Source organism: Sceloporus occidentalis, unplaced genomic scaffold (genome assembly GCF_023333645.1).
Source record: "Sceloporus occidentalis isolate IW3139 unplaced genomic scaffold, rSceOcc1.0.p SCAF_16, whole genome shotgun sequence".
NCBI classification, from domain to species: domain Eukaryota; kingdom Metazoa; phylum Chordata; class Lepidosauria; order Squamata; family Phrynosomatidae; genus Sceloporus; species Sceloporus occidentalis.
Window position 1 is genome coordinate 16008882 of NW_028316996.1, and position 144179 is coordinate 16153060.

At 41.1% G+C, this 144179-nt stretch overlaps 3 protein-coding genes across 5 annotated transcripts; 2 read left to right on the forward strand and 1 right to left on the reverse strand.

Annotated features, from left to right (window-relative positions):
* Window positions 1-2055: 2055 nt before the first annotated feature.
* LOC149303093 (uncharacterized) lies at window positions 2056-23650 on the reverse strand. The gene is made up of 5 exons (XM_089481836.1): window positions 23325-23650; window positions 6910-8212; window positions 6126-6317; window positions 3070-3244; window positions 2056-2534 (listed from the first exon to the last, which is right to left on the reverse strand). The coding sequence occupies exons 1-5, from the start codon at window positions 23648-23650 to the stop codon at window positions 2056-2058; spliced, it is 2475 nt and encodes an 824-aa protein (XP_089337962.1).
* A 5302-nt stretch (window positions 23651-28952) lies between these two features.
* Window positions 28953-54297, forward strand: LOC149303094 (transportin-1-like). Of its 2 annotated transcripts, XM_089481692.1 has the most exons (23): window positions 28953-29057; window positions 31436-31511; window positions 36406-36555; window positions 37883-37989; window positions 39041-39174; window positions 39421-39502; window positions 40478-40600; window positions 41152-41270; window positions 42018-42078; window positions 42171-42339; window positions 42438-42590; window positions 42958-43183; window positions 45843-46014; window positions 47660-47746; window positions 48135-48242; window positions 48738-48896; window positions 49500-49587; window positions 49698-49796; window positions 50283-50378; window positions 52855-52930; window positions 53521-53620; window positions 53724-53798; window positions 54190-54297. In XM_089481692.1, exons 1-23 carry the CDS (start codon window positions 28953-28955, stop codon window positions 54295-54297), a joined length of 2673 nt encoding a protein of 890 aa, XP_089337818.1. The 2 variants fall into 2 exon arrangements, with proteins under 2 accessions (XP_089337818.1, XP_089337820.1); XM_089481694.1 differs by lacking the exon at window positions 50283-50378.
* A 31631-nt stretch (window positions 54298-85928) lies between these two features.
* Window positions 85929-119430, forward strand: LOC149303095 (F-BAR domain only protein 2-like). Of its 2 annotated transcripts, none has more exons than XM_089481689.1 (25): window positions 85929-86014; window positions 87359-87433; window positions 87524-87665; window positions 87746-87898; window positions 89770-89874; window positions 99705-99803; window positions 100138-100234; window positions 103534-103578; window positions 103794-103866; window positions 104572-104596; window positions 105686-105743; window positions 106667-106845; window positions 107384-107395; window positions 107927-107951; window positions 108661-108700; window positions 109051-109136; window positions 113346-113461; window positions 114026-114155; window positions 114243-114354; window positions 115077-115232; window positions 116803-116935; window positions 117200-117399; window positions 118317-118381; window positions 118820-118984; window positions 119408-119430. In XM_089481689.1, exons 1-25 carry the CDS (start codon window positions 85962-85964, stop codon window positions 119428-119430), a joined length of 2367 nt encoding a protein of 788 aa, XP_089337815.1. In that variant the 5' UTR covers window positions 85929-85961. The 2 variants fall into 2 exon arrangements, with proteins under 2 accessions (XP_089337815.1, XP_089337816.1); XM_089481690.1 differs by having other exon boundaries at window positions 105686-105740.
* Window positions 119431-144179: the final 24749 nt, after the last annotated feature.

Genomic DNA, 144179 nt, shown 5'->3' on the forward strand with positions numbered 1-144179 from the left:
CAAATTTAAGAAGGGGGCACTGGGCAACCCTTAAACAAGTGAAAGCATTTGTATTCCACACTTAGCGAGGCCATGGAATGCACATGGAACACATTTTGAAGGAGAGACTATATTCAGCATTAGTAGAGGAAAGAGTCAACTTGTGCATGCTGGTGCACGGGAGTAGGTTAAGCTATTGAAATATGTGCTGGAGTTTTGTAGAGTATGGAGATGACCCAGGGTCCTGTCAGCACAGCTTTTGCTTGTTTTTAAAGATGTAATAGGTAGAGGGGTTTCGACTCTGTCTCACATCTGTTCTGTTCTTCTTTCCCGCCTTTTAGCTCCTCTTTCCGTGCCTTTTTCATTTCTGTCTCATCTCCCTTTTCTTTCTCATTTCTCTCTTTTATCTCCTTCCCTCACTATCATTTCTCTAATTCCTTTCTCTCTTTCCTCTGTTTCTCTTTACTGACATTTTTCCTTCTTGGCGCCTTTCCTTTCTCGTCTCTCTTCCTTAATCAAATATCTTAGCTGGTAACCCATGTTCCCACCCGTGACTATGCCCCAGGCTATCCCATATGCAACCTCTCAAAGAACATCCAGCAAGGTAAAAAATGTCCATTTTCAGTCTTTCAGTGATTGAAAATCAGGTGATGCCAGGATCTGGGAAGTATTTTTTAATTGGTCTTTTCCTCTTTGTCCTCTATATGTTATTTATCATGTGTTATCCTGCAGGGTCCTATTCATGGGCTCTTGGTGTCCCTTGGTGTCTTACTCCACTAGAAATGTCTACCCTGTTGCATGCCTCTGTATCATCCACAACATGACATACCTTATGTCCTTACCTTGGAGATCTTTGGTAATATCGGAGCTTAGATGTCTCTTGATGAAGGCATGTGGAAGCTTTGATATTCAATTCAACTTCATTACACTGAATATACGTCTGCCAGTGGTCCCATTGAATGTCTAAACTATCACCAAGATATGATTCCAACCTAATCTATTTGCCTGCCCAAGGGTATTTTAAGGGTCTGCAAAAAGCAAGATGTGAATGGTTAATTAAATTATTAATTGACTGCATATGATAGCTGTGTAGTCCCTTTACTTTTTTGTGTTGTCCCGTGTTCCAAATCCACAAGGGGACTTTGCAGAATCCCCCCATATGTATTTGCCCCCCACAGCTATTTGCAGTGCAGCAGTTGTGTCAGCACCAGCAGAGCATCTCCATATCCCTCATTTACTTACTGGCAGTGTAATAAAACACTATGATACCTAACATACTTTTTTTTTTTTACCTCTCCCTTTCCCCAGATAATTGCTTACTTTTTTAACCACTTCCTGGGCAAAAGTAGCTTTCCCTACTATAAATAATTGTCAATAATGTTTATGGTTTTAACTCAGTTTATTACTATCTAATAAATACACATAAAACCCTATAGTACTTATAGATTGAACTAGGTTTTGGGGGCCTTTTTAGCCTGTGTTTTAAACATTTGTTTAGAACCATAATCATTATTTTTGGTTTGTTTCCGCCGAACTCCAGCTATTCTTTCTGTCCCGTGACCTTAGAATACCAACTTAGAACCAGTTGTAATCACCACATTACTTTTCCTTGATGAAATGAAAAAGTGCTGGTTTGTTCCATTTCTGCTTTAATAACCCTACAAAAAAATGACCCTAATAAATGGCACCATATCTGTGTGAGTTCACTTTATTAAAAGGCTTTCCATCTGGGGTACTTTTGAATATGTAATTTGGTAATATTTAAATGATTTCATTTTACAAATTATTTTCATGAGCTCTCAAATACAACATTGCAGCTCACGCTTGTTATAAGAATGGGCTATGAAGTGATGACACACAGAACCTTTGTCTTAAAATTCATGCAATGCAAGTTTTTCTACCTGTAAGATATTAAATTGGAAGCGAAAGCTTTCTTCAGAAGGAGGGCTATGCACACCAAGCAAATATCTTGATATAAGCAAGTTAAACATGAGAAATGTTGCATTAACATTAGATTACATTCATTTTTTGGTAAGTTGGACCTCTTATTGCTGTTTGGTATGAAGTCTTTTTCCTTTAAATGTGTAGTGGTGTGGTCTGTTTATCATTAGTCCATTTCATTTTGTTCTCTAACAGTTCTTTTAAGCTCATGTTTCTGTTCTTGAAAAACAAGTAATCAGGAACAGACTGCCTGAAATTTCCCTCCGCCAAGTTCAGGTCTCTGTCTTCTCCTTCCCCTTTGTGGCTTGTATGGGTCGTGTATTCACTCTTTTCAATGTGTAACACATCCTCATTCTCCCTCCTGCATGCCTTCCCCAGCACACTTGCAGATTCCTTATGTTTTGGCACGCATTGAGTGTTTTGTTCATATGCTCTAAGACTGGTGCATTCTTCATCTTCCTCATCCTGGGATGAGCTCCATTTGTTGCTCTCTCCATCAGAATGACATGATGTTTCCTTCTCTCTACCTTTACTGGAGAGATCAAATGGTTCTTTCTGTTCCATGCTGCGCAGAACAATAGAACGTGATAGCCCCGTCCTTCCTCTTCCAAAAACTGGAGTAAAACAAGAGTTAAAAAATTCAGTTAACAATAACTAACTTAATGTCATTTATATTTACCGGTAAAATAATAATTTGCACATACATGTGTGATGCATGGGCTTAATTTGCACATCAAATACTAAACTAAAGGGAAATAGGGGCTATAGGCATGCCTAGCTAACACTTAAGGTTGGTCATCCCATTTAGATGACCTAGGCCCCTGCCTGGGAAGCTGGACTGTGATGGACACCTCTTAACTTTTGTAAGCAGGTGGTGGTGCAATAGACATAATTTGCCTAGGGCATAGGAAACCCTAGGGCCAGTATTGCTTGCATTTGATGAATTGGGACATTTGGGAATTGGGCTTGCTCCCATGCTGGCTCACCCAGCTATGTAACACCTCACACATGAGCAAGACACTGAAGTACCTGCTAGGTTTGGTGTTAGCTTCCCCTTTAGTAGTATACATCTTATAGATCATTTAAAAAGGTCAGCATTTGCTCACTAAGGAGGCATCTTCACAGAATTATCCTCAATGTAGTACATACCTCGAGAGTGTTGTCCTCTCTCCATGACCCCATGTTTGACCTTCATGTGCCTTGTAAGATTTCCTTTCAGTGTGAACTTACTAGGACAATAGATACACTTGAACGGCTTGCTGTCTGAGTGAAGATGCATGTGACCCATTAAATTGTGCATTCTGTTGAACTCCTTCCCACACAACTGCCAGAACAGGAGAAAATACATTGAGAAAAATTTCTGCATAACGTATTGATGTAAAACATTTAATTTATGGAACTCTTACATACAGTGTAACAGAGGAAACACAACAGTATTTAAGAAGAGTTGTTGCCACAACTTCAAGAAGCCACAGGTGCCCTAATTTGCAATTGTTTCTATTTGGTGGCATAGTGTCAAATGTCTTACTGAAATCTAGATATCTACTGCTTAGTCTAACAAGATTTCAATGCAGTAACATTGCGCAGTTTCTGACCTTGTAAACCATTTAAACCCAAATATTTAACAATATATTCCTTTTATATGATTTCCATTCAGTTCCCTGTTTTTATTGTGGTAATACAATTGCCAGGTCTTCTGGAACTACTTGTGTTGATAACGGATGTCAGTAGATTTAATTGCGGTGTTATATTAGGGTATAGTGAAAGTAAATAGGACAATGGAAATATCATTAACATACTGGTACAGTAAATAATCCTGTTAATGGTTTTACTAGAACACTACAAAGCTCTTTTAATAACTTTTTGTGAATGCCATCTATTTATCTGTTTTTACTTTGGAGAGTTCAAATAGAACTTATTCCTCTGTAAGCACAAATGATTTAGACAAATCATTTTGTATCCGCTTTTCTCTGCAATAACTGAAGCACATTATATATTTGAGCAGCTAGCTAGACCTTTATCCTCATTTTCATAACTTCTTTTGGTTGTCACTAAAATGAAAGCGCTTGGGACTCATGTTTATTTAATATAGTGGGGGTGAATTTTGCAAGTTACAGGCTAGTACATGCAAGTTCACATTGAACCTGGATACCCTTGCATGTTTTGGCCTGTAAATCACAACGTTTAAAGTCATAGACACTCTCCCACCTTCACAAACAAAAGAACATGTAAAGGCATGCAGTTGTTAGTAAAGTCTGGACAGGAGATAATCGTTAAATCGACTGACCACTTGACTTCTTAATGAATAGACCCAAATTTAGTTTACCTAATTTTGTAAAGTTCTGCTGCCTAGTAAAACATCTTTTAAATAATCATATTCCTTCTGGACCATACAATGGTATGGAGGGGGGTGAATCAATGGGAAATCATCCCAGTAGAACTTATGATGACTTTTAAATTTTAATGCCAGCCATTGATTGATTGATTGATAAAAAAAAAGGCATTCATTTTAAAAAAAATCCCAGAGTGGGACAGCATCTTACAGGACACCCAGAGAGTTGATGAATCTTTAGTGTGTTAAAAGTTGTATATTTCTTGTCTTTTTCACATTTGCTATGAGAAAAAAAGGCAGGGAATTCTAAAGCATGCAGAGAGCTACAAAAGGCCACCGCTGTGCTGTCTTCCCTCATATTATTTCAAGCAAGAAGGGTGTTTCTCTCCTCCGAGAAGCAGAAAAAGAGAAAACGAGAATGATTGTAAACTGTCCAAAAGGACCGTGAGAAAGCAGGAAGCCTTCAAATGCACAAGAGAAAGCAAGATGAAATCTATTTGCAAGCCATTCTCATGGGAGATGCAAACCATTGTTATGAAACCATTTCATACAGTTATATCCTTCCTTCTCCTGAGGAGGAGCTGTATGCCAGAAGACCGCTATCTGGTCATTGCCTTAATCCTGCTGAACACAAGCCAAGAGAGTCAGCACCACCGAGATCCCTTTGAGTTCTTTGCCATGTTGGCAGGGGGTATGTCAAACCCAAATACATTTCATTTGTTCTTGCTCCATTTTCTGAAGATGAAAGCTATTTGCACACATTTAAGTGTTAACATTTTCGGACAACTATTGTAAAAACCTCTGGAGCCTGTTCCTGTTTTGTGTGTTTTTCTCTCAATATGAAACTGATGTTAATTACATTTAAAAAAAATGATCACACGCAAAACAAAATTAGGAATTGAGAGAAGCTTTTTGTCTATTGTGAATATAATTGCATTTTGTAGTGCTGTTAGCGTATTAAGAAACACGCTGTTCTGCTCAAAAGAAGTACAATGTTTTTTGGAAAAATGAGCAATATTTATTTTTAGTAATTATTTACACGCTCAAAAGCATTAAAAATAACAGTGTAATGCAATCATATACAAAGTCATGTGACTCCTGGCTATATCATGGGTGTTTTTAATGCCACGTGCATTATAGATGACTATACATGACTTTACAAATGTCCAATAATGATATCCAATATTCAGTATTCCACTGCATATTAACCTGGGTATTCCTGCTTACTTATGTGATTTACACCTTTGACCTTTTGTATCTCTTTTGTTAACCATTTTGCTGAAAATACAAAACAGTTTGCTTATTTATGCCATAATTTACTAAAATGTTTACCATGGCAACTTTCTGCATCGTATACAAGCCCAGTCTAATAACATTAGCCAGCACTGAAAAAATACACAGTTAGTCGGCACATAAAAGGATTACAGAACATGGAACCCTGGAACATTCCCCAATTTCTTTAATCTGGGGAGCTCAGTCATCCCTTTGGGCACTTGCTCAGTTTGCCCAATGGTCAGTACAGGCCTGGAGTGCGGGACCAGATTTCACAAAGCATGTAACACACTGGCCCTCAATGCCATGCCCCCTATGCTGTTTGTACCCTGCTCACAAAGGGTACTGTTCTTTTATGGGTACTTTTATAAATTTTTATAAATATTCTGGAGTCATTTTGCATGTACTTCAATCAATTTTACTATATGCAAACGAGTGGAGGCATTTCTCTCTGTAAGATCTGTTCCTGGGGGCACCTTGGTTGTAAATGCTGCTCTGACCATGGATCTTGTTAAATCTAGAGGATATTATATTAATTTACTACCACACCTCGGAACACTGTGGGGTATATATATATATGCAGTAAACCAGTAGTTCTCACCTTGCACCTGAAAGGTTTGATGTCTGAGTGAACAATCATATGTGCCTTGAGGGTCTGCTTCTGGACGAAGCTTTTAAAACACAGATGACATTGATAGGCTCTGATGTTTGTGTGGATCAGGACGTGCCTCTTCATGTTGGCCAGAAGGGTAAATTCTCGGCCACAAATCCCACACTTGTGCTCTTTCACTCCCTAAATATATTAATGAAAGCAAATAATTAAAAAAAGTTACACCAAGCTACACAGCAGAACAGTGACATTTTCCAACTCTCTTCTCCAATCCACTTGACCGTCCACCCCACCCATTATAGATCTTGGAACAATAAGTAACGTGTCAGAACAAACCAGGAACCCCACTGTCATTGGTTAGTGTACGTATGTGAAGGCAATGTGTGAAAGCTCATCAATGAATTTGCCCGTGTCTCTAACATCACATTTAGTTTTAGTTTGCGATTGGATTGCAGAGTGGGTAATAAATCACATGCAGGAAGTAATGTATCCATACTTCCTTTGTTTTACGTTATTTTGAATATTTCCTGTTCTGAAAGTTTATTTTGATGGTTTTCATAATTTACCAGTAACTACAGAAGCAGCATTGTATTGTTTGTTGTTTTTTTTTCCGTTTTTTGTGAAAGTGCTTCCATATCTTTCGTAATAATGCATTGTTATCCAGTTTGCAGGCTGGACACTATTGGCTTTAATTGCAAGGTAGGTTCTGTTGGGAAGTTTGGCTAGATGTTTGAAATAGAAACATTTATTTAATGTTCCCTCTGACTTTACAAACCTTATGTGTTAGAGAATGTTGTTTAAGGTGATGGGGCTGCACAAACTCCATGCCACATTCGGAGCAGATATAAGGACGAATATCTTTATGCTTCATCATATGGTTCTGCAGTTGGCTTGGGTACTGGAACGTTTTATCACATTCACTGCAGTTGTATTGAACAGGGCCTCGATGAGTAGTCAAGTGTCTTTTAAGTTGAGCCAGAGTTGGAAAGTCCAGGCCACACTCTACACAAATATTCTCTCGCCCACTTTCATGCTTTGCTTCATGGACTTTGAGTTCGCTTGGATAGGCAAAGCCTCTGCCACAGATTCTACAATTGTATGGTTTCACTTCACTGTGCTGCATCATGTGTCTCTTAAGATGGCTGGTTTGGGTGAAAGCTTTCTGGCACACTTGACATTTATGTGGTCGAGTGCCCTGATGTGTAAGCATATGAGTGTGCAAATGACTCAGCTGCTTAAACAGTTTACCACAACGTGTACAAGCATGTGGCTTGATGCCACTATGTCCCAAAATATGTGTCACCAAATTATATTTGGATGTGTATGACTTTTCACACATTGGACATTTCCAACGTTTCTGATCACCCACATCTACATAAAAGCTTTCATCGATTTGCACATTAACATCGACACGTTCAACCTTCTGTTTACGGTCCTCACGTTCGTTCATCCGAGTTCTTTTCACTGTGTCATCCTCTGGTCTCCTTATTCCATAAGGATCTTTCATACGATGACTTTGAGGAGGTACATAAAATGGGAACATCATACCAGGGTAGGGTTTTTGATAGTATGAGTAAGAGGGGTATAGATAAACAGAGCCATTAGGCCACATTACATTTCCTCTTAAATGTTCTTGTTTTATGGGGTTGACCCAAAAATGATCCATAGTCCTATAATACTGAACGCCAATGTTGGACAAGTCAGTCATTTTTGAACTGTAACTTGACAATGACGGCAAGTGATACATTAATGGAAGGCTAGAAGGTAGAAAATCCTTGTCTTCATCCATTAAATGTGATTGGGATTTAGAATCAGGCGTGTCATTGCCACAAGGAGTCTTACAGGACAAAGTCTTTCTTTTTTTTGACACGCTTTCAAATTCTTTGTGGAAATCTTGTAAACTGTGTACAGGGCTGTCATACTGGTATTTGGGGAAGCTGGAAGTATATTCCTCCTCATCAAATCGTTCAGATCTGTTGTATTTGGCAAGGGATGGCATCACTTGTCTGTTCTGCGAATAGAAGAGGCTTCTTTTCACATTTATGTTTAGACCCGAAGTATCTTTCTGCATTATCTCTCTGAAATAAAAGATACACATCTCATATAAATAAGGTTAATTGTGTAGCTGCAGCACGTGTATTTATAATGGATATAGAAAGTCTCTAACAATGTTTCCAGCTAAAATAACTTAATGTAACTTTCATTTCCTTTTGGGCATTTCAGATTTCCTGTATTCTTAATCAATCCTTGAGGCTCTAGAACAAAGAGGTCCTCCCAAAATAATGAAACATATTGTTGTGGAACTCGGTGCTTGTTATGGTTGCATGAATAAAAAACATTTCTTTAAGGGAACAGTTATGTAATCTTTTTTTTTTGCAGTATTGCTTTTTTATTTGAGAACGATTGTTCTGCAGAGTGTTTCTATGTTTCAACATTCTGTTGAACCATTGGTCTTTTTAGCAAATCATAGCAGGTATGTTCCGAATACAGGTACTTTGGGGACAAGCATTGGGGTTTTACCAATTACCCCCCCTAATGCCTGTACATGTGTGCAATGGTGGTAAGTGGATTAAGTGCCTATGCCATGCATTTGTTCAGTGGGGCCCCTAACAGCCTCTGCTGGCTTTAGCACAGCAAGCGAATCTGGGAGCAAAACCGAAGCATTACCCTCCATCCCTGCCCACCCTGCTCCACCACTGATGCTGAAAAACCCATTGCATGTGGACCTAAATATGGTGCCTTCCTTGGGGTAGATCCTGGTAACCAGAGCCTCAATGACTTTGAAACCTTATCTTCACTGGAAAGAGATAACCGATAACATTAAAAAAAAAGACACAGTCCTAAATAAAAATTATGTAAAAAAAAAATAATGAGTTGCATAGTTGATACAAGTGATTGAAATATGGTCACCAGTTACTCCACGTATGCTTTTTATATACCAGTGCAGAACTAGCTGCACTTAGTATTACAACTAACCTCACAACCCATGGTTCTGGGGGAAGCTCAGGACATCTTTGTCTGCGTTTGTCAGGGTCCAACACATCTAGTTAAAATGTCCATTCTTATTTTGTAAAAAATACATAATAAAACATAGTAAATGCACATTGGCCAAGAGTTTTGTTACTGATGTTTTTTTCAATTGCTGTATTTTGGCAGTTGCATAGCAACGGCAACTTTGATCAACAAACACATACATTTTACAAACATTTTTTAAAACCATCTACGACCTCCCATAGTTGCTACAGGTCTACTGGTCTAGCTACTCATCTACCTTTATCTTTTGCAGAAGTGTGATTGTATTAGTTGAACAAGATACTTAAAAGCAGACAAGCTTGAACATTTCATTACATGCTGTGACTTACAAAAGTGAATTTACCAAAATCCAGTTTTGGTAACACTTTATGAATAAGACAGACATTGCTTAGCACTTGTCTCTAAACTAACCAAGTGGTGCATGATTTTAGGGACTTCTTGTCTAAACTGGATGACATTAACTCTGATATGAATGTTCAGTAAAATATATTTCTGAAGGTTCATTTCAATGTCTGCAAAATATTTATGATACTTAACATATTTAACATGATTATATGTATATGATAATATATTTAATATGATTATTTGTGGCTAGGGGGGATGCTTGGATGAATATATTTCATACTTTATCTCTCTAGAATTTAAATTAGAATTATATATATATATATATATATAGCATAATATTTTATATCATTTATTAATATATCTTATTAATATAATGATAGAATATATTATAACAATATAATATAATAAATGTATCTATAACCATAGTTAAATCAAGTAGGTAAAAAACTGCCTTTCTTGCAAAACATCACGATACATAGTTAAGTTGATGCATGCAGGAACATAGCTCTTACAGATCTACAATCTTACAATAATATTTAAGATCTAAATACCAGTTTGATTAATAACACTATTATTATTATTATTATTATCCGCTACCTCTTAGGATTTGATTGTTAGTAAAAAAAAAGAACAACCACAACCATGTGGATCTATTCTACAACGAGCATCATTATCAAAACATTTTAACATTAGGCACAGAAAAGCATTTCATGGAAATGTACTGTCTATATTTATACATCATTACAATAAGATTTCGGACAAGTAAACAGTAGTGGAGTGGATGTGTACTTTAGTTTTAATAGTTAATCTCAGCCTGACTGTTAAGAGAGGTGCTTTTATAGCAGCTACTACATCTCACATCAAAATAATTGTGCAGTTGCAAACATTTTTGAAACATGGCTGTAGGACAATACAAATGTTTTTGTTAAAATGAACTCTTTCACTAGATGGTGAGTTTCTAATTATTATTATCTATTGATTTATATAGAACCATCATATTCTGCAGTGATGTACAGCAGGATTATGCAAAGGGGAAAAAGGGGATTTTAATGTGCTGGGTTTATGACAAAAAAAAAAATGGCGCATGTGTGAACTGAAATCTATTAATCAACAATTATCCCTTACTAACTACAATACATGCCGCATCATATATCCAAATGGACAGTAACAAGGGGAGACAAGCGTACCATTACATCATTGGTGTCAAAACAATGAAAATTTACATTAGAAAATTAGACCAATGCAGATTATTAGCCATTTCATGCCTGAGGTTATCTAACAGGTGCCTTGTAAAAGAGGTAGCACAGGCTAGATCCGGAACTTACTCAAAACACTACAAACTATTTGTTACATCAATATACCTATAAAAATAAGACTGGATTTTTCTAAGTGTCATTTTATCTGCTGTCTGGTTTACAATTTATCACTAGTCTTAATAACAGATTTCCCTACTGCAGCCTATGGGAGAATATGCTGGGTGCTCCTGGTATCCCGCAAAAATAGAAAACAAATCAAAAGTGTCTTATATTAAAATGTATTGTACTCTTAACAGTAGGTACAAGCAAGTGACTTTAAGTCACGGTAGGTTTTTCTAACCAGTCTAGCTACATGCACAGAATACAATAATACAATGAACACACAAACCTGCATAGATAGCCGTCTACCCATTTAAGTATGCATTATAAATATGTAAAATATAATATATCTATATCTAATATTTGTGTGAATTCATAAATTTTACAAACACATGTATGTATGTTTATTAAAAAGTGGTAATTAGCATATTAAATATTTTGAATATATTAAAATACATACAATTAAAATACATACTTGTACACTTGTACATATAAATATATATATATATATGCAAATATTTATTATTGTTTGCCAAGTCCTAATCCTTGTCACCTTGCTGTCATCAGTCTGTAAGCAGGAAGTCTACTTACTGATTACTGAGGCTAAAAGCCTAGTTCTTCTGCCTGAGACTTCTAATGTCCTTTTAGGTTTTTACTGTTCTCTGTCCTGAACGGTGCAGTTTAACCCAGAACCTGACAGGGACAGTGTTTAAACAAGACTTAAGAAAGAGAACAGGAACAATCACTTCGTTCTCCTTTTTTTTAGATGAGTACCTTCGGAAAGAAGGAAGGAAGGGAGGGGATAGGAAGTCAACAACCCAAAGTTTTCCTGCAAAAAAAATAAGGAAATAAAAGATAGACATCATTTTCATTTAACAAAAAAAAAAATTGGCAGAAGAAAATAACTATTAAGAAATTCTAACATTCCATCAGGAGCATTCGTTTTTATCAGGAACGTCTTAGTGATTACTGGATTACACATCTTGGGTGTGCAAGGTAATGGCGGGAATCATATGAGAAAATTCACTAAACCTTGAACATCTGTTAACACCAAGACAATTAGGTATTGAAGTTTATTCGTTAGGTGGCAGTTCAGAGGAGAGTTCTGGATTCAACGCACTTCAGTTAATTATACACTATATAGACTTTCTTTTCCAAGAACAACTGAGCTGCACCTGGAAAATGGCTGGTTAAATCAATGAGTTATCATTTAGGAAATCTCGCTGATTTAAATATGCATTATACAGGGTCAGCCAAGCTCTTCTTACAGAAGCTCAGTGTGGTTGGCCCTTCATAGTTAACCTGTGAGTTGTAAGTTCAACTCTCCTGCGAAGTCTCCTGCCAACTGCTAATTTGATGAATAAACCTCATTGTTGGAAAATGTATTTACACTCGATATGATACACTCTTTATGCCTTTAGTATGAAGTTTACAAATCCTAGCACATGTGCCCCATATTAAAAGGGAAATTGTACTTTTCTGGAATAAAATGTCTCCTTCATGTATCATTTTAGAGTTTCTCCCTAGAACAGAAGAGAGGAGAGAAGTGCCTTGTATTACAACCACTGTGATCTATGGAATCTGAGATCAAAAGGCTGTATTCTAAATTAGAAATTGCTCATTGTTAAGCATACTATTAACATATTTTTCTCTTGAATAAAAACCCCACAATTATACCAAGCTATAATTGTCCGAGTCTTAAAACAATGGGATGAGTGTATGCAGCTGGTTTTCTTAATTCAGTAAATGGGAAAATCATGTGATGGTAATCACAGTGTTAGGGAAGGATGAAATAATCTAAGAATTGTTTAACTTGTTACAAAATAAATTCTTTTAAATCAGAATATTCAGTTGTTTTATTAGACTAAATATCATGCAGCAAACATAGCTTTAGGAGAAATGGATAAGAATATTACATTAACCGTGTAGCTGTCAGCACGGCTTCACGGTGCTCTACAACATGAAGAGGAAAACGGCCAATGTCTTTGCTAATTTTAGAGTTGTTGGTAACTTTTACCTTGACATTTATTATTAAAATTATTTTTACACATTTTTGTAATAAATATGTATGCACCTGCCGTCTGTTTTTTTGAGGTGCTGTCTTTTTCTGCCCAGACAGACATGGAAGTGATTATGTGCCAGTGGACCACAAGCCCCCAAGTCTGCATCTTCTGGGACTGCACTCCGCAAGAGAAAATATCACTTCTTTCTCTACCTGGTCAAAAGGCAAGCAGGCCTTCTCCCTCACTCCAAAGAGGAGAGCCACTTTTGGTCAATGCGCTTTGTGCAATCACCACAGTGTGTGGTTGGTGAACCCCCTCACCAAATACACAACCAGTGGGCTATGCCCAGAATGGCCCATTCTCTAGGAGCTTCAAAATGAACCTCAGGCTTCTTGCCTCCTCAACTTTAAGAAGACATTCCAGTCATCACATAAACTTTAACACATAAGATTGCTAGGAATTTTTGGGCTCCTACTACCTGGAGCCTACCCTTAAGGGACGCAGCCAGGACTAACCTCTGACGATGGTGGGCTGTCCACCTGACGTTGGTGGGCGGTTGCGCTGACGTCTCCAGCATTCATGTGTCCAGCGTATTCCATATTCCAGTGTCTCCTCCTTCACAGTATTAAACCCTCCATTTTCTTATTAAAGACACATTTTCTTGTTATTATTTGAGCTATGTGGATTTAAACAACTTACCCTTAGACAAAGGTGTGTCGGCACCAGGAAACCCTTATTTCCCCAAAAGAGATACCCTGTAAGGCACCTACCTGGCAGATGCTGGGAGGTCCCGCTCTGTCCTCCCGGCAGAAACGCCGGCACCATTCCCTGCTACATGAAGCAGCCGCTCACACGCGCGGCCGCTTCATGAATATTTATGCGGCTAACCGCCGCCTGGATTCCGCCGCGTCGCTATGGCGACGGTGGACGCGGTTACGTCAGAGACGCCGGGGAACGCCTCCCCGGGCTATTTAAACGTCTCTCACACATCCACCGGTGCTCAGTTGTACTGGTGCTTCCGTGCTTATTGAGCCCCCTCCTGTGTTACATTATTGTTTGTGTTACTTCTGGTATCTTGACCCTGGTCTGCTCAACGGCTATCGTGAACTTCTGGTATCCTGACCCTGGCTATCCTAACGACTCTGAGTACCTCTGGCATCCTGACCCCGGTCTGCTAAACGGCTATTGTATATTTCTGGCATCCTGACCTCGGCTATCCTTACGGCTCCTGTGTACTTCTGGCATCCTGACCCCGGCTATCCTAACGACTCTGAGAACCTCCGGTATCCTGACCCTGGTCTGCTTAACGGCTCCGTCCAGATCACCCGTGCTTACAGCTACACTGCCAAGTGTCCTGTTATCCTCCTCAGGCCCCTTGTGCGTGTCCTGTACTGAGCAAGCGTGTTCCTTTCCTGCATCCTGGATTCCTTCCGGTAAGACGATCCTCACATACCCATTTCCGACACTCTCCCCCATAATCATCCCCAGAGTCCCTTTGTTGCCTCATTTACTAAGCCACACCTCTCCGATCCCTGCTGCCTGGGTGCCGTGCACCCCATGCACCCCACTCAGAGCTGCTCTGGATTTGGTGATGGGACAAGAAAAAATGTGGGTGCGCTAAGCTAGTCTCAGGCTCAAATAATACAAATGTTTGATACAATAATACAAATTATTTGAGCCTGAGACTAGCTTAGTGCACCGACATTTTTTCTTTTCCTTGTTTGCACATATTTGAGGTTGTTGGCTCCTCATCAGTCTGGTTGCAGCTTGCTGTCCAGGGGTTAAATGGGAGGAGGATTAATTGCACCTCCCCCAACACATTAATAAGGTTTTGGTAGCCGTATAAACTGCTTTGTGGGCCCACTATGTAGGAGGTGAGAGTAGGTTCTCACCCTATTGAGAGTGTGCCTTGACGTGGCGGGTGAGCTCAATTATGCTTTGGTCAATTCATATAACCAAAACCTCTCGTTTATATTATGTTTATATATTTGTTGCCAACTTTATTAGGGTGAGAAGCGCAGACAGTATTTTGTTTTTTGTATACTTGGTGATGGGACAGCTGCCTGGCGTTTCAATTGGGGGGGGCGCACGGAGGGCATAGCATGATGTGGGGGGGGCCATGGCTGACACCTCTAAAACACCCACATTTGGGAAATGGGATTCAGGTGTCGAACCGGAGGACCAACACTGCTCCCGGAGTCTCCAGACGAAAACCGGAGAGTTCCTATGTATGCTGATAGGTCCCTTTAAATGTACATGCTGTCCCTTCACACAACCCATGAGCTCTTTTCCACGCAGAAGATATGTTTGGCTGAACTCGTGATCTATTTACCGCTTTTTAATGCCAGTGCTGGCTCAGCGAGGACCACATGCAGGGGTCAAGCTGCCAATCAGTTGTTATGAACATTGGGACATAGAGGGGATAGGGAAACTGCAGCTCAAATACATCCCTGATAACTATCCAGCTTTTGGCATTATAAACTGGAAAACAAATATTTTAAATGAGATTGCTGACTACTACTCATTCTATTCTTTACCTATATATTTCACCTATATGTAACAAAACATTTTCCCTTCTCAGCTTAAGGGAAAGTATTTTCTTGAGTATAAAATCCAGTGCTGTATACAATAGTGTTAGCATTCACAAAAAAACAGTTTTTACCATTTGTTACAAGGACCTGATTTCTCTGAATAGTAGATGGGTATATCAGGGCCTCACTGTTTTCTGCCAATGCTGAGCTGATGGCCCTACTGGACATCGCCAAAGGAAGTAAGTATGATGTGTCTTTCATCTGCTGCAGTAAGTTTCCGTGGCTGACCATTGCATCTATGGTCCTCATCATTGCCCTGTTTGTGCTTCTTCAAAAGAGCTTCAACAGTACAGCTGGACAACCCTCTACCATGTGTCCTCACCAGTTGTAGTCTGCATACACAGCTGTTTCAGTTAGTGATTGTGTTTAAAGCTACACATTAAATTGATGATCATTAACACCTTTTTGTGTAATTGTTTAATCATACACCTAACTATATACAATCTCCGACTTTGTGTCAGTGTGCCTAGAAGAATCAATGCTGTTTTGAAAGCAAAGGGTGGTCACACCAAATATTGATGTGATTAAGATTTTTCTTCTGTTCACTCACTTTGCATTTTGTTAACGGTAAAAATAAACTATTAACACGTGCATTTTTGAAAGCATTCTTTCACACCTGATTAAAACTTTTGCACAGTTCTCTATATGTAAAAGTTAATAGGGTGTGGGGAAATTATGAAAACTACAAAAAATGACACAACACCCATCACTGAAACTGGTAGAGAGCATAATTATTATGGTGTCTGTAGAACAGCACATCTGTAAATGTATCACCTGTACCTCCAGTATAGGAGCTATAATTAGTATTCTTATTCCATTTTATTTTAAATTAAGAAAGCAGAATAATGTGAACCATAATGTTACAACTACGGAATGAATAATGTACTAACTACTTTGTGTTTTTTATTCAAAACGCTTCCTTGATGAACTTCGTTGAATGTCCCCCAAAGACCTTTTTTATTCTGATTGCTAAAAAAAGGTACTAAAAAATCTAGAATATTGAAAATATATTATTTTCATACTTTCGTACGCATTTAGTAGTTGGGAGTGGGAGAGAGGGAAGGAGCCAAACACAGCTCCCCTGCAAAAAAAAGAAGAAACGGACCCAGAGAAGCAGATCTTCACCTGGAGACTCCAGGTCAAACTCAGAGAGTTCCTCAGTATGCCCTGCCGGTAACAATAAATCTGCATGAACATTGATGAATCAGGACCTGCATTCTGGTCCACTTACCTATTTACTTGGGTGCAGAATGGGCATACACTTTTTTGATCACATTAATAAACTGCCCTGTAATAAATAAGTACTCCTGCATGTTGATGTCTGAACTGCACTAAATAAAATATCAGCATTAAAGTGAGGGTTTTAAGAAAAAACATCCATCATTTTTACTTTAGACCAAAGTTGAAAATGTAGTGATAGTGACCTCTAGTGCTTAATTCATTATATCTGAGAAGAGACCTCTGACTTCCTAAATACCATACTTACATCTTTTTCTATTATTGCCAAATAAAAGGTATCAACTTTGATTACAGACTCCATTTGTCTTGGACTGCTATGGCTTTACTCACTTTTCATAATTCAGGTACATATACACCATTAGGTGACTGCAGGAACGGCACAGTGGTCTAGCTTCTGGGGGTTTGTAGGATTACAGAAAAAGAAGCCTTTCAGGTAACATTAGACAGAAGACTGAATAAATATTCCCACAGAGAGGCAGACCACATGGGTCAGAAATAGGGTCCCATGAAGCTTTGTTTAGTTTAGGTATATATGTATCTTCCATGAAGATTATATTTCTATGACAGTGGCCGATCCTAAGATTTTTAAACCTGTCATGCACTTTTAGAGGTCTATAAGCCACCTCTCAAAATCAGCACTTAACACCTCTTCCCTGCTTCTGTATTGTTTCTTCTTTCGTGGTTCAGTTCTCCTCACTATCTGCTCTGTTAGCTTGGCCTCCCGAAGCGCTTCCGCAAAAGGAGGAGAACCCTCACACATACCCTCTCCCCCGATAGGAGGAATGGGGGGAAAGCTGTCCCATGTGGGGTGCGTTGTGGCTCCGCCTTTATGCTGAAGTATTGCAAGAGGCTGGAATAATACAGATTGAACCGGGGAGAAGAGTAGGGGGTGGAGCCTCAGTGCACAACTTCTCATCTGATTGGAGGAATGGGGGAGAAGCTGAAAAACTTGTTGGTGTCAGTTAAAATACCTTATATTTCAGTTATTAGAGAGGAACTATTATTTTTATTATTGGTGTGTAATATAACATAAAAATCCTGACATTGCCTTTCCAGCCATAATGCTGAAACATTGATAGAGAAAACAATAAATATTTTAAATGATTCTTTTGGTCATTCAAACTAATTCAAAGAAAAGAAGATGCGATAATTATTTTTCTAGTTTTATTTTTCAAATTTTCCATTAATTTTGTCTGCTTATATAATTATGGAACCTTCTTTTTCTTTCTTTGCATGTTGGTAAATGATCGACAGGGGTGCAGCAACACAGGCAGTGCTTTATTTTTGATGTAAACTATATCAACTATATCCAGGTTTATTTATTGAAGAGAGAGTTGGCAAGAGGTTTTATGGGAGATCTGTAGTTTTAAATCCTTCATGTCATTATTCATTATGAAGGGTCAATACTGGTAGGTGTCTTCAGTAAGAAGGGCTGAGCTGCCCCCCCCCCCTATACTACATAATTGAATAGATGAAGGAACAATGAAGAAATCTCGTGGATTTAACTCATTGTGTCAGACAATACTGAGTGCAGTATTTCTTCTGCACCCCCATGTAATTAGAACACAGATACATACATACAAACTATATCCACTCTCCCAAATACCATACATCAAAACCCACACAACCATTCAGTCATGGTTTCACAGCCACACTCATTTACATCCTCATTTACATACTCATTTATACTTTCTATGGAGTAGAGGATTATTCTATCAAGTGTGTCATGACCTTGGAAATATAAACCTGGTATTCATGCATAATAGCGTGGATTCCAAGGTGTTTCGCTAATCTGATTTAGGATATTAATTCTGTAATCTGTCGTCCTGTGACAGCGCTGCCTTTACAGAAAAAACAGGTGTGACCAAAGTTGAGCTTTGCTTTAGTCTAGCAATTGACATGTGTAGTAGAAACTAGACAAATGTAAGTCGAACATCTATAGTATATTTATATATATATATATATATATATATATACCGTATTGGCTCGAATATAGTGGGGGTGCGGCCTATATTCGGGGTCTAGTGCCCGACGCCCGGGACATGCAGTCGGGCAGGCAGCGGGGTTAGGATACAGATCACCCGCAGCGGTGCAGGGGACCCGTATCCTACTCTCTGATACGCTCAGACGGCCTCCCCTGCCAGCACTTTCCACGGGAGGGGGGGTGCCGGCACGGGAGGTTGTCTAAGCGCATTGTGCGGACGGTCACCGGCTGCGGAGGTTGTTTACCCGCATCGCCGCAGCCGGTGACCGTCCGCACGATGCGTTTTACCTCTGCCCCCAAGACTTACCAGGTGTCTTGCGGGACCGGCGGGGGACATCTACGCAATACGCGTATACAACTTCCGGTGCCGGCACATCCGCTGAGTGAGTAAGTCGGGGGGGGCAGAGTGGCAGCATATCTTGGGGGGGAGGAGGAGGACAGTGGCAGCATATCTCGGGGGGAGGAGGAGGAGGAGGTCAGTGGCAGCATATCTCGGGGGGGGGGCAGTGGCAGCATGTTTTTTTGGTGCTTTTTTAGAGAAAAAAACATTTTCTTTAAAAAAGCACCAAACTTTTAGGGTGCGGCCTATATACGGGGGCGGCCTATATCCGAGCCAATACGGTATATATATACACTATATATATTCAGGTTGAGTATAGCTGGCTGAATACCAAACAATACGTTTTCTGAATGAGGCTCAAACAATGATGCATTATAGAGTCTTAGAGATGCTCAGAGTTATCTGGATATTTATTGCACATCCCTAAAAAACTTGTAATTGTATTATATTGCTGACCAATCTTTTGATGTTGTGTTTAATACATTTCCGTAATCCTATTTTTGTATAAAGCAAAGATTGGCCATATCGTGGGACATACATAAATAGGAAAATAGAGGATTTGGAATAAGGAAAAGTGTGGTTGTTAGACCCCTCTTTTCCAGGCTCTTCAAAATAATATATGATGACTTTGTGCACTTTCATTCTGCTTTCCTGTTCTGTTTACTCTGTTTAACCCATTCTGGCAAACATGTTTTTACACTTATTGACAGAATTTGCAACATTTCTGCAGTTTGTCTTTGTTCAGCTGTAATTTACTTCTTACTCAGCGTACCCGCACAAAAATATATATTCATATGATAAAGAAAGTATACCCTCTGTCATTCTATGATTTTGCATTCTCAGATGAACAACATTGTGTTATGATTTATTCAACAAAAATAAAGCCAAAATGGAGAAGCCATGAGGGACAAATTAAGTATACCCTATGATTCAATAGCTTGTAGAACCACCTTAAGCAGCAATAACTTGAAGTAATTCAATTCTATATGACTTAATCAGTCTCTCAAATTGTTGCAGATAAATGTAGGCACACTCTTCTTTACAATGCTGCTTCAATTCATTGAGGTTTGTGAGCATTTGTTTATGCAAAACTCTGTTAAGGTCCCAACACAGCATTTCAATCAGGTTAAGGTCTGGACTTTGACTGAGCCATTGCAACACCTTGATTCTTTTCCTTTTCAACCATTGTGTTGTAGATTTGCTGGTGTGCTTGGGATCATTGTCCAGTTGCATGACTCAGTTTTGGCCAAGCTTTAGCTGTTGGACAGATGATCTCACATTTGACTCATTCAAACTTTCATGGTCAACTCGATGATTGCAAGGTTTCCAGGTCCCCTGGCTGCAAAACAACCCCTCCACCAGCATGCTTGACAGTTGGTATGAGGTGTTTGAGCGTATATGCTGTGTTTAGTATTCACCAAACACATGGCGCTGCGCATTATGGCCCAAAATCTCCACTTTGGTCTTATCTGTCCAAAGGGCATTGTTCCTTGCAACTTTGCAAACCTAAGCCATGCTGCCATGTTCTTTTTAGAGAGAAGAGGCTTTCTTCTGGCAATCCTTCCAAATAAACCACACTTGTTAAGTATTTTTTCTAATTGTACTGTCATTAACAATTAACATGTTAACTGAGGCTTGTAGAGTCTGAGATGTAACTCTTGGATTTTTTGCAATTTCTCTGAGCATTGCACGGTCTGACCTTGAAGTGAATTTGCTGGGACGTCCACTCCTGGGAAGATTGGCAACTGTCTTGAATGTTTTCCACTTTTTTAAATAATCTTTCTTGATGTAGAAGGATAGCCTCATAACCCTTCCCAGATTGATGGGCAGCAACTATTGCTTCTCTAAAATCATTGCAGATGTCTTTCCTCCTTGGCATTGTGTTAACATAAACCTAATTTCTCCAGACCAGACATTTGATTATCAGCACCTGTCTGCTACTTAGCATCTTAATCGTTATAAAAGCAGTAAGGGTGTACTTAACATCTCCATTTGGGGGTTTATTTTTGTTGAATAAATCATGTCACGGTGTAATGTGTCATGCGTTGTTGTATATCTGAGGTTGTAGTTACCTAATTTAAGACCTGCTAAGGAAAAGATGATTATGCCCTGATATGTAAAACCATATAATTTAAAAAGGGTGTAGTTTGCTTTTCGTACTACAGTATATTTTTTCAGGACAGGCAGAGCTTTCTCTTTAAACCATATTCATCCATATAATTCATCATTTAGTATGGAAAAATTTTTTAAGTGAAAAATGTTAAAACACACTGTTTTATAGTTTTTACCTTTTAGAAATTGTACGCAAGTAGTGCAAATGAAAACCCAAAATATATTCATACACGTGTCCTGAGTTTGGATACGCCTCATATGTGTAGGATTTTCATTTATTTTGGCAGTTATAGGTGCCCATATGTTTATTCTGTTAAATGATTTCATCCTATTATTATTTTATTCAAGCATTATCATTTTCACGTATTTTTGCCCCAGCTAGCAAACTGTAAAATGATCTCCCGTGCTCCAGCAGGGATTTTGTCCTGACGTTGCGTATTATAGAGCGTATTATTACATCCTCTGGCGTCAGCTGCCAGAATTTTGGGACTTAGACCCAAAGGGTTTAAAAATGGACCTCTTTCATCTAGGGCTATAGAGAAAATGTATTTAAAATTGTGAGGAACCCCTTTGGAGTCACTGTTAATAACCAGTTAAAGTCACATCCTCCTTTCCCCTATTACTCTCCATTTGGCATTTTCTGATCCTTCTTCCCCTTTGTACTATTCAATGCTTTTTGGGGGTTATTCACTAATGGGACAGATGTCAGGCGAGTTTGCCGGAGAATTGCAGTTTTAACTCTCTCACTTCACTGCTCATTATGAAGTGCCATCAGTAGCAGGTTTCTCCAGCTAGAATGGTTGAGCTGCCCCTGTATCATGTATAATTTATTAGGTGAAGAGACTGGAGAAATATCACTGATTTAACTATGCATTATAGAGCCCATCTCTTCTTGCAGCAGAAGCGTATTGGGGATGGGCCTTCATAACTTATAGGGTTGAAATATAACTCTCCTGCAAACCCTTCTGTCAACTCTCCCTTTAATGAAGAGACCCCTTGTCCATTTCTCTTTCAATTTATTCTCAAATTTTCCTTTATAGTTTCCTTCGAGTGTCCCCTCCAATTAATATCTATTATGATTTTGATTCCCTGTGTAACATTTCCTTCCCTCTTCTATATTTCTTTCACTCTGTCCCTCTTACTCATTTTTTGCTCCTTCCTCCCCATTTTCAATGAAAGGGCCCAGCCCCTGGACATAACCAAACCACTATTGAGTGGCATTGTGGCAATAATTTTTCAGTTTGTGTCCAACCACACAATGTAAAAACACACTGTGTCTCCTCGGCTGCATGTCCTTCCTAGTGAGGGATCCACATATTATTATTATCCACAATTATTATTATTATTATTATTATTATCCACAAATATTTCCCTGATGGCTGCGTTCTGAGAGCTCATCCTGCCTTCCTCTCTTTGCATTTCCTTCTCACCATACAATACCTCCAGCCCTCCAACGTTTCTGTTCTTTTTCTCCTCGTTGGATCTGGACTAGAATCAAAAGAAGCCTTCAAGTGTGTCAGAAATAGTTTTTCCGCTTGTGGGGCTAGATCGATTTTCACAGTTTATATTTATATTTAGGTGAAACTTACACTTTACCTTGGGAGACATTTATATTTCTTTTTCAAGGTAAGTTAAGCTTTTCAAAGATGGGTAATATAACACAAACTGTGCATCGCATCATGATTTAATGTTACAAATATAGAAACATGTAACAAACACATATTCTTTCCTGGTATATGCTAAATATTCTAAATGAAAATAAAATAAATATTGTAGTATAGTATACAAAAGTTCACCAGTCTTTTTTTGTTAAAAAAATATATATATGTGTGTGTTTTGATTTTTGTTTTGTGTGTGTGGAGGGGGTGGGTGACAGGTCCAGGAGCGCATGTCTGACATCTGGTGTTCATAGTGGTGAGGCTTTTGTCAGGAATGGTAAAGGAACATGGCTGATGTGACAGCTCCACTACACTAAACATTTTTTTTTGTTATAGGATATACTGATTGCAGTGGTATAGTTATGTTGGGCACTGCACTATCCCTGACCCAGGACAGCACCCCCAGCATCTACCTCTGTGGCCATTGTCCTTTCTAGTGAGAGGATATGCTCGTTACATGTAGACAAGGCCCTCGATACTGTAACTGAGTAACTGTACATACAGTAACTGAGCTAGCTTAGAGACCATACCTGGGAACTTTATGGCTCCGGCTACCCGAAGCCCCCTCTTGCGGGACACGGGCAGGAAGTCCTGGCGTCAGTGGATGGTCTCGCTGATGATGATGAGTGGTCCCACTGATGTAAGTGGGCGTTACAGCTGGGGACATCACTGGGTAATCTGCGGGAAGTGGAGTACTGCTCCTGAGACACAGAGTTTTTCTGGAAACCACCCAAAGATCCAGAGAAGCGACTCCAGGAGTCTCTGGGCGAAACCCTTTGTCAGCTCCACCTTCCAACAAACTGACCAAGTTTGCTGCCTTGGTGTTACACTTGACGCTGCTCTCTCCTTCATCCATTCCCTCACAAATCCTGCCAACATCTCTCGAATTCGGCCAATCCTCACACAAGAAATAACTAAAATATTAATCCACTTCCTTGTGATATCCAATCTGGATAATTCCAACTCCCTGCTAACTGGTCTCCCCCTCTCCTGCCTTTCACCAATCCATCCTCAACACTGCAGCTAGATTAATCTTTCTCTGTCAAATTCAAAATCAAATTCAAACTTCTGAGTCCTTAACAACTCTGCACCCTCAACATCTCTACCCTCCTATACATTTACACCCTCAACCTCCTTCTTTGTTTCTCTGCGTCTCCCTTCCACTGTCATTACCTCTTCCCACTCCTGTATTCAGGATTTCACCCGTGCTGTACCCCTTCTCTGAAATTCCCTTCCTTGTTCTGTCAGATTTTCTCCCTCGTACGTGACTTTAAAAAAGCTCTCTCAAAAGCCCTTCTTTTTAGAGAAGCGTAACCTTTCTTCCTAACACTCTCAGCCAGCATCCTAATCAAGCCATCTGAATGACCAACAATATCTACAGCTCATCCTGACTCCATCCGAGCAGTCCTCTCCTGCCGTTTCACCACTGACTAGATTGTCAGCTTGCAAGAGCAGGGTCCTCTTCTCCTTTTGTACCAGTTTGTTATTGTTTCTGATTTTAAAATATTCTACCGACTCTGTTGTAACAGCGCTACAGACTCTGCTGGCGCTATATAAATGAATGTAATGTCCCCTTTCTAAATTGGATAAGAAATTTGGCAACTTGCACTTACTTTCTTTAATGCTGACTTCAATAGGGACTAACCCAGATAGATGTTAGCATAATTAAGTGTCTGGCGCAATAAGAATATTACAGAAGCAACTGGGAAATACCATTTGGGCTAACCTCTTATCCCCATAAACATACCTGTGTTCTTTCTTATTAATAATATAGAATTATGCTGAATAGATGTGCATTATTAAACATTACATAAACAGCAAGCAATATGGCACCACCTGCTGAGTTTAATTAAAATTGCTACACAGGTAATTCCCATACCAAAATCATTACAATCAAAACCAATGGATTCATAATAGCCACATTAGACATAATGTATAAAACGTTACATTAAACTATTATAGTATCTACCTTACTGTGAGGGTGTTAGAAAAATGGAAACATTTCCCATCAGAAGTGGTAGAGGCTGATACATTGAGGAAGCTTAAAAATGCATGGGATAGGCAGAGAGCTATCCCAAATCTAAGACAAGACCAAGGACTGATTAACGTTTGAATCTTTACATCAGGGAAAATGGGCAGAGTAAACAGGCTAAATGGTTCTTATCAGCCGACAAATTCTGTATTTCTATAATAACTGTTTGTTATTCTGTAACTTCTGTAACTATAGCTTAAATGTGCTGTTCTAACTACTCTGCTGAATGTAGCACTTTTGTAACGAAAGGCAGAATTGGAACCATCAGTACCATAGTACTATTGGATGCACAAAATCTTCCCAGATTTAATCTTCTGGGAAGCCTTTGGTGTCTGTGGGGATTTCTGTTTATTCAGCCAAAAGAGCATTTGTCAGGAACTGATGTTGGATGAGAATGGGGTTAAGGTCAGGGTTCTGTGTGGGCCGCTCGAGTTCCTCCACATGAAAACACACCAAACCATCTCTTTATGGAGCTTGCTTGGTCCAGGGGGTCAGTCATGCCGAACAGAAAGGGTCTTCCCCAAACTGGTGCCCCAAAGTTGGAAGCATACAATTGACTAAAATGTCTTTGTATGCTGTAGATTTAAATATCCTTTAGATTGTAAACTCGTTTGAGCAGGGCCCCTCCTCACCTGTTGTTTCAGTAACACAAATTGTTATGTTACATTCTACTTGTTATGTTCTGTCTACCGATTGAACAGCATTATGGAATACTATGGCACTATATAAAACAATAAATAATAATAATAATAAAAATTACCCTATACTGGAACTAAGAGACTGAACCCCCGAAAACAGCCCCAGGCCATTATCCCTCCTCCACCAAACTTTACAGTAGGCACTATGCATTTCAGTAGGTAGCATTCTCCTGGCGTTCACCAAACACAGATTTGTCCATCACACTCCTACATAGTGAAATGTGATTCGTCACTCCAGAGAACATGATTCCACTGTGGATTAGACTTGTGCAAATGGGTCCGAAAATATTCCATTTTTTTTACCCATTCGTTCTCAGACAATGAATTCTGCTTCCTGCTTATTTCAGATGAAAGTCTGGGCTCATTGTGGGAACAAAATGTGTAACACTCTTGTAGTCTCTCGCTCTCTCACTCATTTTGGTTCACTATCGCTCTCATGATCTCTTAATGTCTCTCTACGTTTCCTGCTGACCACATCCGCTTCCGTGTCTTGCAGCTCCGCTCTGCATATTCTTGTTCTCCTCTCTTCTTTTTTATCTTTTCATTCTAACCTGCCTGGACACAACATCCCGGCAAGCTTCTGCCAAAATGGAGGAGCTTCTGATGATGTCCTCTTCCTCTCACTCCTCCAAACATCGGAGTGGACATCACCAGATGCTCCGCCATTTTGGTGGAAGTTCATACAGGGTTATCGTAGCGCAAAATGGTGGAGCTTATGGTGAGGTTCTCTTCCCGATCCTCCAATCAGGGGAGAGCCATCACCAGAAGCTCTGCCATTTTGGGGGAAGTTTCAAGCTCTACCCTTTTGGTAGGAGTTCACAGAAGATTATTCTAGTAGGAAATTGTACAGCTTGCGGTGACATCCTCTCCCCCGACGAAATTGGTGGAGCGAACATCACGGGAAGCTCCACCATTTTGGTGGAAGTTATGTCCCTGGAGATGCGGACCGAGAAAGAAGAGAGAAGAACAATAAGATGAAGAGCAAGAAGATGCAAGACACGGAAGTGGAACTGTGAGACACGAAGCGAAGCTGCGAGACACAGAAGCAGAAGTGGTCAAAAAAGAAGTTAGGGATACATGCAGAGAGTGTGAGTGAAACACCATGAAAAATGAAAAGCTTTTTTCCTTTTTATTTCCTGGGTGACTGGCCTGGTTTTTTGGACATTCGTACGAATTTGCCACACAGATGAATCAAAATGCACAAGTCAACTTTACACCACTCCAACCAACACTTGGCATTGCACATAGTGATCTTCGGCTTTTGACACAGAGTGTTTGTGCTGATGTTGCTTCCGGAGACAGTTTGAAAGTCTGTACAGAGGACGGGTGATTTTTACACACTTCACTGTTCAGGACTCGGTGGCCACGCTCTGTGAGTGTGGGTGGTATATCACTTTGTGGCTGAGCTATTGTTACTCCTAAATGTTTCCACTTCTGGCGAGCCCTACACTCTGTCCGCCATTATCACGTCTTCCCACTCATATGTCTAGAATTCTATCTGTACAACACATACCGTATAAGACGACCCTGAATATAAGACGACCCCCCAAAATCTGAATATTAATTTATGAAAAAAAGAAAAAGCCTGAATCTAAGACGACCCTATAGGAAAAAAGTTTTACCTGTAAATGTTAATTCATGTAAACTATGTGAACAATTTTTTTTTAATAAAAGCTATGATTAAGAAAAATATTTTGTTTTTAGTTCCTTTTTTTTCCAACCTGGATCTGGATCTTAGTCTCATAGTCAGACCTAGTTGAGGTCAGATTATAAAACGACCCCCATTATAAGACGAGGGCATTTGCTCTGGAAAAAAACTCGTCTTATAATCGAGCAAATACGGTATTTTCCTGGAACTCTCTAATACCCTCAACCTGCGTCCCGGAGAAACTCTTTCCCACCTTCACTTTATTGATCAGCCCTTGAGAGGTGAGCATGATTTTGTCCCCAGTCTGGGCACCAAAAGAAGAGAAAGATATGTGGAAATTAAAGAGGGTGACTTGGGATGTAGGGTGATAATTCTTTCAGGTAACAGGGGTCCATCTTAAAATACATTCTCCAGTTAATAGGAAGCCAATGGAGAGAGCAGAGAATAGGTCTGATAAGTGGGGCTACGTTGTTAATAGTCTGGCTGTTGCAACTTGGACAATCTGTAGGCGATGAGGTTCTTTCTCTGGGAGGCCTAGGTATAGAGCGTTGCAGTGATTCAGACGAGATGGCACAAAATTATGGATCGGGGCGGCAGTGTCCTCAGGGGAGATTAGGTGCTTTATCCTGGCTATGTTCCTTAGATTAAAGAAGGCAGATTTCGTTTTTTAAGTGACAAACCGCTGTCAAGCAACACTCCAAGGTTTCGCACTTCGCTTGATCTGGATAGCTCTGAATCACTGAGTTTTATACTGGGAGGGTTGCCGTTTAACAGGATTGGTGATGTTATCCTTTTACCTCTGATTAGCAGGACTTCTGTCTTACCAGGGTTTACCTTTAACCAGCTAGTTTTCATCCATTGTAGATCTGCTAGGCATATGTAGGTTACAGGTGTTTGATCCTCAGTTCCCGGTGTAAAGGAAAGTTGTGTATCATCCGCATAACAGTGATATCCTGAGCCACAACTGATTAACCACATTAGAACAGTCCCTCCCAGCAGGGCCGGCCCAAGACAAAATGCCGCCCCCCAATTATCTACCCCCCCCTGTACTTACCTTTCAGCGGTCCTGCAGTGAGTCTCCCTGCTCGGTCTCGGTGACATCATCTTCCGGGCGCTCAACATTACAAGCTGGCACCGAGACCGAGCTAGAGGGCTCGCAGAGGAGAGAGGGGCGCCGAGCGGGTACTGACAACTTGGTAAGATAAAACCACTCGGCGCCCCTCTCTCTCTCTCTCTTCTCGGCTTTAAAAAAAAAAAAAGGGCTTCAAAAGTGCCGCCTGGAGCGGTTGCCCCACTCGGCTCCATTGTCGGGCCGGCCCTGCCTCCCAGACTGCATAGACCTTGCAAGCACTCAGTTAGAATCTGATGATCAATGGTGCGAAATGCAGCTGATAAATCTAGAAGAATTAGCATTGAGTAATCACTCTTGTCTCTTGCCATCAGCATACTTCATTGGTTAGGCTGTCTGGTACATTAAACTGTCCCTTTCATGCTATATTGTCAGCTTCTTTATGATTGTTAACTTTGTATTTCCTCCTGTTGCGATAGCGCTAAAACATCCGCGGACAGCATGTAATGCGATATTTCCTTTGGGGAGCTTATGACTGCATCCCACAGGCACTAGGACCCTGCAGCTGCCAGTCATTATCCGGCGGGCTCTAGGACCGCGCCGATTCAGGTATTTCCCCGTCAGTCCGCTCCACCCCGCCCCCTCCCCGTCAGTCTCCTCGCGCCCGCCACACCGTGTGAGTGTCCCTGCGCCGTGACTCGCGCACTCAGCATGGAGTACGAGTGGAAACCGGACGAGCAGGGCCTCCAGCAGATCCTGCAGCTGCTCAAGGAGTCGCAGTCACCTGACACCAACATCCAGAGATCAGTGCAGCAAGTATCCTTTCTGTGAAGCGGTAACTCGGTACCGGGCGGGTCCGTGACAGTGAATGGGGGCAGCGGAGAGGCCGCGGCCTAGGGTCCTGGGCTAAGTGCCTGGTGTGTGGGCTTTTGCTTACCTTGGAACGTATGTGCTGGGAAGGCCTGGGATGCTCTCAGGGCCCAATGAAGGGCTGAGGATTGGATTTGCCGGCTCCCGCCTCGGAAGTGCGTCTGTAGGCCTTTGGGCCCTGTCGGACGCCTGTTGCCGGGTGTGCGTGCAGTCAGGTGGAGAAGGCCACGCAGAAGCCGTCTAAATGTCCAGTCTAGACTTCCAGTGACCCGTCAAGCGCGCCTGGCTCGGGGTGAACATTATTCCGTGAACCTGTGGCCTTTCGCGACCTCGCACTTCCCGCCACACCCGGCGCGGCCTCTCCAGGCTCTTGAATTCCATCTGTATCACGTCTGAAGCAGCTTGCTTGTAATGGGAGACCCGGTTTGACTGTACTCGGGCCCGGCTTCACACGCAGACACTGGCCGAGATGGGGAAACGGGGCAAATCGGCCTTAAGTGCAGACAACGTGAGGGTGTGATGGGCTCACATGGTCTGCGACATAGTGTATGGGATAGGCGGATGTGCGGGCTTATTGCTCGGGGGCATCAGTTTTATAGCCTTCACAAACCTCTCTGACATGTGAATGTATCAGTTAACATCACTTACATCCTGTTTGTGTATCTCACTACTGAGAGCGTGGTATGGAAGTGGAACAGCCTCCCGTCAGATGTGGTAGTGTGAGGGAGTTTAAGCATGCATGGGACAGACGTAAAGCTGTCCCGAATCTAAGACCTGACCAGGGAATGATTAAGATCCGAGTCTCTACATCAGGAGAAAAGGGCTGAATGCTTATCTGCTGTCGGCCTCCATGTTTCTGTCCATCTGATCGTGTTAATAAAGTTTTTTGCGCTGTGTGTGTGACACTCACGTAACGTTTTGCTCAGCGCTGCCGCTCTAATGCAGCTTCCTTTTAGTCATATCCTGTTTGTAGCAAATGTTTCTATTAAACTCCTCGTCTCTCCTGCCTGTCAGAGCGATTCCTTTCACATGAAATAAAGAACATCGATTTCCCTCCAGCTTTATCAGATGCCTCAGTGTGAACACTGCTAGAAAGCTAAACCACTGGCTTCCCAGAGCGTCGTAGCATCTGTGTGATAATTGCCACACGGGGGCAAATCAGCCCCTCTTGCATGCGTGTAATATGCGTGTAGTGTGTAGTTAAATCCTGTATGTATATTTCACAACAACACAAACCTTTTTCACCCATAATAGTGATCCGTAGACAGCTCCTTGGTAAGAAATGTAACCATGTGACTTTAGGTAGGACTCTCCAAACCGGGGTACTTCGAAGTGGGGGCTAAGCAATATATGGCCATATAGTGACGGAGCCCCTAATATTTATTGCTCAGGTGCTTTTCCTTGCTTTGTTGTCCATAGACATTTGCCGGGCTCGGTTGAGTCTCTGTGTTGTCTCTACTTGTTGAGCATGCGTAGCTAGTACTCTGGGGAAATGTGACAGGGCCAGCTTAGAAATTGGCAGCATTGGTCGATTACTATACACAAGTGTCAAGTACACTGATGGTCATTTGCATAACAAGCTTGTAAAGCAACAGTTGAGTCATTAAAAAAAAAAAAATCTTTGCTATTAACGGCCTTTAAACATATTATTGTGTTTGGCATGTTCCCGGTAACACGCTTTGTAATTAAGCCCCGTGTAAAGATACCGTGCTTCCGTCTGTGCGCTTATAGATGAAGAGTGCTTGCTTGACGATGTTTTAGGGCCATCATCTTGGAAGCTGTCACTCGCCTCCTAGTTATTAATAAAACGAACCATGAAGAGTAAAAATAGATGCAGCTGATGGAGGTGAAATCTTCTTTATGTTTAGAGCAGCGCCTGGTAGTGTTTGCAAAATGTAAAGATGTATATTAAAGATGTAGTTCTGGCGTCTTCTAATTTTTCAGGAGACGCAAATTTTTAAACCGACACACCGCAAGTTAGTTTGAATAAATAAATGTAGTTATTCTGTTTGACTGCCATAATTCAATTACCGCACTGCAATAATTCAATTACCGCACTGCACGTATATGCTTTAATCCAGCCTCTCCTCATGTATGAGAATTTGACACGACTCCGTTTTCATGTTTGTCTTTTGTTATCGCCCCTCGTACAGAGGCCAGAAAGTAAAGGTGTAAATAATAAACCCACCTGCAGTCTTCCCGCTGTCTTCTGCAGCAGGCTGATCATCTGATGCTTCGTACACAGAGGAGCTCGTTATTCTTATTACTGATGTCAATGTAGTCGGAACATGCCACGGATTGTCCTTAACATTAACCTTTTTCAGAAACTGGAGCAGCTCAACCAGTTCCCGGACTTCAACAACTATTTGATTTTTGTCCTCACAAAGTTAAAATCTGAAGGTAAAGGTTTTGCGTTTAATGAGCGTGACTTTCCGCGCACCAGCCTTTTGTTTCTGGCTTTGTGTGCTTAGCGTGAATAATTATGAGTCGACAATGTTAGCCAGTTGAAAACTGCAGAGTTAATGGTGTTTTAACGTCTTGTTTTGTGATCGGCAAAGATTGTTCAGCGGAGCTCTGTGCGAAGGTAAGTGGTAAGGTCGACAGCCGGTTACGGAAAGCGGTCTGTGATACAAGACATTTTGTGAGTGTTTTCATGCTGCTCCTCACACAATCTGTCATTGATTTTTTTTCCTCTATATTCTTATGTTCTTTGCGCAGCAGACGCCCCAATCCCATCCTGGTCTCTCTGTATCTTTAAGTCTTTCTAATATGCGCTGGATCTGGGATATATTTGTACGCCGAATTAATGAAAGTATACTTTAGATCTGTTTTCATGGTCAACCACTTCTAGTTTTATGCTTGAAAGCTGCAGATTAGCTCTATAAAACCATGTTTAAAAAATACTTAATATGCGGATTCCATGACGTCACGTCATCAGGGCTCTGCTTGGGCAGCAGCGACCTGTTTCTTCCCACGGTGCATGATGGGTAATGTTTGATAGAATTATACACATCTGTTTGTGTAAGTGTGTAAAATATATGTATCTATCACACACATGAGAATGTTAAGGGAGACGGCTGTATACGTATCTTCATGAGCTCAGGCGGCCCTTATATTGTACATTATTTTTTTTTAAGTCTACTTCTGTATCGTTTTCTGCCTGCAATGAGTAGACTCCGTAACACAGGCTGAACCTCAGACGTGTTATTATAATGTGCGTCTCGTGTATAGCTGCTTCACTGGGAAACTTAATATATATTCAGGCCTAGCTTGGCCAGGGGGATTGAAAGGTGGGCTCCAGCTTTCTTTAGTGTTATACCACCCTCTGTTCTATTTACATTTTGTTTGGTAAAGGGCTGGTTATAGACCAACTTTATCCTTTCTGATAAATGTAACCAAAACTAGGACTGATATCTGTGCCTCGCTGAATCCTGTACGCTTACCCACGCCATGTTCCTGGCTGAGAAACTTCCAAAGTATATGTGGATATATACAGATTTTTGCATCTTTAATACTAGCTTCTCAGGCTATGGATTCTATAGACATCTGTGTGTGCAAGTCACCTCCAAACATCCACACGTGGACCGGCTCCGTGTAAGTGACATTGGGGGAGGGGAGTCTATATATTTTGTAGTTTCTGGTTGAGGCATGACTTGTAACAGACAATAGCTTGTGCTTGATGTACAGCATTGCTTTCATTTCTCCTGATTTGTGGAAACCGCCTAAAATTCCCTCCATGGTTCCTCTGGTGACAAGTGATTAAAATAAGTTTTGCGTCTTGTGACAGCGGTGCAAGTTTCTCGGCTTTTGTGTCTGGACGTACGCTCTCAGGGTTCCACCTATTAGAGTTGGAAAGGGTAGAGCGCTGTGAATGCTTTGCTGGATAATATTCATGTCTATTCTGTGAGAGTTCTGCTTTAAACACCAGGGGTTGGCACGCTTCCGCAGTATCTGTGAGCCAGACAGGTTTTAAGAGCCACCTTAATATCTAATGAGCCAGAAAGGTGACGCTTCTGTAGCGATTAATGAAAAATAAGTGTTTCCTGACTCCTCATCTCAAAATAACATCTTCCTGTACATTTTGATGCTTTATATAACATATAATTTACATAAAGATGAACCTACCCTTTAAATGTCACCATTAGAACCGTATAATTAGCATTACTTAACAATGCTGTTATGTATGCTGCTTCTTACTATTAGTGTGTTTGGTATTTGTATATAGGAAAAATAAAAATGCTCTATATACGTTTAACTAAACGTTTCTATTTATATCGGATTTTAATTTAACGAATCTCGCAAAATGGCTTTTAAGGTTTTTTTCCCCCCTCTCATTTATTGAAGCTTGGGTGTCCTACCTTGTAAAGGGTTGTGATTTTTGGGCCCGGGCTCCATTAGCTCTGCTGCGGTGAATAGGGAATGACTGCCTGTGGTGACGGCCATTCAGGCCTGCCGATAACAGAAAGATGTATGAAATAAAAGCTACTCTTCTGTGATGCTGCGCTATATTACTGGATATGACGCTATTCAATACTTTGACCGATACTTGCCTCTTTAATGTTGGACGTTATAGGATTTGTGTGCTAATGGGATGTTTTGTGGGTCTAGCTTTCATAGAGTAAAGCTGTTGTGTATTAGAGTTCCTTCCTTCAAGCGATAGAAGTAATATTTATGATAAAGTGGCGTTCCAGCCGTCATGCACTTTTAGTGTCTGATAGCGGGGTGTCCCTTTTTAAATGAACTTTTTCTTTTTTGCGTGAGGATGCCACCAATTCGCTTTCCTCATCCCCGTCTGCTTACATTGGCTGAACACATTTTCTCTGCGTGTGTAAAGGGGGTGCTCCGCCATCATGTGCATTTACGCGTTTGGCCCTCCACTTACTGTTCACCTATCGGAGTCGGATTGACAATGAGGTGTGATGTAGGAAGTAACATGAAGCTTGAAATAAATGTGTATAGTTCTAGGATAAAGCGATTTCATTTAGTGACATAATCTCCTTTGTTCTCGGTTAAAATGATTTAATTGCATGGATCGTTTAGCTTGATGAATTGGTAAATTGGCTTCTGGTGTGTTTTGCTGATGTAGTTTTAGTGAAATCGGCTGTTTATGTTGTAAACGTGAACACATTGAACACATCCAGCATTGCAGCGGCTATTCACAAAGCCCCGCTGAATGGAACTTCTTTCAATAGGACCCATTGTGCATGATTTTTCTTCCCTTTCTGTTTTTCTGTGCTTTTCTACTACTTTCTCTCTATAGAATATAAAATTACAATTATACGGGACAAAAACCAGCCGTTGTGAATTTGGGGTAACTTCAAGCCAATTTCGTCTTTTTGTTTGTGTTGCCAAATAGCACTTAAGTGTTAAACTCTTCGATAGCAGAATTCCTCGTAGACAAAAGCATCGGTTGCGTTTTCTAGCACGTTAAGCAAATAAACCTTTTTTTGAGGGTATCTAGGGCGACACCCTATCAGTGCTTGGCTGTGTCACATGACACTTAAGCGTTCCCTGAAAGTTATGAATGACGGTTTTTATAATTAAAAGAATTCCGACAAGGCTTTAATTATTCAACATTTCTAGGAAGGATTTCAAATGCGGTGTTTAGTTACGGAAGTGTTTAATTCTTCCTGATTGGTTAACATCAGCAATAGAGAACTTTAAACAATCAGGAGGATCTTTTAAGTTTTGTTGGGCGCTGGTGTAGTTTTTGTGGTTGGACTGACCCTCGTTTCTGCAGTGTATAGCAGTTCCAGCAGTTAAGATACGCGATGATTCTTTCAGAAGACATCATTAGAAGCCCACCCGTATTGTCTCTTACGAGCTTGTGTACTACACGCAGTGGGAATCGCTCGTTTAATGAGGCTTACAAGTGATATATTATGCCTGCAACAAGGGCTGAGCTGGCCCTGCATAATGTATTGTCAAATCTGACAAGCGGGTCCATCTATTATCGAACTTGTGCGCTAAGAGAAGCTCGCAAGGGTTTGTCCTTTAGAATGCGTTCACGCAGATAATGTCAGGATTTGTCTGTTTTCTTCTCCGTTCTCGAGGTTCTGGGTGCTATTTACTCTTCCGTCCGTGTTACACGTCTCCTGTTGCCATGGGTTTAATGAACTGAACCTAGCGAGGGGCCCAGGTGGGAACGTGTTTGCTGTGCTACAAATGCATCGCTCCTGGGGCAGATAATGTATTTATAAACAGGCTTGGGAATTCCCATCTGGGCAACCAGGTCTACAAGGAGAAACCTTTATAGAACCCAGGAATTCATAGAAGCTTCAGATAACTCCTTCTTTGATTCTTCTATCACTTTAATATGTAGTTAGTGCGTCCGTTCAAATCTTTCATTAGGGCAGGTTTTAAATTCCGCGTCTATTTAAGGTTTTTATTAAACTACTTAAGGTGTCATATTGCGTATAAATCTTAACGAATGTGTCGCTTCCCCCGTTACATTGGCACTTCATATGCCTCTCAATAGAAAACACGGATGCAAGCCTAGAGGGTGGCTGCTCCCAATGGAGATCAGAATTTGTATGGCTTTTTTTCCTCCCTGGTTTTTCATCCTTGTGCTAGGGTGGAGGTGGGACTGGAAATTATGGCCACAGATCCCTGAGGTAAAGCCGACAACTGGAAGAACTTTAATATCAAGGCTTCAACACCGTGCTGCAGGATGTTAGAAATGTAAAGCCCCCCCGAGTCAATGACCCTGGACAGCACCCTCCTATAAACTGCTTTAACGCAAAGGGCTCTGCAGATATATTCATTTAATATGCAAAGCATTTAATAAAGCTCACACACAGTACATGTGGGACGCTGTTCCATACACAAGTGCTTCCAAGCCAGTCTTCAAGGAACACAAGCGTTGCAGATCTCTGGATCTCCCTTTTGGAATACGGCGGGTGCTGTGTTGGAGTGGCTTAGCAAACTTGGCAGCCCCCCTATTGCCGTTCAACTTGTTCGCGTGCATTCATCCTGCAGGTGGAAATATATTGACGGTATGAGGGGGGATACCCTTTATCCCGTTATCGTATCACTGGAATGGATTTCCTTTCGTATCATCCTGACGTGGATTAGCGGTTGGCGTTCGTTGTGTAAATGACCTCCTATTAGTCTGTGCCGGTTCTGTTGGGGAACTCTGACCGCCTTTGCTACATTTCTCAAAGGATGAAAAACTTTCTTACCGTTTTGGGAACACATTTGCTGTCTCACTATTTCCGTGCATTAATTGGGCAGTTTTTAATTACATTAATTACTTTGTTTCACTATATCAGATATATATTTATTTCTTTTTCAGATGAGCCTACCCGGTCTTTAAGTGGGTTGATACTAAAAAATAATGTGAAGGCGCATTTTCACAACTTTCCAAATGGGGTTAGTGATTTCATCAAAAGCGAGTGCTTGAACAACATTGGTGATCCTTCTCCGTTGATTCGGGCGACTGTAGGTAAGTGCAGTGGTTTTGGTTTTCTGCTATATGTGCATTTTTGTTTGGACAGTGAAATATGACGAGCCAAATGCAATCTAAAAAGCCAGTTAGATGTGTGGTATGATGGCGTTTGGGGAAATTAAATGTTAACAAAAACGCCTTGCGTATCTATATCACAATAAATTATTCTAAAACTATTTTAAGGGCCCCCTCAGCTATCACAAATACTGGGAACAAAGTTTCACGCTGATATTTACCTCCACTTCATTGTCATATTATTAGGCAATAAGTGCTTTGAAAACATGGCTTTTTGCCTGCCGTGGAAATGTTGCCTAGCATTGGACATAGGATAGAGATATAGATAGATATACTGTATTTGCTCGATTATAAGACGACCCTGATTATAAGACGAGGGGTATTTTTCAGAGCATTTGCTCTGGAAAAAAACCTGGTCTTATAATCGAGCAAATATGGTATATTATTGCAACTTTGCGACAGCCAACTCTGTTTAGACCATACTGTTTTAGAAGATGTCATCTTAAAGGGGACACACTAGCCGTTATACACACTTGAATGCATGTGATGATGGCTGAGAATTCCCTTACTAGTTTCATGGTGTCCTTCTTGCAAATGCAGAACCCTCTTGTAGGCCTTTTTCCCACCCCAGGTATTTGCTCTGTAGACGTTATGTCTAAACTGTGGTTTTTGTACCTGGATGATGTATGTTATCTGAGAAAGATGGCTGTGCTCTGCTGGGGGGATCATCTGCCTGTCTTACACCCGCTTTCAGCAGCTACAGACCCCATAGTCACTCAGTGTTTTAGGAGTAAACGTGGATGACTTTTGTAGATCTATCAAAGTTGGGGTCACCCGTTGTCCACCTATGCATTAGACAATGTGATATAAAAATTGTCTATTTTGTTTCTGTAGGTATGCACTTTTTAATATTTTTACAATAATCCTATGGTAAGCCACCTAGTGCTGTAAATGTAAGACGTAGTATATCATGTGTGCAAAACATTAAAGCGGCTACTTAAAAGTGTATTCACAAACTCATGCACTTCAATGTGTGCCAAACAGTTTCTCCTGCCACAATGCCAGAGTTGGTTCTACTTAAAATATATCATTCACATATTATACATTTTGCTATTCACTATGCCTTACCAGTTCAATTTGTCTGCAGGAGAAGCTCTCTGGTGTTGGCTTATGACTGTATAATTCATTGTGACTTTACAGCGATAAAATGTCAACTTCTTGCAAGCTCAAGTTTGTCAATACACATTGCATTGATCTAGAAACATGCACGTTAAAATTCAGTTTCATTCATTTCATTTGTTTTGTTTAGGTATCCTGATTACAACAATTGCTTCTAAAGGAGAGTTGCAGAATTGGCCAGACCTTTTGCCAAAGTTGTGTAGCTTGTTGGATTCTGAAGACTACAACACATGTGAGGTAAAATACTTTCAAAGTGCTAGATTTAAAAACCAGTAAATACAATTCCAACTTATTATGGCTTTCTTGGTTAACACCTTCGTTACCATATTAATGTACCGGTACGTCCTAAAAAAAAAAACAAAACAGTTCTTAAAAGCCTTTTAGGGCTTACTGGTACCTCCCTGCCCCAGCATAGGACTTCCCCTGTCACCAGAAGCCAGAATTGCTGCCTTTCTGAGGACCAATCTTAACCTCTGACGTTAACATCAGGAGTTCAAGATCAGGCATTCTCTTGGGAGATGTCACTGCTGACATCAACCAGAAGGTCACAGGAGGAAAAATTTTCTTATTAAATATAGAAAGCGCAAAATAAACGGTGAGCTTAGTTGTCATTGTGACCCTTCCTGCATACATAACATGTACAAGATATCCATAAAGGGATGTCTATTAATATTGAACTGAGAACAGTGCAAAAAAGAAAAAGCCCTTACGTACTATTGCCCTAGCATTATATACAATAATTATGATCTCGCCCCTGTTCACTACCCCCCAAACCTCTTAAGCCAAAAATATTAAAAATACTGCCCTATAGTGCGATATGTAATTATGTTTCTGTGGCTTCAAATGAAAGCCCGATTAGTTCTGAATAGAGATTGTATAATTTGTGTGACTACATCAAAAAAGAGGATTATTAAACCCACGTAGGATAGTGTCAAACGTACAGTGTTTATGGTACTAAAAATCCCCGTTGGCGAAGGGATTAAACCTGTACAGCAGTGTTTGTAAATATTGTAACCGCACGTAAATCTATAAACAGCAGCGTTATTTTCGGGAATCTTTTTTTTGTCTTCTCAAAACGGAGCTTTTGAAAAGTTCTTTGGTCTGTCCGACATTGCTAGTATCTGTAAGGAGTAGACCACGGATTGGAGATTAAATTATTTTTTTCAACAGGAAAGGGTCTAGAGGAGACCTTTTGGTGGTAGATAAAAGAAATTGTCTGCCAATCAGAATACATTTTTTTGAATGATAAAACAATTTATTGTTAATTTTTTATTTTATAATCCTCCAGGGTGCCTTTGGAGCCCTTCAGAAAATTTGTGAAGATTCAGCAGAAATTTTAGACAGTGATGCTCTGGAAAGACCTCTCAATGTCATGATTCCAAAATTTCTGCAGTTCTTCAAACATAGTAGTCCAAAAATAAGGTATGTTCTGGCGAGCGTGGCGTGAAAAAGGTAAAAAGGGCTCCGCTTTGTATGTATAACAGAAGGAGCGGAAGTGACTATTATTGCGGAAGATTTTTGGCGGAAGAAGCTTCGTGTTAATGCAATACCTAGTTATGAGTTCAAAGGTAACAGAATATCTGTGTCTTACTATCCTGTTGATAGTCCATTAAATATTGCTGCATAGTCCCAGCAAAAATTCTTGATTTTGATGTTTTTATGCCATAGGTCCCATGCTGTCGCTTGTGTGAACCAGTTCATCATTGGAAGAACGCAGGCTCTTATGTTGCACATAGATTCCTTCATAGAGGTACACGTGACGCATTTCTTTCTTTGTGCAGTTACAATACATCTACACTTTGCTTATTAATTTAAAGGCCATGAACCTATTTGTGCCTGTATGAATTAAGGAGGAACTGTTACATTCCAGATACAAAGACAAATAGGGTTCTGAAGCTGTATGAGTGTTACATACAGTTACGTAACATTCTATAAGATACAGCTAAAATAGAAATTGATGGCAAAGACATTTTGGCCCTCCCAAACCTCCATCTGGACAAGGCATGATTGGTAGTTAGTCCTGGAGAGCTGCAGCTACAGACTCTCTAACCTCAGGGGCAGACAGACTCCTGTCCAACAAGCCTTGCGTGATCTCCTCCTGTGTATCTGCACCCTGTCTCTTTATATCTTAATCACTACCTAAACTCTGTCTAATTTAAAACTGACATCTAATTTAATCCTACGTGCTTTACACATCATTATCCCTATGTTATCCACATGGGATTTCTTAGAAATCCCCTGTGCTCAAGAATCAGAATGCACGACTCCAACTGTCATAAAAACATCTACAAAACAGAATATTCAACACTGCTCCCCTTTCCTGTGAAATTAAACGGATGACAAGGAATAAAGGTACTGCTCACATCAACACAGCGGTGCTTATTCGGAAATACGACACGCTGTGATGCCGTGTAGGTTTCATGATTCTTTAGCGCTTTGTTTATCCGTCAAGCACTGTATTTTGCACACCGCTTTACATTTAAAAAGAAAAGGGTGCCTGTTCCCAATTAAGAAAATATATAAAATATTGTATAACCTTAAATGGATACTCCAGTTGGTATTCAAATAAAAAGTCCAGGTATGATCATGTACAAAAAAATATATTAAACCAATATAGTGTAGCATGTAATAAAACTGAATGGTAGAGGTAAAAGATTTTACATTTAGGTTGTGGCTATGGGCTAAGCAAACAGTCTGACTTTTCTATTTTCTTTACCCCTAACAGAATCTGTTTGCATTAGCTACTGATGAAGACCCCGAGGTCCGCAAAAATGTTTGTCGAGCGCTTGTGATGCTACTTGAAGTTCGAATGGATCGGTTGCTTCCTCACATGCATAACATTGTAGAGGTGATGCTGGTTTTATAGTACAGTTCTAAATCTGTATGCTTAACTACTTTTTTCCTGCCTTCCTCTTAGTTACTGTTACGGGTTTATGAGAAATACAGTTTAGAAACAATTAGTTTCCTATTTAATAGCTATTGCTGAATATTAAATTAAACAAATGTTTATAAGTATGTATTTATAAATGGTATTTAGTTTTAATAATAATTGGAGCTGGTGGGATACACTTATTACTGTATCTTGTAACAAACTTTAAGGAGACTTTAAAGAAATAATTCAGTAACTTATCTTGTCCCACTCAAAGGAGATATACACCAGACAAATCTCAAATAGGCATGGTTTTGAGAACATAAAGTCTATTCCTATAGTTTCCTTTCAAGATCACCTTCTCTTGAGAATTGAACATTAGTTGCGGAAGCGTCTACATACGTTTTAATAAAAGCAGCGAAAAGTGGGATTTGGAATTTTACTAACATGCTTGCTGAAAAGTTTTTTATGTCTGAAGATTTAATCTAACTCATCCTGATGTGCTGTATGTTTTTTCTTCATAATTACAGTACATGTTGCAGAGGACACAGGACCAAGATGAAAACGTTGCTTTGGAAGCCTGTGAGTTTTGGCTGACGCTGGCAGAGCAACCGATCTGCAAAGAGGTTTTGTGTCGACATCTCGCAAAGTAAGTGATTTCATGTACTTTCACAAAACCCTTGCATAGAATGATTTTCCATATGAAAAAATGTAGTAATTGGAAATTGTTACAATAAATATCTCGCAGTACATTTGAATTGAGCTGGGATTGCTTTTGCACTGAAGTCAAGGATTCTGGGGCTATTACCTTAATGGCATGTGATGCATGTTTTCAGTGAGATCTCTTGGTTTCCCTGTTGCAAAGTAGGTCTCTGAGTTGACCCTGTTGTAAGTGCTACTAATGTCTACTGCTCCATAGTAGAGAAATTGCAAGAAGAGTAAACTACACATTGAAATCTTCCATGTGTGTTTTATTCACCACCTGAAAACCTGCAGCTTAACCACCTTAACCATTCTAAAGCTTTAATATTGCTATAGTACTAAAACACGTGTTCACATTGGTATACATTATAAGAAACGATATGTGTAGGACACTGTAGGTGTTGACAAATTTGATTGGGATCTAAGAGCCAGATAAGCCCTGAAGCTAAATCACACTGAAACCAAACCAACCGGCCATCGCTAGAGAGTTAGCTGAAAGCACTTGGGGCATCTGACCACAGATGTGTATATCATGTGTGAACAACCATATGCTTAGCATGTTTAGCTGAAGTCTGACACCGAATGGCTTGGTGTAATAAGGTAAGTCTTAGACTGCCATTCAGACTGTATTCTTGTATTTTTTTTCTTTTAAGGGAATGGTCATGCCTCATTTGTTTTTTATATTTATTTTTAGATTGATACCTGTCCTTGTAAATGGGATGAAATATTCTGAAATTGATATTATCTTGCTTAAGGTGAGCACTTTACAAAGCATAAGACTCTTAGATTCCTCTTAGCCTGAAGTTTTACTGGGTTTTTTTTCCCCCCGTAATGTGCTTTGTCCCAGGGTGATGTTGAAGATGATGAAACTGTCCCAGACAATGAGCAGGACATTCGTCCCCGTTTCCATAGATCACGGACTGTGGCTCAGCCCCATGAGGAGGATGGAATAGAGGAGGATGATGAGGATGATGACGACCTTGACGATGATGAAACAATATCTGACTGGAATATAAGTGAGTAGGGAGTTGTCATACCTTTTTACTAGTCTGCAATGTGCTCGTGCTAAGGTAATGAATGTCTCTAAATTCTCTAAATGCTGTCTTCTTCCCAGGGAAGTGCTCTGCTGCAGCACTTGATGTTCTTGCCAATGTGTTTAGAGATGAGCTTTTACCACACATCTTGCCTCTCTTGAAAGAACTACTTTTCCATCCGGAATGGGTAATCAAGGAGTCTGGCATTCTGGTTTTGGGAGCTATTGCTGAAGGTGAGTCAATCAATAAAATTCAGGATGTCAACTAGTAAAGGATACTTGAGTGTATTGTATGGTCATGTAAGATAAAAAAGGCATTAAAGCAAAAGCTGCCAGAGCAAAATCTAAAAGTAGAATTTTTGGAGATCTTACTGCATATTGTCCACCTCTTTGTACATTTTGTCTGCTATGCGCTTCCCCACACTTTTTAAACCTGAAGAACCTTGCATTAAAATGATCCTGTTTTGGATAGACAAATGCTTAGACCTCTTGTAGAATGTTCTTGTGAGAATAAGGGATGCAGCTACAAGGTCTAAAAATTGATCTGTAGATAACAATCATTTTTGCGTAACTTGTGTAATTATTTGATCTATTCCTCCAGGTTGCATGCAAGGTATGATCCCATACCTCCCCGAGCTCATCCCTCACCTTATTCAGTGCCTATCTGATAAAAAGGCTCTTGTGCGCTCCATTACATGCTGGACCCTTAGCCGCTATGCACATTGGGTAGTTAGCCAACCCCCCGACATGTATTTGAAGCCATTAATGACGGAGCTGCTAAAACGCATCTTAGATGGCAACAAGCGAGTACAAGAAGCGGCTTGCAGGTATGTTTCCAATTTTTTTCACCACTGCTAATTGTCAAATAGTATAGGGAAAACACATTATCACGATTTCGATTTATTAAGAAATGAAGCTTGATGACTAACTTTCACTATTTATTATGGAAGACCAGTACTGGCAGATTTCTCCAGCAGATAAGGCTGAAGCTGGCCCTGTGTGATGGGTGAACACACGTAGACGCCACCTCACTCTGCATTGTACTGGCTCAACCAGGTTCTAGCAGCTAAAGCTCGCCGAGATTAGGCCTTCATAACGTATCGTGATGTGTAATGAAACATAATGCTCCTGCCAGTGCCCGCTGTAAATAAAACCCTCTATGCCATGGCATCTTGAGTGACAAGAAGAAAATACTGTCAATTCTCCTTTTTACTCTGTAAAAACAAAAAAACGTTCAGCAGGTCTGTTGCATTTCCAAAATTAGGTTTTTTAATTATGGTTAAACTAAATGTATCCAAGACAATTGCACAAAAAAGAAGACTCCCAGGAAAGCTTAAATAAATGGATTAAGGTGTCCTCTTTTTCTGGCAGAAATCTTATTTGGCAATGATGTATTCATAGACACTGTGGTACAAATGCAGTGCTAGTTGGGGTATATCTTTAGCTTCCATAATTTACTCACTGTTGCAAGAAATCCCTGCTTTCACCCTTCTCGCAAAGCTGTTTGGCAGTAGCATACATCAACGAAATGCTTCCAAAATGTAACTTCTGTAATAATAAAGGAAACACTTAAACAACACAATGTAACTCAAAGTCAGTCACACGTCTGTGAAATCAAACTGTCCACCCAGGAAGCAACACTGATGGACAATCAATTTCACATGCTGCTGTGCAAATGCAACAGACAACAGGTGGAAATTATAGGCAATTAGCAAGACACCCCCAATAAAGGAATGGTTCTGCAGGTGGTGACCACAGACCACTTCTCAGTTCCTATGCTTCCTGGCTGATGTTTTGGTCACTTGAATGCTGGCGGTGCTTTCACTCTAGTGGTAGCATGAGACGGAGTCTACAACCCACACAAGTGGCTCAGGTAGTGCAGCTCATCCAGGATGGCACATCAATGCGAGCTGTGGCAAGAAGGTTTGCTGTGTCTGTCAGCGTAGTGTCCAGAGCATGGAGGCGCTACCAGGAGACAGGCCAGTACATCAGGAGATGTGGAGGAGGCCGTAGGAGGGCAACAACCCAGCAGCAGGACCGCTACCTCCGCCTTTGTGCAAGGAGGAGCAGGAGGAGCACTGCCAGAGCCCTGCAAAATGACCTCCAGCATGCCACAAATGTGCATGTGTCCACTCAAACGGTCAGAAACAGACTCCATGAGGGTGGTATGAGGGCCCGATGTCCACAGGTGGGGGTTGTGCTTACAGCCCAACACCGTGCAGGACGTTTGGCATTTTTCAGAGAACACCAGGATTGGCATAGTCGCCACTGGCGCCCTGTGCTCTTCACAGATCAAAGCAGGTTCACGCTGAGCACATGTGACAGACGTGACAGAGTCTGGAGACGCCGTGGAGAACGTTCTGCTGCCTGCAACATCCTCCAGCATGACCGGTTTGGCGGTGGGTCAGTAATGGTGTGGGGTGGCATTTCTTTGGGGGGGCCGCACACCCCTCCATGTGCTTGCCAGAGGTAGCCTGACTGCCATTAGGTACCGAGATGAGATCCTCAGACCCCTTGTGAGACCATATGCTGGTGCGGTTGGCCCTGGGTTCCTCCTAAGCAAGACAATGCTAGACCTCATGTGGCTGGAGTGTGTCAGCAGTTCCTGCAAGAGGAAGGCATTGATGCTATGGACTGGCCGCCCGTTCCCCAGACCTGAATCCGATTGAGCACATCTGGGACATCATGTCTTGCTCCATCCACCAACGCCACGTTGCACCACAGACTGTCCACGAGTTGGCGGATGCTTTAGTCAAGGTCTGGGAGGACATCCATCAGGAGACCATCTGCAACCTCATCAGGAGCATGCCCAGGCGTTGTAGGGAGGTAATGCTGGCACGGGGGGGCCACACACACTACTGAGCCTCATTATGACTTGTTTTAAGGACATTACATCAAAGTTGGATCAGCCTGTAGTGTGGTTTTCCATTTTGATTTTGAGTGTGACTCCATATCCAGACCTCCATGGGTTGATAAATTTGATTATTATTGAGAATTTTTGTGTGATTTTGTTGTCAGCACGTCCAACTATGTAAAGACGGAACTATGTCATACGATTAGTTCATTCGGATCTAGGATGTGTAATCTTAGTGTTCCCTTTATTATTTTGAGCAGTGTATATAATTATAATGCAGAAAGATGTGACTGGTTCACTTACATTATGGTGGCTTTAGTTGGTTCTGCAATTGGAATCTGTGCATAAGTACCTCCGAAGGAACTGTGATCTTATCTGCACTTGTACAACATGCTAACCAGAACAAATATCAATGGACAAGTGCCGATATCTAGACATGTACAAAGTGTGTGTGGGAAACCGACTTTAACATGAAGAGACTGGAGTGAACTAGTTTTTAAGTGCTAGGACTAGTTTCCGTGATGGCTTTGCAGCTTTGTATAGAGAATTACAATAAACTAGTTTTTGATGACTGTAATACCCTTTCCAGTGATTGCTCATATAAGATATTTGTTTTGTTTTTTTTCCTTTAGTGCCTTTGCTACTCTTGAAGAGGAAGCTTGTACAGAACTTGTCCCTTATTTGGCTTACATTTTGGATACTCTAGTCTTTGCTTTCAGTAAATACCAGCATAAAAACCTCCTCATTCTTTATGATGCCATAGGCACGTTGGCAGATTCTGTAGGACACCACTTAAACAAGCCAGTAAGTATTGACTTTCCAGTCTGTCAATCGTTGCACTATTAATAATCGATTAGTGTTACATATGTGCAATAGATTATTCATATGGTTCAAGTTTATAGCCTTCGTTTTGGTTACATTACCTCTCATCTAGTAGTCCGCAATCTGCTTATTTCTATTACAGCATCGTGTATGCAGTTTTTTGGGGGGGGGTTTTCCTCACTTTGTATAACTTTGTTTTAAAATGGCTAGTCCTTCATGTGTGCTTGTTGTATATTATATATACACATATACTGAGACTAAATGTCAGCAAGCTTTAAGTTTTCATCTAGTTAATATATTGAAATGTCTGTTCTTCCTAGCCCTGCTTCTCTACATACAAAACCGGTTTTCTTATAACATTTTTTGCATTATTTGAAGGCCTTAAAGACAGAGCTGTTCATTTTTGTACCCTTCGTGACAATTGCTGTTTTAACATTTGTCATGTTTAGCTGTAATTTTGTTTAATTTACTCTACCCACACATTTATATATTTTTGAGTCAAATTAGTTCATCTTACCAGCATCAGACCATATATGTTTGAAAACTAGAGACACAAGTGTATTTCGAATGCTTATATTTTAACACTTGTCGTGCGCTAATTCTGCTACCAGCCTTTGTCAAACTTTGTGGTAGGATTTTTTGTGGTGGTTTTACACACATTATGCTTCAGGTATGAATATACTGCTTCTGGTATATGGCAAACACTCCAGTATATTGGAATTTTAATATCTGATTATCCTGCGTCCATGTTCTGTTTGGGACTTCTTTAAAGCCAGCCATTTAAGTTTTTATTTTTATTTTGGGGGGGCGTTCCCCATACATAGTACGTCATGAATTTATAGCTCCTGGCATGTGTCGCTGCTGAACACCCCAGTATTCGGTCTATGTACCCCAACAAGCCATATATTTTTTTTATTTTTCTTTTAGAAAAACATGCCCCAGGGTAAATGCTCGTATTTCAACTTTGTTTTAGGACTTGCTCATATTTTTTGACTTTTTGTGTGTATGTATATCTATATAAATATCTATCTCACAGCTATCTGGACTCTATTAACCTGCCCGGTTGGATGCAGTACCTGTTGAATGTTCTCAGGATAGTCTGGAAAGACCTTCTTGGAACTTTTATTTTTTTAATAGGTGCCGCCATGTCTCTAACAGGCAGCGATTTGAAACACTCCTAGGAGCGATCAAACGGCCCCTTGATTTTTGTTTGTGTTGCTGAATGCCTCGAACTGAACATGGGACTTCAAGTGCTTGGTTAGCATTTAGTACCTTGCTGCAACAGTGATGTGCCCCCTAATCTACAAAGATTATATATTTAAATATTGGAACAACATTCAGTCATACAATATATACGTGTGTGTATGTATACATATTATTATGTGTGTATTAGATATAACTTGTATAGTAGGCAATACCCGATAGTATATTAATGGTGTGTTACGATGATTGCCCTAAGATACAAAAAATAATTATTCTCAGAGGTTTAGCTGGTATTGTAAGGATGTGTTAAAAGGTACAAGTGAAGTACAAAAAAACCACTTTTGGCTGATCACTCTGGATTTACGCAAATCACCAGTTGGATGTAGGCGCTATTGAATACATTTTTTTTTTATTTCTTTGCTAGGAGTATATTCAGATGCTTATGCCTCCGCTCATCCAGAAATGGAACGTGCTAAAGGATGAGGACAAGGATCTCTTCCCTTTACTTGAGGCAAGTAGTTTCTTGTTTAGCAAAAATACGATGTGGACCGGGCGGCGTGTGGGAATCTTTCACTAGCAGCTGTGCTGTCATACTCGCTCGGGGAGTAATGGTAAAGGGTAATGTAGCCTTATTTATCAATTTATATAGATGGAGTTTGAAGCATTTTCACCTCACCTGTTATATCTTAACATCAACAGTAAAAGTTACTTTGACCTCTGTCAATGAGAACAGATAAGGCAGACTCGCAAAGCCAAGTAATGTAACTTAGCATATAATGCATGGACAGTGTATGTCATCCCGTAGATCCTTTTATTACACTTTTTTCAACCATTTATTGTAAAATATTATTTAAAAAAACGTATTAATTTATTGTTTAATGACTTATATTTAATTTCAGTGCCTATCTTCTGTCGCTACTGCGCTTCAGTCTGGTTTCTTGCCATACTGTGAACCTGTGTACCAGCGTTGTGTGAACCTGGTTCAAAAAACTCTTCAGCAAGCCATGGTAATATCTAATGTGTGTGTTCTCCGGCATACGGTTCCTTATATTATCACGGGTAGCAGCTCTCGCCTGTCGGAAGTATTGCACAGATACGGGAAAATAGATCAGTGTGACACTAGGCTGGTGGGAGAAGTTAAAAGGACCTTTTTAGAAAAGTATTCACGTTGGAGCATCAATCGCTGATAACATTTCTCATTTTACTTAAATGGCTTGTGGCTCCTCTATACATCCAGTGTCTTGTGCATTCTGCATGCTGGACTGGAAAATGTTATATTTCGTTAAACTGAGAGGCCATATAGTGATTCTTGTATTGAATGTTTTACTTGACTATAGTCTCAAGCTCTGTTCTCTTTATTTTATGAACATTCTCCACCGCTTTCAGCCATTGTGCGTTTGTCTCACCATTGACATGCTATGGTTGTTTTTATATAAAGGGGGCTCTCTGTTAGTATTTACATTTCTGCATTGATTATTTTATGTTTGTTTTTCTCTCCATAGTTGCACAATGCTCAGCCTGATCAATACGAGTCTCCGGATAAAGATTTCATGATTGTGGCTTTAGACTTACTAAGTGGATTGGCTGAAGGGCTCGGTGGGAACATTGAGCAGCTGGTGGCTCGTAGCAACATCCTCAGTCTGATGTATCAGTGCATGCAGGTAAGAGGATTAGTCGCGACTAAATATATAAAATTTATAACATGATATTTTCTAAACATACCGTACACTGGTGTGTGTGTTAAATATACTTTTTACAGTCCTATAGCTATTAAACCACTTTCCACCACTCAAATAACCAGGCATGCGTCTTTGGATTTGTTCCTTCCGTTTTCCTTTCCATTATTAGACCTTGTATATATGCTTCTAGCTCTTAATTTAACCCTTTCTTACATTGTTAAATGTAGTTTGATTTATATATTTTATTTTTTGGATTTGGCTTACTTTTTAAAAATGTTTTGTTAGTCTTGGACACACAAAGCCGCTATTTTCTGTGCAGTAGAGTTCAAGAGCCTCTAATAGGATGCATTTATTTCATAATAAAATATTCAGCAGCTGTCAGAAGTTATACTCATGACATTTGTCAGCAATTTGTGTGTTCCTGTTGAAAACCATGCATTTGTTCTCAGTCATGTCTGATTTGAGTGATTATAACGAGACAGCTTCTATTATTATTATTATTATTATTAATGATTTGCCAGCATCTTTAAGAAGTAATATTAACTATAACTATATTTTACATATAATAATTGTCTGTCATTTTAGGATAAAATGCCAGAGGTACGGCAGAGTTCGTTTGCTTTGTTGGGAGATCTGACAAAAGCATGTTTTCAGCACGTCAAATCATGCATTGGTAAGTTTGATTTTTGGGTACTTTAACTTACATTCGTTTAGTAAATGAAAGCCATATGTGGTAATATTTCAACAAGGTTACAATCAATCTGTTTTTCTTTTTATCCCTAGCTGAATTTATGCCAATTTTAGGAACAAATTTAAACCCTGAATTAATTTCTGTGTGTAACAATGCAACGTGGGCAATTGGGGAAATTTCCATCCAGATGGGTAAGATTTATTTTATCATGAAAATGCAAGTTGATTTTCCCCATGATTTTATGTGTTAATAAAACTGTTCCAATTTGCAATGATTCATTTGGCATTGGTTATAACCATGCTGTTTCTGTAAGAAGTAGAGAGCCGGCCAAGACAAAAGTAGACCAATGTGGGGTTTCCGATTATATTCTGGACAGGCTTAACGGTGAAGCCGATTGATCAGCTGCTGCACATCTGCTTTTTAGGCTTCCCTGCTTTTAAAGTATTTCCCTTCAGCCGCTGTGACGGCTGCCTGGAACTTGGATGTGACGTATCTGAAAGGGATTTGTAGTGTCTGGTACTACTTTGTATGGATACTCTCATTGTTCCAACGGCAGGGACAATAGCTCCTGTTTCTCTGAACTATGCAGTCATTCCAGCAGACCATTCAAGCCTAGGCTGTAGAGACGTAAGATTGCTTAATGTTTACCACTAAGAAACTTGTGTTTTTGTTTTTAGGAATTGAGATGCAACCTTATGTCCCAATGGTATTGCACCAACTTGTAGAAATCATTAACAGACCCAACACACCAAAGACTCTCTTAGAAAATACAGGTACCATTTTTGGAAAGTCCTAGCATTGTCTTCATCTTTCATTTACACAATGTTGGAGAAGCTGCCGTTCCTCTGTACACGTATATGCTTTGTGTTTTTAAAATGTCTTTTTAGCAAGCCATTCAAGGGTAGCTTGCCTTAAATACAAGCGTTGCTTGGCCTTGCATACCCCATTTTCAGGGAACATTGCTTTTCACTGAGGGGTTGTTTCTTTCCTAGGGTCTATTAAATTGCCTAGGCTTGGTGTAATGACATAAGGCAATTTCTGCCTTAAATTGCAGCCTTAAATTCTGATGACTTAATATTCCATATTACCATATTCTTTCTAATATAGAATATATTTGAAGCTTTTACCAGTGATCTGTTATGCATAATACATTGTATATACATTACATCTGAACCGAATAATGTTTCCAATTCATGGAATGCAGTGGAATTTTCACTTTCTGGGAAATTGCTGCAAGTTTACTTATGACATTTTGTAAAATAGTAAATTTGCGGAAGCTCCCATACTTACTGTATTTGTTTTCCTTTAAGTAGATTTATCCCTTCCTAAATGTTTAATGTGATGCCCTTTGGCTAAAAGTTTACTGTGGGATGATACAACTTTTGTGTACAAAACAGAAAAAATTTATATTTTTAATGGTGAATAAAACCATGAACAACGCCTTGCATTGTTATTCAACATACCCCCCATTTTTTTTGTGTTAAAACACAACATACCTTCTGATGATGGAAATAGTTCTATTGTGGCAGGTCTTACGGAATTATTTTTTTCACTTTTTTGTATTGATAAATTAAGCTTGGAAGGAAAAACTGCCTACACATTGTAAGGTAAACAGTTTGTGTCTTGATAAAATAAACTCAGAATTCTGCAAAGCCCACACTGCAATATTTAAGAGCACTCCGGTTTATGGTCGTCATCCTCCCAGAACCTTCATGACTGTCCCGCGCAGGCTCAAATTTATTTTCTTCTAGCACTTTATTTACCTCCACCAGGTTTTCCCTATATTTAGGTTAATCACTTAATCAAACATAATGAACTCTCCTGGCCAATCTTTAAACCCACCTGCACTGATGCACTGTGGATGTGTGCCCCCCCCCCCCCCCCCCATTGGCATGCATTCTTTGGAGGGTATCGGTGTCAAAAACCAGTGTGTGCCATAAAACAATGTAAATATGTCTAAGGTGGTTGAATACATATGCAAGGCAATACCGTAATGCTGTACATTTGTATACGTGCCTTAGAAAAGTCTATTCTAGGATATATTCCAGCATCCAACCTCCATCCTAGTAACTGCTGGTAAACTTTAAATGCTGTCGCGGTTAGGATAAAACAAATTGAAACGTACGTATTTTGTAGGTAATCGCCATCGATTCCAGGGCAGCATTTACAATTCTTGACGGTTTCCATATGTTTTCCGGACTCAGTCCGTGTATTTGGTGTTTCAGCTGTCCCACATTGAACTTTTAGACGGAAAGCACATCATCTGCTCAGTTGCATGCTTCCATTAGATTGTTCACAAGTGCTTGTTTAATGAGAATGTCGCATAATTTGTGTCTTCTGAACATAGGTTTCTTTTGTTTCTTGATTTTATTTTTTATATTTTTTTTTTTCCAAATCTTACTGGGTTTTAGTACTTGTTTAGTTTGCTGGAAACATTTTTAATTCTTCTGCCCCCTCTTCTCTAAACCACCCCCTGTTCTACCATTTCTCTTCTGTGAGAGAACATGCCTAAAACTATGATAGTAATCTCTTCCATTATGGGTCTGACTTTTATTCCTCGCCTGGGTAATAAAACTCCCCAGTGTTGACAAATAGACTTCTGTGAACAATTTAACATGAAACGGACTTGGTCTGTATGACTCAAATAACGCAGAATAACTTAAGCCAACCATAATGTCGCGCGAGAGATGCAGGTTCCTAAGTAGCAGCACAGCCAGATTTACTTAATGTTGGTACCGCTTTTAAAAGTTTTGTTTTTTTTTTGTTTTTTTTTAATTAAATTTGGATTTATCTCCCCTCCCCCAACTTCTGGACATTGATGTATATTAAATATTATAACCCGGAGTATCCAGCCTCCTGCTTTGTGTCTGATGGAATGGTTGGCTGAAGCTGCTGTATCAAACAGGTGGTGGGGGAGGGGTGGTCTGGATATGGTGTGTGATGGAGACGTAGGTACAATTCCCAGATGGCTTTTAGATTGTTTTAGGCATTATCTCGTTTTCCTCCTCTAACCCTCGTCCCCTTCCAAGCCTTTCTTTATGACGATTATGCAGTGCGTTGCTACCCCAACAGCGAGGGTGGTCATAGTCTACACTAGTGAAATCTTATGTTTATTATCATACACAAATTCTGTTTTCCGTTTCTGAGTTATTTGTTGTTTTTTTTCTTTATTTTTTTCTCCTCCCCCCCTCATTTGCTCATGTCTTGGTTGGCGTTTGGTGGTGTATAACCGTGATTGCGTTGCCTTAGCAATAACAATTGGTCGTCTTGGTTACGTTTGTCCTCAAGAGGTGGCCCCCATGCTACAGCAGTTTATAAGACCCTGGTGTGTATTATTCAATCTTTTTTTAATTCATTTTTCTTCACGCTTTCGTTCTATTTCACGTCTTAATTTTTTCAGTTATTACACGATCCTAAATCATTGTCAACCATGTGACTAATCTTGTCCTATAGTTATATTTTTTTTTTTGTCATTTTTGTACATTTTCTTTCAGTTTTCTGTTGTGGCTAACGACTAATCAATGCACGGGATAAGATTGTCACATGCTTGCTGTGTTTTTTAAAAGCTTTTTTATTTTTCCTCAAGGCAGCATCAACTTGGGTTTTACCCGTCATATATGTAGTGATGCATGTTCTTAAATATAGCTTACACGCCAATGTATTATGTCATACAACAGAATGATTACATTGGCTGCAGAATTCTGTCTGTTTACAACATGCTGGTAGTTTCTTTGTCGGTTATCTGTATAATGCGTCTCCTTAGAGACTTTGGAAAACGCCAGTTATCTTGTATGAAACCAGCAAAGAACGCAATAGTTAAAAAGCGAAATATGTAAAGGCATTTTTTTTTCCCGTTTGGCTCTGTCTATGGGTGCGATATATCGGCATAATGAATATTATGTTTGGAATTAATAGGTGCACTTCGTTGAGGAATATCCGAGACAATGAGGAGAAGGACTCTGCATTCCGAGGAATTTGTACGATGATCAGTGTTAATCCTGGTGGAGTAGTACAGGTAAAGATCAATGGCACACGTGTTGGGTCATAAAAGGCCCATTTGAGAAAGTATTTGATTGTAGGACTGTAATTATGGCTAATACTTTTTTTTTTTTTTTTAGGATTTTATATTTTTCTGTGATGCTGTTGCGTCATGGGTTAATCCGAAGGAAGATCTTCGAGACATGTTTTGTAAGGTAGTACTTTTGCTTTATTATGTGTAAAATAAAAAACTGTACTTTATTTCAGTCCTTCATTATCTCATCTGATATCCAGCGTGCTTCCCTTAGGAAAGGATAGTAAGGAAATGCTTGAGGTTCTCCCCAGGAGTGGCCTTAACCAGAAGCCAAAAAAATTGCTGATGTAGATTAGAAAATGCATATAGAGCAGTAGGTGGCTGTGAAGACTGGCGAGAATAGTTCTGGTTCTAACTAAGACACAACATTGCGCTGTTTGAATGTTGCCGAGGAAATCCTTGTCGACGTGGTGCAAGTTGGACAAAAACTAGTTGTAATGTTTAAGGAGGGCGAAGGAATTCAGTGAGTTTATTTTTAAGATACTTATGTTATCTCTGTGTTTTGTTTAAAGATTCTTCATGGATTTAAAAATCAAGTAGGGGATGAAAATTGGAGGCGTTTTGCAGATCAGTTTCCTCTTCCCCTTAAAGAACGTCTCGCAGCTTACTATGGAGTTTAACCTAGTTGTGCTATAGCTGCAGTCTCATCGTTAGGGGTAAGTACACTTACGCTCACACACACGATCTGAGGCTTTCTCCAAGAATACGAACGTTAAATAGCCCGCTCCAGCTTTATTGCTTTAAAAACACATTACTGAAGTACCAACTCTTTCTGGTGGACGCTTCTACCTGTTAAGGCTGCCGAGCGCCGCAGTTTCTGCTAAATTCCTTGTACGATCCGCCATAGTTTAGTCTCTAAGAGCCTAGTTGGGAGAAAACATTTACAACCTTCAGGTAGAAAAAACACACTTCAGAACCCACAAGAAGTTCAATCTTCTTTCTGGAAGATTGAGTGATAAATGGAGACAATCTCCTGTTAGCTCCTATAACCCATTACTTCCTACTATAAGCAAAGGTTAGCGTGCAGTTCGGTGTGTGCGTTAGAATGAAAGCCGTGTCCGTGCTGCCCTACTTCTAGTAAGAGAACTTCAGGAACTTCCGATCAGTCTCCCAGTTATGGTATCTCGTTGGAAGTCAGCCACGCTGGTCTCCAGACACCATTCGAACATTCAGCACGGACGCAAATGGGATTAAGTAAAACAAGATTGCAATAGGCAGTGAAAAAAAACTGTGTAATCTGGCAATTAACCACTAAAACTGTGCCTTAGAAAGCTAAGCCCACCTGTGGGTGTCAAGCCGCTCATAAATAGCAAAACATAATGCAGACAATAGAAACATTTTAATGTAAAAAATCCTGAAAAGTAGCCATAAGATGCAAACTGCGTTTAGATACCTCCATCCCTATAGCAGTTTCACGATTTGCCTCATTTATGCCACCTTCGGTTAGTGTTAAAATGTAATTATCCTCAGTTATTTTCACTTTTGGAGGTAGGAGCTATTTTATAAAGCAGCTTAAGACAACTGAAAACATGATTGTTTCCCCCTTGAGTGTAATTCTGGTATTTTTCATGCTTGCGTGCACATCCACACAGGCACGTAGAAATCCTTCCTGAGATATGAGTTGATTTAAGTGTTTTTGTTTCTTTTCTTTTTCCATCTGCTCAGGTCCTTCAGTCTGGGAGACAGCGGGGGAGCCTCTGCACCCAGGGAAATGCTACCCTATTACAGGGGGGAAGGGCAAACCAGTAGGGAACACAGTTCAATCCCAAAGCCTACTGGGAGGGGCGGGAGGGAGGTGTTGCCGTCACTGTATTAAGTCGATGTTGGGAAACGTTTAAACGTCTGGAGCCTTTGTGGGTGGAAATACGTCTCCTTTACAATTCTGCACTGGATGTGAAGAAGCGAACTAAGAATATAGTCTCCAAAACAGCACATTCTGGTATATGGGGGATTGTACTAAAGAGTACCTTTATAATTGAACTCTAGGGGGTTAAGTAAGAGGAAAATCATTTTTTGCACACATAAAAGGAAATAGTAAGGAATGGGGATTATAGCAGTAAATGGCATTTATTTTTAAGTAAAGGGTCGCCTAAATCTCTCTCCCTTTAATTGGGAGCTGTTGGTGTTGCATGTTAATGAAGACAAATAGATGAAGCCAGCGCAGTTACAAACACAGCTTACTATGTGTGTTAAGAGCAGGTACTTAGACTACAGTTCAGATGCTTAATATGCATACGTGTAATATGACATCATAATGCCAAATTATTTTTCTTTGTTTTGAGGAGGGAAATGAACTGGTAAAGAATAACTTTTTTTTTGTTTACTAGGAATCGAACAGTAATTTTTTTAAAATAAATTGCTCATTTCCTGAGCATTAATTTGCAGTCCCCTTTAGCAAAAACAATCTGTTTTTAGACCATAGCATTTTGATACATTGCTAAAGAAACTGAATAGCATTGCCATGCAGTGTACTGTTGGTTTTCTCTTGGCTTGAAAGGGATATGCAGTTCACTCCTTAAGTAGCACGCTTGGATCACGTAGTAAGACGGGCAAATGCTGACTGGTATCCACCATTTTTTTTTTTTTCCTTCAGCCTTTTTTTTTTTTTTTTTTCCCGTTTACCAATTAAATGTAACCCTGCATTGGCGGTATGTTTTTACGTTGTTTAGGAATTTGTTTTTAAGAAAAATAAGTGTAATGCTACAAAATGTAAACCTTTTTTTTTTTTTGCCCGGAGCGGCGGTGGACTGTAAAACATTGCAAGCCCTTTGGTGCTGAAAAGGGAGTCTAGCATCTGTTAAGAAAAAGTCGATTAATATTGTATTGTAACACAGCGTGGAAAGCTGGTGTACATGTGCAAAGCTTTTTGCCTCTGTGCTGTCAGCGTGATGTTCTTTCTGCATGGTTAAATACAAGTAATATTATGAGAACCTCAGTTACATAGAATAAGATCAGTTTAAGGGGATGCATTCATGTTGGAACAATTGAAATTGTAGAAATCAAGGTAATTGCTATAATTCAGTGTTTATTCACTCTTCAACATATTAAGATGTCTTTTTGTTTTTTTTTCTCTTTTGTTCAAAGCATGATCACAAAACATTAATTAGATGTGACCCAGGGTATCTGCACTATATTGGCGCTTGTTGGTGGCCCTTTGTACCCTGAACAGACACCTTAGGGTGCGAGATAAAAGCTACACAATGAGTTGTTTTTTTTTAATAAAATCCCCTTTTTCATTTCATTTTGTTCAGCTTTTCTGTTGCTTTCTCCACTTGTGTTCCTGTGAATAAACCCTTGTTAATTTAACCTTTTACTTTTCTTTCCATGTGTATTTTCTTATGTACTATGAATGTGAAACTTAACTGGTACACTTGACAATGTGTCCTCGTGAAATCTTATGATAGTCAAGGTGTATCCCATGATGATACAGAAGAAAACCCCCAAAGCAAAACGTTACCTCTGCTGGCCAGAGCCAATGTCCTACGATGTCCCACATGTAGAATCTGAAAGCCACCATGTTTGTGTCCCCGTGCTCTATCATTCATTTTGTGAGTTTAACATCAATCTTATAAAATAGTGTATATAAATTGCACTATATACAGAGTCTATCAATAAAACATTGAATTTCAAACATGTAAATGAATGTCATTACCAGTAGGGCATTATCCATAAAGTCTTTCTAATTGCTAAGAAAACATATCCTATTGCCGTTTATTGTATGGGATATGTGGCTGGTTACTAGAAACCAGTACTATTTAGGGTTTTCCATTAGACTTATTGAAATATAAGTATTGTGGAAGAAAGATCTGCATGCACCGGTTTAATTCCATTTCTCATGTGTTGAATTGAGGCTTGCATGGAGTTGGCATGAAGTTATAAGTAATGATTGACTCAGGTATAACTCTGATAAGGAAACTAATGGTGGCTCTTAATACACTTTTGGTTCATGATTTCCTTTTTTGGCTAAACATTTTGTTTGAGTGATTGTATGTGTATGTGTGTGCATATATATATATATATATATATATATATATATATATATATTACATGCACACAATTCAAAGCGTAATAAATGCTTTGTTCAGTGCCGTTTGCTCTGCTTCAAAGGAAGGGTTTCATTTTCTGCAGGGATTTGACACTTAAGGAATTTCCACCCGAACGTCATTTTTGAAACACTGTACATTAAACCGATTATACTGTGCTTTTTACATTTTCTACCTATTCTTAGCTGGGCACTGAACACAAGCAGCTGGGTTTAAAATAACATTTTGGGTAAAACAAACGTCTGTCTCAAATGATCAGACAATCAAACTATTCAGAAGTAAATACCCAATGGATTTTTAATGAAATAACAATTGGGACATATTGATGCCCCCCCCCCCCCCGTTTTTACTCTCCCCATCCTCCACCCAAGTTATTAGTGTGAGAGTGGGGCTGCTTTTCTGATTTCACGTCAGTAGTTCTTTGATTCATCATCATGGGATATATGAAGCATCTTTACTATTGTGGTGTAGGCTTTGACAGTTTTTGAATGTCTATGGAATGTTCTTTGAATCTCGTAGGTCTCGTCTTGTTACATTCCAGTGTTTTTCTGCTAAAAGCACGGCTTACAATGTCTCTCACACTGAATAAAGTGCTGTTAGTGTGCTAAACTACAGAAATAGCCGCTGCTATGTGATGTAGATTTTCTACTTGAATATTTTTGTTGTAGGAACCTCAGGAGGTCTGTGTTTACTGTTTTTTTGGTTTGTTTGTTTTTTACCTGCCTTTTTTTAGCTTTCCTCCTTTTACCGATTAAAAAAAAAAAAAAGTGGCTGTCAACCTAAGTTGGTAACAGAAAGTGTTGCTTCTTAAATGTTAAACCCATTTTCCATGAACTTCCCCAGTAAAAAAAAAAAAAAGGCAATGTGGCCAGTGTAGTCATTTGAAACACTTTATTCCCCGTTTTCATTATTAGACGCTGCTGTCACTGTGAATCCAGAGAAAACAAAAGGCTTGAGCAGCTTTGCAGGTAAACTTCTAGATTATATGTTTCTTTTACCACTTTAGTAGCATTAAACATTCTTATGATGGGGCTGCATGTCCAGGACAGGGCGTTGTAATAGCAATGTATATAGATCCATGTGTCTGCTTCCTAAGGCGGTTTACTATACAGCCCTGTTTGTTGAAGCAATCCCCCAGAGCATGCAGTTTAGTTTGTTACTAGTTTGGAAGTGATCTTGGTCGTCTCCATGCAGTTAAATACGCTGTACTGGAAGTATACTCTACCGATTCTGTGTTTCGCTAAACTTTAACCCCTTCATGACAGCCCGTACATGTACGGGCCTACAATGTATTGTTTTTAATGGGTTTAATTACAACCTATTGTCCTTAAGGGGTTAATATGATTTTTGTGCATTGAAAGGCACTGTGCGTTAAGTGGGCATTATGGAGATAGTGGTTAGAAAGCGGCCCCCCATATGTATAGCAAAGAGTTGAGGTGTGGTTTAAAACAAAAGTGAAATGCTCTGCAGAGTTGGATTTCGCAGTGGCTCAGTTTTTGATCTATTGATCTTCTGCAGAGTCTGCAGCTTTTTGCACAGCTATATAGTATAATCTGAGACCGGTTTGATCCAGAGCTTTGCACAAACTTTTGCTGCTGCCAATAGGCATTTATCTATGCCCCTTACCTGATGTACTGTGAAATAGTCTACTTTTTTCCCTCCCCCTTTTTGCAGAAAGTGTTTGTGCTCTCCTGGGTAGAAAACCAGCTTTACACTTAGACTCAAGCTGTGCTGTTTTCTGAGTAATAAAGAACACCGCGAGGGGTCCTTTAAATCCCGTTCCATTAAGTCATTTTGGCTGTAGAATAAAGTATCGGTCTCCGTAAGATCTCCATGGAAGAAATCGTTAACCGGTGTGTGTTTGTTAGCAGGGTTTGTTACTTTTGCAGCCATGAGGTTAAACCTTCTTCCTGGCATCTAATGCTATGTGAACTTTTTATACTTTCTAATCTGCCAGGGTGTTTCCAAACAGCCACTGAAATCCACTAAAACTTTGTATGTATGGGATAAGAAAACGACGGACCCTTGACTAGTTCTCGGTCTTTGCACACATACGGTGCGTGATTTTGGCGATTGCCGCAGGAACTTAGTCATTCGGTTCTTGCAGAATATAAGGGCCATCGCTTAATGGGCTTCGTTGTTGGCAGTAAGTGTGTGGAATACATAGCCATGTTTTAATAAATTAAATTTTAGCACTGTGATGTATAAAAAGTTACGTTTTTAAGCCATGTGAAACACAATCAGCGTGTGATAGCTTCTATACAAAGCAATACCAGTTAATCCATAGAGAACCATTAGCGGGCACGCCACCAGATGAATCGCAACCAGTTCACCCTCAGCCAGTCCAAGCATATACACAGAATTAAAAGGAATCCTCGTTCATCGGCTCGAGTGTCCGAATTTTTCTACTTCTAGGGCTTTTAACTAAAATGGGGTTAATTCTAACCTCCAATGAATTTAACTGATGATGCATTGAAACAGACACGTCGTCACACCGGATCTTTCTGCTGGCAACTTAGGTTGTGTGCACTTATTATTAAAAAGCTTTATATTTGTTCAGTTACCTTTCCCTGACACAATGTTAACCTTTTTAGACAAATATTCCTCATGCAACTTTTACCTTCTATGAAAGTGATTTTTTTCTCGGAAGTCTGCCTCTGCTAATTGAATTTCACTTATACTATGATTTTAGTTTTTGATAAGCTGCTGAATTTTAAACGTTTTTTGGGGCCACCAAATATTTTGGATCATGCAGAGAATATATATTGTACTGTAGTAATTTTGTATTTACATTTGTATGATGTGATAATAGATGTGAATGTTAATCACTGCTTGGCTGTGTTAATAAAGTTGTTTAAATACGCGAGGTGTTTTTTTTGTTTTTTTTTCTCCTGCACTCCATGATCTACATTGCTGAGCTTGCCAGTCCGCCATCATTTGATCCTTTTTATACATACTAGGTATCAGACTTGTGCAAATTGTCTCCTCTGGTAAGTCTTGGGGGCAGAGGTAAAGCTTAGACAACCTCCCGTGCCGGCATCCCCCCCCCCCCCCCCCGTGGAAAGTGCTGGCAGGGGAGGCTGTCTGAGCGTATCGGGGAGTAGGATGCAGGTCCCCTGCACCGCTGCGGGGGATCTGTATCCTAACCCTGCCCGGCGCCCGGGACTGCATGTCCTGGGCGTCGGGCGCTAGACCCCGAATATAGGCCGCACCCCCACTTTAAAGACAAAGTGGGGGGGAAAAAGTGCGGCCTATATTCGAGCCAATACGGTATTGTTTTTTCAAGGAGAGATAGAGCTTTCGTTTGATACCATAGTTGGATGATTAGCTGAAAATTTACAATGAGAAATTTTGTAAAAACTAGCGAAGATTAGAAAATTAAACTAATTTTTTTTTACATTTTCCCTCTGAATCCTCACAAATTAGGTAAAGTGATGGAAAATCCCCTCCAAGTTTATCAATTCAGGTGTCCTGATTTCAGAAATACCTAATTTATATAGATTTTCCAGACTTTCCCAGCACCAGGGAGCATACTATAAGGTGTACAATTTTGTATAATTTTTATGCCTATGGCTTAACGGGTTTGGGGGTTGTGAACGGGGGCAGGAGGGTTATACTGGCTAGATGTTATGCTAGGGCAATGGGAAGTAAGGTTTTTAATGTAATTTTATTTTTTTTTATATTTTTTTTTTTACATTTTATATATTATTACACAGAAATGGTTAGAGGTCCTCCTAGGGACCTCCTGAACATGCCAGTGATGTCACAATGACATCACAGCTCACAATATAATTGTTTTTTGTATTATATATATATTATTTTAATAATTTATTTAATATTTTTTAAATGAATTAACTTTTTTTTTTTGCTTTTCTCTTTCAGGACGGGAGGGGGGAGTGAGAGAGATGGTTTCTCACTCCCCTCCCCGCGATCCCCCTGCACCGATCACACTGTGATATCTATGCAGGTCCTCACAGACCTGCATAGAGATCACAGCGTCTCTGTGCCTCATTGGAGGGCAGGATATCCCCGCATGGAGGGGATATCCTGTCCTCCGATGACCTTCCGGGATACGTCAGCAGTGACGTAACCCGGAAGGGAATGCCCGATCGCGCGTTTGCAACTGCGCGATCGGGCACTTTCAACCGTAACAGCTTACCGGCTTTCATGCCGGAAGCTGTTACGGGGGAGATCGGGCAGCAGAAAGCCGGCGATGCCGGCTTCTGCTGCCAGGGGGGAGTCCAGGCTGTCAAACGACGCTGCACAAAGGGCTGGACGTACCGGGACGTCCATAGGGGTTTCTTTGTGGGCGTTTTTTGGACGTCCTGGTACGTTTATAGGGGATTGAAGGGGTTAAAGGTTTCCTAGAGAGTTAAAACAAAACAAATGCAGCTCGTTTAGACCCATACTACTCAATCATCCTGTTATCAGCCTAGTGTTTCTTCCCCAATGTTTATCATGTACTTTGGGATGAAGATTTTCTCCACTCGAGATGGTTCCTGATTTATCAAAACAGTGCAAGTCGAATACATGCATGGCTTGTTCCATTAGTGAGGAATTAAATCAAGTTGTCATCCTACCTCATCATTGGTGGACAAAAATGCATGTTTGAAGCCGGGCCCTTTGGCAGACGTTCCTAAATTTGCGAGAAAAACCTATTGTCCTAGAAAGCCCAAGAAACCTAAAATTAATGTATGATGATCATAAAAAATACCGTTTTACTGTCAATTATAAGACGACCCCCCCCAGAATCTGTATATTAAATCAAAATATATCCAAAAAACACCCAAAAAATTTACCGGTGCTTCTCACTCCTGGTGTGTTGTCCGGGCAGCGTGTAGACGTCTACGCGATCCGCATAGGCAACTTACGCTGCAGCCGGAAGGAGGTGCGGTTAGCAGTTGGGGTTGTCTGCGTCCATAGCGCAGACCTTCCGACTGTCAGAGAGAATTCCCCGCACTGGAACTCTCCTCACTGACAGCCGGGGAAGGTCTGCGCGACAACCCCAGCTGCTAACCGCACCTCCTTCCGGCTGCAGCGGAAGTTGTCTACGCGAATTGCGTAGACGTCTACACGCTGCCCCGGCTACACACCGGGGACTCAGAAGCACCGGGAAGTTGGGGGTGGGGAATGGACACAGGAGGATCCAGGTCCCCTGCAGTGCTGCGGGGGATCTGGATCTTAGTCTCATATAAGACGACCCCGATTATAAGACATTTGCTCTAAAAAAAACCCACCAAACCTTGTCTTATAATCGAGCAAATACGGTACATTGCAAATGAACAGCCAGGGAACCTGCATGCACGCTAATCCCCCCATTAATATTTAAACCAGCTATTCTATATAATGCAATGTGCTTGGTTTCTTCCAAAACAAGTGTTAGATCCATTTTAAGAATTGCCCCCAAGGTGGTGTGAACCTTTGTTTTATCATGCATGTTATTTTGCTAAACTATTTAATTGAACTATTTTATGCTATATCCTCATGGGTTTACTAGATGATACCGACGTTGGAGTCATTATTGATCCCAAGCTGTGAAATGGATCTGTTCAATCAGCAGTACAGTTGGATTATGCTGATGTTATTTGAAGAGACCTCCCTGTCTGACGCATGCTTTAAAATGTTTCAGGGCTTTAATATTAGAGTCTAACCACTAAATGGTTTCTTGGTGCGGTACTCTAGTAAGTCCATGGGTACACATAACAGAAATAGGATACTGGCAGCTATTTCAGCCATGGTCCAGCAAAGTATTGAAGTCTATTTAAAGGAAAACAAGTTTTCCTGCAGAATCCAGTAACCTTGGTGTGATATGGTTTGATGTCATTCATAGAAACCCTTAGCAGACACACCATGACAGCTCTTGGTATATTGTGGAGATGTGAATTCAGTCATCAGGTTCTCCCTCAAAAGTGTGTTTTAAATTCAGCCATGCTGTGTGGGAATGGTTATAAACGTGCTGTTCTACATAGTTTATTGGCTTCTTTCATCTACCAACAAAACATGCTGTATGTTCCTGGTACCATATATGCGTTGCCAGACATGCGCATGCTCTGTTGATTGATGCAGTCCACCAAGGTGCATCACTAAGCGCCCCTGCTCATGCCAAGATACCCACCCATCTTCACTGTTTCTTTTTCTCTCCCCACTGCTTTAACCTCCTGCCGTTCTTGGCTGATTTATTTGCCCCCACCTTTAATATTTTCTTCTTATCGTATGCCTTTAGGTTCCCTCTGACTGCAGATAAAGATCAGGTGCTCTGTCCGAATAGATTAAAAGTAATGCTGTTTAAAGCGAACATGTAGCAGGTAAATCTCTGGAATCCATATAATGAATACATTCAGTATTGGCTGCAACATCTGCGCCTATCAGAGTTTGGAAATGTCTTGGGATTGTATAGCACTCTATTTTCTTGCAGAAGTTGAGAACGATCCCATCTCTGTATTTATTGAGTCTACTATCATCTTATGCTCTTGAATCCCAGGTCTACTAGGATCTGTAGGACGTTTCATTACAGTCAACTGCTCAACCCATGTAGCAAGAGTCACCCTGGTCATTTTTCTTACTGGGGAACATCCCAGAGACAATATCTAGGAAAAGTCACCATACCTACAGACCAGCGTATAAGACAAGGATTATTATAATACTTTATATAATAATTGCTAACCTATCACATAGCGCTGTACAATGTGAATGGGATGTTTAACACATACATAACAAATATGCATTTACACATACAGACACAACGGGCATTGAGGACCGTGCCTGTGAGCTTGCCACCAAGCCTTATGGTACTTTAATACAAAGTTTCTGGCAAGAATGGTGGACTTACAGTTTAAAGGAAGGATTGCAAAAACCTTTAGTGTCTAGGGGTGTAAATGTGTGCCACCAAGTATGTATGGTAGGTACAATTCTGTGATCTACTGGTGCTGGACAGCCATAGGTGGGAAATTGTTACAAATTAGCAACCCCATTCTCATTAGAGACCATAAGGACTCCTGTAGTACAGTGGCAACAATCAGCATCAGAAATGCCTTATACCCCTATATGCCACTCTGGCATATAGGGGGTTAAAAGGCATATCATGGGATAGTGGGGTACAGTGGCGACTCTAGAAACAATATATAGGGGGGGCACACAAGATATCACATTCAAACTGGGGGGGCATTCATAATTTCCAAAAATAATGTGCTATGGAATTATACTTTTGTTATTGGGCTAAAATAATACTTGATCATTCAACATGGGAAGCCTGAAGCCACAATTGAGTGCAACTAATCCTTGAAATAAATATTATAACACAATAAATAACTTTTCCACTAAATGATTTCAGGGCCTTGAACGTTTTGTCCCCTGAAGTCACTACAACTTCAGGAGGGCATTTTATCTCTGGATAAATATAAATTAAATAATTCCTACTGTAAGTTAAGTGCCAGGAACAGATGACCAAACACACACACCAACACAGGCTCTGTCACACCAACACCCAGACACACACACCAGGACAGGCTCTGCCACACCGACAACCAAAAACACACACACACACACATCAGGACAGGCTCTGCCACACCCACATCCAAACACACACACACACACACACACCAGGACAGGCTCTGACACACTGACACCCAGACACACACACACCAACACAGGCTCTGTCACACCAACACTCAGACACACACACACCAACACAGGCTCTGTCACACCAACACTCAGACACACACATACCAGGACAGGCTCTGCGACACCGACAACCAAACATACACACACACACCAGGACAGGCTCTGCCACACAGACACCCACACACATCAGGACAGGCTCTGCCACACCCACATCCAAACACACACACACACCAGGACAGGCTCTGCCACACAGACACCCACACACATCAGGACAGGCTTTGCCACATCCAAACACACACACACACACACACCAGGACAGGCTCTGCCACACTGACAACTGAACACACACATCAGGGCAGGCTCTTCCACACCCACATCCAAACACACACACACACACACACAGACAGGCTCTGACACACTGACACCCAAACACACACCCTAGGACAGGCTCTGCCACACTGACAACTAAACACACACCAGGACAGGCTCTGCCACACCAACACCTATACACACACCCGAGGACAGGCTCTGCTACACTGATAACCAAAAACACACAAACAGCAGGACACAATCCACGTCACAGACGTCTGAATCAGGATGGATTTTTCACACTGCATTGTCGTTTATACCCCCCTTAGTGTTTTTGCCCCTGCTGCCCATATATATTAATATTAGCCCCAGTTGCCGATAGCAGGTATAGATCAACACATTAACACACAAACCAAGCTTTGCATGGATAGATCAACTGAAATTCACCTGTGATCTCAGCACTGAAGATATATATCAAATAAACAGAATCAGACATACAAATCCTGTATTTGCAGGTATACAGTAGTATATGAAACGTAGCATTGCAAGTATAGATCAAATAAATACATGGAAACAGCATTGCAGGTATTAATCAACTGAATAAGACATACAAACACTGTATTTGCAGGTATACATAAATAATATATGGAAATATATAGATATGGATCTACAGAATAACGCAAAAACCCAGCTTTGCAGGTAAAGATCAATTGGAATTCACATAAAAACACGTCATTAAAAGGTATATTTAAAACCCCCTAAATTACATGCATAGATCACAGGTTGCGCACCCCAAAGCCGGCCCTGCCGTCCACACAGCAATCACACTCCTATCATACCCAGGCAACCAGTAAATGCTGGTACCTAGGCATGATGGGACTGTGCTTGCTGTTAGCAATCACACTCCTATCATGCCAGGTCAGCCAGTACATGCTGGTACAGGGTGGCTGTGATGTGCAGACCCCATACTGCTGGCAGCATCCATAGACAAGGGGGGCAGCTAGCTAGGTTTCAGCATGTACTGGCTGACTTGGCATGATAGGAGTTTGATTGCTAACAGCAATCAAAGTCCCCTCATGCCTAGGTTCCAGCACTTACACATCCAACCAGTAAATGCTGAAACCTAGGGATGATGGGACTGTGATTGCTGTTAGCAATCACACTCCTATCATGCCAAGTCAGACAGTACATGCTGGTACAGGATGGCTGTAAGTGATGTGCAGACCCCATACTGCTGGCAGCATCCATAGACAAGGGGGGCAGCTAGCTAGGTTTCAGCATGTACTGGCTGACTTGGCATGATAGGAGTTTGATTGCTAACAGCAATCACAGTCCCATCATGCCTAGGTTCCAGCACTTACACATCCATGCTATCACACACTTCATTCACAGATTCATTCCCTCAATCATACATTCTCATTCAAACTCCCTCCCCACCCCCTTACCTGCACTGCAGCTCCTTGATGCCGCTCACAGACTTCAGCAGAGGGCGCGGCCTCCCTCTGCGTTCTCTGGTAAAGCACAGAGGAAGCGGGACTGGAGCAGAGTCATGTGATGTCACGTGAACTCTGCTAGGTTCCGCTTCCTCTTTGCAGTACAGAAGACCCTCCCACAGGTAAGTAGCCGGGCTCGAGGTGCGGCCCGCGTAAGATCGGTGGCCTTGGCTGCCGATCTTACTCGGGCCGCACCCTCTCTCTCCTCCGCGTTTAAAAATAAATAAAAAAAAAAGAAAGAAAGACGGGATCCAAATTTAGCAGGGGGGCAACAGGGGGGGGCAAAGATTAACCTAGGGGGGGCAATTGCCCCCCTGTAGCGACGCCACTGGTGGGGTATAAGGCATTTCTAGAGGCAGAGTGGCATAAAGGGGGTTAAAAGGCATATCATGGAGACTCTGTGATACAGGAATGGAGACCCCTCATCTTCTGTCTCTCCTATATGCTGCCCTTTTAGACACTGATAGTTTGACCAAACCATACTACTTTAGTTTCTGGAACGTTGAGCTGGTCATTCAGTTCTCAGATTTAGGTTTACTTAACTCATAAGAGAGTCATTTCCAGCAAGACACAAGAACTGGCCTTTAACCCCTTCGTGACAAAGGCTGATTTTACTTTTTGTACCCTTCGTGACAATGGCCGTTTTAACATTTCTGCGCTGCTCGTGTTTAGCTGTAATTTTCTTCTTTCCCGTTTACTGAACCCACACACATTAGATATTGTTTTTTTCAGGACAAGAAGGGCTTTCTTTAGATGACATTGTTTTGATTGTATCATATTATTTACTATTAAAAAAAGAATAAAATATGGTGAAAATTTAGAAAAAATTCTAAATTTAGTTGAAAAATCTTTTACTTATCTATAAAAGGTAATGAAAAAACCTGCTAAATAGATTCTACTATTTGTCCTGAGTTTAGAAATACCAAATGTTTTTATGTTTTTTTGCTTTTTTCTACACATTATGGGGCAATATGTACAGGTAGCGTTTTGCTATTTCAAAGCCATTTTTTCCAAATCTGGTAATTCTTCCCCCCATGTGCCATTTCGGGTATCTTTGAAGCCGGCCAATGCAATTTACCCCATCAAGTCATATTTTTTTGAAAACAAGACAGCCCAGGGTATTCCAAATGCTAGTATTTTAACCCTTTCCAAGCACTTATTCTACCATCAGCCTTTAGCAAACTTTATGGTAGTCATTTTTTTTGCATTTGTTTTTTCACACACATTTTACTTCAGGTATGAATAAACAGGTTCTGGTATATGTCACTATCACAAAACACCCCGATATGTGTTCAGCAACATCTCCTGAGTACAGCGATACCTCACATGAATGATTTTGCCTGGCTGTTTGGGGGCAAAAGGGCCACATTTGGGGCAAGTGCATTTTCAATGTTAAACTTTGGCGTTTGGCGATCAACTGCCCATGTCCTATTTGGCACATCTTTGAGCCGGGCCGTTTCAGTGTGCCCAATAAAGCCATATATTTTTTAAAACTAGACACCTCAGGGTATTTCAAATGCTAGTATTTTAACTCTTTCCATGCACCATATCTACCACCAGTCTTTGTCAAACTTTGTGGTAGTCATTTTTTTGCATTTGTTTTTTCACACACATTTTACTTCAGGTATGAATTAAAAGGTTCTGGTATATGTCACTATCACAAAACACCCCAATATGTGTTCAGCAACATCTCCTGAGTACAGCGATACCTCACATGAAGGATTTTGCCTGGCTGTTTGGGGGCAAAAGGGCCACATTTGGGGCATGCACATTTTTCAATGTTGAACTTTGGCATTTGGGGATCCACTGCCCATGCCCTATTTGGTAAATCTTTGAGCCGGGCCATTTCAGTGTGCCCAAAAAACCCATATATTTTTGAAAACTAGACACCCCAGGGTATTTTAAATGCTGGTATTTTAACTCTTTGCATGCACACATTTTACCACCAGAATTTTTTCAAAGTCTGCAGTAGTATTCTTTTGTGTGTATTTTTCCCCCACACACCTATGTTATGTATGAATTTACAGCTCCTGGTATATGCAGCCGTCACATGACACCCCAATATGTGTTCAGCAACATCTCCTGAGTACAGTGATACCCCACATGCATGGGTTTGTCATTTTTTGGGGGAACTAAAAGGCCACATTTGGTACGTGTGCATTTTTCTAATTGGAAATTAGATGTGTGGCCATCCTTCCCCCCGTAACTGGGACCTTGTTGAACCCGGCCAATTCAATTTACCCCATCAAATCATACATTTTTTTAAAGTAGACACCCCATATGCCAGTATTTTAACTCTTTCCATGCGAGAATTGTATTAAGCTAATATGCTAATTTTAGGACTTGCTCACAAAAATATATTTTTTATATATATATTATTTTTTTTTGCCTTTTTTTAAAAAAAATTTAACATTTTTTTTCAACTTGAAGGTTCCCCTGATTATTAATTTTATTTTTTTATTTATTTTTACTAATCACACTGATTAGAAAGCTGGGCTCCATTGACTTGCATGGTAGAATGCAGTACCTGTATTCAACCTGCAGGTGGAGCCAGAGTTCTCTAGAGGGTCTGGAGACAATGTATGGCGGATGTTGACGTCCCAGGGAGGGGCCAGAGATGGCCCCTTAGTGCCGATCGTGGCGTTGCTGAATGCCAATGGCCGTGCCTCAGCTCTTCGTCCCAACCCTTTTAAGACGTGGGACGAAGTGCTGAGGCACGGCCATTGGGCGGCGCGATGTGTGCATGCCAGCCCCTTTCATTAGGCCCCGGAGGAGGCGGCCGCATTCAATCTCGCTGGTAGGCCCTGTTTTGAATGTTGGTCTGCCGGCCGTTAGGCCCACCAGGAAATTCCCAGGTATCCTGGTGGGCCAGTGCAGCCCTGACTGTGGGAGAAAAAAGTTTATTAGTAGGTGCAGGTCTGTCCACTCCTGCTAAGCCCCTACCCCTTTTGAGTACGTAGCTTTTATAGCCTCCTACCTCCCTTTGAAGACTTCAGTGGATCCCCTCCTTAAAGGGGGCCAGCTCACCCACTTAGAGAAGAAAGAAGGTGTAGAATGGTGCAGGAGGATTTGGGGATCCAGTGCTCCGCAGTGACCCTTACAGGCACTTTGCTTCACACTCACTTCTTAACTTAAAACCAAAGTACTCACACCAAAATCTTTATTTTGGGCGTGGATCTACCGGTACTCACAGATTTGTTTGCTATCAGGCTCGGACTGGATTGGTAAATGCTCAAGCCTTGATCCATACCTTCTTGTATTCAGAATAGCCAAATTTCTGCCCCATGGACGGTTTAAATCCCTGGCTGCATTAGCCTCTACCATTTTTGCAGGGAGGCTGTTCCACTTAAATGCTTCCCAACTGTCTCACACTGCATGGGACAGTCCCAATTTTGCTACTCTATCCCACTGTCCCGTTTTTTTGGGACGGAAGTGGTGCGTGGCAGTATTTGGGGCCGTAATCCTGATTTTATTCTCCTGTGCCTGGGACTCTGAATACTACATACTGCTCGTGTGCAGAATTGTGCGCATGCCCATTAGTGATAACAGGCTGAGTGACCCAAGCTCCGCCCCCTGGTGGCCCCATTGACCGGTATGCACTTATCAGTAAAGGAACACTTCCTGCAATAAACCTAAGCTTCTGACGTTCCGTGTGCATCACCATACCTAGGAACTTGTGGGCTCCGGCTATCTGGAGCCTACCCTCGCGGGACGCAGCCAGGACTGGCCACTGACGTCGGAGGCGGTACCATTGATTTCATGGGGCGTTCCTATCAACATCAGTGGGTGTTCCCGCTGGCATTGCAGGAAAACACCTTCCGTTTAAATGGAAAATGGGCACAGCCCCGAGGATTCAGGTGTTGGCTCTGGAAGCGGCGCTAAATTTATCGTTGTTGTGACTGTCGCGTTTTTATTTTAAACCAGCAGCCCAAATGAGTGAGTGGGACTGTCATGACTCAAACTATTAAGATTTGTATGTGTGTGTATATATATATATATATATATATATATATATATATATATATATATATATACACACATACGCCTTTATTTCACACTGGGAATAGAATGTAAAAAGTGTAATGGTCCCCCAAATGCAAAAACAATGTAATAAGTAAAGGGCAGAAAACTACGCGGGCGGCATTTACAGAGTGAAAAAGAATGAACAAATCTCGGCTCTATTACTGCTTTCGTTTATAGTTTTATATATCCGTGATCAGGGTTTGTCTTGTTAAATAAAGCTTACCAAAAAAAAAAAAAGAAAGAAAGCGAGGAGACGGCCTTTCATGAACGCGCAGGAAGTGTATGCCTATACCTTATCTCAAACGCCCTCCCTTGCCCTTACTGCGCATGCGCAATACCCATTGCAGGAGGGGGAGGAGGTGAGGGACACAGGCGGGATCCGTAGTTCGGAGAAGATCCGTAAGGGGACATTACACCGAGCCGGAAAGCCGGCGAACCAATAGTCACCTTGGCGAATACAGTGTGGAACCCTGTTCCCCTTTTTTCACTGATACCATGGTCATGGCGTATTTCCTGGAGAGTTTCTGGGTGAGCTGTGCTTCCTTACTTGCTTCCTGGCCGGTGTCCGGCCTCCTTTTCCTCCCTACCTTCAGGGCACCAACTGGGAACTGCATAGGGGCTGTGGCTGTACAGTGCGGTGTTGGGACCGAGGCTGTTGTACATTTGTGTATAATATACGGGTAGCGCCATATGTGTCTGTAGACATTAGAAGTGCCTGAGCTGTCCTTATGTCTCCCGGTCACAGTGTGGAGTTATACTGAAACATAGAATTTAACTCCAATTTTCCTGATGTAAAAACAATGATCAGTCCTTGATCTAGGCTTAGGTTCAGGAAAGCATTATGCCTTTTACATGTATGTTTAAATTCCCTTACTGTCAGCCTCTACCACTTCTGATGGGACACTGATCCACTTATCTACAACCCTTTCTGTAAATTAAGACTTCCTACGTAACATCTAAGCCTCTGATTATGTATGTGATCAAATGTGACCGGGATGTGCATTTGTGCATGTCACTGACATAATATTATACAAGGCAGGGATAGTATTTACGTGGCATACATGGTTTCATTTTATTCTATATACACATGTGTCGCCATAGTAGGTAACGTGTGTCTGAACAGGGACTATACATTCTTAAACATTACTCAACTTCTTAGTTTGAGACATTTAACTTTCTGATAAATACCTTGTTTAATTATGGGGTAATCATTAGCGGTTTGGAGAATTTCTCTTTAATTGATGTTTGATTTCAATGCAGACAAAATCTGTTGTCAAATTGTAAGATGTCTGAGATGACAAGATCCCCGGCGCTTCGGATCCTAATGCTTTTCCTTATGTTAGAAAATGTCGCTTTGCTTGTTAAAAATTCCTGCTGACTCGTACAATTACTTTACTACAATCACGCATTACATACATTGTTACTCCTGTAAAGTGTTCCATGGATTATTATAACGTGCTGTCCTTTGGAATCCGGGTGATTACGTTGTTGCATACATAATGCTGATTTTGTTACGCTGTAATTATATTTTATTATGGAATTAGCGGTTGGAAGCATGTACAGAAAAGCAACGTGAATTAGCAGGCGCCGGGTGAACATGATGGATTATTGTATATCCACACGTGTATCCAGCTGTGGAAAGACTGTAGGGTTGTTGTTGTAGGGAAGGGCATTTTAGCTCACAGATCTAACTGTATTTTTAGCTGGCCCAGCTATTTATTCGCAGTAGAATGGCTAAGCTGGCCCTGTAATGTGCATAGTTTAAGGTGGATGAACATGTATTTTCTTTGTGCAGATACCTGATCTCCATGATTTCTGTTGACGTAGAGCTTAAATATTCAGCTTCCGTGAACCGTTTCAAGCCTATGGTTTACTGAGTAAAGCCGAATATATTGCTAAGCCTTACCAGCCCACCGTGTTAAATGTTTTCTAGTTCACACGTGAAGTATCGCAGTTACCTGTGCATCCCCATTAGTCTGCCACATTTTATTTCGGATCACGGGATAGTGAGCCGGTGGAAATGTCTCGCCCCTCCTGTGATGTTCGCAGGAAAAGGATCATGGGAATTGTAGTTAATAGACAATGTTACCTGTTGGCTCAACAGGTTGGGCATAAAATCTTTTATTTATCAGGATCCTTGAAACAGGAGCCCTGGTTTTGGTTTCAACCTTTTCACTATGTGTTACGAAGGGCAAGTTTCTCCACTATGTAGGGCTGAGCTTGTCTTGCATAATGTATAACGTATAACATAATGTGTAGAGAGACTGAGAAAGTCTTCCTGACTTCACTATACATGATGCAGGGCAAGCCAAGCTCTTTCTGCTGCAGTAGCTCCCTGGCATTGGACCTTTGCAATGTGTAGTGAAGTCAGGGAGTCGAATTTGTGACTCTCCCGGTTCAGAATAAACCACGTGTCCGTGTGCCGACATGGTACAGTTCGCTAGCCGCATTAATAGCCAGGAAAAGGGGCAAAATTCTTTATATAGAACTTATATTCAGCTTTGGAGCAAGTAGTTGAAATATGTGTTTGTTTTGTGTAATTGGAGCTGTTTGTGGCTTAGAGCGGACAATGTGTAGTACTGATGTTTCACATGTACGTGCAGCGTGTTCTTAGTATGTCACGTCCACGGTTCGCTTTTTCATGTGACTGTTGGTACGCATTTCATTTGTTGCTGCCAAACACTGCATTTGTTCTTCCTATCCCCGATCAGCTTGGATCTGTTCAGTAAATACAGCTTTGCTGGGCCACGCACATTCGGCATTGGCTTTCTCATCTCTATGACGAGGTTGCCCAGATGGTATTGTGGAACTGTCTGGCTCGGAATTTGCAATGATCTACAAATGAATAAAGGAATGTAAGAGTAAAAGCAGTCGAGGTAGTAAGTGCGCTGCATTAGTGCTGGGCTTGTAAGAGTTCACCCTGCTGTTATGGAAGCTGGAGAGGAATAACATCTGGTACACTAGGCAGCCCTCTTACCCAACAGCTCGCGTACAAATCATAGACCTGCCTCGGTGACCCAGTTTCTGTGCCTGCCCAGCCCGGCTTCCGTGCAATGTGGCTACTTCCCTGTATTTGATGACTCGGACATGTTTTATGAACTGGGCTCATCTGACACGCAGTGGATTATGTTGTTGAGCGCCGCTGTGTTGGTCAGATGCCTCCATTAATACAGGGCACTTTAAACCCAAGCAGCATGGCAATGTGCCTGTTTGTAATCTGTTATAAAGGAATTATCGTGCAGAAATAAGACCGATACAGAGCAGTAGTTCTAACAAGTTGAGCCTCTTCTGCATGCAGTTCTGCGTAATATGGTGTTTCAGGCTTCTGCATTCTAGCCATTCATTTATCTCGGCCCGGGTTCTGGGAATGCTGGCCTACGTCGCTATACACCGCACATGTGCGGAGGATTCTTTCCATGGGCTTTTCCCTTTTAAGCTTCGATGTTCTCTGATTTCTATGTATCGTTCGTACATTTTTACCGGTTTTTGGTTAGGCTTGCTTGATACGACTGGTATTGTGTATATATCTAATCATATCTAATCATATATTAAATACATTTTTACTTTAATTGGGTGATTCCTAGGAATTTAGATTTTTTTTTTTCTTCTTCTTCAATCCTAAACAAAAATATTTGACATTTAATGTGGAAGCGCATTGCCTCCGCAGAATGCACGTCCAAAGTATACGCTCGCTCTCTCGCAGCCTCTTTCAGGTCTTAAACCTGCATAACATATAAACATTATGTTATTATTTATTTGCGCATACATACCTCTAATGCGTCCCAGTGCTTTCTCCCATAGCTGTCGAAATATACTTGGGATCCGTCCGTTCTTCTGTGAACTGCATTCGGCGACCAAATGATTAAACTTCCTTGGCTTTGTAGAAAGAGAGCAAAACTAGCAAGAGCCTGAGGGGCACAACGACTTTATATTTAAAGGGCAGCCTTTTTTTGTGTATTTACTAAATCATGAGATAAGCTGAAATCCGCTTTTCACTTTGTCCTTTGTATGTTTTTCTTAAATAAATTGCCGCTTCTAATATTAAACTTCCTCATATTTTTTAGTGTGGTCAACACATTGCAAAACCTAACCGTGATTGTATGCAATTCTTTTAAGCTGAATCGCTAGCAGGATGTAAAAATTGTTACTTCCTCGCATAATGGCTTTACCAAAGAAAAAAGCAAAATATCCTCTGGTGGCTGTTCCTTGTCAATTACCCCGCTCACTCCTATAGATAAAGCTAATCCTTTGTTTCAGCTGCAAGTACAAAAGGATAGTGTTCGTTTGCCCGACCCTAAGAAATGTCTATTTGCTTTTGACTCCTGTTTAAACCCCCCCCCCCCCCCGGTGTTTTTGAAGACCTGGGTGGCTTTCGGCTGTTAATAGACTTAACATGCTGACGTAAACCAAAATAACCATGGATGCTACACGCCGTTCTCCTTTTCGGACGGCTAGGCGCCCTTATGCAGAATCACTTATTGGTTACATGCTTTCGATGAAGTATTTTGCGTTTTCGTGAAGCTCTGTCTGCTCGCACAGCCAGTGTGTTGGTTGGGAATCAGAAATACCGTATTTGCTCGATTATAAGACGACCCCCCAAAATCTGAATATTAACTTAGGAAAAAAGAAAAAGCCTGAATATAAGACGACCCTAAAGGAAAAAAGTTTTACCAGTAAATGTTAATTCATGTAAACTATTTTTTTTAATAAAAGCTATGATTGAGAAAAATATTTTTTTTGTTTTTATTTCTTGTATTTTCCAGCCTGTCCCCCAGTTACGCACATCTGCCCCCAGGCTTGCCACACCAATATGGCACTGTGGCCCATGATATGCCTTTTAACCCTCTATATGCCACTGTGCCCCATGGTATGCCTTTTGACCCCCTATATGCCACTCTGCCTCCAGAAATGCCTTATACCCCTATATCCCATTCTGGCATTTAGGGGGTTAAAATGCATATTATGGGGCAGAGTGGCATATAGGGAGGTATAAGGCATTTCAGGAGGCAGAGTGGCATTAAGGGAGTTAAAAGGCATTGTATAGAGCACTCTGCCTCCAGAAATGCCTTATACCCCTATATGCCACTCTGGCATTTAGGGGGTTAAAAGGCATATTATGGGGCAGAGTGGCATATAGGGAGGTATAAGGCATTTCAGGAGGCAGAGTGCTCTATTAAATGCCCCCTTAACGCCACTCCAGAAATGCCCTATGCCCCCATTTAACTAACACACACACACACACACTCTCTCCCCCCCCCCCTCCCCTCTCCTCTCTCCCCTCTCTCCCCTCTCAGCCCTCTCTTACCGGTGCTTCCAGCCGGGGCAGCGGGTTGACGTCGCCTTCTGCTGCAGCCGGAAGGAGGTGGAGTTGGCAGCGGGGGTTTGTATGCGTCCGTCGCGTATACTTTCCCCGGCTGTCAGAGATCAGAGATCTCTGACAGTCGGGGAAGGTCTACGCGACGGACGCAGACAACCCCCGCTGCTAGCCACACCTCCTTCCGGCTGCAGCGGACGTTGTCTACGCGGATCGCGTAGACGTCAACCCGCTGCCCCGGCAATACAGCAGGAAGCACCGGTAAGTGTGTATGATGGGGGGGGGGGGGGTGAGACAGGAGGATCCAGGTCCCCTGCAGCGGTGCGGGGGATCTGGATCTTAGTCTCCTAATCAGACTCTATTTGAGGTCTGATTAGAAGACGACCCCGATTAGAAGACGAGGGGTATTTTTCAGAGCATTTGCTCTGAAAAAAACCTCGTCTTATAATCGAGCAAATACGGTAGCTGCAGATCAATACAAATAAGAGCAAGATGACTGATTCCAAGAGACGATCCGTAAGAGTTGAGCTGTTCTGTAACCTGCTTTCAGGTATGTTGTAATGTACAGTGATGCTTAGACTTCACTTTTAGTGAAACGTGAAGAATATCCTCACTGGCGCAACTTCCTTTGGTCCAAAAATCAAATAAAGAAACCTAATCATAATCTAAGTTTAACAAGAAATAGGATTTCCTACAATCTACTGTTTTGTGCTATTTTCATATTTCGAGATCCTCTCCAACCATTGGTCCCACGCTTACTTGCTATTTCCCACTTTCCAATATGACCATCTTGTCCCCGTTGACCACAGTCTGATAAATGGAGAAATTCTGATTTCACGCTTTACCTTAGTATATCAAGAGCCAGGTGAAGAGATCTCAGGTAAAGATCCTTCTACAATACTGCCAAAAAGGTGGAAGCACAGAGCTGGTAGTCATGGCAGTAATGTGATATATAATATAATTAGAATGGGTGTCCATACAGTGTCTGAAAAGTTGTGGCCTCCTTTGAACTGTAGGAACATAGGCTATTTTACTGTCCTAGGATAACAGAGCTTTCTCATTCATGGATGTCTCTTGCCTTTGCAAACCAAAGCCAGTGGCTACTTATTTTATACAGGGCTACAGATCTTTTCAGCTATTTAAGATGCTAAATAGAAAGGAATTAATGGCTGTGTATATAACACTGTATCAGAATATATATTTTGTGTATAATAGGACCATGTGGTTTAACAATGCTTAGCAAAGTGGTCCTTTTTATGTTTTCTTGTTGTCTTGCTTGTGTATTCAGTTTGTAATACAAGCGGCTGCCATGGCAACCTACGTGAGGACTGTCGTCATAATCTATTTAGAGCCACTTTGGCAAATTCAGGTGAAAATTCCCATTGACGTCTACAGGGATTCATGCCAGCGGGTTTGCAGCTTCTCCTTATGCAAACAGTGTTGTATATTAGTAATTTTTAGCGGGTTTTTGTTTTGTTCAAAAACATTTTATTTTTTTTATATATATATTTTTTTTTACTTCTATCCAGCAATAGATGCAATAATGAGGACCTACATAATGAGTTTTGTTAAATTACCTGAAATGACACTTAATGTGTGAAGAGGATCCAGAAGTCTTTTGTGTGGCCAGAATATGTGAGCGCCGTGGCCAGTGCGAATCCAGATGTATTCGGACAGCCATGCAGAGGAAGCTGGGTTTGTGACCAGCAGGGAAGGATGTGCTTTGACCCATGAAGTAGCTGAGTCTGCTATATATTTGCTTATAACCACAAGCAGTCCCCTTATCTCTGGACCCACTGATTTGGCTAACAGGCTTTTACTGTCGATTGAACACTCAAGTGCCTTGTAAACGGTTGGCATATATATCTATATATATATATATATATATATATATATATATATATATATATAGTATATATATCTATATAATATATATATCTATATCCTATAGATATAATCTCGCTATAAGGACAAAAGTACAAGGACTTTAATGGCATCCCATTCTACATGCATAGACATTAATATGAAGTTGGTCCTGTGTTGCAGCTGTAACTCCTTCCACTCTTCTGGGAAGGATTTCCACAAGATTTTGTAGCATTTCTGTGGGATTTTTTGCATCCCTCCAGTAGAGCATTTATGAGGTCAGGCAGTGATGTTGGATGAGAAGGCCTGGCTTGCAAACTCTACTCCAGTTCATCCCAAAGGTGTTCGAAGGGGTTGACCTTGCTTTGTGCACTGGGGCACATTTGCGTCCTCTTCAGCATACCAAGACATGTTGGTAGGCCCTCTTCCATTCCAGCATGATTGTGCCCCAATGCACAAAGCAAGGTACAGGCAGACGTGGTTGGATGAGTTTGGTGTGGAAGTCCAGAAGACTATAAGGAAGTTGCTCTCTGTGGCTTCTCAGTATGCATCGATATACCCTTGGTACATCAGTGAAGACTATAAGTGATGGGAACACTCAGTGGTACTTTCCTGTTTTGACAGAAACCCTGAAAATTTGGGTCAATATATGTATACATGAGAAAATGGTATTCATAGTATTTTTGTGAATAAACAATGCTGGCAATACATTTTGTCATCTGGACTTGGATGAATTTCTAGGCAGTGGGGTACATTTTGGTGTAAAAGGGTTAATATGTGGAATCTACAATCACAGTGTGTTTTCAATCACTTTGAAATAAAACTTCTATTCATGGGAGGGAGGTTCTCTTTCCATTTCCTGTTGATACTTTTGTGAAATGCTTTTTGCTGATAATTTATTTCCATCCCTTATCAGTGACAGAGCACCTAATATGTATAATTCATGGGATATATATTCCCTACAGCTTTATATGCGTGACAGTCCCTGGTTTTTCGAAACGTACTTGACGTACAGGCTAAAGAATATGCAAGAAATGTGCAACCTGGTTCCTTTACTCACAGAAACTTCACAATACCATAAACATGTGGATTTGTTTTTCCTTTTACCGTAGCACAATAGATGAAGGACTGGCTACTGTTCTGTGTTGTGTCTTACTAACATGCACGGAGTGGGGTGTTGCAAGTGGCCGATAGAGCAACTTAACTTTACCTGCCGACCCCCCCCCCCCGCCAGAAGTTGCCAGCCCTCCCCTGCTGATGTGGAAAGACCCTCGGGACCCTCCTCACCCTATCTAGTGAATTTATTAAACAAATCTTTGATTCACTGCCCCTGTGTCGGTGAGATGGCACTAATGTCTGTGAATGTGAAAGGTTGCTCCATTGCCTTGTGTGCTTGCGTTCTAGTAGGACTGAATTCTAACAGCGCCTTGTTTCTCCATCAGTATTGACACGTGAAACAATAGGTGCAAAGAGTCGGGTCTTTAACAGTGTGTATAGTGTCTGTGGCGGCAGGGGTGAGGTTAGGGTTAACGGCTCCTGGGACCAGTATTTCTTTGACACCCCCCAAACCTGGGCTCTGCTACTAACATAATACACTAACATACTCGCTATGACACCATATGCTTATACCAACACACGCACACGCTGCAATGTCAGACTAGGAGAGATGAGAAACAGAGGGAGAGGAGCAGAAGGTGAGAGGAAGGGAGTGTGTGTGTGTGTGTGTGTGTGTATGACGTTGCGCATGCTCGAACGTCATACATATACATACTCACTTTCTATCACCTTCTGCTCCTCTCCCTCTGTTTCTCATCTCTCCTAGTCTCCCCTCCTTCTCCTCTCTTGTCTACAGTAGCGATCTCCCTTTTACCTCACGCACAGAACCTTAATCTTTAATGCAATTTACCGGGCACCTCGGTTACTGGATTGCCCCGGGGGCCGTGCACCGGACTTGGCGCGCCCCGGGGGCCGTGCACCGGACTTGGCGCGCCCTGTTGTGTCATATTCCTTACCAAGAATGGGGGTCCTGCTAAGGAGAGTTTTTAATAATGAGAAAAAGCACACCTTTTCCCTTTACACCGTATACTGTGAATACTTGTTCTAGAAGCTTTGTATTTACGTTTGCTTAATCATCCGCTTGCAGGCTAAATTACAGATGCAGTGTAGTAGATAAACTGCTTCTAACACCAGTGTGTGAGATACATGTAGATGAATGAAAAGTTTGGTCGCTATAGGATAGAAGCTGCCTGTTGTTGTTTTTTTATTACAGTCTGAATATTTTATTATTTTGATATGATGCTGTTAGCCTAGCTAGCTCTATACAAACAGCCTACTAGTGCTTTACCCACTGAAAGGATTATTCTTTATATATATTGTGACATTCATGTAAGATTGGTGGTGGAAGGGAGGTATGTTTCTCCTAGATTCCTTTCCTATGTGAAGTAACACCTGAGTCTTCCACCTGCTAGGTGATTAATGTAGGTGAATGAGAGGATGGATATAAAAGGGAAGCCAGGAGGGCAGGTAGCTCTCTGGCTGAGGACACAGAAAGCCTGTCTGTGGGAGAGACATGTGAGTAAAGTGAGTAAAGGTTGCTGGACGTATTGTGTAAGTTGGCAGAGAGAAGCTCTCCAGCTGGTAGTGAGGGACACCCTTTGTATAGTAAGTGCCGGACAGGCAAGGTATTTCTTTTGTTGCTGTGTTGTTATATTTCTTTTGTCTTTGCAACCTTTCCAATAAACCTGACCCTGTGTCAGATTGCACGAACTTACTGCTGTTTGCCTGGTTTCACTGAAGACGGGCACTTGTCCCTTGACCCCAGCGAGGGCCGATCCAAGACCTATCTCACAATATATATAATATATAAAGCCTGCGCTCTCCCCTTCTAGAAAAGTCCCATATTTTCAGCTGTGCCTTTAGAGGAAAAGTCCCCCAGTCTTGAACCAAAACAACCAGGAATATGTTTGTGGCCTTGTCGGTGAGGTGTGGTCGGTATCTCTCTATATCAGGAGTGTACACCCAGCCCAGTAATTCTGTGTACCCCATTCTTCAATGAGTCCTATTCTCAAACTGGGGTTTCAAAAATACATTGTGAGGCTCAACTCCAGGCCTCAAGGACCAAACTGTTCTTAATAAACTTCAGGCAAAGGGGTCCAAAGGAAGTTACAGCACCATTCCCTGTGGTATATACATAAAGTTGGCCATATATGTATTGCTTGTATTAATCTGTAAACAGTTATGTATGTTTATTGTGTACATAACTGTAAAATGTAGGCCTTAAGCAATGGTTTCAGTCTTTCAAGATATATCTACTAACCAAGTGACAGTGTGGTAGTACTTGGTCTCATGTCCTTTTACTTCAACCTGCTAACACACACTATATGGACAAAAGTATTGGGACACCTGATTATCATACATGTATGACCTTGCTGAACATCCCATTCCAAAACCATTAGTGTGAAGTTGTCCTCTCCCTGTTTCAGCTATAACAGTCACCACTCATTTAGGAAGGCTTCTGTGGGAATTTGTGCCCATTCAGCCAAGGGAGCATTTGTGAGGTCAAGCATTGGTGTTAGATGATAAGGCCTGGTTCAAAGTCATCCTTCCAATTCATCCCAATGGTTTTCAGTGGGGTAACGTTCAGGATTCTATCCGGGCTACTCAAATTCCTCCACGCCAAGCTTATCAAACCATGTCTTTATGGAGCTTGTTTTGTGCACTGAGGCACAGTCACGCTGGAACAAGAAAGCACAAAACTGGTGCCACAAAGTTGGAAACATACAATTGTCTATAATGTCTTTGTATGCTGTGGCATTAAGATTACCATTCAACAGAACTAAGAGGCCTGAACCCTGAAGAACAGCCCCAGACCATTAGCTCTTGTCCACCAAGCTTTACGGTGGGCACTATGCCTTCGGGTAGGTAGTGTTCTGGCATCTCCCAAACCCAGATTCCTCCATCAGACCATCAGAAAGTGAGATGCTATTTGTCAACGCAGAAAACTAGTTTCCCCTGCTCCAGAGACACCACTCCAGCCACAGCTTGCCGTTGTACATTGTGTGAAGCTGCTCGGCCATGGAAAACCATTTCGTGAAGCTCCTGACATGTGCTGATGTTGCTTCCAGAGGCAGTTTAGAATTCTGTAGTGCAGAGAACATGCAGTTTTTAACACACTCAGCAGCCCCTCAAACTTTTGTTATTCCTAGAGGCTTCCCCTTCACAATAAAAGCATTTACAGCGGGCCAGAGCATACATTTCAAAAACTGACTTGTGGCCAAGGTGGCATCCTATGACAGAGCCACGTTCCAAGTGACTGAACTTCAATACGACCTATTCTACTGCCGGTTTTTGTCTATAGAGATGGCTGTCCATGTGCTTGATTTTACACAGCTGTTGGCAATGGATGTGGCTGAAATATATGATATATATATAAAAAATATATATATAATATATATAAAGAGTTCTCAATCTGCGCGATCATTCTTCCTTATTGTTAGATGATTGGCTCGGCAGCCTTTATAAGGGTGGATGAGGAGACCGGGAAATAGGTCATACTGTTTTTGGCAGGTGCTGCCACAGATCTCAAGTTTCATTATGCAGACTTATAGATTCTTATTTTAAGTACTTTTCCTCAGTACGGTGATCACACTAACATGAGAAAATGCCGTTCAGAGGTTAAGTTGTGGACAGCTTGGCCCCCAGGCAGATTTTGCACCGAGCAGAAATGTCAAATACCAGTCTGAGCCACAACAGGACGGACTCGGATCAGCGGGGATAGCGTCGTGTTTTCTCGTATGAAAGCAAATGTACCCCATAGGAAAAAAAAAGCTTCTTGCAAAGTATTCCTGTCCTACATGTAAGTGGTTAAGCTGACGCGGCGTAATCATTCCTGCATTTCTTATTATAATGTAAATGAAGTTTAGTTATTTTAACACGTATGATTTATATGATCACGCGTTCCTTGTCGCACTAAGCAGGTTGCTTTCTCACACGCGTTCTATTTTTCTATTCCCTGCTGGCTTTGGCAGGGTTTCCTCGACAGCTGTGCCTGCCTGCTTATGGAGAAGCTTGCGCATGGCAAGTGTGACCCGTGAGACACCTTGGCAGTGATAATCTTAGAAGGGAAAAGAATCTCTGCCTTCCATGAATGCTTGGTCCCTGGGGAAGCTAGAGAGACATACCTAGCCGTCTTGTTTTTATTATGACATATTATGTTCTTGTAGACTAAATTAAACTTGGGGGAACCCCTTAAAAATATACACCAAGCCATTCCTTGTTTCGCACTCTCTGCTTTATAGTTTTGCTGCTGTTTATTATTACCCCGTTATTTTACTAACTTTTTAGGGGAAACAATATGTTTTTATTTATTTTGCGCCTCCTAACAGACTCATGCCCCCTGTGGAAGCAGTTTGTGACGCCGGTAATTGTCAGAGAGATCCCACAACAGGCTCCTTGATACTAATCAGTTGAGATTTATTCTGCAAATGATTAAAACAAATAAAACTCCACTTATCTCAGTTGGACTACATACCGTTCATTTGAATGACACCGATTACCAGTTTGGATATGAACGCTGATTCTGTTAGTAAATACATGTTTTCACAAATGACGCAGTTGATACGTTTTATTCATGTGGAAAAAGAGTGTTAGAAAATGAGTGCTGTGCTATGGAGAAATTGTTTCCAGGAATTCTACAAATAATTAATAAGTAACCCCAGAGTGAGCCATTAAAGGCACCGTCTAATCCCTGTGCGTATAGCTTGGCTGCACATTGGAGTCGGTGCCATTCAGTGCATTTTAAGGCATGTTGACTCATGCTCGTAACTGACGGCCACTCGACCTCAATGGTTTCAAACTGATAAATGGAAGCTTGCTGTAAACCAGGGCTCTGCAAATCTCAGGCACCGGGTTGCCATGACGCCTAGAAATCACTTTCTGGCGCATGGGCCGTATGTCTGGTATTGGTTATAAGGACTGGCTATAGGGGGAAGCTGAGGCAGGTGCTGTGGGGGCATGGCCCCCAGGCACCTGTGTTACGTTCCCCCGAGAGGCAGCGGTGGACAGCTTGCATGCAGTGCAAACAGGTTTAAGGAAGTAAGAAGGAGAGGCGTTAGTGTGTGTGCGTGCGTGTATAGTGTCAGTCAGTGTGTTTGTAAATATGTGTGTGTGTATACACTGTAGTGTTAGTCCCCCTGTGTGAATGGCTATGTATGATGCCAGTTAGTGTGTTGGTGTATGTTTGGTGGTGTAGTGTTAATGTGTGTGAGCTTAAAGTGTTGTGTGAGTGTATGTCGATGTATCTATCAATTAATTTAGTAACAATATTTACAGATAATCTAATGTGTTGATTTATCAGTTTATTAATGTATTGATCAATACTTGAACTTTTCTTTTTATGTATGTTTTGTGAGATCTTTGTTATCTTTAGAATGAGATGTATCTCTTAATTATGATACATAGATATTTTAAGGGAACATATGATGGGGGGAGCATCACCATAGAAAGGAGAGATCTTTAGAAGATCTATAACCAAAACGTTAAGTAGATGAAAATAAAAAAGGTGAATGGGGAAGGAAAAACTGTCTCCTGCGTTATTTTGGTTCGATCCTAAAGCCAAAACCAATTTGTTGACCTCTGCTGTAAAATGCTCCAGCAAGTATTCAGAAGACGCACAAAAAAACCTGACATTTTATTCCCACTTTTTTACCAGTATCCGGTCAATTAAATATACCCCCCCCCCATTATCTCGCGTGATTACGGCTTCTAACCTTATTTTACTAATTCCCCCTCTTTGTAAAACAGGATCCTATAAAACCATCTAACTGCAAGACACTCTGGGGGGGGGAAACTATCCGATGCTTTAGTACTCTAATTATGGAGCACTCTTCCTTACTGACTTTAGTCAATACCCTGGTTGATGAGTTATTCACCATGAGCTCATATCGATGCAGGTTTTAGTGGGCCGTTCCTCTGGTCTGTCAGTCTTTAATATAATCTGAAAGACACAATTAACAGGGGGTTTAAAATTGAATATATATGTATGTATATTTTGCTAACTTTTAATGCAGAGAAAGGTATCAGCCTGGTCCCATTTCTAAAATTCTGATATCTTGGTGGTGATGTTTTTTTTCTATATCTGATGTCATATCGCCTAAATTATAAAATCACATCCAGATTTCTTTGACGTAGCTCCCGTGACCTCGTTCTGGCTCGTGAGTTCTATGCAGATTTGACCTACTCCTGGTATAAAGTGTTTCTCTATGAATGGGCTATTCACAAAAGTAGAGGTTTGCCTTTCAACTTGCATAATAAATTATGAACTTTCCGTTAAACCCCCCAAGTGTTACTAAGTGTTATGTAAATGGTAAGGCATTTTGGGTTGTGTGGATGGGGTCTGGTGCTAGAAGCCCTGGCTATTGTTTATAGGAGGGTCCATGTGAAGCTCTCTACCCACTCCTGTTCATCGAAAGGTAAAAGGTCCTTTAGGATCCGTCCCGGGTTCCTATACCTGTGTTTCAGATATGAGATTTGCGTGCGTTGTTAGGATTATATAATTGTCTCTAATCCTTTTACTTTCATAGGGGGAAAAGAACAATGGGTTTGATGTGCTATATCACAACATGAAGCATGGGCAGATCTCAACAAAAGAATTGTCTGAGTTCATAAGAGAGAGGTATGTTTTCATTTTTCTTTCCCCGGTTGGGACAAGACATCATATTACCAACATCAAAGACTATTGGTTTGCACCTATATTTATAATTATTGCATGGAATATTTTTTTTTACATCCAACCATAGGAGTAATGGTATAGCCTTAATTTAGCTTTGATATGTTGAATATTGTTGAAAATGGAATTGGCTAAAAGATTTAAAAAAATAAAAAATGTTCCCTTGTCCTGTATATGATGAACGCGTTGTTTGCCCGGAGAGGTTCGTGTCAGCCTCTTGTGCTTCTCCGTTGGGGCCGAGTACAGCTCCAGCTTTGTAACACCAGCTGTATCTTGTTTGTTTCTCTCAAGCTGAATTGTTGGCAGGATACATGATTGCATGACTGTCCTCTTCTATTGTAATATTTAACCCCTGCATAGTTTAACTTTTTGGTATAGAGGGCACCATATACAGGATTTAATATGTTGAACGCTTAATTTAATAGGCAGTTGTTGAGCAACGAGCGTAAATGTTTTACATAGGTTAGATGAAGGTCTTTGCCAAATCAGTTTTATTTGGGTGTAGCCATGTAAAACCTATAGTTTAGTTAGCTGTGTCACTCCGACGTAATCCACACGTTCACGTGTTCTTGTTGCCGGTGTCATCAGATGCATTACAGTTTTTGTTAGGTAGGGTTCTATGGAACAATATCTATGGATTGACCTATCATTTATAATGAAAAATATAAACCAACAAATATATAATAGTTAAAAATGAGTTTTTTAGTTGTAGCTTTTTATTGTTCTTTTTAACTTGCTGACCATAACCCACATCAAGCAGAAACTCCACCGATCTCCATCAAATGCTGTAATCTGAACAGATCATGTTATATTCAGTGGAACTGTATATGGGATAGGATATTTTCCCCCTAAAATCAACCCCCCATTAATTAGCCCCTTAATCCCCATTTCCCCCAAACTAACTTAAACAATAAAAGAAAACCATACAGAGAGTGAGATTTGACACAACGCTTAACGTTGGCTCTGTAGTGTAGTTATTTGACAGATGTATTTACATCTACGTATGTGAATGTACTCAAATGACTACTACATCGCTTTAAATATTTCTTAAATAACTTTTACAATAATACATTTGCATCTATATTACATTTAGTGATGGGGTAGACCATCAGGAGAGAGTTCAGATGTTGAACCATCGATATCTCATGAACCTGAGCATTCACTTTGATTGAAATCTTGTAAACTGGGTCCACTATTCTTCTTTTGCTTGTAATTTTAGCTCATCTTGTTTTTTTACAGGTGTTAACATTTAATCGTTTTTTTATTTATTTATTTATTTTACTTTTTTAGGTCAACAATTGAAGAGGCATATTCTCGCTCAATGACCAAACTTGCCAAGTCTGCAAGCAATTATACACCGCTTGGGTGGGTTTCCATGTTTTTAGTAATTTACCGCCTTACTTCACTTTAGAAAGGAAGTGCTAATAATAAAAAGTCATATTATAAATTTTGCAGGACATTTGGACCGGTCTGGGATATATTTAAAACATCTACAGAAAAATTGGCCGTGTGTCACCTCGACCTTGTGAGAAAGCTACAGGAGCTCATGAAAGAGATTCAAAAGTATGGAGATGAACAAATTAAAACACACAAAAAGGTTTGTTGTTGCGAATATGCATTATTTTTATTTTATAATTTAAACTTAATAAACTGACAATATATTTTCGAACTTTTCAGACAAAAGAGGAAGTATCAGGAACCCTGGAGGCCGTGCAAAATATCCAGAGCATTACTCAAGCCCTCCAGAAATCCAAGGAGACTTATAATATTAAATGTGTGGAGCAAGAGAGGCTAAAAAAGGAGGGAGCCGCACAGAAAGAGATAGAAAAGGTAACTTGGCCAGTTCCGTATGTTTTAATAACAATGAGCGGCATATAATCACTCCAGCTATAAATACCGTATTTGCTCGATTATAAGACGAGGTTTTTTCCAGAGCAAATGCTCTGAAAAATACCCCTCGTCTTATAATTGAGGTCGTCTTCTAATCAGACCTCATTCTGCTGGGGCCAGGCTGCTTAACGTTTTTCCTATAGGGTAGTCTTATATTTAGGCTTTTTGTTTTGTTCCTAAATTAATATTTAGATTTTGGGGGGTCGTCTTATAATCGAGCAAATACGGTAATGGTAATATCCGTTAGTGCTTTCTTCTAATGGTACATAATTACTTTTTGGATATTGTTTGCAAAGATGATCTTCATCCTGTCCATTAATGGCATAAATTATGACCTGGAATATTTTTGTTAAAGCTTTCATTTTGCAATGTTTTATGGGAGATATCCGTACAATGGCACTGCAGGGTGTGCCTTCACTTGGGATACTTAATGATAATAAGGGTGTTGCGTTGCATGAACTAGTTGTTCAGGCTTCAATCAGTGAGGCCATTGTGTTCACACCCTTTGCTACAACGTAGCAGCTGGGAATTTGTGAAACGGACCATGCAAAGGGGCCAAGTACCTGTCATCAACTTTAAAGTGAATATCACGGTTGGAGTGCCTTCCAACACAAAAAAAAGCACTTACCTGACACAGATGAGGCAGTCCTGCCGCAGCGCTCCTGCTCCATTGTCCCATGTGTCTTGGCACTGATAGGCTGCTTAAGGCAGGCAATCAGAGGCTGGAAAGGACTCCCGGTGATATTAATCGGAGCACTTTCCACGCACCGGAGCCACTGCGGAAGCTGAGCATATCACATGCAGGGATCACCTGTAGGGCTTTTAGCTAATGGATGAAGAAAGGGGCATATGCAGAATCCCCCAAAATGAATGACACGTGGTTTCTCCTAACTTCTTTCTGTCCAAAATGAACACCACAAACATTTAAATGGACCTGTCATATTGATTAAAGTTCATATGTATATATAAACTCAATGTATATCAAATCAAAATGGGTTTATATGATGATTTTTGCAAACGCAAAAATACCTTTCAGACCCAGCTGTTTTTTTTTTGCCAATAGGAGTAGGAGTGGTAGTTGAAACCTGTGCCACCCCTGCTGTAGGACCCCAAATAACTAGATTAATTAACCAGGTTTAATTGCAATCTAGGGAACTCGGGAATTAAAATGTATAACGGCAAAGCACGCACCCAGCAAATACATGCTGCAAATGCTATTTAGTTGTATCTGAAGCATAAATATTTCTGTCGTGCTATATGGTCATTGTCACGGTCAGGACTACTTGCCAAGCCGTGACTGTGTGGAGGGCATGAAGGGGTTAATAGCACCAGGCCTCTGGATTTACTAACTTCACCCCTTAACAAGACATACAAAAAAAAACTAAAACAGCAAACAGTTCTTTAAAAACAAAGGGACTTAAACACAGGACCCTCACTCACGAGTTTCTCCAGAACAGATACAGAAGGCATGTACAAAGAAACACATTTAAATCAATCTCGGAGTAACTCATTGAATGATTAAACAAAGAAACTAACCACCTCTGCTGGGTTATCCTTCCATGCGTCCACTATATTCCATGAGTCAATAATGACACTCATATACTACTTTCTGCCGCTATGTCAGAGTACCCCGATCTTGGTGAGTTCTTTCTAATCCTAATACGGCTGTATTTCTTACCATGGAGGGGAATCATTTCATTACTTCCTCTCCCTTAGCTTTTTTTTTATTATATATTACGTTGTTTCGTATATACACGTTAACCACGTCCCTGATTTCCTTTAAAATCTTTCTTAAATATTTTTTCTTTTAGGCAGCTATAAAAACAGGGAAAGCTACAGAGAGTTATAAACGATGTGTTGAGAAATATGCTGCGGTAAAATCTGATTTTGAGCAGAAAATGGAAGAGACCAGCCAGGTAAGTCCTTTCGGACCTGGAATGGATGTCATATTGTATCCGGCGCCTAAACAAATGATTATATCGGCGGCATACTATTTTTGTGCGGGTCTGTGTAGTTAATAACACTCCAGCCTTGTTATGTTAAATGCATGTCGGAGCCCCCTGTATTGTACTGAAATCATACAATATATTATTAACACTAAAAGTTGGACTATACATCTAAATGTGATAATAAAGAAAAGCCCTATCTTTCCTACTTTATAATTTGCATGGGCGAACAAGCAGATCATAAAAATATGGAAAAAGCTTTCCAGTATAGGATGGGTCATGCGCTAACATATTCATTAGCACTGCACAGTTTAAATATAGGGGGGATAACAAATGCATAAGAAAAATCCCCTTAGACATACAGATTCAGCAGGAGTTGAGGACTCTGTCTTTGAACGTGTAACTTAGCCTCACGGGACTTTCAGACATAATTCCTAGCAAGATTTATGGGCTTATGAGAGCCCTGCTGGTAAGCTTACATTCTAGTTTGAATTTCATGGGTGATTTAGATGAAAGGAGGGGTTAACACAGGCCGTGGTAGCTACGTGAAGCAGTAATTGGGGTAAGTTGCAGGATGTAAAAATTATTATAAATAAAATGCATAAGAAGAGGGCCGTGCTGTGTTCTTGCTGCCTGTGAAACGGGGAAGTGTGAATGTATATGTATATATATATATATATATATATATATATATATTTTACATGCAGTGACCTTTTCAGACCTTTTAAAGCACTGTCTGGCAATGCTTCCAAGAAGCTTCTTTGGCCTGCAATGGTTTTAAAAGGAAAAAACACAAAAAAATCTTCGACTGATTATTTCAGGTCAATAAAGGTTAATGGTTACATTGGTCGGTTTTGGTAATAAAAGCCTTTCACACAGCGAAGTAACTCCACATCTTGTAGCAATTGGCAGTTTCCCTGTTCTTATACATTCCAGACATTCTCCTGTGTGCTTAAGAATGCTAATAACTGCCCAAATGTTACGTTCACAATGGATTTTGGATCTCTTAAAAAAAAAAAAAAAAAAAAAAAAGTATTTTATATGGAAGTATTTTACTTTTTTTTTTTTTTTTACACTACAATAGTGAGAATAAATCTGTTCCGTTGGCCAGACTACAAAGCTGACTTTGTTAATGTTTGTCTCAAATTCACTAGCATTGAAGTATCTCTGATTGTTTTTATTTTTCTCATTGCTATGGTAACGTAAACAATGTTTTTGGTATGGCTGTAGCATGTGAACAATCATTTAAGATAACCCAGGACATTTTGGTTTTCATATCTGCTCCTGACAGCCATATTGTAATTGTCCATTTTTTTTTTATTGCTTTATAAGATTTTTTACCTGGATATGATATAACCGACATTACTCCTTTAATTGAAATGGAACAAATATTTTCTTTTGTATCTGGCTGCTTAAGTCCTAATATCTTAATTTCTGCATCAGGACTTTTTGTTTATTCACCTGCAAAAGGATAATTGAGGAGTAGATTTGTACTGTCTCAATAATGACAACAGTGTCCTATTTGAATGTAGACATGTAAGATACACACACACACACACACACACATCTGGGTAATTTTAGTGTGCAATAGCTGTGTTAAATCTCCTATTTAATATGTTCTTGGCACGGTGGCAACCATGTGATAATTGTAGATATTCACACCCTTTTGTAACCTGTGTTTTTATAGTCATAGGAAAATGTCTTCAATTATGTAGGAAATTAACCACTACAATTTATGTCTCTCTACTCCCCAAAATTGTCATTTTTAATGTTTTGCGTGGAAACATTCTTGCAAACATTCTTTAGGTTTTGGCATTAAAATACATTTAAGTCCTCACCTAGCTGTCTCTGATGTGTATTCTACCTATTAATTCCATTGATTGTTGAGCTATTTGCTACAAAAAATATATTTTTTCTGTTTGTCAACCTATGGTCCGCGTGGATACTGTGTTTCATCTTACAGAGGCAACAATTTATGAGTTTAATGTGTAACGGAAGCTGCCAACAGGCATATTCGAAATGTACAGAAGAATTTAATTGAAGATGCCATGCCCTCCTCTAAAGAGAAGAGTAGAAAATGCTGTTTGGTCAGCTTCTCCAACAGTTTTAAAAATGTGAACACTGCCTTTGTCGTGATTGCTCAATGAAGTGAGCTTGGAACCATGGTAACGGAAAAAAAGTGAAAGCGTGCTTGTGAGACAAGCCGACTGATATGTGCCGATATGCAGGAATCGGTGGTTGCAAAATCAGATGTGCAGTCCCCCCTGATAGCACCCTTCCCCAGAGAGGGGGAGAGAGAATTTGTTTGGTTTTGTGGGCTGTAACGCTCATCACCCTCAGTCATAATAATTATGATGGAGGTAAAGGGTGGTATAGCACAGGGCTCAACAAACTCTGACACAGTTTGCCGCTTTCTGGAGCCCAAGGTTTTGCAGAATTGCCATTATGAATCGGCACCCAATGCTTTCTAGCGGGGTCCCGTGATGCCCGGAGCTTGGCCAACCGCGCCCCCGCAGCTCGGCCTACCGCGCCCCCGCAGGAAAGCTTAGGATGCCTGCTTCATGATGGCAGAAGATAGGCAGCAATGTGGAGGGGGGAGTAGTGTATGTGTAAACTGTCATAGTCACTGTGTATGTACGTATGTATAGAGCTGGAGTCAGTGTAGTCTGACAGTGTTTTGTGTGTATATGTATAGTGCCAGAGTCTGTATTTAATTTTATAGATATATAAATAGCCGTTTTGTGTGTGTTCAATGTGGCATTAGCATGAGTGTGTATGAGAGCAGAATGTTGGTGTGTGTGGTTCTGTAAGGTGTTGGCGTTTGTGAGCATAAGGTATTAGCGTGTTTGTTACTGTATGGTGTTAGTGTGTAAATGTATGTTAGTGTATGGCAAGGCTCCACGAACTCCAGGTGCCAGGAAAATAAAAACCTGATTGGGAAGAAGAAAAGAAAAGCTGTCTCCTAACTTTTTTGGACTTCTAGATCCAAACCAAATTTTTTGACCCCTGGTGTAGCAGTCATAGCGGGAGCGCTAAAGGTACAGGAAGGCTTGCATGTTCATGGACTTGTATTTTCAACATAGAGCTTGTTTTTTTAGCATGATTATTGACTTTGTGCCAATCCTGTGGTAAATTGTCACTTCCATGGGTTTATGTGCAAAACCACATATATTACTGAAGCAGTGGGGTCTTTTAATTTTACTATTAAGTGTGGCATGCATGGGGAAATATTTTGTAGCACTAACTCATGTGACATATGGATTGCTTTAAATTGGGTATCTATGATAGATAGAGAAGGAAATCTTATAACACAGATAACTATAACACATGGAGTTCATATTCTCAAACCTGTCTTCACATATAATTAAGGCTAGGTTTCCACTTGGGTTTTTGTCCTGCGTTTTTTTTCTTGATGAAAAACGCCAAGAAAACTGCCACTGCATTTTTCTGCATTTTGGCGTTTTTTTCTGGAGTTTTTTTCTGGCGTTTTAGCCTTTCTGTGGAAATTGCTTTTTTTGACCTTAGGCAGTTTTTCCAGCCTTTACAAGTTAGAAGTTTCACCCAGCTAAAAGGGATTAGGATAAATGGCAAGTATCTGCCCCCTGATGTCATTTACTTGGTAGAGTTCTACTTAAACGCCCCGGCGGACCCTTTTGTCACTTTTCTGTGGTTTGTAAGGCATGCTTTATTCCGAATGTCTGCTCCTCTAGGAAGATTGGCCCCAAATGATGGTGCAAATTGTTTGCTGTTGCTTTTGGCACGCAGGATCCAGTTGATGCGTCGCGTATGTTTGTTTGTAATGGCATGTTTGTTCCAAATGGTGTAGAATTCAATATGAACTTTGTTTTGTGTGAAACTGTTTGTTTCCAGCCTATTTCTCGTAGGACACACAGATACTGGGTCCATCCTCTGCATTGTAACTGTGGAAAAAACGCCATAAAAAACGCCAAGGCAATAAACCCACATGGCTTTTTCATGGCGTTTTTTCTCTCCCATAGACTTCTATTGGAGAAAAACGCCAAGATTTCCTTGCAAAAAACGCCAGAGTGTCAACATGCTGCGATTTTGAAAAACTGCCACAGAGCCCAAAAAAGCAGAAAAACGCCAAAGAGGACTGAAAAAACGCCAAACAAAAAAACGCCAAGTGGATATGGCATTCTGCGATTTCCTATTGAAGAACAGCTAACATCTGGCTGCTGCGTTTTTTCACTAAAAAAAACGCCAGGTGGCGCTATTGGCGTTTTTATGGGCGTTTTTAGCTAAAAAAAAACCAAGTGGAAACCTAGCCTAAAAGAAAAGTCTTATATTTGCCTGTTAGGGTTGTGTATAAAGCGTTGATGGGCATTTAGTCACTCCTTGTTACCTTTGTGCTCTATAATACTTTCACTAAAAGGACATATTCCGTAGTAGATTGCCCTTAAGATGTTTGGAGTTGCATTTTAACCGGATGTCAGGAGGCAATTTCCTCTCCACTTCCTGCTTGTTACGAATAGTAGATGCCTGCTTAGAAAGTGTTCTGTAAATGAAAATTGAAATTGGTTTCCCTAGATTACAGGAAATCCAAGAAATTGTGCAGCCATACCGGTGAAACCTTTCCACTGTGTTTTTTGGGGATAAGGGACTCGGATGGTTTCACTGTTGTGAATTCCAACCAGCATTTCAGCTACTTATCTAGTGGATGCTTTGTGATGGACAATGCATCTCTTGGAGTCCAGTCAATCAGCGTATGATAGAATGTCTACCTGGTCAAGTCGCCTTTACTTCAGAGCTCACCAGATGTGGAATAACCTGCCGGAAAGCATTAAATCACCCTCTGCTTTCTACCTGAAAAGGTCTGATTCCTTGTGTTTAGCATTGTTTTTTCATATTTTTTTGTTTTATGTAACCCTGTAACTGGATTGCTGCAATTTAAAATGTTCTATATAAATACAATTTCTTTAAACTAAAAGCAACTTTTTTTTAATGTCAAAAAGTCATGCACTATCGCAAGACCGAGCACAGCAAACGGAAACAGAATACTGCATCAACAAGTCTCTCCTAGGCAGAAATTTCAAGGCAGACTGGTTTCCAAATGTTCTGCCCAAGCTCTTTTGAAACGGGCAATGTGGAGGACCGTAGATGCAGTGATCTTCCCTTCATAATTTGAGCACGTCTAGCAGTTGGGACCCAGTGGGACCCTGATATACCCACCTACTATCCAGTGAAGTCTGGTCAGAAGTGGTCTTCTATTCACGAAAAAAACAAGGAACTGGTGCGCAGAAAATGACAGCAGGTGTTCTGGACTGAAGTCAAAATGTGAACTATTTGGGTGTACCAGGAGGTAGTTTGTTCACCAAAGGGCAGGAGAGCGGTACAAGAATGTGTTTGCAGCCAACAGTGAGGCATGGTGTAAATTCCTTGCAGGTTTGGGGCTGCATTTCTGCAAATGGAATTGGGGATTTGGTCAGAAGTAATGGCTCCCTTAATGCAGAGAAGTACATGCAGATACTAATGCATCATGCAATACCATCAGGGAGGCATCTGATTGCCCGCAAATTTATTCAGCAGCATGGCAATGAACCCAAACATACAGCCATTAAGCGTAAAGAAGAACAAGGAGTCCTTGGAGTTATGGTTTGGCCCCCACAGAGCCCTGATCTCAACATCTGTCTGGGATCATATGAAGAGAGAGAAGCAACCGAGGCGCCTAAATCCACAGAACAATGGCAAAGGGTGGTCAGACCAAATATTGGTTTGATTTAGATTTTTCTTCTGTTCAATCACTTTGAATTTTGGTAAATGATTAAACTTATTAACATATCTATTTTTAAAAACATTAATACTCTACAGCAGTGGTTCTCAACCCGTGTATCCTCAGGACCCACATTTGTCTTTGGTCATTAAGTCGCGACCCAAAAATAATTTAAATTGTGAAACATATTTTATTCCATAAAACAACTTGTGCAGTATTCCACTTATATATATATATAAATATATATATATATATATATATATATATATATATGCACTTTTTAAACGGTAAACAAACAGTAAACAAACAAACGGATACTTTGCTAGTGAAAATTAATTGTGCAATAATCACAGCGCTAGTGAAATGAAAGTGCCATTGAGGCAAAAACCCAATAAATAAATAGTCATTGAAACATGAGGTAGAACTAATGGGAAAACTGGGGATGCTTTCTGCTGAGATGCTGCAGTGGGGGGGGGAAGGGGCTGTGGTGGTTAACTGGGGCTGTGGTGGGGAGAAGGGGGTGGGGCACAGGGGTTGTGGTGTCTGGGTAACTGGGGCTGAGATGGTGCATAGGGGCTTTGGTGGGGGTAATAGGGGATTTGGTGGGGTAACGGGCTGTGTCCTAGTGGGGGACAGAGGCAATAGGGACAGCAGAGCAGATTATATATATATATATATATATATATATATATATATATATATTTTACCTCAGAAAAGATGAGGAAGTGGAAAGGCTGTCCGCGGGCTACAGCAGGAAGAGGGGAAAGACTTTATTCAGTTCCCACTAGGAGCAGACAGCGACCGCAAAGCAATCAAGCGACTTGCTTTGAGGTCGGGGAGTAATACTAAAGTACATGCCGGACCGTAGGCTGCCTGATGGCCCTGATTGTTGAGGCCGCGGTCCTGACAGCCTGCGGCTCGCGGATTGCCGCAAGACTGTGTAAGGCAGCCCCAGGAAAGTTAAATTTTCCCGGTATGCCTCCAGTCCGGCCCTGACCCTCCCGGACCCACTGAAGACTGGGTCGCGACCCATGAGTTGAGAACCACTGCTCTACAGCATTTTTTTTTCTCACCTAACTAAAACTTTTGCACAGTACTTCATATGTGTTTACCCACATATACTTTTGTCCCTGTCCATAAAAACCCCTTGTTTACCCCAGTAGACAATTGCTTGTTCTTTTACACCCTGACTGGGCACCAGCCTGCCGTTACTGCTGGTAAGGGTTTGTTTAGGAGACTTTCCCCGGAGGAGCACGTTTACTCCGAGACCTGGAGCCATAGTATGTAAAATATCCGGGCTTCTTTTTGTCAAACAAAATACCTATCATGTTAGTTTCGCTCTCATTCTGTTAATTGATAACAAAAACATGTATTAGGTTGTTAAAGAGAATATTTCAACCTGGGAAGTGGTTCTAAATGAAGAGACACAGAAACATTAGTACATGGTAAATATTCACATATTGGACACACATTTATAAAGACTCCATGAATGGAAAAAAGTCTAATTTGTTATTTAATCATAATTTAATACACTGTGTCATGCCTCCCAGTGGTGTAATGGCACGCTCTGTGTGCTTGTGCAGAAAGTATTCCCATTGGTTGCTTTAGGCAGCCAATCGGCACAAAAATAGGATCACAGAGATGACTTTGCCCTGTACCTTTGGAGCTGCAGCCTCTCCTAAAGGTGCATATTAAAGTACATACAAAGTAGTTCAAAATGCAATTTTTGTTGGTAGGGTGTATGAGACACTAAGCTGTCCATGTAACTCAATGCTTAACGCAGTGGTGTTAAGTATAAAAAGTAGGCGTATTTCTGTTATAGCCAAATGATTCTTCCAATTTTCAAGTTAATCCTGTTGTATGCTATGGAAATGATGCAATTTTTTAAACTTTGCACCAGAACTGTCGCCTAAAAACTGTAGCTGTAAAATATATTCTTGTAATCACAGACTTGCTCTTAATGTTTCCTGTAGCTACTGCTGTGTGCTGAATGACAATGCGTCTTAACCAGGATTATGTTTCATTGTGTATTTTTCTTGGCTAACTTTTAATATAGTACTCCCTCTAGTGTACATAAATTGCCCTACATTAAGCGTTGGATTAAATTCTCCACACACACAAGCAAAAAACATTTTTTTTATATGTTTGACATATGAGTTGGTTGACTTGTTTTTGTTTATTACATCACCCTGTAGTTGGAGATTTAAGGTGTTCATGGCTCTACTAAATGCCCTGTCTTTTTTTTTTTCTTGAGGTTTCTGAACTAATTCTATGTGTAATCTATATTCATGCTAAATATATTTTTCATTCATACACACTCATATGTGTGTGTAAAATATATAATGTGTGTTAGGGCTGAAACAAGTAATTGATAAAATCGATAATCAATAATGAAAATCGTCAACGATTAGTCGAATCGATTTTTATCGATTATAAAAAGGTTTTTTTCAGAGCAAATGCTCTGAAAAACTCCTCTCCTTATATAATCCGACCTCAAACAGAGATCGGATTATAACACTAGAATTCAGATCCCCCGCAACGCTGCAGGGGACCTGGATTCCCCTCACTGTTGGCCGGTCTCTCACTTCCGTCTCTCTCCCCCCTCCCATACACCCCTCTGACTCCTCCCCCCCTCCCATACATCACTCTGCCTCTCTCCCGACTCCCTGGTGCTTTGTGAACCTCCGTTGCTGACAGGTACTTTCACTGCAGCTTCATAGAAGCCTCAGCGTAAGTGAAGGGCAGTAACGGAGGCTGTCTTTGCGCATCGCGCAGACCCCCACCGGCTGACAAAGAATCATCCTCTATGTCTGCCGGTGGGGGTCTGCATCGCACAGACAGCCTCCGTTACTGCCCTTCACTTACGCTGAGGCTTCTATGAAGCTGCAGTGAAAGTGCCTGTCAGCAATGGAGCCGGGTAGAGAGGCAGAGCGATGTATGGGAGGGGGGAGGAGTCAGAGGGGTGTATGGGAGCCACCCTCCCATACACCACTCTGGCTCCTCCCCCTCCCATACACCACTCTGCCTCTCTACCCGGCGCCCTGGTGTCTTGTGAACCTCCGTTGCTGACAGGAGGCAGAGTGGAGTATGGGAGGGGGGAGGAGGCAGAGTGGAGTATGGGAGGGGGGAGGAGGCAGAGTGGAGTATGGGAGGGGGGAGGAGGCAGAGTGGAGTATGGGAGGGGGGAGGAGGCAGAGTGGAGTATGGGGGGGATTATCCCCATAATATCTGGGGATGAAAGGTATATCCGGGGGCTCAGTTGCATATCACTGGCATATAAGGAGTATAAGGCATATCAGGGGGCACAGTGGCATATCAGGGGGCACAGTGGAATCTGGCATATAAGAGGTATAAGTCATATATGGGGGCAGAGTGGCAAGCTGGGGGTCAGATGTGCATAACTGGGGGCAGTTTGGTAAATAGAAAATATAAACAAGGCTTTTTTCTCATAGTTTTTATTAAATATGAAAAATAGTTAACATATGAATTAATATTTACTAATAACTTTGTATTAAAACCTAGTTTGAGAAACACTGTGTTTGGGTTCTTATAGCTTTTATTATTATGTCAGTAAAATAAGAAGGTGAATAGAGAGAGAGAGAGAGGCCATTACAATAAAGAGATGAAAGTGTAAATTGTACGTTTTTTATTACATTATTTTAAATTTTAAAAAATTGCATTTTTTTATCCGATTAATCGAAAAAATAATTGGCCAACTAATCGATTATTAAAATAATCGTTAGTTGCAGCCCTAATGTGTATGTTTATAGATTCCCTTTTTAAAACTGAAGTCTTGTGCATAGTCAATATTTCAAGTAACATATTGGAGGCTACCAACACAATGGTCAATTCAAATGCTCCTCTTACTGGCACTGATCATCTTTAATTCATTTGCATGATCCCAGATACACCCCTAAGGCATTCCCACGCAGCTGGATTCATTCTTGAACTAAGGCAATATGGAACCCCATATCTCTTCCTGTATTTTGGTTATAAGGAAGTTCATGTATTCATCTTAAAATCAAGAAGCACTGCGAACTGAAGTATATTAACTTTGTTTGTCCTACAGAAATTCCAAGATATTGAAGAAAAGCATCTTATTCGTATGAAAGAAATCATAGAGGCACTCTCTCACTCTGTAAGCGAAGTCCACATTCAGATAGGCCAGGTAGGTTTTCAGTCCAGTACAAATAACTGTATTATATATGTATTAAATATATTATAGTGACACTATGCAGCCTAAGGGTTCTGTTTGGTGTGGATTTTGTGCATGAATGGTGCTTCAGCTGGAGCATTTGGAGAACAGGGCAAGCTAATGGTCGCACTGTAGTTTTGCAATGGACTGAGTGTTGAAGCTGGATTTGTACTAGTCTGGGATTCTATATTCCATCTGTCGTTTCAGAATATTGCTGCACTTCCTTGACATGACTTGGTGACCTTCAGCTAAGAAGGAGCTTTGTCACCGTTTTATTGACCTTCAATTGGGCACCTGTGTTTTTCAGGTTCATGAAGAATTTATAAACAATATGGCAAATATTACAGTTGATAGTTTGTTACAGAAGTTTGCTGAGAGCAAAGCCACCGGGAAAGAAAGACCTGGTAAGTATACATGTATTTTTCTTTTAAGATTTCGGGTGGTCAGTGGATTTGTTTGAACACATTAACGCTCAGATACATTTTATTTGATGTGCTTATGTTTTCTGATTCCCCATAAAGTCCCCATAAAAACCAGTTGGTGTTAAACTGTCTCGATTTGATGTTGATGTATCCGTTCCTATTTACAGCATGCTGTTCTGCTCGCCCCGGCTCTGCTTGTTCATTCTACTAGAATTAAGGGAAACACGCAAATGTCAGAATGCTTTTTGTGTGCATTGCGGTGTGCGGTGCTTCAGGGAGCGGAGTGTTTTCTTTGTCACAGACACCTCGCGTGTTTGGGGCCGTTGCAGAGATATGCGTGGAGTGTTTATTGGTTTATAAAAACGCCATCGGATTCTGTAGCAATGTTCGGTGGTTCAGAAGTAATTGGTTGGGTTTCAGTAAAGTGTAAAACATACCAAATGCTTTTTTTTTTCCAGGTATCTGCAGTTATTTAAAACCATTATGAAGTACAGAATATGGGATGAGACATAAGACATTATTCTTTGTTTTAAATGTCTAGAATCTTTAATTATTCCTGGTCCTATAGGACCGAACTCATTACATGTGGGCCAGTGAGCCATCGCTATGATAACATTATCCAATAAGAAAGCTTGTATCCGCTTTCACATATAATGGGGAAACGGCTTCTTGATCCAAGGAGACATCTGACTGCCATTCTGGGGTCAAGAAGGAATTTTTCCCCCTAGTTTGTGCAAAGTTGGAAAGAGCCACAACTGGATTTTTTGGCCGCCTTTTGGATCAACAGCAAGAAATAATCTGATATAGGAAAGGCTGAACTTGATGGACGCATGTCTTTTTTTCAGCCTATCTAACTATGTAACTATATACAATAAGGCAGATCTGCTCTTGGCCGCAATATTTAATGCAAAGCAGAAACTCGCTCTTGCATGTCTACTAATCTGAGAGCAATGACTAAACCTGGCAGCGTATTAAGCTGTATTCTCTAGCAAAGACAGTAAACAACAAAGTGTTGGCATTTTGATGTAGTGGTGGGACGAGCAATACATGGCCATATAGTGTGACTGAATCCCCAGTATTTATGCCTTAGGTGTTTTTTGAATGGTATATGTCGGGTACACACTGAATTCTTGCCTTGTTTTGTGTATTTATTGGTCATTATTATTCTAGGAGCAACTCGGCAATCTGAATGCCGCCTTACGCTTTTTAGGTTCTGGACTCCCCTACTTTGTTTATATTTTTTTAGTGTGTGGACAAGTAAGATGTTAAGTTCTAGTGATATTTTTAAGGCTTGCAGAGAGTGATTCAGTTTTGGGTTAATGTGAATATAATGATCAGGACACATATGTTTTAAAAGTTGCATCTTTTGATGTTTCACGTGTTTGCCAAGCCTAGAAGGCCCTGTTGTATTGCTCTTCCAGAAGTTCTTAGTAGAGCTTCTTTTATATTATTATTATTATTATTATTATTATTATTATTTCTTTTATTATAGCGCTTTATCTCACTCACTACGTTTTTTTTTCTTAGTAGAGATTTGCTGAGAATTGATACAGTCTCTTGCTGTTTCCTCTACAAAAAGAGCCATTTATATTATATTTATTTTACTAGTTGTCAAGTTCCTTAGTAAATGTATCCTAGATGGTATGCTTCATTTGTTAATTGGACGGCGTCTTATGAAGTATTGTTTATTTGACTGTCCGGTTTACAGACTGAATTTAAATCTAGATTGTAACCTAGCGTGGATAGTTTATGAAGGGATGAAAACCCGGTTGTTTGTGTACTCGCGTAATTGACCTTTGCTGACCGACCGCGGCACTAAGAGCAGTCGTTTGTTTTGACAGCGGAATTAATTGAGGCTAAAACATTTGAAATTCCACTCCTATCAAGCTGTTCATTAGGAATTGCTCTCTGGCTTTAGCGCTGTCAGAAAAATAACCCGTCGGGCTATGATTAAATAGCACAACTATGGCCGGTCCACTGAATTCCGAGAGAAAGGTTGAATAAACTTTCTATTGCGGAAACGATTCCGAAGTGACACGCCGCGGGAGGGAGGTCACGATGTGCACTGATATCCAGCTGGGCTGTCAACTGGCGCTGTGCCAGGCACGCAAGGTCTCGCCACTCTCCGTGGCATGGGAAGCACATGCAGCAGATGAGAAAAGGACCACAAAGCCCTCGCCGCTTAATCCTGTTAGGAAAATGCATCTTTAGAGCGTGTCTGTGTCTTGAACCCGAGGCTAGGACAGACTGCGCGTTGTCACGGGTTGCATCAGATTTTACTGATTTGTTCCAAGGAAATAGTAATTCTCGTCCTTTACATAAATTAGCAATAAATCAACTCGGATTAAAAAGGAAAAGAATAATAATTAAAAAAAAAACAACTTATTTTACACTGACTTTAGTTGTTAAATTCTGTAAATTAAATTTTTAGTGTCACAATATCCAAAATGCTTGTTTTTTCTCCTTGGGGTTGGTTTACTAAAGGCAGACTTGTGGTTTTAACCCCCTCGGTTCTCTATTAAGAAGAGCCAACACTAGTGCTGTCCCCTACAGTTACATTATACAAGGTCAACCAAGCTCTTCCTACAGGAGAAGCTCATTAGGGTTTGGCCTTCATAATGCAGAGAAGGGAGAGTTAAAACCTCAACACTCTCTCGATCTCTCACTCCCTCTCCCTACCCCCAATATTTTTAGTAATTTGTGTTTCAGCGACCAGGAAACGTTTTTTTTACTTTTATGCACTTTGTTGCCTTCCCCGTCCTAAAGAGCAAATGCAAAAGGAAATGCATCCGTTACAGGTATGAATAAAAAACCTTCAGTATTCAAATTCAGGGAATAGCTCAAATCAGGAAGATTTCTTAAATGTCATCACTTATTGAATGATGGATTATGCAGAGTTCACTCACTATTTTCTCTGGAGACACTTACTGGTGTTGGTCCTTCATAATAGTGAAGAAACCCCACAGAACTAATGCACATAATGTTCATTTTTGTTGTGTGGTTGCACTTTGTGTTTTCATCCACTAGAGGGCGAGCCAACAATATGTTTGCATTACAGCTTTCTTTTAACACAAATGTGAAATAGTCTCCTTTATGTTTAACGCTGTTGCATACAGATCAAATGTATCCAAGAATAGATATATTCCCTGCCACATAATCTATAAAATTGTGTGCAAGAATTAACAATAAAATGATTAATAGAAGAGATTCTAAGTGACTGAAACAAGAATTGTGTGCTTGACATGATTACCAATAGACTAACGCAACATGTTTTCTATAAGGTCCCATTGAGTTTGAAGAATGCAACACAGCCATTGCGGTGGAAGGTGAGTTTCATTTGAGCCATTAAATCAAGTCGGGAGCGGGGGGGATCTCAGAGCTATTATTGGCTCTAAGATCTAAGAGCACCATCTCCAAAATGTTTAATTTTAACTTACGCATGTGAGCCCCCCCCCCATGAGATAATGGCTTGACACCCCTCTGGCAAAGTTTGCGATAAAGCATGTGTCATATCTGAGTTCTTTATTTTGTTTGTTTTTAGGAGTTAAACAGAGGAAAAGAAAGACTTTTGGTCTGCCAGGAATTATTAAGAAGGAGAAGGATGCAGAATCGGTGTATGTGTTTAGTTTTGTTGCCGTTGTATGTTAAATAATGCTATGGGAAGCCTTATGAAGCAATGCAAAAATCAGTATGATTTAATTCATATTATTATACCGCTACAATACAATGTTCTCATACAACAACATAACTGGAATTTAATTGTCTCCTTTTCAGTGAGTAACAGTTGTAAGGAGATTTACTTTACTGAGAGGGTGGTAGTTAAATGGAACAGCCTCCCAGCTGGTGGAGGTCTGATAAGGTCTTTCAGCAAAAATGAGCAGACTAAGTGAGGCAAATTATCTGCTGTCAAATTCCATGTTTCTAACTTTAAAAAACATTTTTAAAAATGAATACAATTATATATATATATATTATCTTTTATTTATATAGTGCCAACAATTTTGCAGCGCTTAAAACAATACATATATTCAAGGGGTATGACAAGACAAACCGATACGTTAGGTGGAGAGAGCCCTATCTATAGATATACATATATGTATATATATGTATATATTATATAAAAACACTAGACAGCTTTTCTTGTAGTTACACATCCTCAGTTTCTATCTTGCTAATAATTCTCTCCATGGCAGTCAGCATTGCTGTGGGATAAAAAGAATATGCCCTGCGTGTATATTTAGACCAAAAGCTGTAATTAAGCAATATTCTTGTTGGAATTAAATGGATGACCCTGCTTGCATATTTTTCTCTTCCTACAGGGAGAATGCAGATGCTGATTCAGTTGTAAGTATTTTATGCATTTTCCCCCCCTCTTTTCCCTTGAATTTTCCGGAAGATTGTGTTGGACTCCTACAGGCTGCTTAGGCATGAAGTGGTAGTGCTTTTTGCAGACTGCACTAGTCTAGTGATTGTGCACTGTCTCTGTCACGCCATGATAACAAATAGCATAGTTTAAATGTGATGCAGCTCTCACAACACAATAGAACAGGGGTGTCCAACCTGCTGCCCTCCAGCTGCTGCAGGACTACACCTCCCATAATGCTCAGCTAAGGGGTGGCTGAGGAGTATGTGAGATGTAGTCCTGCAGCAGCTGGAGGGCCGCAGGTTGGACACCCCTGCAATAGAATATAAAAGGGTGGCTTCTACATCTGTATTTAGTGTACAGATGGGCGATTTGAGGTCAGGGACATCTTAAACGTGTCTGTTCCCCTTTAACTCCTGCTTCTTTATATCATTACATCGCAAATCTAATGTCATCGCCATTCTTGGAGGTCAAGACAATGAATCACACAATGTTTTTCTGGCTTCGAGGCAGCGCAGGTGAAAAGGGAAAGTATTAGTCAGCAGCCGCTTCACTAATGAAGTAGCGAATCTCGCTAGCTGGAAGATGAGATCAGCGAAGCAAGCCTTAACTGGGTTTGACTTACACTGTTTACTCTGCGACTCGCTTGTTTCGGTGCTGGGGGTTAATAATTCATTACACACATTACAGGCGGCCTTCTGCGCAGGAACCTGGCATCGGGTGTTTCATTGAGATTGTAGTACCTTTTTTCAGATTTATCTGTCCTCTCACCATCCCAAATATAGTACAGCATTTGTCTACCAATATGCAAAGAAATCTTTTATAAAGAATGCATCCATGTGGATGCAGCTTATGGTCCGTGCCGGTGGCGTTGCCATTATTGCTATTAATTAAAATGTGATTTGTGGCTCCGGAGTGCATCACATTCAGGACAGATTTTTTCTGCAGTGCTTGAGTGAATTCACGTTGCTTATCGAGTATTCCTCTATGTACTGTGAGCTATGTGATTAAATCATTTGATAAAATAGCAGTGTTCACAATTAACATATCATTGTCTCTGTTTCTTGCAGAACCTGCCTGCTGTTGATGAGGAGGGGTTCAGTATAAAACCAGAGGAGAACCAGAATTATATCCTTTGCTTCTGTTTGGTTTAGTCGTTAGACCTGTGATGGAAAGAATTATGGCCTAAAATGATCTGGGAAACGTAATTAGTGCCGCAGCATTTATAGCTTTTTATCTAAAGACACCTTCAGAATTTTTTATTATCACACAATACCTATAAACTGGTATTAAGCTTGAAAGAGGGTCTTATCGCAGTAGCAATGGATGTTTACCAGCGTGGAGAGATCGTCAGTCCTTGGTTCATGATGATGTCCACCGTGACTCTTAATTTCGTGATCCTTCCTTGTGCCATGTGAAGTCTCGCGTAAATTCAAATTATGTGTATCTGGATAACTCTGATATCTGGTTGGGCTCACACAGTTCTTTTCTATATCATCTCAAACTATAGGCAGCACAGATACATCTGGCGGTGTGTAAATGAGTTGAAAGTAACTTTATTCATTTTCAGACAGTAAGCCTGCTTTTTAGTTTTAAGATCTATATATTGGGGGGGGGCATACTCGGGCATGTATAGTATATTTTGGAAATATGTGTAGCATCTTGTGGCTTAGAATGACTCTTGTTTAATTAGTTGTAATTGGACAAAGCATTACTAAAGGTCTTTATAAAACTATTTCAGGGTATAAATTTATGTTAAAACACAGAAAACGTTAAGAAGCCCTTTCAGTTTTATGGGAACAATCTATCTGTGCCTGTGTTTGTGTCACGTGATATTTTCACATCCCAGAAAAAAATATGAATAAAGCAAATGTGGACATGATTTTTTGGAATTTTGGGCATTCAACAGTATTATTAATGATGTTGCTAACACAGAAGTTCTTTAATATCACCTCTGCCGCAGTTAACCGGTTGTATTAATTTAAAATAGCACTGATTGTGTTTTCATACTGTGGACAATGGAAATAGTGTTTTCTTTAACTACATCACACATACCAAAGAAAATCATTTCTACTCATCAAGCGATTCTGATTCGGATGAAGACGGACCAAAGAAGTTCCATGTGGAAATCAAGCCCATGCAACCAAACAATGGATCCCACCACACGGTGGCATCTTTGGATGAGCTCAAAGTGTCTATAGGGAATATCACTCTTTCCCCTGCAGTTTCTGTGAGTTTGGGTCCCTCACTGGCTTCCCTGCTTGAAAATGCTGATTTTCTGTAAAATTGGCCGTTTGGGAATCATTGCAAAGCATTGGTGCCTAATAAGAGTGTGCGGAGTGGTATCTAAAGTCATCCGCCAAAGCAAGGGATGCCCTTATTTATTTTAACACAACCTTTATGAAATATCAATGTTTCAATGAAACTACTGTATATATGTAAAATTGGTATACTTACTGACCTCTAATGTAATTGTGATTTTTTTTTTTTTTTGGCCAAAAAAAAAAGACGGTTTAGAGTTCTGAAACCTTATTTCTTGATCTACCAATAAGCAGCCTGTCATTTGGGCTTTACTTAAATACAATAAAACAATATTCGTTTAACTATCCCTTCAACTCTGACATTTTTTAGTTTGTAGCTGTAAAATGAAACCTGTAAACCATCTCCCCAACCTTTGAAAAAAATTTTATACTGAAAATCACATGTAAATAGTTTTTCTAATGTTTTATTCCTTTTTTTTTTTTTTTTAATTCCTCTTTTGCTGACAGAGGCAAAGTCCGGTGAGTACGCTGAATTATATATAATACATTCATTATTGAATTATTAACACTATTGGGTTGTTGTAATATCTGCAAGACTACAAAAAACAAATTACATGAAAAATGTCCCAGGTGCTGCTGACGTATAATGTAGTATAAAGTGAATACAATACCCCACCACCACCACCACTTTATAGTATTATGGTATTAGTTAGTTATAGATCTTCAGGTGCAGCTTTGAGCTCTTTAATACGACATATAAAGATGGCGCTACTTTGCATAGGATGTGAACTCAAATATTTCTTATAGTTTTCATGTCTTAGCCTTTTGAACTCCAGAAAAGCCAAGCATGCTCATGAACGTGAGTTCAGTTTCACGCAAAAATATATTCCTAACGTAGCACCCTTTGTCTGACCTTATTGTCAGAAGAGTGCACATCGTTGTCCCAAATACACCACTGAATCTGTGAATGCCTTTATCACAGCATTTCTGGAAAACGGCTAATACGCAAAGACGTTTTTTGAAAATATTGCTATTTTTTATTTTTTATAGGCACAGATGACCAGAATTTCATCAAGTAAGTTACCGTCGGTACATTCTATAGCACTAATGCTACCTGTTTGATACGTTGGGTTATTTAATATATAAGGCCTGTCAGAGAATCCGTGGGAGACATCGTCTTACGTGTAGAACGTTAAAGAGTGTAATCATTACTTCATAGCTTATACACAAGTGTGTGTATGATAGCATAAAGCTATTAATGAGTATGGTGCTGACATGTTATGAAATGTATTTTAAAAGCAGCTGTTTATGCAGCAAGCCAGCAAAATACAGCTATTATTTTTCACTTGTCAGACTGTGGTGACCAGTAAGGTTGTAAATGCCTGTGAAAAAATAAATATGCATAGTGTGATACTTCTAGTAGTGTGTTGCAGTATAACACTGTGTATTAGACATGTGCAAATGGGCCAAAAACTATTTGGACAGATTTTTCGGTTCGTTTTTGGGTAACATATTTTATTCCCTGCCCATTCAATTTGACCAAAAATCCGGGTGCACTTTTAATTGAGGTGCCCACATTCACTGTCACTCATTCACTCACACTCGCTTAATGTTTCCCTACCTTCTCTGCCGACGGCTTCCGCATCTTCTTCTTCTACCGCATGTTCTGCATCCTCAATCTTCTTGGTATCTTCTTTCATCATGGTGTTATATAGTATACATACGGGAATATCTTTTGTATAGCGCACCCTATATTTTTTTTTAGAACTTTATATTCTTTACAGGTGAAGAGATGACAAAGTTGAAATTCCCTGGTCCACCTGAGTAAGTTAATTTTATTTAGTTCTTATACATATATCTGTTTAAATCTTTGCACTTTTCTGGTTTCAACTATATAATATGTTTGAAACAAGGACCTTGAAAGATTGCAGTCTAATGTGTTTCAGTTAGGCAATAGTTATCGTAACTTGCCACATTTGGTTTTAGTCATAAGTTCATGCAAACAAAGCATGGCTTCGCCACCACTCGGTGTTTTAGAAAGCCAAATCATTGTCAGGCGGTGTATGCCACTGAAACCGGGATATGGCTAAAATAGCAGGTTTGTTGCTAGTACGTCATGGGAAATTTGTTTACATGGTACTTGTTGTAAAGTTAACGAATGCCACCCTTTTCAGGAGATCTAACAATGACCTTCTCGCCTGGGATCCATTATTTGCTTCATCGCTTGAGACATCTTCCATGTCTTCCTCGAGCTCCACAGGTAAACACGCATTTCCATTATAATTGCCTCCTATTTGCCTACAAATAACTGCTGCCTATTGTCACAATTCATAAAACCGAACGTTTTAAGGCAGTTTATACCAAGGCAAATTGGAACAGTGCAGAATCTGGAGATCTGGGATACTGCGGTGACTGTGTTCAAAGTTAGCACTCCTCAAAATTGCTCCATTTTCTGTTTTATGTTCTTCCCTGTATGTTTACTTATCCATGATGTTTATTGGAGTAGTCAGAATATGGTTTAATTCTCTGTGTATCTGTAGGTACTTTTTTGTGGTATATTCCTTGGGGGCACTTCCAGTGATATGATCCAATACCCCATTCACTCACATTTTACTTATAGAGTGCCAGCAGAACCAGTAGCACTATTACAGTAAGAGGAAATTCAACAAAAAACATTAAAATCGACAATACACAAAATTAACAGTAACTTTAGCACACACTAAGAGGAAGATCAGAGGCCCTAGAATTGAGCCCTGAGCCACACCAACAAGTGCCGGAGAAGGATATACAAAAATGTATGAGAATGAGATATGTTTGGAGCCAGGGCCGGGCAGTCACAGAAGGGGGCAGGTAATGAGGTGGGAGGAAAGAAGGACATCAGAAGACCTCCTTATAGATGTGACCGGACTAAAGCAGTTGAGGATGGCTGCTGGCAGCGGGAGGGTTGAGGTGCTTTGTAAGTAGCACCTTGTGGGAGAATATTGATGGGGTCCTGAGCACAGAAGCTGGAAGTAAGGGGCTGCTGGGGCAAGGTGGAGGATGTTGGATAGTAGAAAACAGATGTATTTTTCCTTCTCATCATGTCTGGTTTCTGTAGACCAGTTTAAAGCCTCACGTAGTTACGCTTTTTAGTTTAGGATACTGATTGTCTTCACATGGCTTTACAGTTGTGAGAGGGCATCTTGGCCCAGTATAAATGGAGATATGGTCTGACAGCTGCAGGAACACGTATTGTTGCCTTACCCTGTTATACCTTCGAGGTCCGGGTTTGACGAATACAGATTTTATATTTGTATTTTTTGATTCCTTCTTAAAATAAACCAGTCTCCTAGATTTTTTTAAATCTAGTTTATACACAAATTTGCCAAACAATTTTTTAGGGGTTCATTCATTAAGCTGACTTCTAGCAATTTGAGTGCGGATGTGTTGACCATCTTCAGTGGGCGTAAATGAATGACAGACAGGTGCAGCTACTAAGATCCGCATTGTAAAGGCTTTCACCAAGATCAAACCTTAGCAAGTCCAAAACAAAGTGTCAGAAGCCTCCCCTAGTTTGTCCATCTCAGATGCCACCAGATACCTCCAAGCTGAGCTAAATGCATGAATTCGCTTGCAGACAATTAACAAGTGGTAAACGTTCTAAGGTCTTTATCTAGATCTACCTTGAAATTCTGTGGGTTTTCACCTGGTGTGAGTATAATTACCCCAGTGTGTCCGTTTTTAGTTGGACCTTTCTTTGCTTGTAGGTTGGTCTACTTTTCACTTTGGCTGGTAAATAGAATACAAGAAAGGCATATTTTCTAAGGGACAATAATTGAATTAATATACTCTCCACTGTTACTAATAGACTCTCTAAATTGTATTACAAAGATGCTGGCCTTTGTTGGTTCCATCTGGACTTTGTTTATGCAATATATCTTCAATTTCTTCCATTTTCTTCAGCTGTACTGGAGGAGCAGTTAAGGAGCTCTTCCTTTTCTCCCAAAGGCTTGCCTTCAAGCACTTTGTCTGCGTTCTCATTTGACTTCTTCTCAAATTCTGACTCTGGAGATGCCGCACAGTCAGACTTTGGCAACAATTTTATGCACAATGTTGGCACAATGCAGTCTCAGGTAGAGAACACACAGCCTACCTCTGTTCATTCTAAAAGGCAGTGGACATCTTTTTATGAGAATCCCAAACGCCTTAGTGGAAGTCGCACAAAACTCCAGAGGTTTCATAGCCATTTTGAAAAAAATGACAATGTGCGATATTTTCTACCGGAAAGGGCTCTGAAGAACTGTGGATTTGAAGACGGCAGAAGCATGCCTAATGCCAACTTCTGCTTTGATAGTGTGTTCACTGAAGAAAACTCAAATACCCCCGATGAGTCCTCAATGTCTACTTCTTCCAACTATAGCCTAGTATCTACGGTCCATGCAACCAATGGTATGGCAAGCATGTGTTTGTTGTGAATCATGATGCCAAACAAGTGACTTTGGTGTGCGTCCTTACTTTGAGAAATAATGCTTGCGTTCTTTACCGCGTGTTATTTTATGTTGTTTGTGTTTTTTTCATAATCGTATTTGCAGTCTTAATTCCACCAACTACGTTGCAAAGTCAAAGTTTCAAATCTCTTTTCTTGAGTTTAGCCCGGATTTACTGTTTAGGTTGCATTCCTTTTTTAAAAGCTTAAATCGAAACAGGCCTGTCACCTGTAAAAATAATACGTTACTCAACAGAGCTCGAAAAGACGTCAGCCTCACTTATTTTCAATTTTGTAGCTTTTAGAAATGTCAAATTTTTTAATATATAGTTTGTGTATATTGCACAGTATTACCGTATTTGCTCGATTATAAGACAAGGTTTTTTTCAGAGCAAATGCTCTCGTCTTATAATCGGGGTCGTCTTCTACTCAGACTTCAAATAGAGGTCTGACTATGAGACTAAGATCCAGATCCCCTGCAGCGCTGCAGGGGACCTGGATCCTCCTGTCTGATAACCTCAGCAGCTGCCGGCACTTCCACCGGCGTCTATCACTGAGCGCCGGCGAAAGTGTGGACAGCAGCGGAGGTTGCATATTTGCGTACCTTCCCACTGCCGGGATAGCCTGCCCACTGCCGGGGAAGCAGAGCCGGTCGGAGAGATCAGAAGAAAGACCGGGACCCCGGCGGCACTGTGCCGTCCCAAAGTCATCGGCGGATCCGGTAATTTTCTGGAGGAGGCGGGGCCTAGCGGGGTCACACAGCGTCATTGTGTGTGATCCCGTGGGAGCTGCGGTAAGCGCCTGCTGAGGCATCATAGTGAGTGAAGTCTCTTAGTTGCTTGAGTGTATATTAGGGTCTGGGTATGTAAGTGGGTATATTAGTGTATGGGTGTGTAAGTGTCCCCCTATATGCCACTCTGCCCCATGTTATGCCTTTTAACCCCCTATATGCCACTCTGTCCCATGATATGCCTTTTAACCCCCTATATGCCAGAGTGGCATATAGGGGTATAAGGCATTTCTGGAGGCAGAGTGGCATATAGGAGGTTAAAATGCATAACATGGGGCAGAGTGGCATATAGGAGGGTAAAAGGCATATCAGGGAGGCAAAGGGGGTATAAGGCATTTCTGGGGGCAGAATGGGAAATAAAAGAAAATAAAAACAAACAAAAAGTTTACATGAATTAAACTTTTTTCTTAAAGGGTCGTCTTATAATCAGGCTTTTTCTTTTCTTTTCTTAATTAATATTCAGATTTTGGGGGGTCGTCTTATAATCGAGAAAATACCTTCAAATACCTTTCAACATAGGTAATTTGTGGATTTGGTTTAGTTTGTACACCATTGAAAGCTCCTTAATGTATATATTTTTTATTGGTGACAAGTCTTTTTAATATTGTACATAAATGTTTATTCTTGTGAATTGAATTGCTTATGTATACGTGTGTCCGTGTATCTGATGTTATGTCCTCATCCTTTGGATACATAAATGTTCTTCATAATTGCATGACCATTTTTGCATGCCACAAAACAAATTTAATCTTAAAAACATAAACTCCATATGCAAAGGTTTCTTAATTGATCAACTATTTAACCCCTTCATGAAAAAGCCCGTACATGTACGGGCTCACAATAGTTTTTAATGGGTTTCAGGGCATTCTGTTGTCCTTAAGGGGTTAATTATATTGTAAACTAAATTACAATAGGATGAACCAATTCTGTTTAAAAGGGAGCACCGGGTTGCTTAGTCATCACTTTTTACCACCGAGCAACAGAGAACGTCACTCGATAATTGCATTTGGGACTTGATCCGGATGGCATTCAGCAGGAATTTTATTACTGTTGTGTGTTTATAATTAATATTCACCGGAGACTTAGAAAATCTGTGATTCACCTATAAACAGCGATTCTAATTTCAGTTTGAGGATATTTTTGGAGTTGAGCATGAATTGCTTGCTGCCGCTCACCCCCCCTCTACATTATTTAATGCCGTCATTTTCTTGCAGTGTCTCCACCTGCACGACCTACTACGCCACATACTGTTGGAACCATCGGGCCACCTCCAAGACCCGCATCAAGACCCAAGCTGCCATCTACAAAACTCAGCGGGATAACAGAAGTGGTATGCAATGTTTCTTATACTGCTAGGCTATTATTCCCAAAAAACAGCTAGCCAACATATTCCAGTATTTGGGTCTCAGAGCAAACACGGCTTTGTATGAAAGAGTATGGTATTTATTAAATCTTGCAATACAACACTCATTGCCATTACCATCGCTAAAACACAAAGTATATGTGTGATAACTGTCACTATACGCATGTCTTGTATATTTAAAATAGATCCCACCAAGGACCATGCTGGCATGATGTTTTGTGAAAATATAAGCAATGTTTAAATGTAACACTTTAATGCTATGTAAAAACTGAAAAACAACAAGTGGTCCTCCAGGTTACATTCTATGTAGCGCTAAGGAATCATGAACTTAAAAACTTTGTCTGTGTACAGGATTAAAAAACAAAAATGTGAAAAGTGCGAACAATGAATGGTCTTAGCATAATGAGGATGGTACACAAAGCCTTCCAAACCTTGGAAAATATTTTAGGGGAATGGGGACTTGTAAGTAAAGTATATGTTTTTTTTATTTATCTGAATTCATCATATTATTTCCTCATGTTTTATTTTAAGCCACGGCCATTCAGCCCGACTATAACATCCAACACTAGTCCACCTCCTTCAGCTTCATTGCCTCGTGCAGAAAGCTCCTCTTCAATCTCATCTTCTGCCACGGTCAGCGCAGCCAACACTCCCACCTTCAGTGAGTGCTCTACTTTCACCGTCTCCTGTTTAAAACTCTCGCTGATCTTTCTCTTTGAGGTTTATTAATGATTTTGTTTTCTTTTAGGCATCTCCCGAGGTCCCAGCCCAATCACTCTCGGAAACCAAGACACTCTCCCTGTTGCGATTGCGCTCTCAGAATCTGTTAATGCCTACTTTAAAGGCGCAGATCCCTCAAAGTTAGTAACCTCTATTATAAAATGTGTTATAGATACTGTTTTCAGAAACTCTTTATTCAAGAAAGCCCAAAGAGCATTATTTTTGCATATTAACAATAGTAACCTTAGTAAGTAAGAAATGCATAGTAAGCATTCAGTAAGTGGTACATATATAACCTCATACCTTCTTATATCGAAAATGTGACACTGTTTAATTTTCAGAGTGGCGGCAGCCCCTGTGTTGGGTTAGATCTCCCTATTTTATAATCAGGTACCCTGCTGCGCTGCTACTCAATGGGCTGGTTGGGGAGACCAGGGATCTCCCTTGTAAACGGTCCATAGGAGGGAGGCTTGTATCTTGCAACCCAGTTTCCTAGGACCTGCGGTCTGCTGCCATAATGCAATCCTGGAAATCCCATTTAGCTTCTTTTATATCTAACTTGACTTACAAATCACTCTCCTGAGCTTTCTATCACTTTGCAGACATTGAATATCACAAAGGTAGATGACGTTGGCCCCGCATTTCATGACATCTTTGAATTAATATTCAAACAGAAAAGCCATATCTGTAGTGTATTAAGGAAAGCCAAGCTGATTTCACTGTATCAATGGGTTTCCAGAGCCTTTTAACGGTTTTCCACACATGTAATTAAGTTCAGTTACCTCAAATAATCATGCCTTTGAGGACATGCTGGCAAACCAATGTCAAAGTTTCCTATTAATACGTATTACCCATTTCTTAGATGCATTGTGAAGATAACCGGTGACATGACCGTGTCCTTTCCAAGCGGGATTATTAAAGTCTTCACGAACAACCCCTCTCCTGCAGTACTGTGCTTCAGACTAAAAAACACCAGCAGACTTGAGCAGATCCTACCAAACACACAACTTTTATACAGGTTTGTATACATTGGGAATAAACTAAACTGTCCCCTAAATGAAAACTGTAACTAGAAGATACTGTCAGTGCGGCATTCTGCAGGCTTGGCATATTTTATTTGATCGGTTACTATTGCCTATTATTATTACTACACAAATGGTTGGTTTTAATACATATATTGTGTATTACCGTATTTGCTCTGAAAAATACCCCTCGTCTTATAATCGGGGTCGTCTTATAATCAGACCTCAAATAGGTCTGACTCTGAGACGACTAAGATCCAGATCCCCTGCAGCTGCAGGGGACCTGGATCCTCCTATCTCCCCCCGCCCCACTTACCGGTACTTCTGAGTCCCCGGTGTATAGCTGGGGCAGCGTGTAGATGTCTACGCGATTCGCGTAGACAACTTCCGCTGCAGCAGGAAGGAGGTGTGGCTAGCAGCAGGGGTTGTCTGCGTCCATCGCACAGACCTTCCCCGGCTGTCAGAGATCAGAGTTCCCCGCACTGGTGCCGATAGACGCAGACAACCCCCGCTGCTAGCCACGCCTCCTTTCGGCTGCAGCGTAAGTGCGTGTATAAGGCATTTCTGGAGGCAGAGTGGCACATAGGGGGTCAAAAGGCATATCATGGGGCACAGTGGCATTTAGAGGGTTAAAAGGCTTATCATGGGGCACAGTGGCATATAGGGGGTATAAGGCATTTCTGGGGCAGATGTGCATACCTGGGGGTCAGGTTGGAAAATAGAAGGAAATAAAACCAAAATATTTTTCTCAATCATAGCTTTTATTAAAAAAAAAATAGTTTAGATGAATTAAAATTTACTGGTAAAACTTTTTTCCTATAGGGTCGTCTTATATTCAGGCTTTTTCTTTTTTTCCTAAATTAATATTCAGATTTTGGGGGTCGTCTTATAATCAGGTTTGTCTTATAATCGAGCAAATACGGTATATAAGTAGAGAAATGAGAATTATTAAGTGACTTCCACCATGTTATATGCAGTTGAGCTTTGGTTAGGTTAGACAGTCGCTTAACATTAAACCAAATATCTCCAACGCAGTGACGCTGTTTAGTAAAGAAAAGGTACAACCTATGGGAAGTTTTAATAATAAATACATTCAGTACTGCTTACAGTTATGACGGTGACGGCTCTTGTATTTATTCACTTACGCTACAATCTTGAGTTTATGTCTGCAGTCAGATTCATGGACAAAGAGCCTGTTGGTTGCCAGTTGAATCCAGTTGAATAATGTAGAACTTTTCGTGATCACATTTATGTGAGGGCTTTTGAACTGAATTAGTATGCTTTCACGCATGTAAGCAATGTAGGAATGAATCATTCATGAGAATTAGCGATATATATAAATAGTCAACTGCTATACAGTACATTTTTATACTTTTCGTGATATGTTGTGGCAGTAGGTACTATATACTCTCAATTTCTGGTCTTTGTTAATGTGTTTAGCATTCTCACCGGTATGTTCTCCTTTTTTGTACATGCTAGGACTTTTTCCTAGCCTTTTAGATACATGATTTATTTACCAATCTAATGTATAGCTGAAAGCCTAAAGCTGTCCTGTTCTATTGACAGTGATCCGTCACAGAACGACGACAACTGTAAAGATTTCTGGATGAATATGCAAGCTGTCATCACCTACCTCAAAAAGTCTTCCGAGCAGAATCCATCAGCCTCGTATTATAATATAGATATATTAAAATATCAGGTAAGCGTCAACGAGTGATTCTTTTCCCCACACAGTTTTGTTTGAACTGTATCTGTCTATAGTAGCAATCTCGCACTCAGCAGATCTGATATTTCCAAACATGTATTGGAATCAAGACGGGAATCGTTTTTACTATGAATGGATATTGGATCATTTGGTCAAGTATTTTTCCATGCATTTTAAGTATCTTTGTAGTATGTTCTCCGCAGCTTATATGAACGTGTACATTTCTCGGCAGCTCTTTGATGCGTGTGTTCATTTTAGGTGACTTCCAATGGGATTCAGTCCACTCCTTTAAATCTTGCTACATACTGGAAATGTACTTCTGACACCACTGATGTTAGGCTGGACTATAAATATAATCCAGAGTCCATGGCTGCACCCAGCATATTGTCAAATGTCCAGGTAGTCGTTCCAGTAGACGGAGGAGTAACAAACATGCAGTCACTGCCCTCTGCGACATGGTGAGAATAACCCTGTCGTTCTTTGTTTTTGTTTTATTATTACGCATCCTGGTGTTGTGTAATATCACGATGGCCAGGGTTTCCCTTTGCACATTAAGAATGTGTGTAATCGTGTAGTATGTGAAACGGACCACCTCTTTGACTGATGCCACCACCCGTTATACATAAGCAAACATTAAAAGGGGTATGTAGTAGTGGTCTGGAGAGTTGGGTAGGGTGAATTATTTGTTCCTTCATCCACTCTTACTTAAAGGGGTCAATATTTCAAGATGCATTGTATGTATTGCCAAAATGTAGTAGTCCATGTCTTTGTAAACATTCTCACTTTTTATTGACTATCCTTCTCTAATAATATATTTGAGAAGCAATTTAGAGTATGGTCACCAGTTGTTCCCATATGGACCGAGTGTGATGCAAATGTTGCACATCCACATTCTGTCCTCACATTCATTAATTTCTTAACGAACGGACGTAATGTAATAACAATTGCATTTACGCTCATACAAACTCTTAAGTTATTTTAAGATATTTTAACCCAAGTGTCTGCTTAATGGGAGTTGTTGCTCCTTAAGGTTACACGCCTGGTGGAGTATTATATAATTTTGATTCAAGCAGTATAATGTCTAGTTGTTTCATTAGGACAGCAAAAAAATCGAAGCTTTCAGATCTAAGAAGTCAATTGTCCATTTTGTTAGAGGCTTCGCTACAATTTTGTTTCTCTGATAACCCGATGAAAGATATCATCTTCTAAAGCCCGATTGTCGATAAACCTTCACCCTTTTTATGGTATTTCAGTATCAAATTCACTTGATTAATTTTGTTGCTTGGTTTGTTTTTCCTTGAATGCTAATTCTGTTATGTGTATATGTGAAAGGCAGTAAATGGAAAAATGTCCAATCATCTTACTGTATTTTCAGGAATGCAGAGCAAATGAAGGCTTTCTGGAAAATATCTGCAATTTCAGAAAAGTCTGAAAACGGAGGTAAGTGTGTAAATGATTTTAGAAATATGGTGCAGTCATGGGGCATACGTTTCATTGCCATTTATTGTACAACAAAATGCTTCGCCGTTGACATGTTATTTTTTTAAATTAATGTGGTATCTAGATATTTCTGATTGCTTCGGCTATAATCGGGTTTTATACAGATGAACCTGATGTGGATGCAACTGAGATATTTTATGGATGCCTCCTAGGTTGAAGTGCCATAAGATAGCCTTTGACCCTAAAAGACAATATTCTGACTATAGGAGTAGGTACTGGCTTGTGCTAAACGCTAGAATTCCAGTCTAAAGAAGGCTTTTTGAAAGTGAAATAAAACCTGATTTTCTTTACTGCTGCACTGAATTACTGTGAACACAAAACAAGAAACCCAAGACTTCCCGTTTAATGTTTTCTCGTACTCTGTGTCTTCCCTGTTAGGATCAGGATCAATACGGGCCAAGTTTGAACTGTCCGACGGACCCAGCAAGCCGGGCACACTTGCCGTGCAATACGTGAGTGATGGGAGCACTTTGTCTGGAGTGGACATTGAGCTGGTTGGTACAGGGTACCGCCTTTCTTTAGTAAAAAAGAGGTTTGGCACAGGTAAGAAGTCATCATGTCTTTCACACAATTAATATAAAAAAAGTAGATCTTAAAGGAGTACAGTCAACATTTGTGTGCAGTATAATGCTCTGATTGCTCTGGCTAACCCATTTTATTTGCATTAATTTTTTTTTTTTAAATACAAATATATATATATATATATATATATATAATACACACACCCACACATTGTGCCCTCTCAGCAATAGAGGAATTTATATCATTTAACGTATAGATTTGCTAGTGATTGCAACAGCAAATTTTTCTAACTGAAATAAAATGTAAGCAGTATAGATTTCCCCCCCCCTATGATTGCTTATATTAGACTGGCTTGTTGTTATTGCATTCAGCTCTTTTGTTCATAGACATTCTGAATATTGATGTGTAACCAAAAATAATAAGCTGCTTTTATCTTTCTTCCAGGAAAATATATGGCGGACTGTTAGTGAATACAGTCGTAGGATATACAAAGAACAGCCTTCCCGTTAACTTATCGGAATTCTTCCACATGCTGTTTTAATTATAAATATATATATTTTTTAAATGTTGACTTATTTAGACGGTATTTCTATACTGCTGCCAACTACAGAACATAAAAAAATGCACTTTTATTAGTCATTTTGTTGGATTATATATTTTACATTGTTGTAGCACTGAAGTTTTCTGCAATCATGGTATAAAAAAAAAATCTGTTTTTTTTAAGATATGGAAAATTCTGTGTATTTGTATAAACAAAAAATTCCATTTTCAAATGATCTTTTGAAGTGTCAAAATATAGGTTTTGTGGCAAAATCCAAAAGTTGCAAGAGCAATCAAATATAACCTAAATATGGTGGTATATGTGTTTTTATATACGTGTAGATAGTTATGAAACGGCTTTATTTAAAATCTCCTTTTTGTATTTGAAATGTCAGTCTAAAATCAAAATGCAGAGGCAAGTTATCCAGCCACTATAATTCAAAATTCATCTAGTCGAATATTTCCTTCCTCCGCTACAAACCAGGTTTTCAATACTATATCATTCAAATCAACTATTAATGCCCAAACCTGCCATTTCAATTTGTTTTTCTCCTATTATGGCCAGATGGTTGACATTCTTTCCTCTGGCCCATGGCTTTTTTTCATGGTACCGGTAATTTTTTAAGAAACATTTTGTATGCACTAAACATCTGTGCCTTTTCAAGTATGTTTGTCACTTTTTATCTGATTTTCAACTTGAATTTTTATCGGTGGTCCAGTTCATATCAAGACCTATCCCGTTGAGTTGTGGAGATAAACTTTTTGCTCCAAAAGCTGGTATTTTAAGCGTATAAATTAGAGGATAATATTTTTTTTCCTCCAACCTCTTTTGAGAGATCTACAGCTTACCCGGAAAGATTCTGCTATCCATTTTATCCTGAGATATATTAATGAATATGCACTGATTAAAATACACTACCCTCCTCTCCAACATAGGCCCACATTTTCTATTGCAACACTTTTTTTTTTTTTTTTTCCGGATTACTATGAAAAGTTGTCCGCCTGCTCCCTTCAATCCAACATAGTACAATTTTTTTTAAACACTACATAAGATCATACGAATGTACTTATGTAGGCATTAAAAATCAACTAGATGCTTAAGAGACTGTATGCAGACTACAGCCGTCATCTCTCATCTTTATGAGAGTCCTTGCTACTGTTACAGGCGGAAAGCATGTCGGAACAGATTTGTGTCTGGTAGAGATGGGCAGATTTGACATAAAACCCCTGTTATTGTTCCAGTCTAGGATATTATGTGAAATGCAGATACTCCTCAGATGGGAGCTACCACAATGTGTTCACAAGGCTGTCTCTCCTTTGTGGCCATCAGTGGAATCTGAGCGTCTAGTACAACGTATACTTTGTTTTACAAGCTGTTTCCAGATGAAAAAAAGGAATCGGTTATATTAACTGTGTAGTAAAAATTGCTTTTCCAGGGGACAAATTGTCCATGCGTCAAATTCTCTGAGAGCATCCTCCAGTTGCTCATATCTGTGGAAATGTGCAGAACTTCACTGGCGCTTTTACTGCGTTAGATAATGTTTTTCCCATCTTTCTGCACCTTGTTGCCTATAGTCACTATACAGTAGCAGCATTATACATCAATACATTTTATATAGTATACTAGGCCATGTGGTACTGGTTCATGCTTCAAGGTTCTTGTATTCAGTAAGAAAACATAACACAACCCAGAACTCTGCATTCACTAGATCTATTATTAAGCTAATGATCCATGCAGTTCTGCTTGTCTTGTTTTACAAATGGAGTATGTAAAACAACGTAAACCACTACATTGTTACAACTGCAGAGGCACAATTTTGATTACACTATAACGCATATATAATGTAGTACTTGCCAATGGAATTTCCACTACAAAGCAATAATTGTGCTTTTTTTAAATATATAGTATTAAAAACAAATCCAATATAGCAATAAGACTGCAACTAAACAGCTTATACTTTCGAATTTTTTTAATGGTAACACGTTTATAATCTACAGTTTTGAAAGCTAATGAACGACCTTTGTGTGTCTCTATTGTAATCTGTTTTGCAATCGGACTAGTAGTTATTCTGAAGTAATTTTTTATTTGTTAATGAAATTACAAATTGAATGCTTTGCAAAACTAAGCATAGTGGTAAACTTCTCAGCACTTTTTATTCTTCTTTGGTATTAATTATTAGTAATAAGCGCAGGTTACAATATTGAAGCCATACAGATTTATATGGGAATTTTCAATTGCAAATGATTCGTAACATACAGGTTGATGCTGGTATCTGCCATACAATGTTTTCTTAGCGAGCTGGCTCTTGCTTCTGTATACAGTGATACCCTTTATAGCTGCCTCTTGTTTAGACAAATTTATAAACACACTGAAAGCTAAATTACCTGAGTTTTTATGGAATGTTCTTACTCTTTGTTGTAAATTAAAACAAATTTATCTTACAAAAACACAGCTCTGTAAATATTTTTTTTTTTTCTTTGTTTCTATAATGTAAATTTTACAGAATATGTTGCATCTGTAATAAACTTGTAATATATATATATATATATAATTTACGGAAAAAAGCCTGCTGTTTTTTTTGTTTGAGTTAGTTTTTTTTGTCTTGGGGGTTAAATTACTTTACAGCCTCACCCCAGATATTTGAAAATTTCTTACTTGCCTTTACTTGGCTTGTGTTTGCATTGTGTGTATATATTCAGCCATGCAGTCTGCATTTAAAAACATTTGTGAAAGGAATGGGTCGTTCTAAAGAGCTGCGTGAATTCAAGCGTGGTACTGTGACAGGACGCCACCTGTGCAATAAATCAGTTTGTGAAATTTCATCCCTGCTAGATATTCCACGGTGAACTGTAAGCGGTATTATTGGAAAGTGAAAGCGTTTAGGAACAGCAGCAACTCAGCCACGAAGCAGAAGACCATGCAAAGTCACAGAGCTGTTGAGTGCTGAGACGCAGGGTGCCAATGCTCTGCTGATTACATAGATCAAGCCTTCCAAACTCCCACTGGTATTAATATCAGAACAAAAACTGTGCGGCGGGAGCTTTGTGGAATGGGTTTCCATGGCAGCTGCATGCAAACCTCACATCACCAAGTACAATGCCAAGCGTCAGATCGAGTGATGTAAAGCACACCGCCACTGGACTCTGGAGGGGTAATGGTATGGGGCTGTTTTTTTAGGGGTTGGCCCCTTACTTCCAGTGAAGAGAAATCTTAATACTTCAGCATACCAAGACATTTTGGGCAATGCTTCCAACTTTGTGGGAACACTTTAGAAAAGGCCCTTTTCTATTCCAGCATGACTGTGCCCAAGTGCACAAAGCATAAAGACATGCTTGGATGAGCTTGATTTGGAACTCGAGTGGCCTGCAGTGAATTGCAACATAAATTGTTACCCAGACCTTCTCATCAATGCATGACCTCAGAAATGCTCTTTTTGGCACAAATTCCCACAGACACACTTAAAAATCTTGTGGCCTCCCAAGAAGTGTGGAGGCTGTTATAGCATATTCATGCCAATGGTTTCTGGATGGAATGTCCAACAACCAACTTGGCGTGATGGTCAGGTGTCCAAATATTTTTGACAGACAGACATTTGTATAGCGCCTGCAGATTCCGTATTAATGTTCGGTTAAGAGGTAGTGAAAATACATGACAATTTTAAGATGACATAACATGCTGGCGATGAAGGAAGAGAGCCCTGCTCTTGCATGCTTACAATCTTGTCGGTTATTGAGGGATCAGGTTGCGTGATTGAAGCAAGGATGATAGGTAGATATCTGTTGATCTTTCACGTGGCTTGATTAGAATGCTTGTTGAAAATTTTACGAAGAAAGGTTGTATGTTTCCCAGTAGTTTAAATAAGAGTACGAGGGAGAAAGTCTGCAAGGTTGGAGTAGGGGATTCCAGAGGAGCGCTGCAGCACGTGTGAAATCTTGAATATGAGAACAATAGAAGATGTGGGTCATGGGAGGAACGAAGAAGACGGTTGGGGGTGTATTTGCATACTAGGGTAGAGCTTGTTGGGAGGTACAGAGTTAAGTGCTCTATAGGTCATGGTCAGGAGTCTGAATTTAATTCTGGAGGGTATGGGGAGTGACTGGCACAGAGGGGCAGCAGATGAAGGATAGTGAAAAAGGAAAATCTGTCTAGCCCCAGTGTTCAGGCTAACTATGCCTAGTACATCCCATTTCATAGTGGTAAAACTATTATTTCATCATATATATCACATAAAATAGTATAGTCTGTAGCAGTACATACATGTGGATTGCATATGCAGCTCCAGATTCCTTAATACACAGTAGCTTGTGTTTTACATAAATATAGAAGTAATGTTCTGTCATTTGTTTTAGCAGAATTTGCTATACCCAGAAAAAGCAATTCACTCCATGTGGTGCTTAACAATGATTTACAGATAACTAATTCTTAGACAGTCTGTAATGTATCCCATGTGTTATTCTTTGATTAATTAAAATTACTGACTTGTTACAATCAAATATAGGTTATATAGCAATCATCATGATATATATCTGATTTTTTTCCAACCTTCCCTAAAATCATCTGGTATCAAGGTAGTCGGTTATTTTTGTGACTTGTGTCAATGCTTTTAACGGTTTCCTCTGTGTACAGAGAGCGTTGTCAACCTTCGCAAGGTGTCAACATACAGAACACACCTGATTGCATTTTGTAGCCGAAATGTCTGTCTAATGTACCTGAAACACTGCAAGATATATATTTAATATGTAAACATAATGGATGTAATGCTCAGTCCACAGGATAGAAAACATGTTTGCATTTGTAGAAAACGTATTAATGTGTGTGCCAAGCCACTCCGATGAGGGGAAATAAAACCCAGGAAAAAGTGTTTAAGAGGAATATGTGCCTTGCTTGTGTACACAGAACTCATTCTGAAACCTACTTGAAAGCATCTATTATGCACTATATGGCATACAAGTTTAAAGCCTTCAGTTATAATGGGCCTAGAGGTGGACGATAAGCGAGCCAAACCTGCCCACCACATACGGACGTCTCCACTGTTGGGCTATTCTGAGCTATCTGTGGCTATGGGATGAAGTGACTTGTACCTAAAGCTCAGTGGCGACTCTAGAAACAATATATAGGGGGGGCACACAAGATATCACATTCAAACTGGGGGGCATTCATAATTTCCAAAAATAATGTGCTATGGAATTATACTTTTGTTATTGGGCTAAAATAATACTTGATCATTCAACATGGGAAGCCTGAAGCCACAATTGAGTGCAACTAATCCTTGAAATAAATATTATAACACAATAAATAACTTTTCCACTAAATGATTTCAGGGCCTTGAACGTTTTGTCCCCTGAAGTCACTACAACTTCAGGAGGGCATTTTATCTCTGGATAAATATAAATTAAATAATTCCTACTGTAAGTTAAGTGCCAGGAACAGATGACCAAACACACACACCAACACAGGCTCTGTCACACCAACACCCAGACACACACACCAGGACAGGCTCTGTCACACCAACACCCAGACACACACACCAGGACAGGCTCTGCCACACCGACAACCAAAAACACACACACACACATCAGGACAGGCTCTGCCACACCCACATCCAAACACACACACACACCAGGACAGGCTCTGACACACTGACACCCAGACACACACACCAACACAGGCTCTGTCACACCAACACTCAGACACACACACCAACACAGGCTCTGTCACACCAACACTCAGACACACACATACCAGGACAGGCTCTGCGACACCGACAACCAAACATACACACACACACACCAGGACAGGCTCTGCCACACAGACACCCACACACATCAGGACAGGCTCTGCCACACCCACATCCAAACACACACACACACCAGGACAGGCTCTGCCACACAGACACCCACACACATCAGGACAGGCTTTGCCACATCCAAACACACACACACACACCAGGACAGGCTCTGCCACACTGACAACTGAACACACACATCAGGGCAGGCTCTTCCACACCCACATCCAAACACACACACACACACAGACAGGCTCTGACACACTGACACCCAAACACACACCCTAGGACAGGCTCTGCCACACTGACAACTAAACACACACCAGGACAGGCTCTGCCACACCAACACCTATACACACACACCCGAGGACAGGCTCTGCTACACTGATAACCAAAAACACACAAACAGCAGGACACAATCCACGTCACAGACGTCTGAATCAGGATGGATTTTTCACACTGCATTGTCGTTTATACCCCCCTTAGTGTTTTTGCCCCTGCTGCCCATATATATTAATATTAGCCCCAGTTGCCGATAGCAGGTATAGATCAACACATTAACACACAAACCAAGCTTTGCATGGATAGATCAACTGAAATTCACCTGTGATCTCAGCACTGAAGATATATATCAAATAAACAGAATCAGACATACAAATCCTGTATTTGCAGGTATACAGTAGTATATGAAACGTAGCATTGCAAGTATAGATCAAATAAATACATGGAAACAGCATTGCAGGTATTAATCAACTGAATAAGACATACAAACACTGTATTTGCAGGTATACATAAATAATGTATGGAAATATATAGATATGGATCTACAGAATAACGCAAAAACCCAGCTTTGCCGGTAAAGATCAATTGGAATTCACATAAAAACACGTCATTAAAAAGGTATATTTAAAACCCCCTAAATTACATGCATAGATCACAGGTTGCGCACCCCAAAGCCGGCCCTGCCGTCCACACAGCAATCACACTCCTATCATACCCAGGCAACCAGTAAATGCTGGTACCTAGGCATGATGGGACTGTGCTTGCTGTTAGCAATCACACTCCTATCATGCCAGGTCAGCCAGTACATGCTGGTACAGGGTGGCTGTAAGTGATGTGCAGACCCCATACTGCTGGCAGCATCCATAGACAAGGGGGGCAGCTAGCTAGGTTTCAGCATGTACTGGCTGACTTGGCATGATAGGAGTTTGATTGCTAACAGCAATCAAAGTCCCATCATGCCTAGGTTCCAGCACTTACACATCCAACCAGTAAATGCTGAAACCTAGGGATGATGGGACTGTGATTGCTGTTAGCAATCACACTCCTATCATGCCAAGTCAGCCAGTACATGCTGGTACAGGATGGCTGTAAGTGATGTGCAGACCCCATACTGCTGGCAGCATCCATAGACAAGGGGGGCAGCTAGCTAGGTTTCAGCATGTACTGGCTGACTTGGCATGATAGGAGTGTGATTGCTAACAGCAATCACAGTCCCATCATGCCTAGGTTCCAGCACTTACACATCCATGCTATCACACACTTCATTCACAGATTCATTCCCTCAATCATACATTCTCATTCAAACTCTCTCCCCACCCCCTTACCTGCACTGCAGCTCCTTGATGCCGCTCACAGACTTCAGCAGAGGGCGCGGCCTCCCTCTGCGTTCTCTGGTAAAGCACAGAGGAAGCGGGACTGGAGCAGAGTCATGTGATGTCACGTGAACTCTGCTAGGTTCCGCTTCCTCTTTGCAGTACAGAAGACCCTCCCACAGGTAAGTAGCCGGGCTCGAGGTGCGGCCCGCGTAAGATCGGTTGCCTTGGCTGCCGATCTTACTCGGGCCGCACCCTCTCTCTCCTCCGCGTTTAAAAATAAATAAAAAAAAAAGAAAGAAAGACGGGATCCAAATTTAGCAAGGGGGCAACAGGGGGGGCAAAGATTAACCTAGGGGGGGCAATTGCCCCCCCTTGCCCCCCTGTAGCGACGCCACTGCTAAAGCTTGAGAAAACTTTTAAAAATACTAGTGGTACAATCATCACGGAGCCAGTACACTTTTACTGTTGAATGCCTCATGTAATCCTGGACTCCCCTCTCGTAGGTGTCACTGATGAAAAGGATTCTGGAGAATACCTGCTGGTCCCCCCCCTTTTGGTGACAGGTTGTGATCAGCCATACAATAGAACTCACAGAATGATCAGTATAGTAAAAAAATTAAGAAACCAAATGTATTTTAAAAAAAATAGTGATATGATTACAATAAAATGCAATAAAAATTAGGACCATGAAAATGCACTGAAATGGAATCATGGTTTAATGGTAAGAAAAAAGTTCAAATCTATAGGGTAGAGAAAACCTTCTTGAAGAGGTTTTATCATAAAAATAAAATATATGCACGATAAGTTAAATACATTTTTTTACATTTTTAAACCTTTAACAACCAATGACGTGCATTGAATGGTGTTGCTGTAATGCAACACTGAAAACTTAAGCAGGGCCCTATCTAACCCCCCCCCACCACAGGACGTCAACATCCGCTATGTTAAATATGGCGGTGGACGTCTGATTTAAAAGAGCTTAGAAAGCGATAAACAAAAATGAAAGCTTGGTATGGAATTTGTTAATGTTCTAGCATTTGAAATACCCATGGGCTGCCTAGTTTAAAAAAATGTATTGTTTGATATGGTAAATTTAATTGGCCAGGTTCAAAGGTTTCCCAAATGGGACATGGGTGCAGATTTATTAGATGTCAAAATCAAAAGAAAAAAATGCACACCTCCCAAATGTGGCCTTTTAGCCCCCAAACAACCCAATAAACATATGCAGGGGTGGTATCACTGTACTCGGGAGATGTTGCTGAACACATATTGAGTATTGTTTGTTAGTGACATATATCAAGGGCTGTAAATTAATATCTGAAGTTCAATGTGTGTAAAAAAAAAAACATACAAAAAATGACTACCACGACTTTGTCAAAGGCTGGTAGTAGAATTATTGTGTTAAAATAACACCATTTGAAATACTTTGGGATGTCTTTTTTAAAAAAAAATACATGGCTTGATCGGGAGAAGTTTAAATGGCTTCAAAGATGTCCCAAATAGGACATGGGGGCAGAAAGTTGAAAAACTGAATTGCACATGTGACAAAAGTGGCCTTTTAGCCCCCAAATTAATTACATAGAAATTATGAAAGTGATTACATAGAAAGTGATGGCAGATAACCATTAGGCCCATCCAGTCTGTCCAACCTCTGAATACTTTCTTTAGTAACTGGCCTTATCCTATATCTAGCTTAGCCTTATGCCTATCCTATGCTTGCTTAAATGTCTTCACTGTACTAACATCTACCACTTCTGCTGGAAGGCTATTCTCATTATTTTCATTTGTAAAAACTGAACTGAAATATTAATTGAGGCAGTCAGCTAGACCTTTAACCGCTTCTACATACCTTCCTTCTTTTGTTTATAATCTAACTAACCCTTGTTTTACTTTTGTTTCCTCATTTATATATCTAAAAAATGTTTTAATGCAATAAGTTTTTGAGATTGTCAGAAAAAATAATTTTATATAGGTACAGAAGGAAAAAGTATAATAAAATACTAAATCCATGAAAAATATTGAAGCATACGAATACTGTTTGGTCAAAGAGAATAAAAAAAAAAAGAGAGCAAAGTGAAAAATAATAAGAGGATATGGGGAGGTAGAGAAGGCGAGAAAACAAAAAAAAGGTGGGGGGGTCTAAAAAATGTTTTATCTCCCTTTTTTACTGACAGGGCAATTCTCTCTTCTGCGTAGGATTTGGCAGCTCTTATAACTTTCTTTGCTTCTTTCTGCCAAATTTTATAGATCTGTCAATCTTCGGGTATTTTTGTATATACTAAAGACGATTTTGGCTACTTCTGCAGAGTACCACAGCGGTTTCTTTAATGTTTTACTCTTACTGACCAGCCTAATACAATTTTCTGTTATCTTCAATAATATAACTTTTAAATAATCCCATTTCTCCTGAACGCCATTTAAATTGCCCCAGTCTGATAACGACTCCTCTACACATATTCTCATTTTAGAAAAGTCAGCTTTTCTAAATCTAAAACTTTTGTTTTTGTGTGGTGTGAAGTCACTGATCGTATATTAAACCACACAGACTGATGATCACTAGATCCCAAACTTTCACCTACAGAAATATCTGTTAACAAATCTCCATTTGTGAACACTAAATCCAATATGGCCTCCTTATGAGTTGGTTCCTCAACAACTTGTTTTAAAGATAATCCCAGTTGTGAGTTCATAATATCTGCACTCCGGGCACAACCAGCTACTTTGATTTTCCAGTTCACATCAGGGAGATTAAAGTCACCCATGATTATAACATCCCCCTTCACTGTCATTTTAGCTATTTCCTCCACTAGATTATCTAGTTCTTCTACTTCTCCTGGGGGTCTATAAATCACACCCACACAAGTTACTTTACTTTTGTCAAATTGTACTGTAACCCAAACCGACTCTAAGTTCTCCTCGCCAACTTGTGTTAAGTTAGATTTTATGTTATTTTTCACATATAAGGCCACCTTTCTGTCTTTTCTATATAAAGAGTACATTGGTATGTCCCAGTCATTTTTCTCATTATACCATGTCTCAGTAACAGCCACTATATCAACATTCTCAGTTGCCACTACCGTGTTTCAATGTGCCTCTTCAGAGCTCCAACCTCAGCTTCCAGAGGGGCCAATTGTTCACACTTGCCACAGTGATATGGACTCATGAACTTCTGTTCCAAGCATGCATACATCTGGCATGATGTGCACTGAGTGAGATCTCCAAGCTTGCTCATACTTTATGGCGGTACGTGCGTATTTACAGAATTTAAACAATACCTGTCTTACCTTACTTTCTCTTACAATTCCTTTGTGGGACTAACTGCTGTGGTGCACAAACTGGCCACTTACAGAATGCAAGCAGGGCCGGATTAAGAGCATCATGGGCCTGGTGCTGAGGATTTTGGTGGGCCTCTTTTGGAAATAAATAAAATAGAATGGACAGAATCTTAACTCCTCGACATCCATGTGTACTGGATAAAGAGAACATCTGTGCTCGGCGGATAGAATCTAATGTGATGGGAGTGGGAGTACATCAGTACACTAAAAAAAGGCATCATACACGGGACCCCTGAAGCCACAATTTAGTGCCACTAATCCTTTTTAATAAGATACGCAGTAAATAACACAAAACCTTTACTTTTGCTCTCACTGATTTCTGGGCCTAGAATGTTTTGTCTTCTGAAGTGACTACAAATTCAGGAGTACGTTTTATCACTGGATAAGTAAAAATTAAATAGTTCAATTTATTCCTACGGAAAGTAAAGTGCCAGGAAACAGATGACTAAATACACACCAGGACAGGCTCTGTGTCACAAAGTTCTTGAGAATACAAGTGAGGAACCCAGTATGCAGCAAAGGCACTGATGAATAATAAGAATCATCAGACAAGCCGGGTCAGGAGTGGAGAAGGCAGCGAAGTCAGGGACAGGCACGGGTCAGCAACAGAGATGGTAATCATACAAGCCGGATCAGGAGTGGAGAAGGCAGCAAAAGTCAGGGACAGGCACAATTCAACAACAGAGAGACAATCAGGTAAGTATACTGTAAAAGGCACTGCTCAGCTAGAACAATAACCAAGCACTGAATGGAAGTCAGTGCTCGGCTTTTGAATCTGTCGCTTCAACCAAGCTCTGCCCCCAACGGGTGACGTAACGCTAGGTATGTTACGTTGCCTCCAGGGAGGCATACTATAAGAGAGGGGGCGTGGTTCGCCCCCGTACGTACCGCCCATCACTTGTGACGGGGATACCGAGAAGGACCTGCCCCGGGTGCCTGCTGGATTCTGGCACCTCGAAGCAAGGTCCCGGAACTGCGGGAGAGGTAAGTTTCGAGTACCCGCTCGTCGCTAGCCGCGGGTACTCGGGTGAATTGCTTCGTTGCGGTCCGTGACGCGGACCGTGACACTCTGCCACTTAGACACACACAAGGACAGACTCTGCCACACTGATACCCAAACACACACACCAGGACAGGCTCTACCACTCAGACACACACACAAGGACAGACTCTGCCATACTGACACCCAAACATACACACCAGGACAGGCTCTGCCACACTGACACCCAAACACATACACCAGGACAGGCTCTGCCACACTGAAACACACACACACCAGGACAGGCTCTGCCACACAGGCAACCAAACACACACACCAGGACAGGCCTTGCCACACCGACACCCAAACACACACGCAACAGGACAGGCTCTGCCACACCGACACCCAAACACACACAAACCAGGACAGGCTCTGCCACACCGACACCCAAACACACACCAGGACAGGCTCTGCCACACCAATACCCAAAACACACACAACAGGACAGGCTCTGCCACACCGATACCCAAAACACACACCAGGACAGGCTCTACCACACTGACACCCCATCCAGACAGTTTCCATGCTGCTTATGTTGTTTGTGCCCCCATTGTGTATTTATGCCCCCAGACAGCCCCACGTTGTATATTTATCCCACCAGACAGCCCCACTTTAGTAATGATTTATGTGATACCCCAGCCAGCAACCGCTTGCGAATTAATGCCCCCACACCCTTGCGTAATGCCCCCAGCCAGCCCCAAATTGTATTTATGCAAGCCACCCGCCCTTTAGTATCAAATCAGATCTTGCATCCAGACCCCTGCCTAGGACCCAGATTGGAAGAATAGAACTTGCCATCTTTGCCCCCAAAACAGCCTGCCTGTGGCATCTTTGCCCCCAAAACAGCCTGCTTGTGGCATCTTTGCCACCAAAACAGGCCTGCCTGTTGCATGCCCCCCACTTACACATCCATGCCATCACACACACATACTCATTCGCTCATTCAGATATTCATTCACAGATATTCATTCATACATTGATACTAGACTTGGGCACCAGGGGGCTCTTCGTACTCGTCTTCGGAGAAAAAAAAAACCTTAGAATTCCACGAATATTCGCCCGTTCCTGTCTTCTTTTCGGGCGAATATTCGTGGCCATTCTTCGTGCTCGTTTCATCTTCGTTTTCTCCCGGCTGCGTAGCAGGGGTTAATACGGGGTTAAGAACACATCGGAGCAGCAGCAGCAGCAGCAGATGCGTTCGCACCGTGAAGGTACGTGTATGCGACTCTATTGGTCGCCGGAAGGGGGCTGGTCTGGTATCAACAAATGAATTGCAGAACTGCAGAATGCACCTCATTCGTTGATGGCAGGCGAGCCCCCTGCCGAAACGACCAATAGAGTTGCACACACGTACCGAGGTGTACTGTACACAAAATGACCTAGACAAATGCTCCTTTTTATCATACACAGTCACACATCCATAGATGTTTAATAAAAGAATAGGGATTATTTTACATTTTTAAATTGATTTTGGACCACTTGTAATACATGCCTAACATTTGCTACCTATTTATAATGGCATACTTTGCAACAACCCAACTTTTACTGGACAGGACTGGAAAAAAGCAGGACTGTCCACAAAAATGTTGGGTGTGTTGGCAGGTATCCGAATGGAAAAATGTTGGACAAGAACTAAAAAATCGCTTAGGGTTAATGTACGGTTATTTTTAAGATTATTAGCAGTGTACTATTTTGGTTAAAGATGTATTATGTCTAAATAATAATTTAATTTTAATTTTAATGGGTTTATTGAATTTTATTTTAAAGTTATATTTATTATTATTTACTTTATTATATTTATTTAATGTTGTAGTGCTACCCTACCCAGCTATACCTATGTGCACTAGCATACCTAGTTTAGCTAAATTTGATGGGACAGGAAAAAAGCAGGACTGTCCCTGAAAAAGTTGGGTCTGTTGGTGGAAAAATGTTATAGGGTGAAGTGTGAGTTATAGCGTTAATGCTAGTGAGTGTAGAAGTGAAGGCCAGGGCAAATAACAGGAGGAAAGGTCCTTGTGATTTGTGAATTGTACATGTGTGTGTTATGTGTGTTATGTGTTATGTCACTGTGTTATGTGTGTTATGTGTTATGTCACTGTGTTATGTGTGTTATGTGTTATGTCACTGTGTTATAGGTGTTATTGTGTGTGTTATGTTTGGTAGGTTGTGTATCAGACGGAAAAAAATGAAATGGAAATGGAAAAGGCAAATGAGTGGGCAATTGATGACCCACTCACCTGTTTCACCCCAGGGCAAAGCATCCAAACAACTGTCAGTCCTAGACGTTTGGCAGTGGACTTCCAGAGCTCAGACACTAGGCCCTAGCGTAAGCTGGCTACTCCGGCGGAGGTAGCAGGCGTTGCCACACCGCAAACAGACGCAGCCAGGGGGGAGAAACTACCCTTACCATTAGGGAAATTTTGGGCATGACTCTAGCCAGAAAGGGAACTGGCATTAAAGAGACGCTGGCACCGCCACCAGCAGCAGCAGCAGCATTGGGAAAGGCGAATGAGTGGGCAATTGGCTACCCGCTCACCTGTTTCACCCCAGAGCAAAGCATCTAAACGCTGTCAGTCCTTGGCGTTTGGGAGCGGACTTCCAGAGCTCAGACACTAGGCCCTAGCGTAAGCTGGCTACTCCAGCGGAGGTAGCAGGCGTTGCCACACCGCAAACAGACGCAGCCAGGGGGGAGAAACTACCCTTACCATTAGGGAAATTTTGGGCATGACTCTAGCCAGGAAGCAAACTGGCAGAAAAGAGACGCTGGCACCACCACCAGCAGCATTGAAAAATGGAAAAGGCGAATGAGTGGGCAATTGGCGACCCACTCACCTGTTTCACCCCAGAGCAAAGCATCTAAACACTGTCAGTCCTAGACGTTTGGCAGCGGACTTCCAGAGCTCAGACACAAGGCCCTAGCGTAAATTGGCTACACCGCAAACAGACCCAGCCAGGGGGGAGAAACTACCCATACCATTAGGGACATTTTAGGCATGACTCTAGCCAGGAAGGGAACTGGCAGAGAAGAGATGCTGGCACCACAACCAGCAGCAGCAGCATTGGGAAAGGCGAATGAGTGGGCAATTGACGACCTGCTCACCTTTTTCACCTCAGGGCAAAGCATGAAAGTCTGTTAGTCGTAGGCGCAGGGCCGGCCTTAGGGGTGTGCGACCTGTGCGACCGCAGAGGGCGCCATGGTTGCAGGGGCGCCTGACCGGGACTTAGATTAAAGCATCGTTTTTGCAGGGGGGTAGTTTGAAGGGGCAGAGGGGAGGGGTAGTTTGAAGGGGCAGAGAGGGGGGGTAGTTTGAAGGGGCAGAGAGGGCGGGTAGTTTGAAGGGGCAGAGAGGGGGGCGCCAGAGGAGTAGTCCGCACAGGGCGCCACAACGCCTAAGCCCGGCTCTGCCTAGGTGTTTGGGAGCGGACTTCCAGAACTCAGACACCAGGCCCTAGCGTAAATTGGCTACACCGGCGGAGGTAGCAGACGTTGCTATACCGCAAACAGACGCAGCCAGGGGGAGAAACTACCTTGAACATTTTGGACATTTGAGGCATGACACTAGCCAGGAAGCGAACTGGCAGAGAAGAGACGCTGGCACCACAACCAGCAGCAGCATTGGGAAAGGCGAATGAGTGGGCAATTGACGACCCGCTCACCTGTTTCACCCCAGGGCAAAGCATCAAAGTCTGTCAGTCCATGGCGTTTGGGAGCAGACTTCCAGAACTCAGACACTAGGCCCTAGCGTAAATTGGCTACACCGGCGGAGGTAGCAGACGTTGCCACACCACAAACACGTGCAACCAGGGGGAGAAACTACCTGGAACAAATTAACTTTCCAAGCTAAGAGCTGGGTAACCCAACTTGGGCAGATTGAATTTAAGAAAGGCAATCTGCTCCATCAGATGAGGTGCCATGCGTGAGCGCTCACTTTGAACAGTGGTTGGCGGACATGATAGAAGCTGCTGGGCAACCCATGAGAGTGCAGGCCACACACTCTTCTTTTCATCCCAGTAGCTAAGAGGATCAACATTAGGTGCAGAAGGAACTTCACAGAGGTAAAGTTTGACCATTTCAGCAGCACTACTCTCCTTTCAGCCCATTTTACGCTGCCAGTAACGCACCTTGTTGACCAATTGCTCCCGGTAGCTACTGAGAACATTGAATTTCAAAGCTAGCTTTCCCTTAATTCTTGGATTGCAAAGGCACGCTAGCATCATTTCGGGACTCTCTTCCATGCGTTTGCGAAGGTGTACTTTTAGCAGATCCTTCAGCTTCCTGACTATGGCTGCTACGTCAGGATGTAGAGTGCCACCTTGAACAGCCTCACGGTTTGCAAGGAACACATCCAGCTTGCTGCCTAGATGGTAGAACACTGGGATTACCTGGGCCAGACTGGCACTTTTGATCTTAAATTTTCTGTGGCATCCCTGAATGGTTTAAGGACTGCCACTAGCTGGGCGATCACTGTCCAATCCTCCCTATTCAATGGAGATGTAATCCCAATATTGTGCTCTGAGGCAAGATTATGGATTGCCCTCTGCTGCTCCAAAATCCTCTCCAGCATGTCTAACGTGGAGTTCCACCGTGTACTGATATCCTGATGTAGGCAGTGTACGGGAAGACCTGACCTCTCTTGCTCTTCCCTCAAAAGTTGGCTAGCCTTAACACTATGGTGAAAGTGCCCAGCGATCTTTCTGCAGCGGGACAAAACTACTGCTGCCACATTAGTTCCTTCTGACATTGCTGCCTTCACTACAAGATGGATGATGTGGGCTGCACAGCGCACACCAACAATATGACCATCTCGCAGCGCTTTCACCATATTGGCACCTCCGTCAGTTACCACAAAACCAACTTCAACATTGGTGCCCGCCTCTGCTCCTACCCAAAGGCTAAAGATTTTCCTCATTGCATGCAGAATATTTTGGGAAGTGTGCTTTTCATCCATCACTTCTGCATGGAGAAGGAATAATCGGTAGCCTGCTGCAGCAGCTTCCTTGGGCACACCGGGCTGCCACCAGTGTGCTGTCAAAGAAAGAAAGGCATGCTGCCCACTAGGTGCACTCCACAAATCTGTTGTGAAATGAAAGCCTTGGAAAGCTCCTCTTTCACTGCTGCAACATAGGACCGATACAATGAGGGGACAATGTTCCTGCTGAAAGTGGAACGTGACGGAACTGTATATTGTGGACCCACAGCCGCCATCAATTGTTTGAAAGGCTCTCCTTCGATCATAGAGAAGGATGCCCCTCCAACAGCAATGAACTGACCAATAACATAGAAACATAGAAACATAGAAAGTGACCGCAGATAAGAACCAGTAGGCCCATCCAGTCTGCCCAACCTCTGAGTACTTTCCTTTAGTACTTGCCCTTATCCTATATCTAGCTTGGCCTTATGCCTATCGCATGCTTGCTTAAATGACTTTACTGTATTAACATCTACCACTTCTGCTGGGAGGCTATTCCATGCGTCCACTACCCTTTCCGTAAAGTAATATTTTCTGATGTTACCATTAAAACTTAGCCCCTCTAGTTTATGGTTGTGTCCTCTTGTTGTGGTAGTATTTCTCCATTTAAATAAACTCTCTTCCTTTACCTTGTTGATTCCCTTTAAGTATTTAAATGTTTCTATCATATCCCCCCTTAGCCTTTTTTCCAGGCTATATAGGTTAAGATCCTTTAACCTGTCCTGGTAAGGTTTATCTTGTAATCCATAAACCATTTTAGTAGCCCTTCTCTGCACTTTCTCCAACATTTCTATATCCTTCTGGAGATATGGTCTCCAGTACTGTACACAATACTCCAAGTGAGGTCTCACCAGTGATCTGTACAACGGCATGAGCACTTCCCTCTTTCTACTGCTAATACCTCTCGCTATACAACCAAGCATTCTGCTAGCATTACCTGCTGCTCTACTGCATTGTCTGCCTACCTTTAAATCCTCAGAAATAATTACCCCTAAATCCCTTTCCTCACACGTTGAGGTTAGGACAGTACCAAATATTCTATAAGTCGTGTTACTTTATTGGCCTGCTGTTTGGGCATTGACCTTTTGGATTGGAATGCCACAAATTGTTCCAGGCAGGGCCGGACTGGCCCACCGAGACACCGGGAAATTTCCCGGTGGGCCGGCAGGTCCGTGGGCTGGGCGGCCGGCAGACTAACCCTGAAGACAGCCGCTGAGCGTCTGCAAATGGAATTGAAGGCCTCCCTCGGCGCCAGGGGCTGCCCGAAATCTAATCAAAGCGGCCGCTGGGTGATGCACCCAGCAGCCGTGAGCGATGGCCATCTAGTGATGGGAGAAGCGTGAGGGGTGAAAGCTCCACCCCCTCGCACTGACCTTTCACCCCTCACGCTGCTCCCATCACTATGCGGCCATCAGACTGCTGGGAATGTAATCTAAATGGCCGATGCGTGCTGATGCCGCCGGCCGGCTCTGCTTTAATACTTTTTTTTTTACATTATATGGCAAGCCGATCCATATTACATTAAAAAAAAGTGTTAAAGTAGCTCCGGCCGGCGGCATCAGCACGCATCGGCCGTTTAGATTACATTCCCAGCAGTCTGATGGCTGCATAGTGATGGGAGCAGCGTGAGGGGTGAAAGCTCCGCCCCCTCGCACTCAGACTGCTGCAGCACCGGATGTCGGGTCAGTGACTTCCTGTCAGCATAGAGGAGAACAGTGTGCAGCTACCAGAGGACGGAAGTCAAGAGAAGTAGAACGTCAGTAAACCAATGTATTTTTTGTACTGTATAATATTTTTTGGTATTTGTTAAAAACAAAAAAAATCGGCATGTGTGTGTATGTAAGTGTGTCCCCCTATATGCCACCCTGCCTCCAGAAATGCCTTATACCCCCCTATATGCCACTCTGTCCCATGATATGCCTTTTAACCCCCTATATGCCAGAGTTGCATATAGGGGTATAAGGCATTTCTGGATGCAGAGTGACATATAGGGGGTCAAAAGGCATATCTGGAGGCAGAGTGGCATAAAGGGGGTTAAAAGGCATATCATGGGGCAGAGGAGCATATAGGAGGGTATAAAGCATATCGGGGAGGCAGAGTGGCATATAGGGGGCATAAGGCTTTTCTGGAGGCAGAGTGCCCCATGATATGCCTTTTAACCCCCTTCATGCCACTCTGCCTCCAGAAATGCCTTATACCCCCCCCCTATATGCCACTCTGTCCCATGATATGCCTTCTAACCCCCTATATGGCAGAGTGGCATATAGGGGGTTAGAAGGCATATCATGGGACAGAGTGGCATATAGGGGTATAAGGCATTTCTGGATGGAGAGTGACATATAGGGGGTCAAAAGGCATATCTGGAGGTAGAGTGGCAAAAATGGGGTTAAAAGGCATATCACGGGGCAGAGGGGCATATAGGAGGGTTGAGGCATATCAGGGAGGCAGAGTGGCATATAGGGGGGTATAAGGCTTTTCTGGAGGCAGAGTGCCCCATGATATGCCTTTTAACCCCCTTTATGCCACTCTGCCTCCAGAAATGCCTTATATCCCCTATATGCCACTCTGTCCCATGATATGCCTTTTAACCCCCTATATGGCAGAGTGGCATATAGGGGGTTAGAAGGCATATCATGGGACAGAGTGGCATATAGGGGGTATAAGGCATTTCTGGAGGCAGAGTGGCATATAGGGGGTTAGAAGTAGACTTGGGCACCAGGGGGCTCTTCGTGTTCGTCTTCGTGCTCGTCTTCGGCCAAAAAAAAAACTTCGTATTCCGCGAATATTCGCCTGGTCCTGTCTTCTCTTTGGGCGAATATTCGCGGACATTCTTCGTGTTCGGGTTTTCTTCGTTTTCCCCGGTTAAGGGGTTAAAACGGGGTTAAAGCCGCTCTGGCGCCAGGAGTTTAAATGTCCGTATGAGCAACTCTATTGGTCGTCAGCAGGGGGCTCGTCTGCCATTGGTTGATGGCAGACGAGCCCCCTGCTGGCGACCAATAGGGTCGCTCGTTCAGACTGTTAAACTCCTGGTGCCGTAATTGTACGGCAGATCTCGCTGGTCTCCCTGTTCTATCATTTATTAACTGATAGAACAGGGAGACCAGTGGGATCTGCCGGGTAAGTTGCAGCATTGGGATTTTAGGGTCCTGGTGCTGTAACTTACCCGGCACATCCCACTGGTCTCCCTGTTCTATCAGTTAAATGTCCGTTCGAACGAACAATAAAGTCGCTCGTATGGACATGTAACTAATGGAACAGGGAGGGAGACCAGTGGCATCGGCAGGGTAAGTTGCAGCATTGAGGTTTTAAAACCCCAATGGTGCAACTTGCCCTGCAGATGCCACTGGTCTTTAACTAATTGAACAGGGAGTGGCATCTGCAGGGTAAGTTGCAGCATTGGGGTTTTAAAACCCCAATGCTGCAACTTACCCGGCACATCCCACTGGTCTCCCTCCCTGTTTAATTAATTAAATGTCCGTACGAGCGAACAATAAAGTCGCTCGTACGGACATTAAATTAATTGAACAGGGAGGGAGACCAGTGGCATCCCACTGGTCTCCCTCCTTGTTCAATTAATTAAATGTCTGTACGAGCGACCAATAAAGTCGCTCGTACGGACATTTAACTAATTGAACAGGGAGGGAGACCAGTGGCATCGGCAGGGTAAGTTGCAGCATTGGGGTTTTAAAACCCCAATGCTGCAACTTACCCGGCACATCCCACTGGTCTCCCTCCTTGTTCAATTAATTAAATGTCCGTACGAGCGAACAATAAAGTCGCTTGTACGGACATTTAACTAATTGAACAGGGAGGGAGACCAGTGGCATTGGCAGGGTTAGTTGCAGCATTGAGGTTTTAAAACCCCAATGCTGCAACTTGCCCTGCAGATGCCACTGGTCTTTAACTAATTGAACAGGGAGGGAGACCAGTGGCATCTGCAGGGTAAGTTGCAGCATTGGGGTTTTAAAACCCCAATGCTGCAACTTACCCGGCACATCCCACTGGTCTCCCTCCTTGTTCAATTAATTAAATGTCCGTACGAGCGAACAATAAAGTCGCTCGTACGGACATTTAACTAATTGAACAGGGAGGGAGACCAGTGGCATCGGCAGGGTAAGTTGCAGCATTGGGTTTTTAAAACCCCAATGCTGCAACTTACCCGGCACATCCCACTGGTCTCCCTCCTTGTTCAATTAATTAAATGTCCGTACGAGTGAACAATAAAGTCGCTCGTACGGACATTTAACTAATTGAACAGGGAGGGAGATCAGTGGCATCGGCAGGGTAAGTTGCAGCATTGGGGTTTTAAAACCTCAATGCTGCAACTTACCCGGCAGATCCCACTGGTCTCCCTCCCTGTTCAATTAGTTAGGGGTTAACTTTCTTTTTTAAAGGGTTAAGGGGCCGTGCAAGTGAGCCTATTGGTCGCTTGCACGGCCCTTTAACCTATGGATTTCCGCTCCCGTTAACCCCTTCGATGCTGTGTTAGATAACGCAGCATCGAAGGGGTTAACGGGAGCGGAAATCCATAGGTTCGCTGTCAGGGGTTACAAAGACCGTGCGAGTGAGCCTATTGGTCACCTGCAGGGTCTTCCTCTGGCATCAACCAATTAGAACTGCCGCGAAGCCGCGAAGACAAGGTAAGTTAGAAGAGGGGGGGAGAATGGTAGACGAAGACGAAGACAATCACGAAGATCTTCGTGGTGTGTGTCTTCGTCTTCGCCTATGTTTTACCGCCGCCGTCTTCTCTTCGGCGTGTCTTCGGAACGAACACGAAAACGCACTCTCCGTGTTCGTTTCCACAAGTCTAGTTAGAAGGCATATCAGGGGGGCAGAGTGGCAAGCCTGGGGGCAGAGGTGCATAACTCTGGGGTAGGTTGTCAAATGAAAGGAAATAAAAACCAAACATGTCTCAATCATAGCTTTTATTAAATATGGAAAAAAATAGTCTACATGAATTAATAAAGAAATAAAAGTTTCTTACCAGAATATCGTGAAGAATAATGTGATCAGTGTTTTGTTCCACTGAATAAAATGGAACTTTTTCATCTAAAAATGTTCGCAGTAGCAAATGTTTTGATCCTATTATGTGTAATGTATTTAATTTATTAGGGCCTTTTAACACTTTTGCTTTCTGGCATTTTAATACAAATAATGAGATAAAAAGAATGGCGAATAGTGTGACGCGGGTATGTATAAGGGGTGCGTGTGGGTATAAGAGCTTGACCGTGAGATAAACTATATGGGGCTGGTCTCAAAATTTTTCCAGGGCTGCTTTTCAGTCCCAGTCCGGCCCTGGTTCCAGGGTGGGCTGGACATGCAGTGCTCCAACCTGCCTTGGTCTCTGGCTGCCAGCACTAGCTGCTGCTGCTGCTGCTATTGGCTCAGAAGCAGCTGTTGGGGTTTTTCCACGGCCACCAGCTATGCTGCCTGCACTAATTTTTATTTCTGCATCTTTCCCCAATAGCACAGCGTTGTGTTGAGTGCTGAGGTGATGCTTCATGCTAGCACTGGTAAAATGGCCAGACACTTTCCCTCTGCTTATTAGCTTCCCACAATGTTTGCACTTTCCATAGCGCCCTTCTTCAATATTTTCAAAGTGCTCCCAAATTGGGGCGCGCATAGCCTTGGAGTGTGCCTTGGGTGCTGCTCCTACTGCTCGGGGTGGATGAACAGAGGCAGAACTAGTGGTGGTGGGACTGGTGGTAACAGTACTGGCCATAGTGGGACTGCTAATTGCTTTAACTTTAGATTTGCTAGGTTTTGCTGCTGCTGGTGGTGGTGATGGTGATGATCGTAGCGGAGAAGGTGGAGGCTCAGGGGAAAATTGTGCACTAGTCATTTGGACACTGCTCCCTGAGGAATCTGATTCCTGACCACTCATCTCCTCTACTTCCTCTGGCTCATAGTCTAGTTCTTCATTAGCCAGATCGAATGGAATTCCTGCTAGGCTGGAGCTAAGACTGATATCGTCTTGAGACTCGTGACTAGTAGTAGTGCGAGCAGGAAGAACAGACTCTGCACTTGGCCTCTCAGTCTCAGGCTCCTCTGCTACCTTGCTAGGTGGAGTTCCACTGTGTGTAGCCCTCTCTCTAACTGTCTTTACAAAAATATTGTAAGGACTTGGTGGCTTGCTAGAGGTACTAGGAGGACATGGCGTGGCGGTACCGGTGGGAACTGTAGGCGCAGCCATATTCCCTACGAAGGAATGAGATCGCTTTGGTTTGGGACCCCTCTGAGTCTTGCTGCTAATTTGGCTCTGCTTGGTACCTTGCATGCTGCTTGTGAATGGGGAAGATGCTGCTTGGGGCAAAAGGCACTTCTTTTTACTCACTGGGCTAGTAGAAGTACTAGTTGTGCTACCCTTTAACTTTGAACGTGCTTCTGGTGCTTTAGGCTTTCCGTAAAAAACCATAGAGCTTGTGGGCCTAGCCGCACTACTACTGCCTGCTTTTGGTGCCTTTCCTTTACTTGATGATCCTTCAAGCAGTGCTTCCCCAAATGATAAGCGAGAGCTTGGCCTACTTGGCCAACAGACTGACGCAAAGGCTGCATCTTAGAACTGGTGGTGGTGCTGGTGGTGGTGGTAGATGGAGCTTGTCCCTTCTTAGTCCCAAAAGGAGGATCCATTTCAAATTTTGTGTTGTGTGTGTAGTGTAGTGTTTAAAAAAACTTTAAAAAAAAAAGGGGGATAAAAAAAATTAAAGACTTTGAATTTACACGGGCCTAAGAGCCTATCCTACTACTATGCTAAACCTAAAGTTATTTTAGTATTCTAGTCTAACTCTAGGCAGACGCTCTCAAGCCCACTAAGCTTAAGTGAGGTTAAGTTATATATAATATTATATTATTAAGAATTTATATTATGGATTATAGATAGAATATAGATTATGAATTAGAAATAATTACTTATATATTATAGATTATGAATTAGAATTTATATTATATTATATAATATATTATAAATTAAGAAGATTAAAGATTAGAATTATTTTAGTACTACAGCTTGAAGCTTTGCATAGTACAGTTGTTGTCGTCACACAGTCAATTTTTCTTGAAAATAAATTAGAAATAAAATAAAATGTCACAGCAAAACAGTTAGCTTCACTAGCCCAACAAGTTCACTTCACTGGTGGACTGAGGTGAGCAAAACACTAAGGGTACTTTTAATAAAATTTAAATAAAATGTAAAATAAATGAGAAAATCTTTGCAAAACAGTTAACGTCACTTCTTGCTGATCCAAAAAGAACACAGCACTTATGCGGCTGCACTCACTAGCCCAACAAGTTCACTTCACTGATGGACTGAGGTGAGCAAAACAAATGAAATAAAATGAAATATTAATAATTAAGAAAAATTGACTTGATCTCTTGCTGTTGCTAAAACAAAGCACAAACTATAGAGCTGCAGCACCAGTACTAATAAGATTAGCTGAACTATAAGCTAGTAGTAATTATTAATTATATTTATAGCTAATTTAATTAACTATTAAGTGTTACTCACCTGTCCTCGGTTCCCACGTTGCCGCAGCAGCCACCGCGGAGGAGAGGGAGACCCCCCTCCAACGCACGGCCACCTCCACAGCAGCCACCACGGAGGAGAGGGAGACCCCCCTCCAACGCACGGCCACCTCCACAGCAGCCGCCACAGAGGAGAGGGAGACCCCCCTCCAATGTAGGTCACCTTCACAGCAGCCGCCACGAAGGAGAGGGAGACCCCCCTCCAACGCACGGCCACTTCCGCTGACGTCCTCCGAGGTGCCGCGCAGGAGAGGCAGACCTCCTGGCTCAAGGCGTCCGGCTACTGCGCTCGCCCTCTAGTGGCGGACTCCCTAACTGCAGGCCTTTATGAAGGGAGACTTCGCCACACTCAAGATGGTCGCGATTCACAGACACCGGAAGTGATGTCATGAGGGGCTGATGGGAGATTCTGACTTCCTCCGCGGTT

What these genes read in the sequence shown, in the direction of transcription:
- LOC149303094 (XM_089481692.1), top strand. Translation starts at nt 28,953, where the DNA reads ATGGAGTACGAGTGGAAACCGGACGAGCAGGGCCTCCAGCAGATCCTG. An exon ending in TTGATATTATCTTGCTTAAG is followed by an intron (nt 42,079 to 42,170) that starts GTGAGCACTTTA and finishes GCTTTGTCCCAG; the next exon opens with GGTGATGTTGAAGATGATGA. An exon ending in AAACTCTTCAGCAAGCCATG is followed by an intron (nt 48,243 to 48,737) that starts GTAATATCTAAT and finishes TTCTCTCCATAG; the next exon opens with TTGCACAATGCTCAGCCTGA.
- LOC149303093 (XM_089481836.1), bottom strand. Translation starts at nt 23,650, where the DNA reads ATGGATGAAGGAGAGAGCAGCGTCAAGTGTAACACCAAGGCAGCAAAC. An exon ending in AACATTCTCTAACACATAAG is followed by an intron (nt 6,318 to 6,909) that starts GTTTGTAAAGTC and finishes TAATATATTTAG; the next exon opens with GGAGTGAAAGAGCACAAGTG. An exon ending in GAGAGGACAACACTCTCGAG is followed by an intron (nt 2,535 to 3,069) that starts GTATGTACTACA and finishes GTTTTACTCCAG; the next exon opens with TTTTTGGAAGAGGAAGGACG.
- LOC149303095 (XM_089481689.1), top strand. Translation starts at nt 85,962, where the DNA reads ATGAAGCATGGGCAGATCTCAACAAAAGAATTGTCTGAGTTCATAAGA. An exon ending in TCCACATTCAGATAGGCCAG is followed by an intron (nt 99,804 to 100,137) that starts GTAGGTTTTCAG and finishes TGTGTTTTTCAG; the next exon opens with GTTCATGAAGAATTTATAAA. An exon ending in CACAGCCATTGCGGTGGAAG is followed by an intron (nt 103,579 to 103,793) that starts GTGAGTTTCATT and finishes GTTTGTTTTTAG; the next exon opens with GAGTTAAACAGAGGAAAAGA.